The following is a 110,029-nucleotide window of genomic DNA, read 5'->3' on the forward strand; positions in this document are numbered from 1 at the left end:
ACAAGTTGCTCAGCCTCCTGCTCAGCAACAGGGTCAAGCTGCATGACCACAATACCCACCAGGTGCTTGTTATAACTGTGGGGATCTGACCCACTACAGAAACCGGTGCCCAAGGCTAGCAAACCAGAACCAGAATGCAAACCAGAATCAGGCTCAGGCTCGAGGGCGAGTCTTCAACATGAATGCTCAAGAGGCACAAGCAGACAATGAAGTGGTGAACGGTAGGTTCTTTATTAATAATTGGCCTGCATCTGTTCTTTTTGATTCGGGTGCCGACAAGAGTTTTGTGTCATTGTCTTTTGAGCCAATGCTTCGCGTGTCTAGAACGAAACTAGGTAAACCTTTGACAGTAGAGGTTGCCAGTGGTGAACCCATTGTTCTTGATTCTGTTCTCCGCAACTGCCAGTTGAACCTTAACGACCATATTTTTCCTATTGACCTCATGCCTATGCAACTTGGAAGCTTCGACGTTATAGTGGGAATGGATTGGTTATCTAAGCATCGCGCAGAGATAGTTTGTTCTGAGAAGATTGTTCGTGTGCCGCTGTCGACAGGCGAGATCCTACAGGTTCGTGGTGAGAAGCCTGCCGGTGGTCTAAAACTAATGTCTTGTTTTAAAGCACGGAAATATCTACGGAAGAACTATGTGGCTTTCTTAGCACATGTTACAGCAGATAAAGGCAAGGGTAAGTCTATTTCAGATATTCCTGTCGTTCGGGATTATTCTGAAGTCTTTCCTGAAGAGTTACCTGGTCTACCTCCAGCATGCCAAGTCGAGTTCCGTATTGATCTCGTACCTGGTGCAAATCCCATTGCCAGAGCTCCATACCGTCTTGCACCGTCTGAGATGCAAGAGTTATCTAAGCAGCTTCAGGAGCTCTCTGCCAAAGGTTTTATCCGTCCTAGCTTTTCACCCTGGGGTGCTCCCGTTCTCTTTGTAAAGAAGAAGGATGGATCTTTCAGGATGTGTATCGATTATCGTGAGCTTAACAAGCTCACCATCAAGAATCGATATCCCCTACCTCCCATTGATGATCTCTTTGATCAATTGCAAGGTGCTTCTTATTTTTCAAAGATTGATCTGCGATCTGGATATCATCAACTTCGGGTGCATGAGGAAGACATTCCCAAGACGGCGTTCCGTACTCGTTATGGACATTATGAGTTCACAGTCATGCCATTCGGTTTGACTAATGCTCCTGCTGTTTTCATGGACTTGATGAATAGGGTCTGCAAGCCTTATTTAGATAAGTTCATCATCGTTTTCATTGATGACATTTTGATATATTCTAAGACGCGAGCTGATCATGAGCAACACCTTCGTCTTACTTTGGAACTCCTAAAGAAAGAGCAACTTTTCGCCAAATTATCCAAGTGTGAATTCTGGCTTAAAGAAGTTCAATTCTTAGGACATATTGTCAACGAACAAGGTATTCATGTAGATCCCTCCAAGATCAATGCGATTAAGGACTGGGATACGCCTGCTACTCCTACTGAAGTTCGTTCTTTTCTTGGTCTGGCGGGTTATTACCGCCGCTTCATTGAGAACTTCTCAAAGATTGCAGTTCCTCTAACTGCTCTAACTCAGAAGAACAAGCCATTTGATTGGGGATTCAAGCAAGAGGAAGCTTTTCAACACTTAAAGTAGAAACTTTGTGACGCGCCTGTCCTAACTTTGCCTGAGGGCAACGATGATTTCGTCATTTATTGCGACGCATCTAAATTAGGTCTTGGCTGCGTCCTGATGCAAAGAAACAAAGTCATAGCATACGCATCAAGGCAGTTGAAGATACATGAGAAGAACTACACCACTCATGATCTGGAGTTGGGTGCAGTTGTCTTCGCTCTTAAGATTTGGAGACACTATTTGTACGGTACAAAATGTGTGGTTTTCACGGACCACAAAAGTCTTCAGCATATCTTCAATCAGAAAGAGCTCAACATGAGACAACGACGCTGGTGGAGCTTCTAAACGACTACGACTGCGAGATTCGCTACCATCCTGGTAAGGCGAATGTCGTAGCCGATGCTTTGAGTCGCAAGGAACGAACTAAGCTTCATTGTGTTCGTGTCCAATCTGTTATTCAAGCTCAATCTGATATACAAGCCCGTATTTCTCAGGCTCAACAATCTTGTGTTTCACAAGGCTTGATGGATAAGGAATTTCCTTACCACATAACTCCTGCTCTGGAACTGAAGGACAATGGATCGTATTACTTCATGGACCATTTGTGGGTCCCGAGCCAAGATAATCTTTGTACCTTGCTTATGGATGAAGCCATAAGTCTCGTTATTCTATTCATCCTGGCTCAGATAAGATGTATAAGGATCTTTGTATTCAGTATTGGTGGCCTGGTATGAAGAAAGACTTTGCCTTATACGTATCCAAATGCCTTACTTGTCTTAAAGTTAAGGCTGAACATCAGCGTCCTTCCGGTTTATTGGAGCAACCAGAGATCCCAGTTTGGAAATGGGAAAACATTACCATGGATCTCATTACCAAACTCCCGCGCACAAAGAAAGGTCACGATGCCATCTGGGTAGTTGTTGATCGTCTTACTAAATCAACGCATTTCTTGCCAATCCGTGAGGATTTTTCGGCTTACAAACCTGCTCAAATCTATGTAGATGAAATTGTAGCTCGACATGGTGTTCCTTTGAACATCATTTCTGACAGGGATGCTCGTTTCACTTCTCATTTTTGGAGAACCATGCAATCTGCTATGGGGTCTCAACTTAATCTGAGCACATCTTATCATCCGCAAACGGATGGTAAATCTGAAAGAACAATCCAGACACTGGAGGATATGCTTAGAGCTTGTGTGATCGATTTTGGTGGTAGTTGGGAATCACATCTTCCGTTGATTGAATTCTCCTACAACAACAGTTATCACTCCAACATCAACATGGCTCCTTTCGAGGTTCTCTATGGTTGAAAATGTCGTTCACCAGTCTGCTGGAATGAGATTGGCGAGGCTCAACTTACTGTACCTGCCCTCATTTTAGAGACAACAGATAAGGTAAAGAAAGTTCGTGATAACCTTCAGACAGCTAGAAGCCGTCAAAAGAGTTACGCGGACCTAAAACCCAAGCCCTTGGATTTTCAAGTCGGTGATCGTGTATTACTTACGGTCTCACCTTGGAAAGGTGTGATTAGATTCGGAAAGAAAGGAAAACTTGCACCTAGATACGTTGGACCATTCAAGATCGTCGAAAGAATCGGTAAGGTAGCCTACAGACTTGAGTTACCTCCTGAACTTGAAATGTTCATCCAACTTTTCATGTGTCCAATCTCAAGAGGTGTTCAGCTGATGAGAACCTCTACATACCGCTTGGCGAGATTCGTGTTGATAAAACACTGAAATTTGTTGAGAAACCGGTAGAAATCATGGAACGTGAAGTCAAGTGGCTTAAATGCAAGCGCATTCCTTTGGTCAAGGTTCGCTGGGAATCCAAACGTGGACCCGAGTTTACTTGGGAACGTGAAGATCAAATGAAGGCGAAATATCCGCATCTGTTTCCACAAGTTTCCTCGAAATAAATTTCGGGACGAAATTTCCACAAGTAGGGGAGACTGTAACATTTGTGCTTGTAATCTTTATGAACAGTTCAATTATCAATAAAACAATGTTATTTGATCCCAATTTTTGTTTGGTTGTGTTTTACATTTTTCATGTTTTGACTTTTGCTCAATTTCAAACTCTACATCGCTTTCTAGAGAATTATACGCAAACTGGTGCGTAAACGTACTCAGTTTAATGCGACAAATACTCCGGAACATCAACATATACTCAACATACCTTAAATAACCCTTATATAACTTAGAAATAAGTTTTGAAGGCTTTGGTATGGCAAAAACAAGTTAATTCGCTTACAGGGACTAAACTTGACAAACTGCGAAAGTATGCCAATTTGAACTGTAACAAACATTCCGGAACATGCCCATAAGTTAAACATACCATAAATATCCTTTACATAGCTTAGAAATAGGCTTTGACGGGTTTGGTATGCTAAAATAAACTTTTGGATCATTCAGGGGCTAGAAATGTCAAAAGTGCACAAGTTTGCACTTTCGCGCATAACTTACGTTCTGAATACATCCGGACATCAAAAAATTTTTGTAAGCATCCTAATATTATGCCTTAGTGTTTGGCATGAGAAAAATCCATTCGTCGTGCAATTTGGATCGTCCTTCGCGCTTATGCGCATTCCATCGTAATTAACCGAACATCGCGACCGTACGGCCAAACGAACCGACATCCGAGATATTTTTGAGCACATTTTAAGTTCCCTATACTTTAACTTCATTTTAGAGCTTTGAAATGGGGTTAATGGGGCTTAAACGTGTCAAAAATGCATCAAATACCAAGTTTTGGGGTTGCAGGGACCAAAACTGCCAATTTTGAAAGTTGCTGACCTGCAAGGTCCTTACGATCCGTATGGACCTTTGCTTACGGTCCATAAGACGTCCCCAGAATAGCAGATTCAGTTTTAAATGCTGTTGCCTCTTCAAGTTAGTGAAAGGTCAAAATGCACTTGCCTCTTCAGGCCAATTAGGGGCAAAACTGATGCTCCATAAGTATTGTGACAAGTGTATGGACAAGATCATGGCACGATATTCGAGAAACAATCCTAACGGTTATGCTTTTCCTATAAATCCCCCCCCCCCATTCTTGCAAAAACCCACAAGAATCTGATCTAAAAGCTCTAAGTTGAAGTATTGCTTCATACCTGAGTTTCTTTGATCAAGATTAGCTTTCGGGGACCCTTTGTAAGTGTTCCTTCGTTGTTTTATCGCTTTTCGAGTCCGAAAGTCGAACTATGTTTGACTTTCTGCATTGACCAGTTTATGGTCGATGCAAAGTTCGTTGGAACTTCATAACATGAGCGTGATCACGATGGTTATAGTCAGTAGTGACTATACCTACTGATTACCATGTTATCTAGGCTCAGTGACGAGTCGTAGTTTCGGCCAAAATGCGCATTCTTGCGTATTTTGTAACCAAACTACTCGTGAGCATCAAAGCCGTTTGTTTTGATGCCAAACCTGTTTTCTAAACTTAGTTAAGCATGTTCTAACATGCTTAGCTCGTCACTTTTAGTTTAGTACATATATAGGGTCGTAAGGTAAGCGATCTAAACCATCGCGTATACTTTCGAACCCGACCCATTTGGTCGATCATTAGGATCCGACCAAACACATTAGGTGACCATAGCTATAACCTTCCGAGGTTATACCTTGTGGTCACGATGTTAGGCGTTTCAGACGCGTTCTACGCGAACGACGCGTTAGGTAGCATAAGCTACCTAAACGGGTCGTAATGGGTCGCAAGCACTTAGGTTAGGTTTCATTTTAGTATGTAGGCTTTGTTAAACCATATTTCACGAGTCTCCATACTCGTTTGGTTTACGAACCCGCATACTATCCGATCCTTCCGATTTTGGTCCGGTATATTAATATAGCTACCTATTAGGTGCCGTTTGATATTCCGTGATCTCTAGCATTATCTGGTTATTATACAAGAACTCCAAAGCAATCTCAGGTGAGTACATAGAACCCCATCTTTTACATGCTTTCGAGGAGTCAATGTGAGTACATTGAACCCTTCTTTTACTGTTTTCCAAACTGTTTTGGGGTGAAACACATGTGCCTACTTATTATTTTCATGCTTTCCCTGTTTTCACATCATATGCCTGCTATGTTCGTTAGTACATTATAGTACATTGCTTTACATCACATTTCATGCTATGTATGCCCATTGTGTGCGTACTTAGTACATTGCTTTACATTACATTTCATGCTATGTATGCCCATTGTGTGCGTACTTAGTACATTGCTTTACATTACATTTCATGCTATGTATGCCCATTGTGTGCGTACTTAGTACATTGTTTCACATTGCATTTCATGCTATTTATGCCCATTGTGTGCATACTTAATACAATTGTTTACATCACATGCCTTCATTTTGTTATGACATTTGGTTTGTTTAACATGGAACAATACATTTATTAACATTAGCTACGCCGTTCGTTAGTAGGTAGTGGTACCATAGGAATTGACAACTCCCGTTCCTGAAATCCTGGGTTTGTTTGGATTGGAAGGAATGACCGAATTCGATATACATAACTTAGATAAACCTTTGATTTGTTTAAGGCTTTATCGCCACAGTCTCAAGGCTTGGATGTATGCATATTTCACAATACCGCATAAATGTTTATATCAGTAGAGCATGCATTGTTCCACAAGACATAACGTTGATTTAAACCATGTTTTACTTCAATACATATGGTTTAGTTGATACATCTCACTTACCATACAAGATATATTTTGGGTACACATTACAAGATCTACATTAAACATAAGCATTTTGACATTGATATACATACTTGGTGGTTTACATTGAACATAGACATTTCGATATGTTTTACACAATGACACTTGACAATTGATTTTCACATGAACAATTTACATGGTGATTGGTTTGGGTAAATGGCTGGTGGAACGTGGCGTATGTAATATGATACAAACATGGTGGATACGCCGCTGGTACTTCCTATATATAAATGCTTGTATAATATTACATATCGTAGCATTATCCAAGTCATTTCAGTTTAGACACATTACATTTTACACAAATAACATACTCTTCACAAGACATCATTTTTACAAACAACTTATCTTATTCAACTCATTTTACTTGGTTACTCGTTTAACCTTGCACTTATCTATACATATCATCCGATGTTATTGTTTTTCAAATGGTTTACAAAGCAAGACAAATTACAAGGTTCATGACTGACTGTTATTAAACATTTCTTTAAAACTCAAGTCATGAATCCCATTTTCACAAAACCTATGTATCTCACAAGCATTTTTATGCTGACGTACCTACTTTCACATGTGTTTTCAGGAGCTATTACATAGGATGATGTTCATGACACTAGGGCGGACCTGTGCCTTAGAGAATAAAAATGAAGATAGACTAGTTAAATTTTGTTATGAACACTTTGTTTCCTGTTTAAGACAATGTAACACTTCTGTTTAATAAATAAAATGTAACTTTGATTTCCATGGTTATGAAACAATTAATTCTGTCCACAACACTCCCCGGCGTTTCCGCCGCGGTTGCACGTTACACGCGGCCGGGGTGTGACATAAACTAACAACCCTGTCGCGAGTTACTTGTCACGGTTACGGTTCGAATTGTGAAGCCACGGTTACGAGTAAAACAACGCATGTGATCTATATGTTTATGTTATGCGAACTTGATTAATGTGTGAATCTGTGATTAATGCTTATGTGCCATGAGATAATGATGATACGAAACCGTTGATAGATGCATGTGTATGTCGATAGTATATATATGTGTATATCTGCGTATATGAGGGGTGGTTATGGTTACACTTGAAACCTTGTCGAAAGAGGGTGAACGCGAATGAGTGTACGGAAGCGGTGAGCGTGATTTTATGTGGGAGGGGGGATTGAGCATGATTGTATGGGGAGTCACGTAGTGGACTGTATGTATAAGAACATTGTATGGGGAGTCACATCAAGCAGGATTGCCCTCAACTAAATCAGAATGCCAACGACAACAACCACCAGAACAACAACAACAATGATGGGAACAACAACAATGGCAACAATGGGGGCAATGGAGCTCGTGGAAGGGTATTTACAATTGGTGCTGGTGACGCTAGGAACGAAGGCAATGCCGTGACTGGTACGTTTTCTGTAAACAATCTCTTTGCTTCTGTGTTATTTGATTCCGGTGCCGATTGGAGTTATGTGTCTCTAGAGTTCAGTCAGCGACTAGGGTTAACCACAACACCTTTAGAAGTGAAGCATGTAGTAGAATTAGTTGATGGCAAAGTGATTGAAGCTTCACATGTCCTTTTTGGGTGTAAATTAGATCTTTTGGGTCAAGTGTTTGATATTGACCTCCTTCCTGTTACCCTTGGTAGTTTTGACATAGTGGTTGGTATGGATTGGTTGTCTAAGCATCAAGCTAAAACTCTTTATAAAGAGAAGATCGTACGTATTCCTCTCCCCAGTGGAGAATCTTTATAAGTTCTTATGAACCACGTGTGCAGACCGTATCTCATGGATCTTATGAAACGCGTGTGCAAACCGTATCTCGACGATTTTGTTATTGTGTTCATCGACGACATCCTGATCTACTCCAAGAGCAAGGAAGACCACGAGCGACACTTACGTCTTATCTTGGAGCTCCTGCAGAAGGAGCAACTCTACGAGAAGTTCTCTAAGTGTGATTTCTGGATTCGGGAAATACACTTTCTTGGTCACGTTGTTAGTGAAATGGGGATACACGTGGATCCTGCTAAGATCGATGCTATTAGAAATTGGGCGGCACCAAAGAATCCTTCGGAGGTGCGACAATTTCTTGGACTCGCTGGGTACTATCGTAGGTTTATTAAGGACTTCTCGAAGATTGCTCAACCTCTTACCTCGTTAACGCAGAAGGGCGTTGTGTACTCATGGGGAACGAAACAAGAGGAAGCTTTTCAACTACTGAAACAGAAAATTGCAGTGCACCGATCTTGTCTCTACCTGAAGGTACCGAAGATTTTGTGGTATATTGTGATGCTTCTATTCAGGGTCTCGGTTGCGTGCTGATGCAACGCGAGAAGGTAATAGCTTACGCTTCCTGAAAACTGAAGGTTCATGAGAAGAACTACACGACTCACGACTTGGAGTTAGGGGCAGTGATTTTCGCGTTGAAGATTTGGAGGCATTATCTGTACGGTACCAAATGCACTATCTACACCGATCACAGGAGCCTCCAGCATATCTTCGACCAGAAGGAATTGAATATGCGGCAGCGTTGTTGGATAGAACTTTTGAACGATTACGACTGTGCCATCAAGTATCATCCACGTAAAGCTAACGTTGTAGCTGATGCCCTTTGTCGAAAAGAGACGAAGCATAAGCGTGTTCGTGCTCTGCAACTCACTATCCACTCTAACTTACCCGATCAGATTCGTTCCGCTCAGAACGAAGCATTGAAAGAAGAAAACCGTGAAGCTGAATACTTGCGGGGCATGGAGAAACAACTTGTGTATAAATCTGATGGTATTCGCTATTCTATGGAATGGATATAGGTTCCTTCATATGGTAACCTCAGAGAACTTGTGATGGACGAAGCGCATAAGTCTCGGTATTCAGTTCACCCGGGTTCAGATAAAATGTATCAAGGTCTCAAAGTCATGTAGTGGTGGCCGAAGATGAAAGCTCACATAGCGACGCATGTGAGTAAGTGTTTGACTTGTGCTAAAGTCAAAGTGGAGTACCAAAAACCCTCAAGCCTACTTCAACAAACAGAAATACCCATGTGGAAATTTGAGCAAATGGCTATGGATTTCGTCACAGGTTTGCCAAGAACTCAAAGCGGAAACGATACCATCTGGGAAGCGCGGCAAGCTTAATCCGCGTTATGTTGGGCCATTTAAGATTCTGAAGCGAATCAGTAAAGTGGCCTACAAGGTCGAGTTACCTGCTCAGTTGGGTAATGTCCACGATGTCTTCCATGTTTCGCAACTGAAGAAGTGTTTATCTGATGAAACACTGGTGGTGCTGTTTCAAGAACTCAAGATTGACGATAAGTTGCAGTTTGTCGAAGAACCTATTGAAATCATGGACCAGGAAGTCAAAGTCCGTAAGCATAGCCGAATTCCGATCATGAGAGTTCGTTGGAATTCAAGATGTGGACCAGAGTTCACGTGGGAACGTGAGGATCAAATGAAGCTTAAGTATCCTCAGCTGATCAACACTGCTGATTCAAATCCTGTTAGAACTGGTGAATTTCGGGACGAAATTCCCTTTCAAGTTGGGGATGATGCGGCACCCGAGGAAAATCCGCAGTCATCCTGAGCACAGTCATTTCTCTCTCCGAGACTACTTAGCAGGAAATTATGAATTTGATAATTTCATCTTTCTCTTTTCTTTCTCCTTTTTTTCTCTTTTCTTTCGTAGCGATAAAACTCATGCATATCCAATTTTCGGGACGAAAATCCTTTGAAGTTAGGGATGATGTGGCATCCCGTATTTAACATGTTAGCATCGTTAACCATTTTGTTAAATTATGATTCTTTACACACAATTTGTTTTATATATACGTGACATGTAAATTGGTATCGGTCATGTATAGTTATTCACATGCTCACAAACATTTGACCTACGTGTGCAAACAAGAGCAATGTACCCGGTAAACGAACTAGTTGTGAAGAGCTAATGTTACAAAACTTCCACCCAAGTTGTAACATTCTAATTATTGAGGGATGTTTGTGTAAATAATAATCAAACAATGTTATTATAAAAATAATAATCAAGTTATGTTATTATAAAAACAAAAAAAAGACCCAACCCGTTTTCCCACTTCCCCTCGTCATCCCTTCAATTCGAAACCCTAATTTTCCACCAAACTCCTTACGGCGATCTCCTCCTCCTTCTTTCCGGTCAAACCATCGTCGCCGACCATTGGTAAGACTCATCTCCCTTGTCTTTAACTGCTAAAGTAACAACCCTGTCGGGAGTTACTCGTCACGGTTATGGTTCGAATTGTGAAGTCACGGTTACGAGTAAACCAACGCATGCGATCTATATGCTTATGTTATGCGAACTTGATTAATGTGTGAATCTGTGATTAATGCTTATGTGCCATGATATAATGATGCTACGAAACCGTTGATAGATGCATGTGTATCTCGATAGTATATATATGTGTATATCTGCGTATATGAGGGGTGGTTGTGGTTACACTTGAAAACTTGTCGAAAGAGGGTGAACGCGAATGAGTGTACCGAAGCGGTGAGCGTGATTTTATGTGGGAGGGGGGATTGAGCATGTTTGTATGGGGAGTCACGTAGTGGACTGTATGTATAAGAACTTTGGTTCAGCTTTGTTGCAAGCTCATAAAACCTTGTACAGTAGCCTGCGTAGTGTATGTATCAATATGTGAATGATGTATGCATGCGTTGTGGCCGTGATATTATGAGATCGTAGGATGAGGGTCTTGGAAATAGGATTCAATGTATTGTGGAATGGTATCACTACATGTTGCCTTAAGAGGGAACACAAGATATGATGAAATTAAATGGAAGTTTGTATGTGTTACGTAATACTGTGATATTATCTATGTGTGCATGAGTTTAGTTTGAGAAGAATGTGCAAAGTTTAGATGTAGATTCCATGTGATAGTGTGCAATGCAATAATTATAAGTTGATTGAAACGTGATTAATGTGTATATATATGTATACATAATGTATCTTGATAAACTGAGGTTTAGTGGGTATATATAATTACATGCGTGTGTGATGTGTACGAATGTGCTAGTGATTTAGGTGTTAGAGATTGGTATGATGTTAGGATACTCGACTTCGAAACCAAGCCAACTATGTGAAACTAGGCGACGACATTTAATTAATTTATCTAATAGTAATATGGTATTGATATCAGGGCGTATCTGACATAGAGGCTTTTACACTCGATTTACCTTTGTTGAGCACCCTAAGGTGAGTTCACTGCTCTTTTTCCAAGCATGCGTCCCGGGGAGGGACATCTGGTAAACGTTCCGGGGTGGAATGCTGGGTTATTGGGATGTTTGTAATACTCGCATATCTATCACCTAAGTCGCATCTATCGATTGTTGCCGGGGAGGCAACGGGGTATTAGTTAATAGCGCTATTTAGGTTTGGCAACCTCACACCGTACCAGGGAGGTCGGGAGTGAACTAATGATCCTAGTCTTGACCATTGCTTTGATAGAGACAATGGGGTTTGGGCAAAACAACTTTAAGCCATCAGCAGTAAACGAGTTATTACAACATCAAATCTTTGAATCGTCTTATATTCACATCTGGTAACTAGAACGTGTTAACAAACTTTGAACTCACCAGCGTCGTCTGACACACTTGTTTGCATGCTTGCAGGTCGTTAGATACTTGATTATGGACTTGCTATCTGGGAGTGCTGGAGTGGTCATGGATCGTGACTCTTGGATACTAGTTCCCTTGGTTTTGAACATTGACTTGAAACAGTTGATTAACTATTACTATTTGCTTATGCTAAATGGTTACTTTGGTTTAACTGATGACTTGGTTTAATTATTTTGAATGAATCGAACGTTTTATTAAATTATTACTTATTGGTTCAATGTGATTGGTGTCTTGGATCCTGGTACGTCATACGTCCCGCGGTGTTTCCGCATGTGGTATTTTGGGGGTGTGACAGCGTTTGTGGAGGGATTCACTCTGGTGAAACAAACGTACCTTTCTTTTTGCAACATGCTCTCCAATATCTGCATTGGAGTTCGATCGCCGTACATTTTTCGTTTAATCTTTTTAATCATATTTTGTACGTCTTGTAGAATGCACACGCTATGTGGGTACTGTTTTCTTATGGTTAAATGTATATTTGTAGGCTCCATGTTTTGCAGATAAAGTCTCTCCACCAGTGATTCTTCATCCGGGGTCAGCCTTCTAGCAAACGCGTGGCCCTCGAGAAATTCAGCAGGCTCATGGTTGTGAATCTTTTTCTTCTCCACAAGGCTCCAATTACCACTACTTGAGTCTAGTTTCCCTATCAGACTAAAAGGACAGCCAACCTTGTTGGACCGTGTTCCGACCCTAAACAGTTAGTTGAGAACGTTCATCTTCACGTACGAAGGCCGAATCAACGTAAATGAAGTTACACAGCTTTTCCTATTCAATTCTTTCTCTTTTATTGCTTTCTGATACAAATTTGACAGAGTTTCGTCAGAAAAGCACTGATCTAGTTCCGCTCCGACGTACATGAACGAATGATCAGGTTTCGCTTATAATGCCCATATATAGACCCTATGCTTTCGCTTATATGACATGCCGAATAAGAGAAACCATCTCGATACCACATAAGCGAAACCCTATTGACATATAAGCGGAACTACTAACCTATATGTACACATGAGCGAAACTACAACATTAAACATAATTTTGACTTTCTAGCTCCTGTGTTGACCTATCTTGACCTAAGACATAATGCAGACGTAGTCAACAGACATTCCATGCATCAACAGACTCCCCTTTGGATGTTGACGAAGTCTTCAGCTCCGAGTCTTCAGTCTTGGTCTTTACTTCAACTCTCTGTCTTCTCATCATAAGCACTCTGTCTTCACAGGTTTAGGATCACAACCTAGCTCTATCTTCAAACTCCCCTTTGACTGTTGATCCAGACTCCCCCTTTCACAGACTCCCCCTGTCAATATGCTAGAATCTGAGATATCTGGTTCAAGCTTTGACAATTAACTTCCGTTGGGAATAATGAAGTCCAAAAACCTGTTACTCAACCAATAACATTACAAACTATCTTTTCACAAAATCACAAATTCAATCAGCTTTAGAAATCCATTCAAGCACTCAGGTCCAAATTAATGACCCTGATTACTCAATTAATCTACCAAGTCCAACTTAATGACCTTGGTTGATCTTTTGACAATACAGACTGATTTTGTAAAAACATCTTCAAACATTTTTGATAAATGTAACAAGCATCAAATTAATGAACTTGTTTTAACTTTGAAAACATCTTCAAACTTCAACAAAGTAAGCTCTCCTCATTCTTCAGCTCAGAACTTTCCTGCATCTGCTTCAACCTTCGAGAATCCAATGATTAACTCTCCACTTTGGTTTGTCAAAAATAAAGTAGAAATAAAATCTTTTTGGATTTTAAAAAAGTGTTCTAAACTAAGAAATGAAATGCAGATAACTTAAAATTGCAGAAAGTAAACAAAGTAAACTATATACAAACTTATTTTTGGCGAGCGTGTCAGGGAATCATATCAGCTTCTCAGACAAATTACTAGTACCGTTAAGCTTCATTTCATACTCAGACTTAAACAATTCACCTCGATTGTCGATATACTGATGCATCTTAAATTTTCACATAGATTTCAATCTGTTCAGGATACAATTTAGATGTCTTATGAACTTAGCTCATTCATGTATCCCACCTCTTGAATATACTCCCGTATCCAGAATCCCAGATATTCAGTCTTACAGGTGAGTATACCACAGATGATATCTGTAACGGGTTAAATGCGAGGGCCGTGAGAGCTCAGGTCGGTACTTCCGTATACGCAGAGAGATGACGGCTTCGACTTTCTGGTGTGTCCCCTTTAGAGGATCTTTTAGTTACAACAGCAGCGACTATCAATTTTATTGTTTCATTAGCTTGCTGAGGGCGATGCTGTGTTTCAAGCATTTGCAGAAAGTATTATTCGGGGACTAGGTCAGTACTTCCATACAGCAGAAGTCCCGGAATAATACCCCAGATATCATTGAGTATAAAGACCTAGTATCTCAGAATATGGGACCTTTCAAACGAGATTTCAGGGGTTACCTGCATATCCAAGTCGTGTTCCCCACGAATTTCACAAGTTTGAAATTTTAGGTTTATATCCCGAATAAATCTACTAAATGTGCGAAAACCTATCGATACATCATTAGTGAGACTGTTTAACTCATTTAGACTTTACAATTCTCTAGCATACTGTAATTGTCTAGCCGATGTACTATCATTTTCCCTTTTACACAAGCTCTTTTTCAGTTTTTATCATGTTTTTGTATTTTTGCATTTTTTACTGTTTTTGTATTTTCTGAAAATAAACTATATACATCTACTCCCCCTAAATACCAAAACAGGTAAAAAATCGACAAACCATTGCAGATTGTTTCTCGTCTTCATCCGCAACAGTACTCTCATCAACGCCAATTATGCCATCCGACACCGAAAGAAGCTTCATACCATTCAGTTTTAACAAATATTTAAACCGATTTTTATCAAAAGCTTTGGTATGTAAATCAGCTTTCTGTTCGTCAGTGTGGATTTTCTCAATTCGTATCAACTTTTTCTCGAAGCAATCACGAATAAAGTGATGACAAATCTCTATATGTTTAGTTTTAGCGTGATGTACTGGATTCTTTGTTATATTTATTGCGGCCTCGTTATCAACAAACAGAGGTGTGTTAAGAAACTGCAAACCGTAGTTGCGCATCTGTTGCTGTATCCACAGGATCTGAGAGTAGCAACTACTAGCAGAAGCGTACTCTGCTTCACATGTAGATAACACCACAGACGTTTGTTTCTTACACTGCCAGGTAACCAATCTAGGTCCAAAGAACTGGCATCCTGCAGTTGTTGATTTGGTATTGACTTTGCAGCATCCGAAATCCGAATCGGAATACCCTTCGAGCGCAAAGTCGCCTTTTCTAGGATACCACAACCCCAATGTAGGAGTTCCCTTCAAGTAGCGTAATATCCTCTTCACAATAATCATGTGCGAAGCTCTCGGGTTAGATTGATATCTTGCTGCGAGGCATGTTGGGTACATGATATCAGGACGTGAAGCAGCTAGATACATCAAAGAACCTATCATGGAACGATAGAACGTTTCATCAGCCCTGTCTCCGTTGAGATCTGGGTGAATCCCATGATTTGTCGCAAGTGGGGTAGCAGCTTGAGTAGAACTTGACATTCCAAATTTCTCTAGAATATCATGCACGTACTTCGTCTGGTGAATGAAAATTCCCTCGGGTAGTTGTTCAACTTGAAGTCCCAGAAAGAATTTCATCTCCCCCATTGATGACATTTCGAATTTTTGCTTCATCACCTGTTCGAAATCTTTGCATAATTTCTCATTCGTTGACCCAAAAATTATATCGTCTACATAAATCTGAACTATCAGAAGATGTCCGTCGACCTCTTTAGTGAAGAGAGTGGCATCCACTTTTCCACGTATGAACTTGTTGGCTAGTAGGTGTTGAGACAAAGTCTCGTACCAAGCTCTCGGGGCCTGGTGTAAACCATACAGCGCTTTGTCCAATAGGTAGACCTTGTTTTTGTGGATTGGGTCAGTAAAGCCCGGCGGCTGACCGACATAAACCTCCTCTTTGACCTTCCCATAAAGAAACGCCGATTTTACATCCAACTGATAAACTTTGAAATTCTTCCAAGACGCAAATGCTAGGAAAATTCTGATTGCCTCTAGTCGTGCCACAGGAGCATAGACTTCTATAAAATCAATTCCTTCCTGTTGACTAAAGCCCTGAACAACGAGCCGAACTTTGTTCCTTACAACAACTCCTCCGTCGTCTCTCTTACACTTGAATACCCATTTTGTATTGAATTTCCTTTGACCATCCGGTAAATCCACTAGCTTCCACACTCCCAACTTTTCAAACTGACTCAACTCTTCTTGCATCGCAATGACCCAAGAGTCTTCAGTAAGCGCCTCTTTATACGTTCTCGGTTCGATCTGTGAAATGAAACAACTTAATGAAAATTCAGTTTGTAAAGGTGCTACTGTAGAATAAAAACATGTTAAGACCTGGTCTATTTGACGTTTCGTGCGAACGCCTGAATGCAATTCTCCTATGATCAACTCCTCTGGATGATATGAAAGAGTTCGCGGCATTACTTCGCTTGGAACATCCATCACCTTCCAGATTAGTAACATTTTGATTTGCACTTTGTTCACCAATTGGTTTATTTGACTTGAATCCTGAATCTGCTCCCCCTCAGAATCTGAATCTCCATGATCAAAGATCGGCATGTTCTCTGATTCTTGATTATCATTCTTATCTGACTGATTATCTTGAGCAACTTCATTCTGTTGGACATCATCGTGTTCACCAGCAATACTCGGACCTGCTTCATCATCATTTGAAGTTTCTCGTGGTCGTCTTGAATACTCAGCTGGAAACCTTTGCTGTGACTCGTATTGGCGCAAAATATCCAACTCATCAAAGAAATCTTCTTCTTCTTCTTCTTCTTCCATCATGTCAAACGATTCCCACAACTTGTCGTAATGATATCGCCATGAATCTCCTGGACTTTGTGGCGGCATAGTATAACCTTGATATTCAACATTTGCAGCTTCAATAATCCGCTTCTCACTTGGAACGAAGACACGGCGCGTAGGACTTGAATATCCAACAAATATACCCTCAATGCACTTCGGACCAAACTTTCCATAAGGCTCTATAACTGTACAGGGTGACCCGAACGGTTCTAGATACTTCAAATTCGGTTTGCGATTATTGATCAGCTCAAAGCATGTTTTGTTGAACTTTTTGACAGTGAGAACCCTGTTGAGCGTATAGCATGCGGCGGAAACAGCTTCAGCCCAGAAATTTATTGGAAACTTTGAATCTACGAGCATACTTCTAGCCGTCTCGATTAGCGTCCGGTTTTTGCGTTCTGCGACTCCATTCTGCTGCGGAGTGTACGGAGCACTAAACTCATGCAATATACCTCTTTAATCACAAAATTCTTCCATTCTGCTGTTCTTGAATTCAGTACCATTGTCACTTCGAATTCTTTCGATACGCCTCTGGTACAGATTCTCAATCTTCTTGAACAACGCCGTTAAACTGTCAAACGTTTCGTCTTTCGTCTTCAAGAAAGAAACCCACGAAAATCTGGAATAATCATCAGTAACCACAAGACAATATTTCTCTCCCGTAATGCTCTTGACATTCACCGGACCAAACAAATCCATGTGAAGTCTCTCCAGGGGTCTTGAGACTGAATTGACTTGCTTTGTAGGGTGTGACTTTTTCTTCTACTTGCCTTTTATACAGCTAATGCACTCCCCCTCCAGATGAAAACCTTTGACAAGAACTCCTGTAACCAAATCATTATGCACCAAATGATTCATTTTTCTAAGATGTATATGCTCCATTTTCCGGTGCCACAATCTTGATTCTTTCTCAGTTGCTCTGGACACGAAACAATAAGCCTGACCCGTGGTTGTAGTAGCTACACTCATATCCAACACGTACAGATCATTAACTCTCGGTGCCCTCATGATAATCCATTCCTCAGGGATAACAAATCCTGGTTTCAAGATCAAACATTCTTTATCAGTGAAATGAGTGGTATACATCCTGTCACAGATCTGCGAGATACTCAGCAGATTGTTCTCCAGCTCAGCAATGTAGTTAACTCTTTCAAACGTCACAATCCCGTTGGATAACGTTCCTTCACCAATAATCCTTCCTCCTTGATTACCCGCAAAACCTACGTATGCTCCATTTATGTTTCTTACATCATACAGCAACGCGGTCTTCCCTGTCATATGTCTTGAAGCTCCACTATCCATGATCCATCTGGATACAAGTTTTGGAAGATCCTGCACATAACAAACTTTGACTTAACCAACTTCAATAAAGATGCCGATTCATGCTTCGCGATCAAGGAAGCTCCGACAATTCAAACTGCTTAGTTAAACATGGTGTCCACCCAGGCCTCATCAGCCTTAGGTGTAAGCTTGACCGTTTTAACTCTAGAAACTTGAATTTTAAAGTTTTCAGCCTTCAGAGGTGGAAAATTCGCATCATAATCAACTTGAATTGATTCTTCAGCCTTTTTCACTTCAGAAGTTGAAATTTTCTTCTCTGTTTTTGGTTTCCAAACTTGTTGAGATAATGCAACCCGTTTATAAAACTTGTCATTTTTAATTACCGACTTCTTTACGAGTTCATTTTTCACTTTGACATTGTCATTTTTCATACTCTTTTTCTCAACAACGATTGGTGCTTTACCCTTCACATCAACTTTCTTCTGTTGAGTCTTCACAGTTTCAGTCTTAAGCTTCACGTTGGTACACATTTGTGCAATGTGACCAACTTGATTACATCGAAAGCATATTCGAGTATCAGCCACTCGACTTGTGCCTTCAGACTGAGCCTGTGAAGCTCTCTTCTCAAAGAACTCTTTATTTGATTTTGAAAAAATTTCTTTCTCTTCATCAGCAAGTGAACTTGAACTGTTCACAAACTTTTTCTTCTCAACAAACTTCTGTTTGATACATTTCTTTTCTGATACGATTTACCCCACTAATAACCACCCGACCAATTGTTTCGGTTGTTATTATAAAAATGTGGTGTATTAACAGATTTCTTGTTGTAAACTTTTTCTTTCTCAAACCTCATTTTACTTTTCTTTTGACTCAGATTGTTCACTGCTGACAACTCAACTTCGACCAACTTGAAAACATTTGTCAATTTGTTCATGTTAACATTCTCTATCGGAAACTCTGAATCCGAAAACAACTTATCTGAACCCAACATCTTGTACATGACAAGATTTGATTCTTCATTTAAGTTGTTCTTGGATTTTTGTTTCGGAATGTATTTGTCCAAGAAACATCCATCTTCCTCAGTAGTGTCATTATCCGTTTTTAGCACATTTTCAACAACACCTTTTACAATATCATTTTGGACACTATCGTCATTGGAAGACGTGAACGTGACATCAATGTTCTCTGGAAGTTCAACCTCACTTTCTTCTTCAATTTCAACCAACCCCGATTGCTTTTTCGTGTAATTATCCAAAATCGGCGGTGGAACTCTATGAAAACCCACCCCGGTTCCATCAGAATACACGTCTTCGCCAGCTTTGTTTTTCCCGATGGGTTTGGGAACAATATGTTGCAAAACAAAGCTTGCGGAGCTGTAACTGTTAAGCTTCAACTGGATTCGCTCGTTTTCAATTTCAGCCTCTTGAAATTTAAGTTTCAGTTTAGCGATTTCATCCAGTTGTTGATTGATTGATTCTTCTTTAACTCTCAGCGCTGCTTTTAAATGAATGTTTTCTTTATGAGTTTTACCATTTCGATCATCACAATCTTTCATTGTGCTTTTGAGTTTTTCAAACTTTTCAGAAATCTGACGGTTTTCAAGAATTAACTTTTCATTTTCATTTTTAACTTTTTCATGATCAATTTTATCTTTTTCAATTTGACTAGTTAATTCTCTTATTCGTTCAGTTGACGCTTTAATTGTTTTGTCACGATCAAGAATTTGATTCTCAACACTTCTGACCATTATTGTTAGATCTTCAACTTTCTTACCGTTGAGATACGTGACTGTATTACAAAATTTGCACTCTTTGTTGCAATTTTTGCAATCAACATTTCCATCAATTTGTTTACCTGACGCATTTGTTGACAAGTTTGAACTGACCTGGCTTTTTGACTCAGACACGGAGTTAGAGTCTACCTCAAGTGCCTTAGCAGCCAGCACTTTGTCAGCCATTTTTCCCAGGTTCTCTGCAGTCAACTCCTGCGTTGTATCAATAACTCCAGTATCAATTTTTTTTATTTCTCCTGCTCTTCTTTCTCCTTTTTCTCTTTCTCTTCTTTCTCTTTCCCGTCTCCAGTTCCCCACCATTTATTCTGCCAATACTCATCTTCTTCTTTTAACTCTTTGATTATGGCTTCGATATCAAGCGTTTTGTCATCGATCGCAATATTTCCATCCTGATCAAGATAACACTCCCTGTTCGGATCCCATCTTCTCGCTCTTCTCGCTTCCAGATAGATACCAGAAATTCTAATGATTCTGTTCTCAGCAATCATTTTTCTGTATCTATACTTCTGCTCTTCAGTACGAGTATCTTTCCACGGAATAGGTTCAGTTTTCGCCATGAATGCGTAACCAACCGCATCTTCCTCTAGTAGAGCCTCTTGACTCCAATCATACCCCTCATCATCGTAAATCACCGCAAGAGCTCTAGATTTCTCTTTATTGTCTTCAACCTGCTTCAATCTAGGTGGCTCAGATTTATGCTGGTGATAAATCGCCTTCTTGTAGTAATCATCTCTGAAAGGGTTCTCCGACTCAAAAGCATATGCGTTTCTGCATTCACACTTGAAGTGACCTTTCTGCTTACACTTGAAGCATGTCACTTTCGATTTATCAAACCCCAGCTTGGTAGATGGACCACCAATTGTCTTCCTGCCGGTAATTTCCATGAAACGCTGTGCTCGACGAACAGCACTTGCCATAGCCCAACGAATGTCGATCAGCTCCATTTCTTCAGGATCTATCTGATCATAATCTTCCTTCGTTAAGTTGGTATTGCCTATTTTCCCAGCTACTAACCCTTCATACGTTTCCAACACCGATGCTAGGAAGATCATCTGCTGTTTGGCCGACTCCTCATCAAAATTCTGAGCATTCTTCAAGTCTATTGCAATGTTGCATTGAAAACGATTCTTTGCATCAGAATGACTTGCAGATGATGAAGATCCACTATGATAACCACTGTGATTTCCACTGCTTTGACCACTTTGACTTTCATTACTTGATGTGGACACATTTTCAGCAGAAAACGCAGTTTTGGGAGAAGTTGCTTTTGGCATCATGCTTTTTGGATAATACAAATCCAAATTCTGCTGGTAAGATGAGTGATTGACTTTGTATGTCTTCTTCAGTTCCAACTCGTGACTTTCAAGTCTCTCAATCACTAAATCCACAGTCAACTTTGCAGGCTCAATAGTGTTTTTCAACATCAGCGCATAATATATACAATCCATCTCGTCAGGTAATGAATCGAACACTTTGTCGATAAGCTCTTCATCAGGAAACCTGATATCATGTCTTGCTAATTCCAGCTTCAGATGACCAAACCTTTCTATCATTTTACTTTCTAAGTAATGGGGAAGAGGACCGAAACATGCCACTGAAAGACTCTACTGAGACAAAGATGGGCTGTCAAGAACGTCAAGAACGTAGAGGAGGTAGGATGGGCAGTTGGTCAGATCTAGTATGGATCGTACATGGACGGTAGTTGGAGTCGGCGGCTCTCCTAGGGTTCCCTTATCGGGGATCCCTGGGGAAGAGGATCAAGTTGGCCCTTGCGAACAGCTTGATGCACTATCTCCCTTCAACCCTTTGAGCGAAATACGGAAAAAGGAAGGAAAATCCATGGACCGACCCCATCATCTCCACCCCGTAGGAACTACGAGATTACCCCAAGGACAGACTGACTCATTCTTTAAACAGCTAAACATATCAAATTCTTTCCTAAGAAGTTTCTTTTTACTTTTTACAATTTCAGCACTTCCTAGACATTTCGTTTCTAGCTTTTTCCAGAGATCTTTTGCGTTTGAATAATCGATCAAAGAAATAATATCCTCTCGGACAGACTGAAATAACAAAGCCACGCATTTTTGCTCAGCTACAAACAATTCAATCTCATCAGCAGATGTTAAAGTTTCACCATTTTTGTTTCCATTTTCATAACCGTTTTTCAGACTCTTCCAGCTAGCAAATGCAAACGCCATCAACCAATCTTCAAACTTTCTTGACCACCGACTGTATTCCTCGATAGCCATTAGCTTTGGAGGTTTATTGAAGGTTCCGAAGGCACTTTCCGATTCCCAAGCTTCCGTTAACTTTTTCTTCGCATTTGGCGGGTTCTCGTTTGCATTACTTGACGAAGTATCATCGTTTCCGGAATTTCCAGCAAACGCGTACATATCACTGAATGGGTTCAAGAATATATCATCCATCTTGAGAATACCTGCAAAATCAGCCAACACTTAGAAAAATTTTCGAAATATTTGAAAAATGTGACAAATGAGCGAAACTATCAGCTATTGTGACTGATAAGCGAAAGTGTCAGATAAGCGAAACTATGACTCGACAGACAAGCGAAACCACAATGTACGTATAAGCGAAACTATATGGTTCGTACGAGCGAAACTACCCAATGTTCGTTTGAGCGAAACAACTCAATGTCCGTTCGAGCGGAACTATAATGTCTGTATGAGCGGAACGTCTGTAAGAGAGAAACCTGTATGTCGGAATAAGCGAAACTACAGGTTATTTTCAAGCGAAAGCTATGTATTACGAGCGGAACCTGCGATATCCGAAAAAGAGGAACTATGTTTTTACCCAATCTTTATCATTTTTAAGCCGTGTTTTAACCTGAAACTTTCTAGGGTTTGTTATTACTATGTTTCACACGTTATACTCGATTTTCAGGCCATTTCAACCGTAGGAACCAGTTCAAATCAAAAAGTATGAGAGAAAGTGAGTAGAAATGAGAGAATTTTGTAGATTCAAGCTGTAGTAGTATGAACTCCTCGTCCTGAGCTTTGATACCACTTGTTGGACCGTGTTCCAACCCTAAACAGTCAGTTGAGAACGTTCATCTTCACGTACGAAGGCGGAATCAACGTAAATGAAGTTACACAGCTTTTCCTATTCAATTCCTTCTCTTTTATGGCTTTCTGATACAAATTTGACAGAGTTTCGTCACAAAAGCACTGATCTAGTTCCGCTCCGACGTACATGAACGAATGATCAGGTTTCGCTTATAATGCCTATATATAGACCCTATGCTTTCGCTTATATGACATGCCGAATAAGCGAAACCATCTCGATACCACATAAGCGAAACCCTATTGACATATAAGCGGAACTACTAACCTATATGTACACATGAGCGAAACTACAACATTAAACATAATTTTGACTTTCTAGCTCCTATGTTGACCTATCTTGACCTAAGACATAATGCAGACGTAGTCAACAGACATTCCATTCATCAACAAACCTTTTTGCTACCGGAACGCCGAATTAATGCTTTACTTTTGGGTTCGCCCCCACGATCGCATTGCAACCATATCTTCACTGTCCTTGCTGACGCACCTTCGCCTTTTGTTATTGTTCGTTGGGTCACAATGACGTAACCTTTCGCAACTTCTCTTTTGTATACCTAATTCTTCAATTCTTCAAGTGACCCAAATACCTTAAAAAGGTTCATTAGAAATCCACATAAATGAAATTAATATATTAATTTGTCGAAAAAACAATAAAAAAACTCAGGTTCAACATCGGGTTCGGGTTAATATGTATGACACATTTTTGGGTTTGTATGAAATTTCGTGTCATACATTTTCTATTTTTAATCGGTATACATGTGTCGTTCGTGTTTGTTCGGCTCATTTACAAGCCTAAGTAATCTATTTTTAACAAAATATTTCACTAGAACATATATAATATTTCACCAAAATGATAACGAAATCGGGTTAATATGCATGACACAATTTTCGGGTCGGGTTCGGGTTAAGGTCGGGACGGGTCAAACATTTTCTAGATTCCTCCTACCTAATAAAAATTATATATAACTATAATGTTTCACCAAAATGATAACGAAATCGGGTTGATTTGTATGACACAATTTTCGGGTCGGGTTCGGGTTAAGGTCGGAACGGGTCAACCATTTTCTAGATTTCTCCTACCTAATAAAAATTATATATAACGAATAACACGTATACAAAATCATTTTTTTCACTCTAAAATTATATCAACATTATATAACACGAATAACACGTAATTGACGGTTATGTCATACCTTTTTAGTTTTTTTCTCGTCATTAGTACCTTCCTCGTTAGCACGTTCCTCGTTAGCACGTTCGTCGTCGTGAACACCTTCCTCGTTAGCAGGTTCGTCGTCGTAAACACCCTCCTCAAAGTGCATTACACCTTCCTCGATTTCGTTATCATTTTCCTCAAAGTCCTTAGCACATTCCTCGACTTCGTTATCATTTTCCTCAAAGTTGTTAGCACCTTCTTCGACTTCGTTATCATTTTTCTCATACTCCTTAGCACCTTCCTCATACTCTAACTTGTGTTGGTTTTCCGTATACGAATGGTAAGTCACGTATTCGTGTCGCGGATAACTTTGGGCAATGTAAGATGGTTCCCCCTCATCTACAAACACCTAGTTCAAGTCAGGTAACACGGGTCGCACATCCCCGTCATCACAACGAGGCACAGACACAACCTCCTCCTCACCTCGATCAATTCCGGATAACCAATCGCTTTCGGAGACGTACGACTGGTTCGAATCTTCGCCAAATATATTACCAATGTCCCAAAACGACATCTTTATGCTTCACGGTCTCAACCAAATTTTTTAGTTAAGAATTTTCATCATTTTATTGGTATTTTGTGAGTTTGAAAATTTTTGAAAGCCATAAATCCCGTATGCTTGGGTAAATAAACATTTTTGCTCGATAAGGGTCGTATAGCTCGATAAGGGTCATATGGGTCACTTTCACGCTTTTTCTCCTTTCATGTCAGTAATTATACCTTAAATTCATCAAAAGTCGTGCCGATAAGCCTCTCATTGCTCAATGAGAGACGTGTAGGGTTTAATGCTCCACCTACCACAACCTTATACGCCTCTCATAGGGCAATGAGAGGCTTATAAAAACCCTTTTTTCTGGCACATTAATTGCTTTCACACTATATACTCCCCTTATTGCCCTATATGCCACCTCTTGGGGGGGGGGATGTGCACTTAAAAAGTAGGGATGTATCAATACCCTCAACCTTAAATAATCCCAGCTTTCACAATTTGGACGATAATAATCCTAACTCAGTTATTGGCCGATAATTATCCGGACTGGTCCACTTTTGCCCGATAATAGTATGCGTTAAATATAGCTTAACGAAGTTAAGTTTTTTTCCAAATTACAAACTGATGTTTTAGGGCTTTTGATTAGAAGGAGCATACGAGTTGATTGATGTTAAATTTATCTCGAAATACTGCCCCAAACGACGAAAACGGTGCTTCAATTCGGATGTTTAAACTTCTAATTAACAAAAATCAAACCGTTTGAGCATCGTTTCGATGTAAGTTTTACATACATCGACTCGTATCCTCGTTCTGATCAAAATACATAAAACATTAGTTTGTAATTCGGAAAAAAGCTTAACTCTGTTAAGCTATTTTTAACGGCGGATTATTATCGGCCAAAAGTGAACCAGTTGGGATTGTTATCGGCCAATAACTGAGTTGGGATTATTATCGACCAAATTGAGAAGGCTGAGATTATTTAAATCCAATTTGCCAAAAAAATAACATAGAAATTAGCCCTATAAATTATTGGTTCTAATGTCGTTGTCTCAATATTGTGTCCATACAACAGCATTTGGAAGTCAACGCTAAGATATGGTTTTACCAATATATATAATAAGTCAAATATGTGTAATTCTCAACAACTTGGATATTACTAGTGCAGGAAATATTCGATTGCAAGGAGAAAGAAAGTTAAAGGGAATCTGAAAGTCTTAACATGTTTTTTAATGATTTGTAGTTGCTGAATGACATAGTGCTTGTGGGCTAATCCAGATCAGGAATTCATAAAAGGTGTAGAAGCCGATAACTTTAGGTTTAGTATACATACAGGGTTATGCATACATACAGGGTAAAACATGAAGTTGAATTATTCAAACAGAATACAAACATTAAGTTAAATGCCTTTTAAACGACCAACGAATAAAAGCCCGCTACCCATAATAATGTTGGGTTTACTCGGGTTTGTTCATGGGTCGCGGGTCACAGGTCAAGAGTTATTTGTTTGCATGGAATAAGCTTGATGTTCAAATGTCACGTGTTGCATGGATGCTAGATATTTGAAGGCTAAAAGCATTTATTGGTCATGTTCGGTTTATTTAATAGGATTAATAAATTAGATTTGGTAAAGTAGTTTGACCGAGTATGGAGGTGAACGTTTGAGAAGGTAGACGTTGTGTGAAGGAAGAAATCATACTTTTACCAATTCTTTAGGAGAGAATATCTTTTATTCTCTTTTTATTCGTAGGGTCATTGTAAGGCTATAAATAGCCATGTTCAGTTAATGAATAAAGTGCAACTTTTGCATTCAAGCATACTATGTGTAATGCTTCACTCATTTACGATAAATAATAAAGAAAAAGGCCTTTATTTACTTATTGTGAATCACAACTTTCATTTTTCACTTACATATAGAGTTGCTGTACGTGAGTTTGTGTGTAGTGTTTGGCCTGAACCAAACCAACAATTGAGAGCGAAGGTTAAACAAGGGCCGTTTTGAGAGTCGACTTTCGAAGATAGGAGTAGCCTTCGGGTGCGGGCTGCAAGAGCAGCAGGAGCAAGGTGGGTCGACAATCGCAGCGTGTTTGGCTGCCGGTTCAGGTCGCAACGAGGGGGTGTTGCTATACACAAATCACGGGAGGCTAGTAACAGCAGAAGACGGAGACAGGGAGGTGGTTCGTGTCAATTGTCGTGCGGAGAGTACCGGGTTGGATGACGGGGATGACGGGTGAACATCGGTGTGTCTGGTGGCTGTTAGTTGTGATTAAAGTCGAAGAAAAGGCTGCAGCGATCAGAAGTTACCGTTGTGCAGTGATCGGAGGCGACAGATCAGCAGTGATCGGAGAGAAACTTAGGTGATCGCAGGCCAGCGGGTTCGAGAGTTTATGTTCTAGGGGATTGATGATGGGGGTAGCCCAAGACTAAATAAAATGACCAAATACGTAAACGCCCAAAGGTTAAAAGGTTCAATGGTGGTTGAAAAAGCTGAGAAGATAGAGTAAAGTAACACGGGAACAGTAAATAAGTCACATCCCCAAACAGTCTCACCAACCACAGCCGTAAAAGCAACGCAGGTCCACAGAGCACATGCTATTATCCAGGGGTTAAAAGGCTTCAACCCCCGAAAGGGTAAGCCGATCGCTGCAAGCTAGTTCACTAGTCAAATGAATGCCTCTTTGGGAGATGTCTTCTTCTATATAAGTGACACTTCATTTACTGAGTTGAGGCATTCCGATCAGACTTACTTCCTTAAACTCTGGTCCTTTACATCGTACACTTGCTTCACGCAAGTATCTCTCACTCACATTCAATTCACACTTATTCTTTCTGCTCCTCCATCCTTTTCTGGACAACACTTCAGAATTGGATCTTCAAACAAGAAAAACAAACTAGTGAACCTCCTTCCACGTCTTGCAAACGTGGGGGGACCCCACGACCTGCGTTAGGCAAGGTTAAACCCTTTAACCCTTCTGCCTAACCACCCTCGCTACTACATTTGGTCTATTATTTGTTGCTTCAACAAGTTGGCGCCCACCGTGGGGCTACGCCGCTATTTCTCCTCAAAAAGACCTAGTAGTGTAGCTCTTCTCTCTTAAAATCGCCATGTCTGAAAGTGGATCCTCGGGTGAAGTGAACCAGGTACCACAAACACTTTAACTCCGGGTAGCAGCCAAGCTCATGTGGCTATTCCAATCTCTTTCTCAACTCCGGGGAGCACACCCGAGTGTCTTACCTTTAACACTCCAACTCCTTCTAGATCCAGAGTTCCTTCCCCTAATGTTGGCGTCACTGACACCCCAACACGTATTGAACTTACCCCCGAGGGAGTTGCCAATAATTTTCTTGAGTTGAGGACTCTCCTCAACCAGTATGTGAACAAAGAGAAGGATAAGGGAGTGAGGATTCGTCTAGACTATGATGAACATGAACCAACGCTGTCTCCCGGACCTCCCATTCCACCTTTTACAACCAGGAATGAAGCCGGCCCCAGTAATCCTCCAAACCCTGTTCCATATTTGTCTACTATTGCAAACCCTACAACACATCCCCTATTTTCATCTCAGCCAGTTACGAGTGGTGCTCCTCTGGGCCATGAGCTGACTTTGATCAGCTCCTACATTCCCCAATATCAAGCTTTCCAGCTTCTACAGCCAATTCGTGGGAACAAGCCCTGTCTGTGCTTCCATTGGCACGAAGTGCGGTAATGAGCACCCCTCTTGGAGTTAGCTGCCCAGTCACATCCGGAAGCCTCCAAGGCTTCAACCCTATGACCCAGATGATGACCCAGATGATGACCAGCTTCCCGTGGTAACACTTCATCAATCAAGTGCTAGCCACTCAAGGGAACAACAATGGTAATAATAATATGGGTACAAGGGTCGAAGAAGACTTGGCCAAACCCTATAAGGCAAGTAACCTTTCATGCTTCTCACAGCAAATAGCCGATTATGATTTTCAAACGAAGATCAAGATGCCGTCCCACATCAGAACGTATGATGGGTCAAAGGACCCAGAGGACCACCTTCAGATCTTCACCGGTGCAGCAAGGATCGAGAAATGGTCAAATGCTGAATGTTGTCTAATGTTCATGCAAACCCTTATCGGATCAGCCAGGATCTAGTTCAACGATTTACCTGCTCGAAGCATTCGAAGCTTCGATGACCTTAGCAGGGGTTTTCTGGCCAACTTCTCCCAGCAGAGACGATATGTCAAAGATGCAACAGTCATTTTTCAAATAAAACAACGTGACAACGAAAGCCTTCGTGAGTTTATTGAACGATACAAAAAGGAAGGTCTAACCTATGTAGGGGCAGATGAAAAAATGAGGGTAGCCGGTTTCATAAACGTTATCACCTCGAAATACCTCACAAGAGATTTCAACAAATCCCTTCCCAAGACCTTGGAAGAGTCCCTCGAAAAGGCGGAAGCCCACATTCGGGGAGAGGAGGCGGTCGATATTAAAGAACAAAGGAAAAGAGGGTCTAGCTGGCGAAGTAATAGCCTAGTCAGAAAAAGAGGGAACTACAACTCCTGTGACAGACGACAGAAGGGTTCAGACCATCGAAGGTCTGAAGGCCGGAACCCTCCAACCAGTGAGAAAGGCATGAGCTTCACACCCCTCACAAAGACTCCTCAAGAAATCCTTGCAACAGAAGAAGTCAAGCAGAACTTTAGGCCTCCTAGGCCTCTCCCCAAAAGCAGAAAAAATGAGAACTCCACACAGTTCTCTGAGTTTCATGAAGAAAAAGGTCACCACACCAACGATTGCTTCCAGCTCAAGAAAAGAATTGAAGAAGCTGTTAAGTCAGGAGAACTCGCCCATTTGGTGAAAGGGGTTCGAGATAAAATGGCTGAAGGAAAGGGGAAGGAAGTTAATATGGTGAACTCTGATGAAAAGGTTCCTCATAAAAGGCAGCGGTTGGAAGCTTGGGAGCTTCAATGTGTTTGCTTTCCCCCAACAGAAAAAGGCCCTCTTTCAAGCCCTCTCGTCGTAGAAGCTACCATTAGAACATTGAAAACACATAGGGAGTACATAGACACGGGGGCAGCCACCGAAATCATGTTCGAGAAGTTCTTTAACCGTTTAAGTAATGAAGAGCGATCAAGGCTTCAACCCTCTGGAACCTCCATAAAGGGCATTGCTGATATACCCCTCAAGCCTTTAGGGCAACTGACACTGAATGTTCGTTTCAGTGAAGGTCAGAAGGAAAGGATCCAGCCACTCACCTTCGTGGTTATCAACATACCTTCGAACTATGACGTGATCATAGGAAGACCGGGACAATGTGCCTTCTTCATGGTCGTGTCTGTTGGGCATGGCACGGTAAAATTCCCAACCGAGAGGGGGATAGCAACCCTTCAACCCTCTCAAGAGGCCTACGTGGTTGAAGGCGAAAGTCCCAGAAGTGAAGAAGACAAGCAAAGGCTTATCACAAATCCTAAGTACCCTGAACAAAGAATAAGGATCAACCTAAGCCTTTCACAAGAAACTCTCTCTTATTTGGAAAAGTTGTTGACACATTACAGCGATGTCTTCGCTTGGTGTCCGGAAGATATGACAGGAATCCCCCGAAACATTGCTGAGCATGAGTTAAGAATACCTCCCGATGTTAAACCTGTGGTCCAAAAGAAAAGAAGCTTAGCACCAGAAAGAAGCCTGGCTGCTTGTCAGGAGGTTGAGAAGCTCGTATCTGCTGACATTCTCCGAGAAGTCAAGTACCAATCATGGGTTGCAAACCCGGTTATGGTCAAGAAACTAGACAACTCTTGGAGAATGTGCATAGACTTCAAAGATCTCAACAAAGCTTGTCCTAAGGACTGCTATCCACTACCAGAAATTGACCTCAAGGTTGACTCGCTCACCGGTTACCCTTTCAAATGCTTTCTCGATGCTTACAAAGGGTATCATCAAATACTCATGAAAGAGGAAGACGAAGAAAAGACGGCGTTCCACACTGATAAAGGAATCCTCTGTTACAAGAAGATGCCCTTTGGACTAAAGAACGCCGGAGCAACCTACCAACGTCTGGTGAACAAAGCTTTTGCAAGTCAAATTGGCAAAAACATGGAAGCCTATGTCGATGACTTGGTAATCAAAAGCAAGACGGAGTATCAAATGCTTGATGACATCCAAGAAACTTTCAAATATCTCAGAAAGGTTAACATGAAACTTAACCCTGAAAAATGCTCATTTGGATTCGAAGAAGGAAAATTCCTGGGTCACATTGTCGGAAAACAAAGCATCAAGGCTAACCCAAACAAAGTAAAAGCTGTCCTCGAAGCCAAGCCACCAAAAACCAAAAAAGAGGTTGAAAGCTTAAATGGGAAACTGGCTGCCTTGAAGCGTTTCACCTCCAAGCTGGCTGAAAGGTCCCTACCCTTCTACAAAATACTTAAAAATTGTTCTGATAAGAAGGACTTCAAGTGGACTGATGAGGCTAAGGAAGCCTTCAACCAGATGAAGCAACACCTTGCTTCCTTGCCAGACATCGCAGCTCCAGAAACAGGAGAGTTAATTTCAGTCTACCTATCAATTGCTGAGGAAGCTATAAGTGCAGTCCTCACAATCGAACAAAACACGGCTCAGGTACCTGTTTACTTCTTTAGCAAAACTTTAAAATTGGCTGAGACCAAATATCCTCCCCTTGAAAATCTTGCCCTAGCCTTAGTTCAAACAGCTAGAAGGCTTAGGAGGTATTTCCAAACACATCCCATACAAGTGGTCACGGACCAACCTGTTAAAAATGTGCTTGAAAAACCTGAGAACTCGGGAAGATTGGCGAAATGGGCGGTGGAGCTAGGTGAACACAACATCACATATGTCCCACGAAAAGCTATTAATGCCCAAGTTTTGGCCGACTTCATTGTGGAAGTCCCAAACCAAATAAATAACGAAGTAAACACTGCCATCGCTGAACCCTTCAACCCTGAAGCTTGGAAGCTATTCACCGACGGAGCTTCAAGCGTTGAAGGGTCAAGGGCTGGGCTAGTTTTAATCAACCCAGAAGGGTTGGAATTCACATATGCTCTTCGTTTTGATTTTCATACCACCAATAATGAAGCTGAATACGAGGCACTAATCATCGGCTTAAGGCTGGCTAAAGAAATAAAAGTTCAAAAGCTTGAAGTGTTCACAGACTCATTATTAGTCTCGAGCCAAGTCAACGATAGCTATGTCGCCAAAGAACCCAATATGAGAAGATATAAGGAAAAATCCAAAGAGCTGATGAATACCTTCCAAACGTGCAGTGTCAAACAAATTCCCAGATCCCAAAACAAAAAGGCTGATGCCTTAAGTAAGCTAGCATCTCTCACCTTCGCCCACCTCACCAAAAAGGTGTTGGTAGAAGTGTTGAAGGCTCCATCAATTGATGAATTGGAGGTTCAAGTCGTAGTCACCGAGGAAGATCCAAACTGGATGACTCCCATCAAAAAATTCCTTCAAAATGGTGAACTACCCAATGATCAAGTAGAAGCTGAAAGGGTTAAAATCAAAGTAAGGCAATATGTGTTACAAGGAGAAACCCTCTACAAAAAGGGTTACCTTGCCCCCTTGCTAAGATGTGTTGGTCCCGAGCAAAGTAAGTATTTGATCAAAGAAATTCACGAAGGTGTATGTGGAGCCCATTTTGGAGCTAGGTCGGTGGTTGCAAAACTCATGAATCTTGGATATTTTTGGCCCTCGATGCATCGTGACACCACTGAGCAACTGAAGAAATGTGATGCTTGTCAGATTCATGCCCTAATCCCAAAAAATCCCAAGCATGATCTTGTCCCAATAACCTCGGCATGACTATTCCATAAGTGAGGGATGGACATTGTTGGACCTTTCCCTCCAAGCAAAGGAGGAGTAAAATTCTTGCTAGTCGCAATAGACTATTTCACCAAATGGCCCGAGGTTAAACCCCTCGCAAAGATCACAGGCAAACAGGTCATTGACTTCGTTTGGGAAAACATCATCTGCCGTTATGGATTGCCGGGAGTGATTGTCACCGACAACGGGAAACAATTCGCTGAAAAGCCTTTCAGCCTTTGGTGTAAAGAGTACAGATTCAACCAGATCTTCAGCTCAGTGGCTTACCCGCAATCAAATGGCCAGGTTGAAAGGGAAAATCGAAGCATAGTGGAAGGCATCAAGACAAGTTTAGGAAGATATGAAAACAACTGGCTCGAAGAATTGCCTAGTGTTCTATGGGCAATTAGAACAACCGAAAAAACAAGCCACAAGAAAACACCTTATAGCTTGGTATTTGGATCCGAGGCTGTAATCCCTGCTGAAATAGGAGTTGTAACCCAACGAATTGTCAACATGCTGTGACAACCCTCACCAAATCAGGTATCCGTACGACTTAATTAATAATTAATTACTGCTTAATTACTGTGCTTGATTGAAATTATGGATAAACTGCTACCTGAATACTGATACATGTACATGCTTGCATCATACTTTATTTGCTGTCACTCCATTATTTACATACTGAACTCTAGTGATAACCTTGATGCACGAAAGCACAGTAGCACTATGAACGGATAACCTATTAAACATGCTGATATAGCCAGCATCAGGTAGACACTGCCTCTAAGGCCTGTATGAGCCCGAGATAGTTTACTACACTAGTAGAGAGTGTAGGGATATAATGGTTGTAGAACTGCGTCACTAGGTATAAGTTACAGTGACCGGATGTGCCTAAAACGTACTCTAAGTACAAAATTCAGCACTTTAATCAAAAATTCAGTATCTAGCTAACTAATAAAGTGCCAAAACATGAGAAAAATATTACTAGACACTTTCCAAAGTGTCGGGAATAAGTTGTGTCACTAAAAATAGTGTTAACGACACTCTAAAGCTTTGTTAAGTACTTTAACGGATCACTATCCAACTGGACAACCGGACTTTACCCGGAACATAAAAATATTGCCATTTACATTGTTTTTATTTTTCTGAACTAGTTAGGGTCCCCGAATACCCTAACACCCGCTATAATGCATAACACGTTAGTAACCGAGTTTACCTTCTAATCACTTAACTAAATGGCTAACTGTTAGTTGAATTCTAACCAAGACCCCCCCCCCCTCTAACCGAACTCGTCCCCTAGGGGGACATTCTTTGTACTTGTTGATTAATTTAATCATCCTTGTCCCATATCATTTAGACACTAAATCCATTGGTTAGTAGTGAAGAATTTTGTCTATAAGTATTAACAAGAACACACCATATTCTTCACCACAACACTCAAACATCACTCTCTCTCCCTCTCCTCAAACTCTAGGCCGAACACCCCCACATCCATCCATCCATCTTTCGATTTTGATCTTGCATTTCCAAGTGTCTACAAGGGTGAAGGATCCCATACAAAGGAGCTTGGTGCATTCGGATCGTGAAGAACCTCACCTCATTCCTTTTATCCACCCAATCTTCGACTAGTTTCTTCCCTAGCCTCGAGCTAGTAGTAAGTTGCTATAAAAGCACTCTTGATCTATTTTAAAGTGGTTAAAATGAAATATGACGGTTCAAACTCATGAACTTACAAGATGATATGTTAAAAGTCTACTAAAATGATGAATATGTTGGTTAAAAGCTATGTTGTTGTGTAAATCGTGTAAAACTTGTTTTGTGTAATTATTTATTGCCGATCTATGTTGTGGTAGCACGGATCATCATCTAACCCGGATTAGTCATGTTCATGGATCATGACATAGAGTATGTTCAAGTGTAAAAAGGGGTTAAATGATGAACACTACCACTTACGAAGCATCAACTTGTGTAAAAACGATTTTAATTGTGAAATAGTGTTCAAAACTAGTAGATCTACGGATCTACAAATGGTATTTTCCAAGAACCAAGTGTCAAGTGAAATCATAATTTCTAAACCGGTTCTTTACTAAACAAAAGTGATTTTTGTAAGCACACAATTGTGTAAACACTTGTGTAACACTAAGTTTCGACAAAGAACTATTTTTGTCAAATTTTACAAGAAGATGTGAAAATATATTTTCTTTAAAAACGAGATTCACAAGAAACCGAATTGATCTATACAAAGATCCACTGAAAGTAATAGAAATTACTACATATTTTGGACAAACCACCAGTTCATGTAATTTTTGTGATTTACATATATATTGACTAGTTTGATGGTTTGGAAATTGTTTTTGTGAATGAGAAAATTGTTGATTTGAATTTTAAAAGAAAATGATACGCTTGAAAGCGTGGCCACCTCCAGTTACAGGGGAAACTCTGGCGAAATTTTTCCAAAAACCTAACACTTAGAAATATTTTCATCACAAGTGTTATAAATGTATTTTTGACTTGTTTTCAAAGTGTAAATTTCGCCACGACTTTATTTACAAAATATCGGAGGTGGGATTTTCACAAAATAAAACGGGGTAAATATATATTTGATATATATATTTTTCATAGCGTCACTTGTATAAATGTTTATGATTATTTTGTGAACTATACAAATATTATTTTTAGGGTAAAAATAATATTACCAAATGTTAACGATTCCAAAATAATACGAACGCCTTTACGATAAATATTTAAGTTACAACGGTATAGCTAATACCACCCAACCTTTAAAACGTAACTTACACATTTTAAGAAAATATTTATGAACGCGTATTTTGTCAAGGTATTATTTTGTGAAAATCATATGTATTAAAATATAATATTTTTGGGAAAAATATTTATATTTTGGAGTTAGAAATAAAATATATTTTAAGTGAGACTTAATGATATATTTCGAATATTACGAACGCACATGTATTAAATCCCCCATCCTTGGGAAGGAGTCTGTTTACCAAATAGTTACAAAGTGTAATTACGAAATAGTTGTCTAACTATTTCCCAAAAAAACTTTAACCTTAAAGCACGGTCGTCCGTCTAATAGATTTAGTACGTGTAGGTTGTCGCTTAGCGGTTTGATCAGGAGATCTTCTTATTAGAGACGCACCACTGTGAGTTCATGTCCCCCTTTTCTCTTAACTGTTTTCAGTTTTCTAAAATGCGGGGGTGAAATACATGTTACTATATTTATGAGTACTTTATACATGGTACGGTTAGCGTAAGGAGGTTTACTACTTAGATCATTTGAGTGGTTAGGCGGAAACTTGAGGCCATTAATCCTTAGGGTAGGACCGAGGGACAGGAGCGGTAAATCTATCTGGGTGTAGCGAGCCCGGCCCCAGGCCCACCATAACGGACCTCGGGGTGACTTTGTGCCCAACACATAAATCCGCTAGGTTTAAGTCTTCCTACTTGCACTTCACACATATCAATGGCCTTGCAAACCATTGGTGATCTCTTTTTCCTTATTTGCTGCATACCAGGATTTTTATACTTACAAAGGTTTTATTACTCACTTACACATGAACTTGCTCAACATTATTGTTGATTTTTCCAACTTACATGTATTTCAGGGAACTAAAGATCTGGTGCGGTATGTTATGTTTTCCCGCTGCATAGGAGTTACGAGGTCATCCGGGTTTAGGGGATGTGACTTTTTCCTGGACGAGTCACAGTCCTTAAACTGCGTTTATATCATGTTCATGTTTGTGTATGTTGAACAATGATATATGTTATCAGGTTGTAGTTTCAGTTGCTTGAGTCAACGTCCTAAGACAATGTTGTTGTATTTGGTTTTTAAAACATATTTTAATGGATGATCTTGCATGGTTTTTATTTCATATAGCTTTGTTATGATTAAGCTATGGTATTAAGAAGTCACACCAAAATTAACCACGCTTCCGCAAAGCCAGGGTGTGACAGCTTGGTATCAGAGCTCTGATCATAGCGAACTAGGATTCCTTCTCGAGTCTAGACTATGATCACTAGGGCTCTCACGAAAATATTTTTGCACTGCATACCACTTAAGTCCAGATCCAAAACGTTTTTACAAATAAATGTTGAGCACATTTTATTTATTATTTATAGGCTCAGTCTGGGAGGCTGAGTCTCGGTCTGGGAGGCCGAGGCTTGGTCTGGGAGGCCGAGGTAGTTGTCTAGTGGGACTAGGGAGTCAGTCTGAGAGGCTGAGAGAATTGGCTAGTGGGACTAGGAAGAGCAGTCTGGGAGGCTGGGAGGCTAGTGGGAGTAGGAAGATCAGTCTGGGAGGCTGGGAGGCTAGTGGGACTAGGGGAACTATTTGATTGATTAATTGGTGACTAATGTGTTTACCTAATTGTATGATTGATTATTTGTGCATATTTGTGTTAAAGACACCATGGACTCGTCAGGCACTGGTGATTCGGACACCACGGGCCCTAGGCCCATTGTATCAGACGACCTAGAGTCTTCGGAGCACGAGATCCACACATCAGATGTTACCAGCACAGATGAGGAAGACTTCCAGCCCTTTGCGTTACCCGACGCTGTCGACGTGCCCGCTGATGGCCCTTTTGCTGGGGACCTACCGCTCGTAGAGATCCCTGCCCCCATACCCTTGGCCGTTTATCCTGCTTACGATATGCTCCTCGATGCCGACGCTGACGACGACGTCGATCTATTTGATGATGAGCCCCTAGAGGATGATGTTGAGGGCGAGGCCTTTCTAGCTGCTGGTGATCTTTTGTTACTCGCAGACGCTCCAGCTGAGGAGTCACCTGTTCACTCACCGGTCCCAGACTCTTTCGAGTCTGTGGCCTCCGCACCATCACACACTCAGAGTGCGCAGCACTTTTCCCACGGTTCAGATCCTGATAGGGCATCCTCTGTTGCCCCTGCCCCGAGCTTTGCTTTCGAGCACGATATTGAGGAGAATTCCGATCCTGTCTTTCCCCCTGGGTTTGACCCAGATCAGGACATAGAGTTTATACCACTGGATCAGCCTATGGAGGACCCGGTTGACCTAGTTGGCCCAGTTGATACCATTGACCCTGCATTTGATTTTGAGATGGCGTTTGATGATCCGGAGACAGCCGTGGCCCCTGAGCTAGGCGTTGCTCTTGCCCCCGCATTGGAGCATGACCCTGTTCATGCCGATGCACCTGCTGTTGCTCCTTGATTGATCATCTGCTTGGACGAGAGAAAATTTGGGGTAACTGTGCAAGACAATTTATTATTACGGGGGCCCACGTAATAACAACTTGTAGTGCACAGAAATCCAGGTGGACTCTGCGGGTTAAGCTAATGAAAACCAATGTAGCAGGAAATAACTCAAACACGAACGACCAAGGCGATGTAGCCTCGAGTTCATTCTATTTCAAGCAACGAGCCAAATTGGCAAACCTATGTGAAGGCTCAGAATTTATTTCCTCACTCATACATTGAGTATATTTACGTGTGATATTGGGTGATTACATGATGGCTTATGGTGCTATGTATCTCATAGACAATTGAAATGTTGTCTAACCCGCTTCATGCCACTTCGGCAGAAGAGAATGCCACCCAGGCGTGACACAAACACCAGTACGTTGCCAAGGATAGAAGCCGAGCTGCAAAAACACATCTCACAGGCAATTGCACGATATGAAGCCCTCCGCTTTAAGCACATCGATGGCACTACTGGAAATAACCCTCCAACTGACTACACCTATAAGCAGTTCCTGAACTGCAAGCCTTTGAACTTCGAAGGAACAGGAGGCGCCGTTGCATTTGTTCGTTGGTCCGAAAAGATTGACTCCATTCTAGAATGACTAACTGTTCGCCCCAACAGAGTGTTACCTTTACCTCGGGGTCATTTCTAGATGGCACACTCTCATGGTGGGACCATCATGTTCAGGCCCTTGGCACAGATGCTGCTTATGCACTGAGCTGGGACGAGCTCAAGGAAATGATTGAGAAGAAATGTTGTTCTAGGACTGGAATCCAGAAGCTTAAGGTGGAGTTCTGGAATTTGATAATGGACGAACCAAGGATTCCTGAATACGTCCAGCGATCTCACGGCTTGTCTAGGGTCATCCCCTACTAAGTCATTGAGGTTGTATGATACAGTTGTGTACTTGAAAACTTTACATTGTGATCTCGATTTATGGCAATGCAATCGCAGAATTCTCATCACTTGTGATGTTTGATCTACTGTTTAAGTTCTATGACATGAGATGTTATGTGGTTGATTTATTTTTAGCATGAGATGTTATGTGTTGATATTGATGAATACATACGTGCACTTGACTTGCTATGACCTAACCTACATGAAACATCTTCTAGAAGATGCCACCAAGACGCGAAATGTGCATGCCCACCTCGGAGGCAGAACTTCAAGAGATAATTGCTGCAGCTATAGCACAGCACGAGGCCCTACGCTCCGAACCTAGCAGAGGCACCTCAGAAAATAACGGTTGTCCCTACTGGCACTTCCTCAACTACAAGCCTCCGAAGTTCGACGGCACTGGGGTGCCATAGCTTTTGAGAAATGGATTGAAAGTATGGAATCCATCTTGCGAATGAGTGGTTGTACGCCAGAACAACAAGTCCCTTATGTTTCTGAGTTGTTTCAAGATGGAGCTCGATTATGGTGGAATCTTCAGGTTCGAATAATGGGCCTAACTACAGCATAAGCGTTAACTTGGGATGAGTTGAAAGGAATAATGCGTAAGAAGTATTGCACCCAAACAGAAACACAGAGGTTGGAAGGTGAATTCCAGGGCCTGATAATGGAAGGCTCGAAAATGTTGGAATACATGCAAAGACTTCATGATTTGGCATGAGTCGTTCCGTACTTGGTGGAACCAGAATTGAGGAAATTAGGACATTTCATTTGGAAATTGGCACCTCAAGTCCTGAGCTTAATGATAGCATCTACGCCACCAACAACTATGGCTGCAAGTAAGATGGGCTTGGCACTCGTTACGGAAGCCATTAGACTAGAAAAACTTGCAAACCCTGACAAGGAGACTCAGGTAGAGTCGTCCGGAAAGAACAAAAGGAAGCTCGCAGAAGATACCCGAACGAATAATGATGAACAAAGATCTATTCGAGGTTGTTTTGACTGCGGAGACAAAGGGCATTTCAAGAAAGATTGCCCTAACAACAAACAGGCCAATGATAAGATTTACTTAGAAACTAAACCAAGACGTGCTGGGTGCAAGTATCACCATGAATGTGGATGTCGGAAGCCTAGGTGCGGGAGGAAAGGACACAACAAGGATCGTTGTGGGATGAAGAGTCCCAGACAAGGAGAAAACAGTAACAACGCTCAAGGTGGAAATGGGAAAGGAAATGGCCGAGTGCCAGGATGCTTCCATTGTGGGGATGTTGGACATCTTAAGAGGGAATGCCCGAAGTTGAAACAAGACCATGAAAGAACATCCAGCATCGTAGTTTGTGAAGCATGCCAGGATCCAGGCGTGATTACTGGTACGTTCTCTAACAACCAAAACTTTTGCATCTATTTTGTTTGATACTGGTGCCGATTATAGCTTCATGTCATTAGAATTTAAGAATATTCTTGGTTTGACGCCTAGTAAGTTAGACGTCCCATATACGATCGAATTAACAAATGGGAAACTAGTTGAGACCAGTGAAGTTGTCCAAGGATGTGTGATGGAATTGTAGCTTCGAGTTGGGAAGCCATGATGTGGTAGTGGGAAAGGATTGGCTATCGAGTAACAAGGCCAAGATTGTTTGTAACGAAAAGGTCGTTTGTATCCCAATCGAAGATGGAGAAACAATTGTGGTTCATGGGGAGAAGCGTGATACGCATTTAAGAACTATCAGATGCCTGAAAGCTCGTAAGTGTTTACAAAAGGGATGTGCTGCCTTCCTGGCACACATCGTGGATAAGAAAGCTGCTGAGCCGAAAAACGAAGACATCCCTATCGTGAGGGAATATCCTGAAGTCTTTCACATTGACTTAGTTCCAGGCGCAGCGCCTGTAGCTAGGGTACCTTATAGACTTGCACCGTCTGGGATGCAAGAACTGTCGACACAACTTCAAGAGTTGTTAGACAAAGGATTTATCCGACCAAGCTTCTCGCCTTGGGGAGCTCCGGTCCTGTTTGTCAAGAAGAAGGACGGTAGTTTTCGAATGTGTATCGACTACCGGGAGTTGAATAAGCTGACGATCAAGAATAGATACCCTCTGCCATGGATCGATGATCTATTCGACCAACTGCAAGGTTCAAGCTTTTACTCGAAGATCGATTTGCGATCTGGGTACCATCAGCTAAGGATACAAGAGGAGAGTATCCCTAAGACAGCTTTCAGAACTCATGATGGACACTACGAGTTCCTAGTTATGCCATTTGGGTTGACAAACGCACCTGCAGTCTTTATGGATTTGATGAATAGAGTTTGCAAGCGTACTTGGATAAGTTCGTGATTGTGTTCATCGACAACATTTTGATTTATTCAAAGACAAAGGCTGAGCACGAACATCATCTAAGAGCTATTTTGGAGCTGCTGAAGAAAGAACAATTGTACGCCAAGTTCTCTAAGTTCGAGTTTTGTCTACGCGAAGTCCAATTCCTTGGACATGTGGTAAATGGAGATGGGATTCATGTGGACCCAACCAAGATCGAAGTGTTCAAGAATTGGGAAACGCCAAAAACGCCAACCGAGATTCGACAATTCTTGGGTTTGGCTGGCTACTACCGAAGGTTCATTGGGGATTTTTCAAAAATCTCCCCACCATTGACACTCCTCACGCAGAAAGATAAGAAGTTTGATTGGGGAATCAAACAGGAAGAAGCGTTTCAGCTGTTGAAGGATAAGCTTTGTAATGCGCCAATCTTAGCACTACCGGAAGGTACAAATGATTTTGTGGTATACTGCGATGCCTCGCGTCAAGGTTTGGGCTGCGTGTTGATGCAACGCCAGAAAATTATAGCTTACGCATCGCGTCAGCTGAAAGTGCACGAAAAGAACTATACCACACATGATTTGGAACTAGGCGCAGTAATATTTGCTTTAAATATTTGGAGACACTACCTATATGGTACGAAGTGTACCATCTTCACAGATCATAAGAGCCTACAACACATATTCAATCAGAAGGAGTTGAATATGAGGCAAAGACGATGGATCGAGTTGTTGAACGATTACGACTGCGAGATAAAGTACCACCCAGGGAAGGCGAATGTGGTCGCCGATGCCCTACGTCGAAAAGAAAGGATCAAGCCCATAAGGGTTAGGGCTTTGGAGATGACTATTCAAACCGATCTTTCCTTGCGCATTCGTGCCGCGCAAAAAGAAGCTCTTGAGGAAAGAAACCTTGAAGAAGAATATCTCCGTGGGATGGAGAAGCAATTGGTGCCAAACGAGGAAGGAACATTATGTTTTGAGAAAAGGATTTGGGTTCCTATGTTTGGTGGATTGAGGAAAAGTTATTTTTGATGAGGCGCACAAATCGCGGTACTCTATCCATCCAGGAGCGGATAAGATGTACCAAGATCTTAAAGATTACTATTGGTGGCCTAGGATGAAAGGCGATGTTGTTGTTTATGTGAGCAACTGTTTAACGTGCGCTAAAGTGAAAGCAGAATACCAGAAGCCTTCGGGACTTCTGCAACAACCAGAAATTCCCAAGTGGAAATGGGAACAAATCTCCATGGATTTTATTACAAAGTTGCCAAGAACGCCAAGAGGCCATGACACTATTTGGGTAATAGTGGACCGAATAACGAAGTCAGCGCACTTCTTACCTATCAGAGAGAAGGATAATACGAGCAAGTTGGCTGAAATTTACATGAGAGAAATCGTTACGCGCCATGGAGTACCTCTCTCTATCATCTCGGATAGAGACGGAAGGTTCGTATCAAGGATTTGGCAATCCTTCCAAGAAGCTTTTGGCTCACAATTGAATTTGAGCACTGCTTTTCACCCACAGACCGACGGTCAAAGCGAACGGACTATTCAAACATTGGAAGATATGCTGAGAGCATGTGTTATGGATTTGGGCGGTAGCTGGGATAAACATTTGCCATTGGTCGAATTTTCATACAACAACAGCTACCACACCAGTATTGGTGCCGCGCCATTTGAAGCTCTATATGGCCGCAAGTGCAGATCACCGCTTTGTTGGTCTGATGCAGGTGACAGACAATTGGTTGGTCCTAATATGGTCCAGGAAACCACAGATAAGATTGCACAGATCTGAGATTGCATCAAGGGGTTCGTGATCGTCAGAAATGTTACGCGGACCGGAGAAGGAAACCTCTAGAGTTTGAGGTAGGTGATATGGTTTTGTTGAAGGTATCACCCTGGAAGGGTGTGGCACGCTTCGGGAAGCGTGGAAAGTTGAATCCGCGGTATATTGGTCCGTTCAGAATTTTGGAAAGAATCGGGTTAGGAGCATACAAGTTGGATTTACCTGCTGAACTGAATGGTGTTCACGATACATTTCATGTATCAAACTTGAAGAAAAGTCCAACTCAAGATACCGTTGTCATTCCCACCGACGAGATTCATGTTGACGACACGCTCCATTTTGTCGAAGAACCTGTTGAGGTTACAGATTGGAAAGTGAACAGAACCCGCCGGAGTAGTGTCAAGCTCGTCAAGGTTCGTTGGAATGCCAGACATGGTCCTGAATACACCTGGGAGCGTGAGGACCGGATGAAAGAGAAATACCCCCACTTATTTCCCAAGAACCCTACAACTAGAAGCAGAACTTAAAATTTCGGGACGAAATTTTTCTAACGGGGGGAGAATGTGACAACCCTCACCAAATCAGGTATCCGTACGACTTAATTAATAATTAATTACTGCTTAATTACTGTGCTTGATTGAAATTATGGATAAACTGCTACCTGAATACTGATACATGTACATGCTTGCATCATACTTTATTTGCTGTCACTCCATTATTTACATACTGAACTCTAGTGACAACCTTGATGCACGAAAGCACAGTAGCATTATGAACGGATAACCTATTAAACATGCTGATATAGCCAGCATCAGGCAGACACTGCCTCTAAGGCCTGTATGAGCCCGAGATAGTTTACTACACTAGTAGAGAGTGTAGGGATATAAGGGTTGTAGAACTGCGTCACTAGTATAAGTTACAGTGACCGGATGTGCCTAAAACGTACTCTAAGTACAAAATTCAGCACTTTAATTAAAAATTCAGTATCTAGCTAACTAATAAAGTGCCAAAACATGAGAAAAATATTACTAGACACTTTCCAAAGTGTCGGCAATAAGTTGTGTCACTAAAAATAGTGTTAACGACACTCTAAAGCTTTGTTAAGTACTTTAACGGATCACTATCCAACCGGACAACCGGACTTTACCCGGAACATAAAAATATTGCCATTTACATTATTTTTATTTTTCTGAACCAGTTAGGGTCCCCGAATACCCTAACACCCGCTATAATGCATAACACGTTAGTAACCGAGTTTACCTTCTAATCACTTAACTAAATGGCTAACTGTTAGTTGAATTCTAACCAAGACCCCCCCCTCTCTAACCGAACTCGTCCCCTAGGGGGACACTCTTTGCACTTGTTGATTAATTTAATCATCCTTGTCCCATATCATTTAGACACTAAATCCATTGGTTAGTAGTGAAGAATTTTGTCTATAAGTATTAACAAGAACACACCATATTCTTCACCACAACACTCAAACATCACTCTCTCTCCCTCTCCTCAAACTCTCGGCCGAACACCCCCACATCCATCCATCCATCTTTCGATTTTGATCTTGCATTTCCAAGTGTCTACAAGGGTGAAGGATCCCATACAAAGGAGCTTGGTGCATTCGGATCGTGAAGAACCTCACCTCATTGCTTTTATCCACCCAATCTTCGACTAGTTTCTTCCCTAGACTCGAGCTAGTAGTAAGTTGCTATAAACGCACTCTTGATCTATTTTAAAGTGGTTAAAATGAAATTTGACGGTTAAAACTCATGAATTTACAAGATGATATGTTAAAAGTCTACTAAAATGATGAATATGTTGGTTAAAAGCTATGTTGTTGTGTAAATCTTGTAAAACTTGTTTTGTGTAATTATTTAGTGCCGATCTATGTTGTGGTAGCACGGATCATCATCTAACCTAGATTAGTGATGTTCATGGATCATGACATAGAGTATGTTCAAGTGTAAAAAGGGGTTAAATGATGAACACTACCACTTACGAAGCATGAACTTGTGTAAAAACGATTTTACTTGTGAAATAGTGTTCAAAACTAGTAGATCTACGGATCTACAAATGGTATTTTCAAAGAACCAAGTGTCAAGTGAAATCATATTTTCTAAATCGGATCTTTACTAAACAAAAGTGATTTTTGTAAGCACACAAGTGTGTAAACACTTGTGTAACACTAAGTTTCGACAAAGAACTATTTTTGTCAAATTTTACAAGAAGATGTGAAAATATATTTTCTTTAAAAACGAGATTCACAAGAAACCGAATTGATATATACAAAGATCCACTGAAAGTAATGGAAATTACTACATATTTTGGACAAACCACCAGTTCATGTAATTTTTGTGATTTACATATATATTGACTAGTTTGATGGTTTGGAAATTGTTATTGTGAATGAGAAAATTGTTGATTTGAATTTTAAAAGAAAAGGATACGCTTGAAAACGTGGCCACCTCCAGTTACAGGGGAAACTCTGGCGAAATTTTTAAAAGGATTTTGGTTATAGTTTTCCGTGCGATGGCTCAAAAACCTAACACTTGGAAATATTTTCATCACAAGTGTTATAAATGTATTTTTGACTTGTTTTCAAAGTGTAAATTTCGCCACGACTTTATTTACAAAATATCGGAGGTGGGATTTTCACAAAAAAAAAAACGGGGTAAATATATATTTGATATATATATTTTTCATAGCGTCACTTGTATAAATGTTTATGATTATTTTGTGAACTATACAAATATTATTTTTAGGGTAAAAATAATATTACCAAATGTTAATGATTCCAAAATAATACGAACGCCTTTACGATAAATATTTAAGTTACAACGGTATAACTAATACCACCCGACCTTAAACGTAACTTACGCATTTTAAGAAAATATTTATGAACGCGTATTTTGTCAAGGTATTATTTTGGGAAAATCATATGTATTAAAATATAATATTTTTGGGAAAAATATTTATATTTTGGAGTTAGAAATAAAATATATTTTAAGTGAGACTTAATGATATATTTCGAATATTACGAACGCACATGTATTAAATCCCCCATCCTTGGGAAATAGTCTATTTACCAAATAGTTACAAAGTATAATTACGAAATAGTTGTCTAACTATTTCCCAAAAAAACTTAAACCTTAAAGCACGGCCGTCCGTCTAATAGATTTAGTACGTGTAGGTCGTCGCTCAGCGGTTTGATCAGGAGATCTTCTTATTAGAGACGCACCACTGTGAGTTCATGTCCCCCTTTTCTCTTAACTGTTTTCAGTTTTCTAAACTGCGGGGGTGAAATACATGTTACTATATTTATGAGTACTTTATACATGGTATGGTTAGCGTAAGGAGGTTTACTACTTAGATCATGTGAGTGGGTAGGCGGAAACTTGAGGCCATTAATCCTCAGGGTAGGACCGAGGGACGGGAGCGGTAGATCTATCTGGGTGTAGCGAGCCCAGCCCCAGGCCCAGCATAACGGACCTCGGGGTGACTTTGTGCCCAACGCATAAATCCGCTAGGTTTGAGTCTTCCTACTTGCACTTCACACATATCAATGGCCTTGCAAACCATTGGTGATCTCTTTTTCCTTATTTGCTGCATACCAGGATTTTTATACTTACAAAGGTTTTATTACTCACTTACACATGAACTCGCTCAACATTATTGTTGATTTTTCCAACTTACATGTATTTCAGGGAACTAAAGATCTGGCGCGGTATGTTATGTTTTCCCGCTGCATAGGAGTTACGAGGTCATCCGGGTTTAGGGGATGTGACTTTTTCCTGGACGAGTCACAGTCCTTAAACTGCGTTTATATCATGTTGATGTTTATGTCTGTTGAACAATGATATATGTTATCAGGCTGTAGTTTCAGTTGCTTGAGTCAACGTCCTAAGACAATGTTGTTGTATTTGGTTTTTAAAACATAATTTAATGGATGATCTTGCATGGTTTTTATTTCATATAGCTTTGTTATGATTAAGTTATGGTATTAAGAAGTCACACCAAAATTAACCACGCTTCCGCAAAGCCAGGGTGTGACACATGGATCCCGAAACAAATCAGAAAGAGACCATGTTGAATTTACAACTCCTAGAAGAAGCTTGAGACCAAGCCGCAATTCAAGAAGCCAAGTATACGCAACAAATGGAAACCTACTACAACAAGAAAGTCAAGAACGAACAATTCAAGCCAGGGGACCTAGTGCTCAGAAACAATGAAGCTAGCAAAAAGGAAAATCAAGGAAAGCTTGGCCCAAAATGGGAAGGTTCATACACCATCCTTGAAGCACACAAGGGTGGATCCTACAAGCTAGCAGATTCAGAAGGCAAAAGGCTTCCAAGGCATTGGAACGGCAAAACACTAAGAAGGTTCCATGTTTAGACAGGAAAGTTTGGTTTGTATCAAAATGTATCTCGAACAACACTATGAATACCTTTTGTAAAAAGCAAGTATTGCTTGAATGAATGAAGTTGTTTTATCAAACTTGTCTTTCTATCCTAAGGTCAGGTTGAGAACCTAGCAAAAAACTCCATGGCAAGGGCCATGTAAGGGGATGAGCTCCCAGGCCACATCGCTCAATAGGTTCAAGGGTTGAATGAACCTATATAAGGGGTGAGTTCCTAAATCAATACCACTTCATGAGACTCATTAAGCCAAAACAAAATTGTCTCATAGACAGGTCTGAACAACCTACACCAATCGTTCCTTAAGCCTTAGAAATATAACCAACAAACAGGCTTACGAAAGTCGAATAAATCACAAAGAAATAATAAAGAGGATAGGTGTCATGTCTTCTTGTTAAAAAACACCAAGGCTAAGTGTCTGCAGCACTGAACCCTTTAAGGTGTAAAAAACATAAAGACAACACAAACTCAACAAAGACAAAGTTACAAGAGAATAAAAATTATCCAAGGAAAAATACAAGCAAAAAGAAAATCCTTTAGCAAAAATACAAACCAAATCAAGTCATAAAGAGTCGGCAAGGCTTCAAGCCACCTACGTGACAGCTCGAAACCTTGAAGGCTTCAACCCACCTACGATTAGCCAAAAGGCTTGAAGGGTTAAAGCCAACCAAACTAACTCAACAAAACGGACATACGTATAAAAACATAACACAAGTAACATAATTAACCATCATACCATAGCAAAGAAAGTCATGAAAGACTTTCAAATAAAAGTTAAGGCAAGCCCTAGTAACTTGCAAGTTTAACCATTGTTCAAACAGCCATACTGGCCCAACATACAACCAACAGGAACCTTAAGGGTTCCTGGAAACCTAATATTGCTCAAAGTAACATTACAAACCATAAGTTGTTTTGCTAAGAAAGCTATGAATAACCATCAAACAGCAGCAGAAGGCTTAGAGACCCCAGAACCTTCAGCTTTGGCCTTCTTTGCTTTCTTGGACTTCTTAGCCTTTACACCACCATCACCACCCACCCCTGAAGTCTCCAAGCCCGCATCCTTCGAAGCATCCGGCACACTCGAGAGAGTATCATCACTATCTCCGGAATAAGATCTTTTCTTCGAAAGTGAGCCCAAGACTTCAGCACAAACCTTTTCATTAAGGCCCTCCAGTTTCAAGTCCTGTAAAACAAATAAAGGCTTACCAAAGCAAGAGGAAACCTGATGAACATAAGGATAGGTCAGCATCTCCATCTATTCAACTGAGAATGCCCAGCTTCACGCAACTTGTAACCAGCAATGAGGCCTTGGTGTTTTCCCAAATTAAGCAACTTTGTATAAACATCACCAACAGTGGAGTTAAATTCAGCAGAATGAAGCAGATAGGTGACAACTTGTTGAAAGCCCTGCTCAATCAACCACTGGTTATCACTAGTTGCCCGGGAAACCAAAGCCTTCAGGCTCTCCTTTTCCTCATCAAAGGCTTTCTGAGCAACAGACAAAGCCTCCTTGTTCGCCTTTAGCTTCAACCGATCGGCCTCAAAACTCTTCTTAAAATCACTCATCTCAATCTCATGCTGCTTCGACAAGCCTTCAACCTTTTTCGACCAAGCTTCCTCCTTCTCAGCAAAACTACTTATCTCCTTCTTCATCGCTGCCATCGAAGACTTCATTTTCTCTTTCTTCTTAGAAAACTCTTCGTACTCTTGCATCCTCTAATGAAAACGGGCAACGCCCTGAGGAAGCATGGCAGCAAGGTTACAAGTGCTTAGAATCATACGAGACAACATCACATCATCATCCATTTCGGAGATAGTATTGTGAACCGAAGGAGGAGCAATATGACTCAAGGCATCTTCACAAACAGCAGCGTCTTTAAAACTGTCATCAATTTTCACCGACCAACCTGGCACATAAACCGCATCCGGATCAAACCCTTCAACATCCATGCTTGAAGAACCCTGAACAGGAGTAGCAGTAACCTTCTTGGACGAAGCCTTTTTGCCATGAACAACTAGCTTCTTCTCTTTCTCAGAACCCGCCTCAACACCCACCGGTTCAGTAGAGGTGGATTGAGGAACACCTTTTAAACGACAAGCAGATCGCCGGGTCGAAGTCTTGGGGACAAGAGGTTTAGAAAAACCCTTCACGTTGGAAACACTAACATACCCAGTACCCTCAAACCTTTGTTCAGCACCCTTAACCACAACATTCTCATCAGGAATAACAGGAACATCCCCAAAAACCACATCCGAAGTATCGTCACTTTTAATGAAATCCAGGGCAGACATAACTGCAAGCAACAAACAGACAGAACATAAGACACAAATTAAGAAAAATACAAGAAAAGTAGAAAAGAAAGTGCATACACGTGCCATCTCTCATCAGAACCGGATCCCGATTAGCTTTTTCCCAGAACTTACTAACTCCTAACAAGACTAGCAAATGCTCAGGAAAGGGACGAACCCTTGAAGGGCATTCCCGGATGGCTTTCAGAAAAGCATCATTCAAGTCAGATTCAAGGGGTTTCGGTTCATTGAGAACAGCATCCGGGTGCCTCCACACCATTTTAAATGGAACAATCGTATCGGAAACCCAGAAAAAACGATTCTTCCAAGTCCCGAGTGTTGTAACCATAGATGAAATAAGGCAAGAATCAACCTTGGATGTTTCAAAGGTAAACCAATCGCCATTTTTGGCCAAACGGAAAAAATGGCGAAAAAGCAATAACGAAGGATCATATCCGAGGGCACGACACAAAACCTCAAAATGTAAAACCCTAGCCATGCCATTCGGATGAATCTGACCAAAGGAGACTCTATAATACTCCAATAAGTTCAACACAAACAAGGAAAACAGATAATGGAGGTTTGAAAACTCGAAATGACGACAATAAAGAGCGACAAAACCAACCGGACATTTGTCAATCGAAGCATCACAGGCAGGGGCAGTAGGTTTAAATTTAGTCCCAATACCATATTCCATACAAAACAACTCTACTTCTTCCTGGGTTAATCGGGAAAAGGATTTTGCTAAATCTTTAAGAGCACCCATTTTTTGCAAAGAAAACATGAAGAATGTAACGAAATAAAGGGAACCGGAACTAACCTTGAGAAAAAGGAAAGGAGTTGCAGAGAGAAACTTGATGGAATTGTGAGGAAAACAAATGAGAAAATGTAAATGTAATAATCTAATATAGGGGTAATAATGGTAAAACAATAAACCCTGCAAAAACCGCCACCCTACGAACTGCCATACATCAATCAAATCAGTTGTCAGACATTCAAAATTCAAACATTAACCGTCGACAACCTTCCAAGCCTTCAAGCACCGAACCCTTAAAACCTCCAGGCTATAAAACAAATGCATAAAAGTTAGAAGTCTTTGAGCTACTCCCAAAAACCTCTGACTTGGGGGGCTGATGACGGGGGTAGCCCAAGACTAAATAAAATGACCAAATACGTAAACACCCAAAAGGTTAAAAGGTTCAATGGTTGAAAAAGCTGAGAAGATAGAGTAAAGTAACACGGGAACAGTAAATAAGTCACATCCCCAAACAGTCTCACCAACCACAGCCGTAAAAGCAACGCAGGTCCACAGAGCACATGCTATTATCCAGGGGTTAAAAGGCTTCAACCCCCGAAAGGGTAAGCCGCTCGCTGCAAGCTAGTTCACTAGTCAAATGAATGCCTCTTTGGGAGATGTCTTCTTCTATATAAGTGACACTTCATTTACTGAGTTGAGACATTCCGATCAGACTTACTTCCTTAAACTCTGGTCCTTTACATCGTACACTTGCTTCACGCAAGTGTCTCTCACTCACATTCAATTCACACTTATTCTTTCTGCTCCTCCATCCTTTTCTGGACAACACTTCAGAATTGGATCTTCAAACAAGAAAAACAAACTAGTGAACCTCCTTCCACGTCTTGCAAACGTGGGGGGACCCCATGACCTGCGTTAGGCAAGGTTAAACCCTTTAACCTTTCTGCCTAACCACCCTCGCTACTACATTTGGTCTATTATTTGTTGCTTCAACAGGGATCAAGAGGGTAGCGGAGACGAGTCGTGATTAAGGCCAAATCAGCGGGCTTGTCAACCCAGTTTGTTGATCAAAGAACGAAGAAGAGGTCGTGTATTTTAGTTGTCGGATACTCTTTCTAGCCTAGGAGAAGAATTGCAAGAAGTGCAGAATTCTTATGGCAGAAAAACCAACGGATGTAGCGCGGTATAAACGTAACAGCGGGGTGGCTGAGATATTCGTTTAGCGACTCGAAGACGGTGCAGCGGGTGGCTGGCGTCTAGTTGGTGGTTGATACGCAAGGTGTGCTTATCAAGGAAGAGCTTGACAGAATAGTGAAAACACGATCAGGTGGTGGACGACTTTGGACATGGTCAAGGTGAAGACCGGGGTGTCCAGGATAGGATAGGTCGAGTTATTAGAAAAGACTTTGGGCGTGACCGTGGTTGAGGTCGGGTGTCCGGTACAAGTCAGAGATGGTTCGAGAGGAGACGGTGATTCGGGTGTCGCGAATGAGTGGTACGAACAAACACCGATTAAGGGGGTGATTGTTGGGTTTACTCGGGTTTGTTCGTGGGTCGCGGGTCACGGGTCAAGAGTTATTTGTTTGCATGGAATAAGCTTGATGTTCAAATGTCACGTGTTGCATGGATGCTAGATATTTGAAGGCTAAAAGCATTTATTGGTTATATTTGGTTTATTTAATAGGATTAATAAATTAGATTTGGTAAACTTGTTTGACCGAGTATGGAGGTGAACGTTTGAGAAGGTAGACGTTGTGTGAAGGAAGAAGTCATACTTTTACCAATTCTTTAGGAGAGAATATCTTTTATTCTCTTTTTATTCGTAGGGTCATTGTAAGGCTATAAATAGCCATGTTCAGTTAGTTAATGAATAAAGTGCAGCTTTTGCATTCAATTTTATTTATTTATTGTGAATCACAACTTTCATTTTTCACTTACATATAGAGTTGTTGTACGTGAGTTTATGTGTAGTTTTTGGCCTGAACCAAACCAACAAATTACCCAATGGCAAAAGGTGAGCCCATATGCCTGCGACTGCAAACAGCGCTTGATAGCCTATCATCTCCGGTTCCGGGGAAAACCCGCTACCCAAAGACCCACTTCGGTAAAACCCAATTAGGATTGGATTCGAAACCGGGATCAGATTTTGTTTGAATAATATAGGTATGGATTGGATTTCCGTATGGTTTGTGTTCAATCGGGCCGGGCTTGCTTAGTTAGAGTTGCAGTAGTTCATTTGGGTCGTTTGTTGTCTACAATGGGTTTTAAGAAAGCTTGGGTTTGGGCACTCCGCCATCTTTGTACCTTAGGATATGATCTTAGCTAAAACCATCTCACTCGTCTTCAAAGGTGCAGACTTGACACAGGGCCATGCTAGTATACCATGTGATGCCTCCCACCCTTAGTTTGCGACTATGTGTATTAGTCATATTGCAAATTATATCAAACCTACAGTTATGATGTTCTAAAACTAACGAGTCTTAGTAATTAGTAAATGTTAGTGGTAGTATTGTGTAAATACGGGCTAAGTATTTAACCTCTCTCTTGTAAAATCCTAATTACAATTTACCAATACAACGTACACAATTAAACAATTAAATGCACACACTTAACGGTTTACCTGTGATTTCGAGCATCGTTTTTATTAAAAAAGAAGTAACATTTCAATTAAAAAAATAAGTATTAGTAGAAGATGAGTTCATGTATTGTTTTTTAAAGTTGTGCTACATATAAAATTCCAAGGATGAGCAATTATTGAGTCCATTGTCGCATGAAACAAGTTGAGACTAAATCATATGCTTTAAAGACATAAATGAAGGTGTGTGTTTTGTTTATGAAGTGCAAGAGCCACATCTAATGTGAGGTTAGCTTAGTTGATGAAGACATATGCCTCCTAAAAGGAAGGTCCAACATTTAAATTTGGGCAAGTGACTAGTTTAGAATCATTGGTGTAATGTAAAGTATGGGGAACATTTGCTGTTCAAAAAAGTGCAACAAGCCTACTATCCACATAAAAACAAGAGTAAATTGTCATTTTAGTCCTTGAGTTTTTGTCCAAATTGCTATTTAGTCTCTGAGTTTTTGTCCAAATTGCTATTTTAGTACAAATAGTTTTTTTTCTCCTCTGGGTCCTTGACTTTTCACTTTTTTTGTCATTTTGATCACATTGCCTAAGTTAGTCTAAAAACCAGGTTATAATCAGGTGTATTTTTGGCATTAAATTATTATGAGGTTTATAAATTATGTTGTAAACTACCCCTGGTTATCACTACACAACAGTTATGCCAAAAATACACCAGGTTATAATCAGATTCTTAGACTTAGTTAGACAATGTGATCAAAATAGCAAGAAAATGGAAAAGTCAGGAACCCAGAGGAGAAAAAAAACTATTTGGACTAAAATGGCAATTTGGACCAAACCTCGGTGACTAAAATGGAAATTTACTCTAAAAACAAACCAAAAAGAGATTTTTGCTTGAGAATTTTCATAATAGTAAGCATTTTCTTTATAAAAAAAACTTGTCATATTTATGAGAATTGAAAAACTTATTGCTTTTAGCAGGATACTAGCAGTTTCTATATTACCGATCAAATTAAAAAAAAACAAAAAAACAAAAGAAAATTATGTGTTATATTTATAGTGTATTTAGTAAAATGAGTTATATAGTCTTGCAAATTAACGCTTTAACCACAAACTTTGAATAACACTAACATTTTTGACATGTAACGAATGAGTATGCTCTTTGTGTTCAACAATTGTTAATCATTTTCTGTTGATAAAAGTGTCTTGGAAGTGAAGTTGTATAAAAGGAAAGGAAGAGATTTGGATATGAAAAACTAGTTGGGTCTTTTCTTCGCTTTAAATAATGTCTTTAGAGTTCTATGAAGATCCTATATGAATCCTGCGATTTAGATAAGGGAGATTAGGTCTAGTAAGATGTCTTTCAACGGATGATTGCTCACTTGAAAGCATCAAAACAACTTCGGACATGGCTGGTCTTTCTGACGCTGGTGACTGGGTGCATAACAAAGCGATCTCAATAATCTTCTTCACATGTTTTTCTTCATCTGGATTGATATCCATTGTCTCATCAACTAGCATCACAACTTTTTGATTTTCATACAGCTTCCATGCCTGTTGCCAGTTGTAGCATAACATTTACCAGATCAAATTAGTAATTCTCCAAAAATGAGAATTATGATATCAACTCAACTTTGACGTTTCTTAAATAAATAAATGAGACAATCACAAAAATAGATATATTAACCAACAAAATTTACAAAATAAACATTGACTTTCAACTTGCGCCAAAAATAAAGATGTCAAAACTAGCCAACCAGGATGACAAATAGGTGACAAATATGATCTGATGCCTGCTAAACTTTAACCGACACAAAAAACCTTGAAAAATACAATGGGGTTCAAAAAACCAATCAAAATACTACATGTGTAAAGTGTGGGGTTGAATTACTCCGGCAACTGAAAAGCGGGTACTAATTTTAGTTAGCGGATTTAAAATAGGGGTTAAATTATGTTGACCGATGATAAACATGGTTAAATTCAGTCATTGATGAAAACCGTGGGCTATGTTTATCCGACGACGAATAAAAAGTGCTAGCTAAATTATAGATGGCAACTTAATCTTGCAAACGCTTTACACATTTTCAATTTGAATGGTTATTATATGTGACTTTATTGTATTTCACTATGGGTTTTTCTCTTATTTGGCTAAGAACTAGCTACCTCATCCAACCTATCTTATTTGTCATCTTAAGATTGGCTTTTGGACATGTCTATTTTGCTAAAGTCTGAACGCTAATGTCTATTTTTTGATTTTGCTAGTCAACATATTTATTTTAGTAATTTCCCTATATAAAACCCTTGTTCCCACCGTTACACCACCATAAATTATGTTATATATGTGTGTGTGAAATATGATTAACAATATGATATAAGAACCATCTAGTGAGAGGACTACTCTTATTTCTTCTTGTTACTATTTATTCATTATGTTAATGTTAATGTTAATGAAACAGGAAAAGGGAAAAGGTGTAAGTTTATATCTCACATGTTCGAGGAGAAATTCGGTTGATGGTCCATCCAAGTTCTGGGAAGTACACATTTGGCCACTAATGATTTCGAGGACTACTATACCAAAACTGAACGTGTCAACTTTATCTGATAAAATGCCATATCGTACGTATTCCGGCGCTGTGTAGCCCCTAGTATTGTAATACAAGAATGTGATTAGATGCAATATGAGAAATTTCATGAACTTGTCTTGTAAATCAACATACAATGTCCCAACAAACTTAGTGATAACATGACTTTGATCCTCAGGTTGAAACCTTGCAAATCCGAAATCTGCTATTTTTGGTTGTAAAGCATCGTCAAGGAGAATGTTGCTTGATTTTATATCTCTGTGCACAATTCTAACATGGACTTCTTTGTGTAGATGAGCGAGACCCCTAGCTATGCCTAAGATAATGTCATATCTTATTTTCCAGCTTAGGGTGCCCTTTCTTTCACCTATAATGAATTTGATTAGGTGGTGTAAATGTTAGGAAATAGAGATTTTCTTATGAATTCACATAAAATTGTTAATAGAAACATACCCCATAGAAACCTGTCAAGGCTTCCATTTGGCATATATTCCAGGACAAGAAGTAAATTGGATCCGTCAATGCACCAACCAAGGAGACCAAGAAGATTTCGATGACGAATTTGACTTATAAGTTGGATTTCATTTTCGAAGCCTATTTTTGCTCCAGCATGTCTCACTTTAAGCTTCTTAACTGCCACAACTTTCTCGTCATCAAAAGTTGCCTATTAAAGCATTACAAATGAAAGTAGCTATAAGAGTTATTCATCTTCCATGCCAAAGTAGCTACTAAAATTCCTAAATTAATTGTATTTTGAAAGATCGAACAATCTACTTTAAGACGTTTTACATGTATATTGGTGTATTATCACTTTGGAATCATTTTCTTATCATCAATACCATTGTAATTATGATTAATATTGAAAAAACTAATGAAATAAAACTTTCAGATGAACGGTTAATGTATAACTTTTAATGAAATAGTTTTGGATAGATCTCTAACGCAATAATTAAAAGGTATATTTAATTTTTCTTGTGTCAGAAACTTGACTTGACTGAAAACTTATTTTTTATATTTTAGATTATATTTTGTTGTGTCGGAAATTTGTAAAATAACATAGATTTAATTTGTTTAGTTTTATCCCATTTAGGTATAATATTTAAATATATATTCCTAATCGGGTAAAAAATGATTAATTGTTATGTGTTCGAATAATAGTTATGAATGTTTGTGTGTGGAAAGATCAGAGTTCGAATCTTGTTTAACCTCTTTTACTCTTTTGCTTTTTAAGGTATTATATATGTCGCACATTTTGTCACAAATTGTGACATAGTTTTGACAAACTTTAGTAATTAAGTATTCAATGATAATAAAAATACCAATAAAGATTGTGCGTTGTGGCCGCGCGAGCAGGGTGATGCGAGCCACGACGACCTTTGATCGCTCGCGAACACCGCAACAGGGGGCGTTAGCGCCAGTGCGAGGTGGGTGACACGAGGATGGTAGCGGGTGCTTTTGTTTACCGCTAGATGGGATGGTTAAATACAGCCGTTAGGTATTATTAAAAAAAATCGAAATTTATTTTAAAAACCTATACAAACCCTTTAAAACCCACATTTTTCCATTACTCTTTTTAAAAAACCTATCTTACTCCCACCACTATCACATATTTGTTAAAAAAACTAAAGTCTCTTACTCTTATCAAAATGGAATGGAATGCATTTTCTTCGTCGGATTCGGATTCTTTCGAAGAAGACGACGATCTCACTATGGAAGCTGGTAGGATGACAGTTAACTAATTAGTGGAGCGGTCTCAAAGGTGACGAGGGCTAACGAGACAACCACCACTTGATCGTGATCGAGATGGGGCAAACCAAACAATGATATGTAAGATATAGATAAAAATAATGGATGTGTTGTGAGGTGAGAGGTTTTTTAAAATGGGAGAGAAATTTTGAAAAGTAAGATTTTTATAGTTAAATTATAGGGTAAACAAGGGTGGAGGGGAAGTGACTTGATAAGTCTTAGGCTTGAAATTTAATCTGGATATTAGTCTTCATTTTAAAACAAAGTTTGTTCTAACTTTGATATTCAGAAAGTCACAAGGTAAGGTTAATTAAAGCTTTGAGTACCTTGTACACATCTCCGAACCCTCCTTCTCCAAGCTTGTTTTCGTCCCCAAAATCGTTGGTCGCTTTCTTGAGATCATTGTAGTTGTAATCCTTTGAACCTTGCAATTCAGTTGCCCCGTACAAGCTGCCTATTAAGTTGGAACTAAAATGAGTTAATCTATTTCATTTTACTAGAAATTGATAATGCATACCTCCTGGCATTGTTCTTTTTGATCGGCAGTACCACCAAAGTACAACTATGAGCAAGACGATTAGACCACCTACAACTCCAACCACACCTCCAATAATGGCTATTTTATTGCTTGAACCACCTATGAAAATATGATAAGTGACTTAAAATCGTCATCATCTCACCATTTTAAATATAATAGACAAACCTTTGTGGGCATATGTTATTTGTGTATAGTACGACATTTCACATTCATTTCAACACATTTTAAATTTTTGTTGGTGTGTGGGACCTCTTCTGATGCAGGAGCACCCTCTAGTTCTGATTCTTTTAGACCATGTGTAGTGGTAAATCAAAATAATGCCCTCACCCTGGGGCATTATTCGACACGTGTCATCCCAGTCAGCATGGGGCATTATAGCATAAAGTGATGTAGTGGGACATTATTCTAATAATACTCAAATAATATCCCTTTCAATCATTAAAAAAAAAAAGAAAGAAAACACATACTAGTTTCTCATTGGCTGTGACAAAGAAAAAGCTACTACTCTCTTTGCAAAAGTGTGGGGCATTAATTAACTCGTCAGACATTGGCACTCTCATTGGCCACATGGACTCCAAGTCAACATTCCCCTCTTGCATGTTCAGCGTTTTAAAAATAACACCAACATCTATTTTATTTGAAAATAACGCCGGCTAACGTCGGGTGTAGTGGGGGGAGGGGCGTTTTAGGGCGTTTTTTTTCAATTTTTAAAAAAAAAACGTCCCACTACACATGGTCTTAGAGAAATTGATTAATTTAGACTAAGAGAAGATCCAGGAGGTCGAGAAGGGAGGATTCAACTTTATGGGGAGGTATTAGTATCTAATTATTATTTTTAGCAGTTTTGGTTTATCTTTTTGTTTTTGAATATTCTATTTTCTTGTTTTGTGATTCTAATCCGCCACTATAAGGATTTAGGGTTTTTGATTGTTTAGAGTTGGTTATTATTTTGATATTGAAACTATCGATCAATGCATCTGACTTCGGAGATTCCAGATGAAATCGTTTGATTATTGTCCATGCTTAATTGATTAGCAATTGTTTGTGTTGCGTTTGTATTAGATCTACGGTAGTCTAATGGTTGGACTTGTAAGATGTCGTCATCCCTTGCATAGAAACAGTGAAGGATCATGTGATGAAGAGATCGTACAACTAGAAGAGAGGACCAGAGAGTTAGAGCTGAACCAACATCAAGTCGTAGATGCTGAATCGAGACCATGGTGAAGATGAATGAGAGGTGGACGAGAACCCCTTCAAGTTGTTATGTCGAAATGTGGGGCCCCTCCTAGGAATGACTTGTTTCGAGGGTTTGGTTTGAATGTGGAGATTCGAGACATTGATGGGAGCGTTCTAGCCGTTGACTTCATTGATTGGTCAAAACGGTCGAGTGTATCTTCAACCTCAAAGGGATACCTGATCGATTGATGGCCAAGATGAAATTGTTGTTAAGCCGGAAGTTTGTAGTAGCTAGTCAACCATAGACTTGGAGTTTTCTTGGATTTCCATCAAGAAGCTGATGTGTTATGATGGTTGAGGAGTTCATTAACCTCTTTGATCACCTTCACATGTGGTTTGAGGTGCATGGAAAGGAAGAATAAGTGATTGCAAGGTTTCATAGGGCTTTAAAACTAGAGATTTCAGATGTGGTACAGCTACATACACAGATGTGTGAAGGTTGGCACTCAAAGTTGAAAAGTAGAATAAGAGTAAAATTAAAGCAAGGTGAACTAGGACTATGAATGTGACATATGCACTGACTGCCACCCCTCCAGGGACTACCTTACGGGTCACTAGCACCAATGTGGAACTGGCTAAGGCAACTCCGGCTTGAAGCCCCTCCACAAGACAAGTTACTCGATGTTTCAAGTGCAATGGGATTGGGCGCTTCTCTCAGCGTGTCCCAATAAACAACTGATACTCTTGTGGACCATACCTACCAGTTTATTACGAGTACGGGGAGTTTAGGGAAAGGGGTGAATTGGGTGCCCCTAATGACGTTATCGGTCTAGATTGTGGTGAGACCTTAGTAATCTAATGAGTATTCAGTACGACTCCTAAGGCTACGAAAGATGATGATGCGTGTCAGCAGAACAAGCTCTTCCGAACCAAGTGCCCCTCAACAGGAAATGACCATTTGTAAGAAGCTTGTGTCTTTAGTCATGGATGAGATTCTAGGGTTAACAAGGGATCATTCGGATCCATATCAACTTGCATAGTTTCTATAGGGTAAGACTGTGTGTGTCGATAAAAGGCGCCTTGTTGAATTTTTAAATGGGTCTAAGTATTAGCATGAAGTGTGGTGCAAAATTGTTTCATGGATGCTTATCTCCTCTTACTTGGGAGGTTGTGACAATAAGAACAAAAGGTAGTGCATGATGGATTCAATAATAAATACTTGTTCCAGAAGATGGGGTGAGCATTGATGTCGTGGAATAGTCGAAACTTGAAAAGGGAGTCTACAGGCTTGAGTATTTCTTGGTTTGAATTGGTGGTTGAATTGGTTAGTGATGGGCCTCCCAGAACGGTTAGTTCTCCTTTTTTGCACTTTTATGGTTCAGTTCCAATGTTTGAGTCGGGTGAGTCATTGGGTTATGGTGCAGGGAATAGTCGTGTTAGGTTAGGAACGACATTAATGTCTAATCCTATGGAGCTCATGTCCAGTTTCTACATTATTGTGCCTAAGTTAATGTGTCAGCCTAATTAGGTTAGTCTATATAAGGGTTTGATTGATGGACTCTATTGAATGGTTCTCTACCTTATATGAGCAACGGGATTCGGTATCGGCCAAGTGCGTCTAGTAGATATTCGAGTCCACATGGATTGGGTTTACATGGGTCGGGTTATTAAGTGCGTGAGTTAGGAGGAGTATGGAACGTCTAACTACATTAGGTGTTTGGTGGAAGCTAATTTTGTTGCTTTGTGGGTTATGATGATAGGGTAGATCCGTAAAGTAAACAAGTACATTAGGCTTAAAAAAGTGGATAGTTGTTCCGCATTTCATTGTTATTTTTGGCTTCCAACAAGTCAAGTGAGGCCCATAAGATGTTTGGATTGACCCATATTGATTTTTACAACAATTGTGGAGTATATGGACCATAGGTTGGGTGGGTATTTGAGTATCGTCACTAGTGGGCCAATTGGATACAATTGCTATGTTTAGGTTAGCAAAAACTTCTACGTGGGTGGTAGGAAGTGGGTTAATGTTAGAAAGTTCACATGTTCATTGAAGGAGTTCTTCAAAAACTCTGGCTAAGCCACACTGATTTCTACAAGCGGTGTGGGCGTGATTTTGGTTTTTGCAGGTCTATATTTGTGGTGGGGATCTAGGGTTTTGAATATGACAACAAATTAACAAACTATTCTGTCCCAATGAAGTTCAAGACTGTTAAGATGTAGAGGTTGATGCCACATGGTAAGAATCATTGCTAAATTACAACTGCTTAATAAACTTAAAATGAACAATTTGTTAGAAGTATTTAAAAAAAAACAATCATAACAAATAGAGTTGCAATTTTAAAATTCATTTACGATCAAGCGAGTCGATGTTGGTTATGTTAGTTGACTACTTAATATGGATGTTTTGATATCCATAAATTTTTAGGGTTTAGTAAAATTTGAATAAATATTTAAATAATTAATAATTTGATATTAAATAAAATATAAAAAAATTGGTATAAAAGGTGGTCCCAAAGCTGGCTGTTCCAAGTAGGTTGCTAGATTTGTTAGTCTCACTAAACTTGGTCACAAAGTAACCCCCGCTCGCAAAGCATTTGGAAATGGAATTAGTCACCAAGATTTTTTGACCCTGCATTTTTAGTCGTAAGACTACTTGCGACCGAATATACAGTTGCAAATACCCAATAGTTATGAGTTTTAGTAGTTTGTGATATCAATATCCAAACCAAAAGGCATCTATTAAAGATCAATATGATGAAGCGATAAACTGCTATTTGAAATGTGCATGAGTCTCTCCTATACGAGGCCGCATGGATGCCGGGCCAACCTGTGCCTTTTGCTACTTGTAGTGTCCTATGTGTATGTAAATCATATTCTAAAAGAAAGTTAACATAGGGATGCCAGAAGTCTCACCATCTCGTAGAAATGGTGCAATGTCAGTTATTTGGTTGCTTCTGAAAAATGGAATGGTAGAGTACCTCATAAAACACCCTGATTCAATAGCCCTCCCGTCAATAACATCATTACTGGCACAAATACTTATACTGGCATATGCAACCTCCAAGCAACTTTTGCATTCATCGGTTGTTAGTGTTTCGGCACACTGCGCTATAGCGTAAGCAATACTTGTATCGTTACCAACAACAGACGTTGTGGCCGCAGCATATAAACCATTTATTTTTGGAGTTGCAATAGAAAGACTAGACAAAAATACATCCACAGCTGTTTTTGAAACATTTCGTCCTGATGAAGTACTATTACCACATATGCCTGGATTGACTCCTGGCAATATTGTTTCAGTGTAGAAAGAAATACTCTCGTACCTTCACAAAACAAATTAACTATTAGTGTCATAGTTCTGATAAATATTAAAATATGAACATATTAAAAATATAGCAACTAAACTGTTGAAATTTGTAAACCCAAATTGTGGAAATGAACACTTTGCATAGGAATTATAAGGTTTAGTTTCTTCATCCAATTATCAGTCATATAACTGTAGATATTTGTAGCCCCTCAAATATGATCTAATTCTACCGCAAAACATGCCTAACCAAGACGACTCACACCATAAATGTCAACTATATAACAGGACAAAGCATTTTTAAGTTCATAAGTTATTTTTTAATTAATTATTGACATAACATATCAATGTTTACTATATCAAATCATATTTTAGTTTATAACTTTGTAAATCCAGTAAACCTATATCTTTTTAGTTCTCTAATTGAAAAATATTGTTGTTAAAATATATAGATAAAAATATAAAGTCAGCTAGGTTTAGGGTTGGTACTAGAATTATCAGCAAAGATGTTGATGGAGTCTAAGTAAGTGCTAATGGTCAACAGTTACTTAACAGATTCTTTTTTGTTTCTATGTTAGAAACCGTTAAGGGGTAGTTAAGCATGTCTATATAAACGAATGAGGAGAGATCTTTCAGATATACTTTTAGTGCTACATTGGTTCTCAAATTGTAATTTTTTCTTAGTCATATTGATAAGGTTTGATAGAAAATTGTTAATCGTTGGTGAATAACATCTTGACAATTCAAATTTGAGAATCTTTCGTATGTTATTCTTTGGTGTTGAAAGTGAATCTGTTGAGATTCATGTTCAAGGAGAAGAACAAAATTATGGAAAAACTCATAGCACACTTATTCCGAGTGTAGGGAACATGGTAGTACGAGATCTATCAAAGGAGACCTCTGTTGTAGGATTTTGTGCCAAATTGGAGAGCTTGCACATGAAAAGTACTTGACCATACATTCTCCTGATTGGCTATTTGTTTTTTTATCCGTCAGTTTTCAGTATCAATGATACTTATAACCCCTCATTTTTCTAAAGATTTCGTAATGAAGTATTACATGTGCTTATTTTTATGTATGTATCGATATAAATTGTATATACTTAGACGCCTGGGTGTGGTTCGGGAAAGGGGTTGATATGGCTAGCGACCCCGACGGGGAACACCGCCACCTGTCCCACCTTCGGTTTAAATCGGGGAATTATTCTCGTTCGTCCGATGTTGAATTCAAAAATCCTGTCGTTGATTAACGGCTAATTTCAATAATTAAATATCATTTTTTTTATTTTAAACACTATATAACCCTCATTTTATTCCACAAAATTCACCACACTCTTTATCTTTTATATTTCCTTCTCTCCCATTTAACTATATTTTTTAAAAAACCACCACACTCTCTATCTTTTATATTTTCTTCTCTCACATTCATCTATTCCTTTTAAAAAATAATCGCTATGAGTTGTTCATCGAGACGAGGAAATGTCAGGAATTTTTTTCTTAGCATGATGCTTGAGACGGCTAAAATTGTTGCCAAGATAGAAGAAGATGGTGAAGACCAAGAAACGTCACAACCAAGAACGAGAGCCGCGACGTTAAATAGAGATCGTGAAGGTATATTATTTCTGTACAATTTTTATTTTGAACGTTTTGTTATTTATTTTTAGAGTTAATTACGTTTTTCGCCCCTGTGGTTTGTCAAAAATTACTATTTCAGTCCAGTAGTTTAAAAATTGCAATTTCAGTCCATATGGTTTCAATTTCGTAACTATTACAGTCCACCTCCGTTAACCTCATCCAGTTGTTCTGTTAGACCTATATGAAATGACCATAATACCCCTGTGATTAAAGTTAAAACAAAAATAAATAAGGGGCTAAATTATCAAATAATGAAAGTGAGGGGCTAAATTGTTAAGTGTTGTTGAACTTCAATACTTATTCTCCAGAACACAACAAACTGTAGGTCCCTTTTCTCGGAGGATCGAGAACAAACCTAAACCTTGTTATACAAACTCACTAGCGAGTGCGGAATCCAAGCTAGCGAGCAAACCGGGATGATGCAAGAACAAACACAAGAACACACAAGACTCAACGATTAACACCACTTGTATTAATGCGTAGAAAGTTTCCGGTTACAAGCACAATGTTTACAATCAGTTTGCAAACTCTCAAAGTGTGTGTGTGTGTGTTTCGGACAGAATGCTCTCAACTCTCTTTCTGTCTGTCTGTGTGCATCTATCTTTCACACTACACTGCATGGGTATATATATACCCAGCCCATGATGTCTGGTCGAAGGATCCGATAGATGGTCCGAAGGATCATCTATCGAGTACATTCCATTCGAAGGATGAGCAGGGACCTCGAAGGATGATCCTTCGAGGTCTACCATTCGAAGCATACCTTTCGAGCACCTCGAAGGATCAACAGTATCCTTCGAGGCTATCCTTCGATACAGACATACATATTACAAGTTATTGGCTAATTCAAACTAGGAGGATAGTTGACTTGGTCAACTTACAGACTAACTTAGGACATCGTTCACATACAGACCGAATACAGACAAAGTACAGACACAAGTGCACCAACAAACTCCCCCTTGGCTGTAGCTTTGTCTTTATCTTCTAAAGTGGTAGACTCGTCTCGAACTTCGACGGTCTTTGGTCTTTGAGTTACCAAAACTCTGATGTCCTTTCAAGTCTTCAATGTCGGAGGATCTTCAAAGTCTTCACTCCTTGAAAGCAGAGAGTGTATCAACAAACTACCCGTATCATGTAGGAAGTGTGTTGACAAACTCCCCCTTAACATAAGCTCCCCCTTGAGTTATGCTCGTGAATGACTTGATCTTTATGAAGTGAGATCCTTGTGGTGTTGATGATGGCCAGCGGCAACTCGATCATCTTCATCAGTTGAGTGCCTTCACGTTGTGTCTTCATCCCGAAGCTTGTCATCGACCATGTTCTCCTAGCCTTTAGAATCTGCACATGCAAGAAATCTAAACGCGTAATGAGAACAACTGCTTGGAATATAGTATAAACAAATGACACACGAATGACCATGTCACAATCAAACACCGTCCGACAGTTTGAAAGTTTAATAAATTTCTCAACTTTAGACTTAACTTTCAAAACTTGCAAATTTCGACCGTTTATGAAGATTTAGTCAGTTCGGTTTTCGTTCAGGTTTCAGGCAACGAAGACTCGAGTTCCAACATCGTACGATCGAAAATAAAGTAGAAAGAAAATCTTTTTGGCTTTTATAAAGTTTATATTAAAACAGATTTTAGGTGTGTTTTAATATTAAGAAAGACAACAATTTAAAATCCTTTGAGTGTTATCAAACGACATCACCGCTAATGTCGTGCTGATATGCACCAAACGACGAAACTGTTTAAAAGAAAACAATAAAAGTTAATCAGTAAATAAATAAATATATACAAACAATCTTTTTGCGAGTTTCGAGGGTAAGAGAATCATATCAGTGTACGGTCATGCTAAAACGCTCTTGTTGTTCAATTAGTTAACATTAGGGTAAGCATCCTATAACGATTATCGGTATTGTTGTCCACTTAAGCTCAACTTATCAGATGTAATCATGGCGAGGGGGTACGTTAAGGTATGATTTATACTTACCGACCGGTGTTCATCCACATCACGACACATTCCCGTATCAAGGTATGCACGAGTGTTCATCTTACCGGTGAGTATACTGATTATCATCTGTTTGACCGTATAAGCTGTGAGATACTCACTTATTTTGATTTGAAAACAAGCCCTATGTGATATAATCACTTATTGATGAGGAACTTGATTTTCATATGCATGAGGGCACAGGTGCAAGTCCGTGAACAGGTCAGTACTTCCGTACAGCAGAGAGACGAACTTGACACCCGGATAAATGTGATATTTTTATCACTTATTTGATTTGGACATGTGATTGTTTATCACTTATTGAGGTCGAATGCAGTATGTAATATGTACACGTATGTATAGTATCATGGAAGATCTAGACTTGCGTCCCCGTTATTTTTCGGTAAAAGATACAACCATGATACCCAGATGATAAGCAGCATAAAGACCGAATATCTCAGAACCTCGGCAATCTATCAAACGAAATTTCGGTACTAAGACCATATGCCAATGAATGGTTCCCACCTGGTCTTCAGTCGATTAAGATTTATATCACCCTGCACACTTTAAAATGATTGTGAGCCTACCGATACATCTTATATAGAGCTGCTTATCGTTTTACACTTAAGGTTTAAAGAGGTTTGGATAGACCACTGATGTACTATCATTTTCTCTTTTGCTCGCCAGGAAACTCATTTTTGTTTTTCTATTGTTTTTGTGTTTTTGAAATTTTTCGATGTTTTTGGATTTTCCGATTTTTGGATTTACTCCCCCTAAAATCAATAAACTAAGACAAATTTAAAAACACACAAAGATATTTACAAAAAGGATTTTCCGATGTTGGTTTACTCTTGCTTGACCTTAATGCCATTTACCAAAATTAAGTTTTATCAGAAAAGACTTAACAAATTTTGGAAAAGTGAGTTGGCATATCGGTAAGCGGTGAGGACCATGACAACATTGATGAGTTTCATATTGAAACAATCACGTGTGAGGTGATATCCGAGATCAACGTGTCAGGTCAAAGAGTGCTGTTCGAGATAATAATAATTCACAAAGTAGCTTAAATATCGACAAGCATAGGAGAGATTTAGAAATTCAAAAACCGTATCCTGCAACTGTTTCATGCATTGCAAGGAATCTAAGTGTTCTCCCAAACTTGATATCCACCCGGTGTGGACTTCAAGGTCGAATCTGCAGCTACTGAATAATCTCTTGACAGCAACAAGATCATAAACCTCCGGGTCCGGCTGGTCTTCCACATTGCACCAACGAAGGTCTTAGTCTTCCTCTTGAGAAGTAGTGTGTGGTTGTTCAATCCATGCAAAGGCATCGGCACACATTTCACTTCATTCGTTCCTGAGGACCCGATCAAAAACCAAAATGTCCAAATTTTTTGGCACGTTCTTCATTTGGTCGAATTTTCCAATTTCCAATTTCTTTTATCAGATATTTCTTCTTTTCTTTTCCTCTCCATCAAAGGCAACAATTTCTTCTGTCGCCTATCTTGTGCAAGGACATTCCACTATCAACAATCCTATGACTATCGATAGTTCCTCCTGGAACTTCCTGCACACTCACTCAGAGATTAGTTGGAGAGGGGGACCCAAGCCTTCATAGACTTGGGTTGCCCCTGAGAATCAAGAAATGTAATTTCAACTTCCTGATAATTTTCAAACACAACACCTCCCCTTGAACCTTTACCTGTTTTAGGTTTCCAAGTTTGTTTTTGTTTACCAGAGTGTGTATTATGTACATTTTCTGGTTTTAATGGTTGTGACAAACTAGGTTTCCTTTTAACAGTTTCCGGTTTTAAGGCCTTTTCGATCACCTTTACATTTTTACGTCGTTGTTTCGTTTCTTGTTCTTCAATAGTGCGTTTATCATGTTTTGCAGAAACAGGACGACGTTGTGAGTGACCTTGTTCAGAGGGGGTTCTTTCAACAAAATTTGGTTTGGGCAAGTTTGTGCAATCTTTAATGATGTGCCCAGACTTCCCACATTTGAAACAAGTTCTCCTTTCACCAAACTTAGGAGAATTTGTTCGACTGGCAGATGTTGAACCTGTAGAACCTGAGGTACTTGCTCGTTCATCACACCCGTTTGTGTGTTGGGTGTAATTGTTATCGCTGTTACGCTTCAAAATCTTGACTTTTTGTACAAAATCGGTGTTTGATTTGTTTTCAAAAGTCTCAATTTTATCGGTACCCTTTGATGCTACAAATTTAACATCTTTGCTCTTCTTTTTATAACGAGCTCCTTTTGTTTCAACCTTAGCCTTTGGCTTTGGAGCTCGTTGTTGTTGTTTACCCTTAAAAGCAATTGGTTGTTGCTTTGTCGGTGATTTCTGTTTTCCAAATTGTTTTCTGATTTCAGCTTTTGGAATTGAATTACATTGAGTTACAGTAACTCCAGGGATCGTCTTTCCCAAAAACTTGCTCGTGTTATCTTCAAAAACTTTATCAATCAAGGATGGATTGACATTTTTAATTGGAAAATCATTGTTTGAATAGATTTTAACATCTCCGACCAAAGTGTACAACAAATTATAGCTTTTAACAGCAAACACACTTTCTTTGTCATTCTTGACATCTTTGACAGGATTTATCACTTTCTTGGCAACAGGTTGCAAGGAGTAGGAGGATCACAAAGAATATGATTCTCAATTGGAATTTCTACTCCTTTCGCATCATCAAGTGATTCATCCTGTTCATTCACATCTGATTCATCATCTGAAGAATCACATTCCTCAATAGTTGGAGGACTTTGATTTGAAGCACATGATGACTTTTCTTTGTTATCAGATGAGCCCTCCGATGAATTGTCCGGTTTGAACCCTAGTCCAGTAGCAAATTCCTCAACATCAAGAGGCACACTGGGTTCATACCGGGGCATTTCCTCTTCATCGGGCATCTTGGTATAGTTGTTCATCAAAGGGGGCGGACATTTCTTATATCCTATCCCCTTCTGATTTCCTTTCGGTTGTTGAACCTCGATGATGTGATCAAGCACAAATTGGGAGTTAGAATAACTATCCAATTTTTGTTTGATCGCATCATGCTCGCATTGGGCAATGGCTAATTGCTTTTTGGTTTCCTCAACAAGGTTGATATAGTCGTTAATACTAACTTGTTTATGATACACAACTTTGTTCAATTCGGAAACACTTTTCTTTAGAGTTTCAATCACAGTTTTAAACTCCTTTTCGTTTTGAGTTAACGCCATGTTTGCCTCTTTGCACTTGGCCAGTTCAATTACCAAACTTTGATTGTGACTATGAACTGTTTCAGATTCACGTCTCAATTCAACACATTCATGCTTCATTTTAGCACATTCACTACATATGCTAGGAGTTTCAACCTTTACCTGACTTGAAGAAGCTGTGACATTAGTCATAGAGACAGTTTGAGAAGAGAAAGATCCATCTTCAGTGAGAATCTTCTCCATTTCTTTCGATGTAGCATCAGCTTTCTCGATCAAGCCAGATTTCTTGTCAGCCTCATTCGACAAATCATTAGCTTCAGAATCAATTCTTTCATTCAGATTGGATTCTTCATCTGAACTGCCACTGTATCCTGAACTGTTATCATCTTCCGAAGATTGACCATCATTGACATGCTTGACAATCTCAACGTAAAATGCAGTTCTTGTTTGGTCACCGTTTCCCAACTGTATATCCGTACCACAATCGACGCTTTGGTCAAATTGAGGTTTTGTTGTGGAAACTTGAGGTTGTGGTTGTGGCTGTGTTGGGACAGGAATGCACGACCTCGGATCGAATTGAGGTTGTGAAACAGCTGTTGACTGAGGAAATGGAAAGGAACTCGTATTGGACACAAAAGCAGTTTGAAGCTTCGGTTGCTGAACAGAACCAGAACTAGAACTAGCTGAAGGACCAAAACCAGACAAATACATTTCTGTGTTTTGAGGAACAAGAGCTCGCGGAGTTTTCCGGATTTCTTGGTCATTCTTGTGTTCCAGCTTCTCAATGAATTCATAGATGTTGACTGTATTCAGAGTACCCGTATGCTTCAGCTGCTCAATGAATGAACCCCACTTTGGTGGTAGAGCATCAGCAAAACGTGCTACCATTTCCTGTTGAGAGACACGAACACCACCAGAATACACCTCACACATCAAACGGTAATACCGAGTAATTATATCATTTAGGGTTTCATTCTCTAAAAATTGAAATGATTCAAACTTCTTCTTCAACAGATCATGACGTGTCTTTCTGATAGCTTCATATCCTTCTCCTCTCGCTACTACAGGATTCTGTATGTTTTGATATTGATTCAACAGCAATCCCCATTGACTTGCACTTATTGATGGCTGTGGAATCATACTCTTTGCCCAATCTGCAATAGAGGTTAGTTCTTGAGTATGTTGTGAGTTCAAACTCCAATCCCAAGGACTTGTACAACTCATTTTTGTAAAATGCCACTTGAAAATCTACACAAACACAACTGTTAAGTGCAAAACAGATAAGAACCGAAGGATGCAATCTTGTTCGAAAGATCACGACCTGTTCGAAGGATCAACAATGTTCGTAAGATCACTGTTGAGTTTCGAACAATCACTTCGAAAGATTGACTGTACGAAGGATCCTTATCTTTCGAAAGAAGATTTCGAAAGATTCTCCTTATCTTTCGAAGATTGAAAGATTCTTATCTTTCGAACAAAGGTCTCGAAAGATTCACAACGAAAGATCCTGATCTTTCGTACAAAGATCTCGACAGATTCACACTTGAAAGATACTGATCTTTCGAACACTAATACGAAAGATTCTCCTACACGAAGGATCCTTATCTTTCGAAATGAACAGTAACTCGAAGGATGATCTTTCGAAAAGATTCCTTGACTCGAAGGATAACACACTGACTTCGAAGGATGTTCAAAGGATGGCTATCTTTCGAATCTCCTTGATCGAAGGATGATCTATCGAGCTCGAAAGGTATCTTTCGAGGTCTGACACACTGACAAAAAGTACGACAGGTTGGTGAAAAAGGTGATGGGTTGGTGAAGTACTTTCGGCAGAAAGGATATGGTCTGCCAACAACTTTTCCACCAACTATTTGACTTTCAAAAACAATACCAAAAATGGCAACCTTATCAACAAGATCTGGTCACCGGAAACACACCGGAGATATGGCCGGAAAAATCAAAGTCACTTAAAAACAAGTTTTCAAGTTACCCAACCCAACCTTGAACACTCCCGAAGGTTTAGAAACCGTTTTTCAGTTAAAGCAAGTAAGAAAACCACCAAAAACGGGTGCTAAACCTAGTGTCCAAACACACCAAGAACTTGAACAAAACCCGGTTTTAAACAAGGTAAAGAGCCAAGGCTCTGATACCACTTGTAGGTCCCTTTTCTCGGAGGATCGAGAACAAACCTAAACCTTGTTATACAAACTCACTAGCGAGTGCGGAATCCAAGCTAGCGAGCAAACCGGGATGATGCAAGAACAAACACAAGAACACACAAGACTCAACGATTAACACCACTTGTATTAATGCGTAGAAAGTTTCCGGTTACAAGCACAATGTTTACAATCAGTTTGCAAACTCTCAAAGTGTGTGTGTGTGTGTGTTTCGGACAGAATGCTCTCAACTCTCTTTCGTCTGTCTGTGTGCATCTATCTTTCACACTACACTGCATGGGTATATATATACCCAGCCCATGATGTCTGGTCGAAGGATCCGATAGATGGTCCGAAGGATCATCTATCGAGTACATTCCATTCGAAGGATGAGCAGGGACCTCGAAGGATGATCCTTCGAGGTCTACCATTCGAAGCATACCTTTCGAGCACCTCGAAGGATCAACAGTATCCTTCGAGGCTATCCTTCGATACAGACATACATATTACAAGTTATTGGCTAATTCAAACTAGGAGGATAGTTGACTTGGTCAACTTACAGACTAACTTAGGACATCGTTCACATACAGACCGAATACAGACAAAGTACAGACACAAGTGCACCAACACAAACCACTGCCACCTCCTACCTCTACCTGTTACCATCCACCTGTGCCACACACCACCACCACGCCACCCACCTCCTCCGCACACCACCACCACGCCACTCACCTCTGCCACACGCCACCCACCTCCCCCACACACCACCACCACGCCACCCACCTCCGCCACACACCACCGACATCCCCGTCACACCGTACAAGTTTCAGGTACAGAGACCGGAACAGAGCACCCCCTGCTTGCCGGAGATAAAGCATTAACCGGAACAGAGCACCCCCGTCAGTGGCAATTGCTGCTTACCGCCGGTGACTGTGACATCTTCGTTTGTCATCCTCTTGTTATATTTATTTTAGATTTTCCATACTACCATCGATTAGCAGAAGGATGAAGATGACAAGTTTAAGGAGTTTGATTTTCGATTTTATGTGTGAATATACAGAAGGATGAATTTGACAATAGTGAGGTAAACAATTTGAAAGGTTTAATTAGGGGGAGATGATAGGCCATGTTATAAGGAAGAAAATTTGAATTCAATCACAATAATTCAAATGGCCTATTGGTTTAAACAACTAAATTCAAATCAAAGGTCACAGGTTCAAAACCTGTTACTAGCGTTTTTTAAATTAAAATCACAGGGGAAATTTGGTCATTTCATCAAAAGTTAACAGAATAAATGGATGGAGTTAAGTTGGTGGACTGTAACAGTTACGAAATTGAAACCACAGGGACTGAAATCGTAATTTTTAAACTAATGAACTGAAATAGTGATTTTTGACAAACCACACGGACGAAAAACGTAATTAACTCTTATTTTTAGGATTGTTTTGAATAATTTATTAAACTTACTCTTTAACATTTATTTAAGGTGCTCATGAATGTTTGGTTGGTGACAACTTTGCTGAAAACTGTGTGTACACTAACGAACAATTTACGCTCGAATGAGTCGGCAATTGTTTATAAGTATTGCCAATGATTTGGCTTGACTTTTTCACATTGCGCTAGGATGCTAGATGGAGAAGGGGTTTTACTACGTTTCAAAAATGCACTTCGACACTTCGTCAATTAGCGTATCACACTTCTAGTGATTCATGCGGTGAATATTTAAGGATGTCTGAGAGAATGAGTCGGGAGTGTTTGTATGAATTTACCAAAGGTATTGTGTACCTGTATAGCAAGTTTTATTTACGTAGGCCAATGATGAAGGATATCAAAAAGCTTTATGTATTCCATGAAGAAAGATATGGATTTCCTGGGATACTAGGAAGCATTGATTGTAATCATTTGCAATGGCATAATTGCCTTATCCCTCAATAATCTTAGAGGCCGCTTGCTCACAAGATTTATGGATTTGGCATACTTTTTTTTAGGGTTGCAGGTTCAAACAATGATTTAAACGTCCTTGCAAAATCTCATATTTTTGACGATATCATTAGAGGTACGGGTCCTGACTCTTCTTTAATGCTCAATGGGGTGTCATACAAGCATGGGTATTACCTAGGCAACGGTATATACCCATCCTATACGGCTATAGTTAAAACTATTCCTTAACCCGGTGATGAAAAAAGAAAAACATTTGCAAAGTGCAAAGAATAGGCAAGGAAAGATGTCGAATGGTTGTTTGATGTGACAAAGGCAAAATGGAGATAATACAATAACCGGCTCATGCATTTGAAGCAAAAAAAATTGAGATACGTTATGTATGCTTGTTTAATACTTCATAACTTGATTATTGAATACAATGGTCGAGCAATATGCAAATACGATCCAAATGACATTCATGAGAATGTTGAGCTAGTTGACGAGGAACAACAACAATCAAATTTGTGGGCGCTACGCAGTGAGCACGTGCTTGGAAACCAATGTGCGGATTTAATCAACTATATTTGGAATAACTTTTGTGTTGATCACGTTTATGATGAGTAGCGGTGTTTATAGGTTTAGACAAAATTTATTTTATAATTTTAGTATGTAATTTGTGTTTGATTAGGTATAACCTTCTAGAATTTTTATGCAAAGTTGAATGTTCTTAAAAATATTTGTATTTATTATAAATAAAATACATTAGACAAATAAAAAAGTATGTTTAAAAATAAATTATATTAAGTAAAAAACTATTAAAAAAATGGAAGGGGAAGAAGAGGGAACCACACCCTATTTTTGGGGAGGATAATGAGGTGAAATGGGAGGGTGATATAGCATTGATGTGAACACGAGGAAGAAGAAGGGGAATCACACCCGATGGTCTTACAAAAACAATTCCCATATAGAAGTCCTATCTATAGGACATTCTCCAAATTTATTATTTGAGTTCTTTTCTTTTCTTTTTTGGTCTCTTATTTTTTTTTTTTTTTTGTCTTTTATTTACTTTTATCTCTCAATTTTCGGTATCGACACTTGTAACCCCTTATTTTTCTAAAGACTTTGTAATAAAGTATTTACGTGTGCTTATTTTTATGTATATGCCAATATAAATTCAAGTTGAGTTATATTTTGTCATGAATTTTTTTAGAAATGAATCGGGTTAAATATAATAAGTTTACCTGCTTATTTTTATATACGTTTTCAATTAATCTACGTTTTAAAATATTTTTTGTTCAAAAACGAGTCGGGTCATATATTCTACGTTTTCATTAGACCGTATAAATTCGAGTTATTTTGTGTTTCCACGTCGTCACAACGCGCCGTACCATTCTTTAATTTACGAAAACATTATTTTTACGTGTTTATTTTTATGTGCGCGTCGGTATAGTTCAAAAATACAAGTCTCCTCTACAGGACATTCTTTGCTAGTTGGGGTTTTTTTCCTTTTAGTTTCTTTTTGTCCTTTTATACTTTTATCTTTCAATTTTCAGTACCAACACTTATAACCCCTTATTTTTCTAAAGACTTTATAATGTCGTTTTACCGTTTGCTTATTTTTATGTATGTGTCGGTATAAATTCAAGTTAAGTCATATTTCGGCGTGAATTTTTTTAGAAATGAATCGAGCCAAATATACTACATTTTCGTGCTTATTTATAAATATATGTTTTCAGTTGGTCTATGTTTTAAAAAAAATTGCTTGAAAAAGAGTCCGGTCAAGTATAATATGTTTTTATTAGACCGTATCAATTCAAGTTACTTTATTTTTCGACACCACCACAACGCGCCGTACTAATTTTTTAACTTAAGAAAACATTATTTTTTATGTGTTTATTTTTATATACACGTCGGTATAGTTCAAAAACACATGTCTCACCTAGCGGACATTCTCCTTCTCCTGATTGGCTATTCGGGTTTTTTTTTTCCCTTTAGATTCTTTTTGTCTTTTTATACTAATATCTCACATTTTTTAGTATCGACACTTATAACCCCTCACTTTGTAAAGACTTTGTAATCGTGTGCTTATTTTAATGTATGTGTTAGTATAGATTCAAGTTAATTTATATTTCGACGTGAATATTTTTAGAAATCGGGTCAAATATAATGTTTTCATGCTTATTTTTATTCATGTTTTCAGTTGGTATACGTTTTAAAATATTTTTTTGTTTAAAAAGAGCCGGTCAAATAAAATACGTTTTCATCAGACCCTATTAATTCAAGTTACTTTATGTTTCGATTCTGCGACGACGCGCCGTACCATTCTTTAACTTAAGGAAACATTATTTTTTTACGTGTTTATTTTTATGTAAGTGTCCGTATAGTTAAAAAACAAAAGTCTCATCTCTACAACACATTCTCCTGATTGGCGATTTGGGTTTTTTTATAACTCCTCACTTTTCTAAAGACTTTGTAATGGAGTTTTACGTGTGCTTATTTTTTTTTATGTTTCGATACAAATTCAAGTTGATGTATATTTCAGCGTGATTTTTTTAGAAATGAATCGTGTCAAGTATATAATACGTTTTCATGCTTATTTTTATATACCTTTTTAGTTGATCTACATTTTAAATTATTTTTGTTCGGAAATGAGTCGTATTCGTCCGTCGGAGGAGGAAGAGGACGTGGACGAAATATGGATCGAAGAAACAGAGACAGAAGCGAGTTCAGGTTTTATGAATGTGGTGAATTTGGTCATTTCGCATACGAGTGTAGCAAATGAAAAGACAAGGGAAAAGAGAAGGACGAAGAGGTTTATCTCGCGTTGGAAAAAAAACCAATGTTACTTTAAGTCAAGCAAATTGAAGACCTTCGTTAAACTATATTTAGTTTAAGGAGGAGTATTGATGTTTAAACTAAATATAGGGGTCGTTATATAATTAGAAAATAGTTAATGTTGTAATTAGATAGTTAAACAAGAAGGATCAGAAGCGACTAAGTGAAAGATTGTAACCTACAAACTAAAGGAATCGACATCTCCAAGAGTTGCGACGTTCCTGAATTGGTGGAAAACATCATACGCGATCAAGAGTCACGTAATCAAGGAAAGGATGCGATGGTTCACTCGCACCTATTCGGTTAGTATATATAGGGTTTATTTATTTCATTGTAGTCATCACTTTCAATCAATACAAGCAAGTTTATTGTTCTTTTGATTCTCAATTCTTCATATACAAAACCTGTGATTCGCATCTTGGATTACCAACATTGATTCCGGTAAGTGTTATGGGTGCACAAGGCGTCATGCCTAAAAGGCTAGGATTAATGTGAATATTGTTGATTGGAATACCTCAACTGAAGGAGGATTACAAATATATACACAGATACATAAACTGATACAATGAATGAAGGATAAATGAATGGACAGTAATTAATACACGTTAACATCCCCCCGCAAGCGGAACGGTGGCGGGCGACAACCAAGCCGATCGCGAAAAAACTCAAACTGGGGTCGTGAGAGGCTCTTTGTGAAAATATCCGCAACCTGAAGCTTGGTAGGAATAAAGGAGGTCCGTAATTTTCCAGAAGCAACGAGCTCACGGACGAAATGGTAATCAAGATCGATATGCTTCGCATGCTTGTGTGACACCGGGTTTTGAGTAAGGAACAATGCACTTTTATTGTCACAGAGGAGCGTGGGACAATCTGGAGGTAATGTATGCAACTCGCGCAACAGATTGGAGATCCAGATAATTTCGGACGCACTATTAGCCATAGCACGATACTCCGACTCACAGCTAGAGCGAGCAACAGTTGGTTGTTTCTTCGCACTCCAGGAAACGAGATTACCACCTAGAAATATAGAATAACCGTAGGTCGAACGCCGAGTGTCGATACATCTAGCTGTGACAACCCTCACAAAACCAGGTATCCGTACGACTTAATTAACTATTAATTGTTGCCTAATTACTGTGCTTAACTGAGATTTATGATAAACTGCTACTTGATTTTTGATACTTGTACATATCTGCATCATACTTTGATTTTTCCGTCACTACATTACTTATTTACTGAACTTTAGTGACAAACATGATGCACAGTAGCATTTGAACGGATAACCTATTTGACATGCTGATATAGCCAGCATCAGGCAGACACTGCCTCTAAAGGCCTGAATGAGCCAAAAATATTTTACTACACCCGTAGTGTGTGTAGGGATACAAGGGTTGTATAATTGCGTCTTTAGGAATAAGATATAGAGATTGGATGTGCCTAAAACGTACTCTAAACACAAAACACGGCATTTTTATCAACATACTAGCTTCTAGCTAATTAATAAAGTGCCAAAAACATGAGGAAATATTCCTGACACTTTGCAGAATAAATTGTGTCGCTAAAAATATTATTTACAACGCCTAAAGGATTACTTAAGCACTTTAACGGATTACTATCCAACCGAACAACCGGACTATACCCGGAACATAAAAATATTACCAGAAATATTATTGGTATTTTTCTGAGCCAGTTAGGGTCCCTGATTACCCTAACACCCGCTTTATAACGCATTAATCAACTAACGGGGTTAATCCCTAAAGTTAACCGACTTAACCAAACTAAACTCTAACTGAACGATCAAGATCCAACCGGGTGACCCCACCCCCCTTAGGGCCGGTTTGGTCCCTTTGGAACTAGAGGGTACAAGCTTTTTATTATTTTATTAGTTTCGTGGATATCTAGAGCATGAATCCGATGGACGATGATCTTACTTTTCTCTATAAATACACACACACACTTAAGATAATTACACACACACCATTTCACCAACTCTCTCTCCCTCTTGCTCTCTCCCTCTCGGCCGAGACTAGCCACACCCACACCACCATTGTCGGTTTTTGATCTAGCCATTCCAAGTGCACACAAGTGTCGGGGATCACGTACGAGGAAGCTTGAAGTAAACGGAAGTTGAAGGACCACGTTCATTTGCTTTTATCCACGCCGTTTTCGCCAAAGATCTTCCCTAGCCCCGAGCTAGAGGTATAACATTTAAAACTTGTTCTTGAACATATCTAAAGTGGTTAAAAGGATTTTTAACGGTTAAAAGTCGGTAACCCATCTTTTGAATCTAAAAAGTCTACAAAAAACTCGAATATCGTTGGTTAAAAGCATATAACGCGTGTAAAAGTTGTAGTATTTGAATATGTTGATTGTTGAGGCCCGATCTACGTTGTGGTGGCTCTTATCATCGTTTAACCCGACTTTGTTAAGGTCCCGAATCTTGACATACACTTGTTTCTTTTGTACAAGGGTTAAAAGGTGAAACTCCACCACACGGGAAACATGAACTTGTGTAAAAGTGTTTTGACATGTAAAATAGTATTTAAAACGAGCCGATCTACGTATGTACAAGTGGTACGTTCGTAGAACCAAGTGTCGAGAAAATCATGTTTTTGTATAAGTTGGATAACATGTTTACAAAGGTGATTTTTATAAACTACAAGTGTATGAACACTTGTGAAACGAAAGATCCGACAAAATAACAATTTTTATAAAAATTGTCGGGAAGTTGTAAAGAGTGATTTGTTCCAAAAACGGGGTTTTTGCAAGACTAAACTATTTTATACATAGATCCACTAAATGTAACGAGATCTACACAATAGTTTTAGAAAAACTACAAGTTCATGTAATAATGTGATTTTACATACTAGTCTACAAGTTTGAAGTGTTGAAAACTAGTTTGAAGTATCGGAAATTGATTTGGTTGATTTGAAGAATTGTTGGAATGATTTTGTAAAAGAAAATGATACGCTTGAAAGCGTGGCCACCTCCAGTTACAGGGGAAACTCTGGCGAAATTTTCTAAAAATCTAACACTTAGAATTATTTACAAGTGTTAGAATTATTTTTGAAATGTTTTCAAAATATATTTCGCCATGACTTTATTTATTAAATATTCGGAGGTGGGATTTTCACAAAAACTAAAAGTGATAAATATTTATTCGATAAATATATTTTTCATCATACTGTTTATGATTATTTTGTGAAAATATATAAATATTATTTTTAGAGTAAAAATAATATTTACAAACTTTGTCGAACCCAAAATAATACCAACGCCTTTACGACAAACATATAAGTTACAATGGTAATTACTATTACCACTTAATCGCCAAAACGTAACTTACGCTTTATACGGAAATATTCATAAACGCGTATGTTGTCAACATATTATTTTGGAAAGTATTACACGAAGAGAAAATATATTATTTTTGAGAAAAATAAATATATTTTGGAATGAGAAACAAAATATATTAAGTGAGACTTAATATTATAAACACGCACATGTATTAATTCCCCCATCCTTGGGAAGGAAATTAACTACCAAGTATATACACGGAACGGTTGTCTAACTGTTTCCCGAAAATGATAAACTATAAAGCTAAAGCACGGCCATCCGTCTAATAGAATTAGCACATGTAGGTCGTTGCGCAGCAGTTGGATATTTGGATTACTTGGTATTGTGACGCACTCACTGTGAGTTCATGTCCCCCTTTTCTCTTAACTGTTTTCCGTTTTATAAACTGCGGGGGTGAAATACATGTTACTATGATTATGAATACTTGATACATGGTATGGTTAGCGTAAGGAGGTTTGTTACTCAGATCATGTGAGTGGGTAGGCACAACTTGAGGCCATTAATCCTCGTAGTAGGACCGAGGGACAGGAGCGGTAGATCTATCTGGGTGTAGCGAGCCCAGCCCCAGGTCCAGCATAACGGACCTCGGGGTGACTTAGTGCCCGACGCATAAATCCGCTAGGTTTGAGTCATCCCTACTTGCACTTCACACATATCAATGGCCTTGCAAACCATTGGTGATCTCTTTTTCCTTATTTGCTACATACCAGGTTTTTGATAAAGATAAAGGTTTGTTTACTCACTTTCGCATGAACTCGCTCAACATTATTGTTGATTTTTCAACTTACATGTATTTCAGGAAATTAACGATCTGGCGCGGTATGGCTTGTTTTCCGCTGCATTAGGCCCGAGGTCATCCAGGGTTCGAGGCTTGTGACTCTTTCCTGGACAAGTCACAGTCCCTGAACCATGTTTACTTTAAGTTTGCATTTGTAATGTTTAGACAAAGTTATGGTTGTTGGGTGTTAACCCGTTAAGACAATGTTTTACTATTTTATTTTTAATGGATGATCTTGCATATTTTTAATTCATATAGCTTGTTATGATTAAGCTATGGTATTAAGAAGTCACACCAAATTAACCACGCTTCCGCAAAGCCAGGGTGTGACAGCTTGGTATCAGAGCTCTGATCATAGCGAACTAGGATTCCTTCTCGAGTCTAGACTATGATCACTAGGGCTCTCACGAAAACATTTTTACTGCATACCACTTAAGTCCAGATCCAAAACGTTTTTATAAACAAATGTTGAGCATATTTTATTTATTATTTTTAGGCTCAGTCTGGGAGGCTGAGGCTCGGTCTGGGAGACGGAGGCTCGGTCTGGGAGGCCGAGGCTCGATCTAATGGATCGAGGTAGTTGGCTAGTGGGACTAGGGAGTCAGTCTGGGAGGCTGGGAGAATTTGCTAGTGGGACTAGGGAGTCAGTCTGGGAGGCTGGGAGAATTTGCTAGTGGGACTAGGGAGTCAGTCTGGGAGGCTGGGAGAATTTGCTAGTGGGACTAGGGAGTCAGTCTGGGAGGCTGGGAGAATTTGCTAGTGGGACTAGGGAGTCAGTCTGGGAGGCTGGGAAAGTTGGCTAGTGGGACTAGGAAGGACAGTCTGGGAGGCTGGGAGGCTAGTGGGACTAGGAGAATTATGTGACTATTATTTGGTAACTTATGTGATTACCTGATTTACTGATTATTTGTGCATACTTGTGGCACCGGAGACTCAGATACCACTGGACCACTACCCATAGTGTCGGATGACATTGTGTCATCGGAGCGTGAGGTGCATACCTCAGACTACTCGAGCACGGATGATGATGACTTCCAGCCGTTCGCTCTACCCGACGGCATTGATGAGCATACTAATGACTCCTTGCCCTTCGCCTTACCTGAGGGTGCCTATGAGCCTATTGATGGCGATCCTGCTGAGTATCTTCCCCTTGTTGTGATTCCAGCTCCGATTCCCCTTGCTTCATACCCCGCACACGAGCTATTACCAGACGCCGAGGCTGACAGCGACATTGATCTCTACGAGGACGAGCCTTTTGAGGACGAGGTTCCGGATGCAGCCCCTTTACCCGCTGGCGGTCTCTTGATGATTGCTGATGCCCCAGCTGGAGACTCGCCCGTCCACTCACCAGTCCCAGACTCTTTTGAGTCTGTGGCTTCTGCTCCGTCTCACGAGGTGAGCATTCAGCATTTTGATCATGACTCGGACCCTGATCAGGCGTCTTCTGCCGCCCCCATTCCGAGCCTTGTATTTGAGCACGACGATATTGAGGACTCCGATCCCGTTTTTCCTCCAGGATTTGATCCTGACCGCGATATTGAGTATATTCCTATGGACCATCATATGGAGGACCCTGTTGATCCCGTCGATCCTATCGATCCCTTTGATCCAGAGTTTGATTTTGACATGGCTTTTGACGACCCGGAGCCTGCCGTAGCCCCAGAGCAGGCAGCTGCTTTTGATCCTGTACATGAGCATGACTTGGTACATGCTGACGTTCCTATTGAGCCCGTTTTGGCTGACCCGCCTGTTGGCGATCTTCCTGTTGATGATGTCCCTTTGTTAGCTGCTGATCATGCTGTTGATCCTTTCGTTGACCCACCTTTGATTGCTGACGTCCCTGTTGACCACCATGTTGATCATGTTGATCCTGTCATTGCTCCTTTTGATCCCGTACCCATTGAGCCTGGGCACGCTCTTTTTGCAGAGCATATGGATCCACCTGATGAGGAGGCTCAGCACGGTTGGATACCGGCTGACGAGGATGTTCCACCGCTTCCACCACACCACACTGAGGCACATCATACTGATTTTTCATTTCAGATCCCACCGTTTGTACCTCCAGCAGGGCCTGGAGAGGGCTCTTCAGCCCACCCCTTTGGGCACATCCCGATGCCTATGCCCTTCATGCCTCAGATGACACCTGTTCCATCTTCTGTTCATGTAGCACCATTCGATCCCACCAGCATGCCACTGCTTTGGTCATCTTCCTCACCGATGCCACCCACTGATCCATATCATCCATTCCATATGGGACATACCATAGAGGACGTCTTGATGTCCTTTGTCCATCATCATGATTCCCATACACAGCGACTCCAGGAGCTCGAGAGAGCTCAGCTATCTTTTGGTCCATATTTTGGTCAGACATCTTCATCTTTTCAGCCTTTTCGATCATTACCTCCTGACTTTGCTGCCCGACTTACGACTATGGAGCAGCAGATTGCATCTGTTATTCGCACTCAGCAGGCGATGGAGGAGGATTGGCTTCATTTACGCCGCTTACTTTACGCTCACTTTCCCCCTCCTCCACCCCCATCCGCATAGGGCTCATTGGTGCCATAGTGGTAGGCGATGGTGAGACGACCGCGATTGTGACTGCACAGCCTTTTGGAGACCATCTGACGATACTGATTTTTGTTGATATTTGTTGATGTACTGGATGTATGTGACACTGATGTGATATTGTTTTTGACAGGGGTGATGTAGCCCCTATTTGATTTGTGATTGTATGATACAGTGACGTACTGATACCCTTACCACATTATGGTCTCGATATATATAACAATCGCCGTATTCTCACCATATCTGATTCATTTGATTGCTTATTTATGTTTTGTGACATGGGATGTTGTATGTATGATACCTGCAACATGGGATGTTGGGACATGGGATGTTGTATGTATGATATTTGCAACATGGGATGTTGGGACATGGGATGTTGTATGTATGATATTTGCAACATGGGATGTTGGGACATGGGATGTTGTAGGTATGATATTTGTGACATGGGATGTTGGGACATGGGATGTTGTGTGTGATATATTGACAACATGAGATGTTATATGCTATTACTATTACAATATACGTATGTTTATTATGGCCTAATCGACGTACGCATCTTTAGAAGATGGCACCGAGACGTCAACCTCAGCCGATGCCCACTACTCCTGAAGAACTACAGCAAGTTATTGCTGCCGCCATTGCTCAATATGCTGCCTCGCAAGGAGGACCAAGCGGAAGTAGCTCGAACATCAACGGCAACCAAAATCCTCCTCATGGGTGCACCTACAAACAATTCCTGGACTGTAAGCCCATAAACTTCGACGGCACAGGTGGTGCTGTTGCTTTCGTCCGCTGGGCAGAGAAGACCGAGTCCGTACTTCGCATGAGCAAGTGCGCTGTGGATCAGCAAGTCACTTACATCTCAGGGCTATTTGTGGATGGAGCCCTATCCTGGTGGAATCTACAGGTCCAGACCCTTGGCGAAGCCACAGCTTACGCACTGACCTGGACAGAGTTGAAAGAGCTTATGTGCAAGAAGTACTGTTCCCGCGCTGAAATTCAGAGGTTAGAGACCGAATTCTGGCACCTAAAGATGGAAGGTTCGAAGATAGCTGAGTATGTCCAGAGGTTCCACGATTTGTCGCACGTGGTACCCTACATGGTTACACCGGAGTTCAAGAGGATTGAACGCTTCATCTGGGGATTGGCTCCTCAGATAATCAGCATGGTGACTTCTTCCAAACCTGCAACCATCACCGAAGCCATCGATCTGAGTGTGGCTCTCACCGAAGAGGCGATTCGGTTGAACAAGTTTGATGGGGTTGAGCCCAAGAAGAAAGAGACTCATGTGGAGTCATCTGGTGGTAATAAGCGAAAGTTTTCGAGTTTCAAGCAGAGCACCGGGATGGTAGTTAAGAAGGGAGAATCGAATGCGCCAGCTCGAGATTCAGCTGGTAGAAAGAAAGGGAAGGGATACATGGGTGCACATCCCAAATGCAACTCATGCCAAAAACATCACTCTGGTCGTTGCAGCCTGAGAGTTTGTGAATCATGTGGGAAGACTGGTCATACGAAGGATTTCTGTTGGGCTAATGCTGGCCGGGGAGGCCAAGGAGGAAATGGGAATAGGAACAACCGTGGTGGTGCTGGGAATCGCCCACAAGGAAATCAGGGAGGTGATGGAAACCGTGTTAATAATGCTAACCAAGCGGGCGCCATGAATCGGAACCAGGGAAACCATCAAGCTGGAAACAATGGTGGAAACGGGCAGAGGCCCGGATGTTTCAATTGTGGAGATCAAGGGCATTTCAAGAGGAATTGCCCAGAATTAAACCAGGCACGCGGAAGAGTGTTTAACATGGAAGCCAGGGAAGCGCGCCAGGATCCCAATGTTGTCACTGGTACGTTCCCTGTAAACCAACGCTATGCATCCGTTTTGTTTGATACAGGTGCCGATTATAGCTTCGTATCGTTAGAATTTAGAAACATGCTTGGTTTAGCCGCTAGTAAGTTAGATATTCCATACTCGATCGAATTAGCGAATGGGAAGTTAGTAGAAGCTAACGAGGTGATTCGAGGTTGTGTAATCGAGCTGGGAGAGCGTGAGTTTGCTCTCGATCTATTACCAGTCCAGTTGGGAAGCTTCGACGTGGTAGTAGGGATGGATTGGTTATCAAGTAATAAAGCGGAGATAGTTTGTCACGAGAAGATTATTCGTATCCCGGCCGATGATGGTGAGACCATTGTTGTTCATGGGGAGAAGCGTGAGACGCCGTTAAGGATGATTAGCTGCCTGAAGGCAAGGAAGTGTTTGAGGAAAGGATGTGTTGCTTTTCTAGCACACATTGTGGATAAGAAGGCTGCTGAGCCGAAGATCGAAGACATCCCTGTCATGAGGGATTACCCAGAAGTCTTTCCAGAAGACTTGCCTGGCTTGCCGCCTCAGAGGCAAGTGGAGTTTCGCATCGACTTAGTTCCAGGCGCTGCGCCTGTGGCTAAGGCACCCTACAGACTTGCTCCATCTGAGATGCAAGAACTGTCGACACAACTTCAAGAGTTGTTAGACAAGGGTTTTATCCGACCAAGCTTCTCGCCTTGGGGAGCTCCAGTTTTATTTGTGAAGAAGAAGGACGGTAGTTTTCGGATGTGTATTGACTACAGAGAGTTGAACAAGCTGACGGTCAAGAATAGGTATCCCCTGCCAAGAATCGATGATCTGTTCGAACAACTTCAAGGTTCAAGCTTCTATTCAAAGATCGATCTTCGATCTGGATACCATCAGTTACGGACACAGGAGGAAAGTATCCCGAAGATAGCCTTCAGAACTCGATATGGACACTACGAGTTTCTGGTTATGCCGTTTGGTTTGACAAACGCACCTGCAGTGTTCATGGATTTGATGAACCGAGTTTGTAAGCCGTACTTGGATAAGTTCGTGATCGTATTCATCGATGACATCCTGATTTATTCGAAGACGAAGGCTGAGCACGAGCAGCATCTTAGAGCCATTCTGGAGCTACTAAAGAAGGAACAATTGTACGCCAAGTTCTCTAAGTGTGAGTTTTGGCTACGTGAGGTGCAATTCCTTGGGCACGTGGTGAATGGAAATGGAATTCATGTGGACCCGACCAAGATCGAGGCGATCAAAGATTGGGAAACGCCAAAAACGCCAACCGAGATTCGGCAATTCTTGGGTTTGGCTGGCTATTATCGAAGGTTCATCGAGAACTTTTCAAAGATCGCTCAACCGTTGACACTCCTCACGCAGAAAGATAAGAAGTTTATTGGGGAATCAAACAGGATGAAGCGTTTCAGACATTGAAGGATAAGCTTTGCAACGCGCCGATCTTAGCTCTGCCGGAAGGTACCGGCGATTTTGTGGTATACTGTGACGCATCGCGTCAAGGATTGGGTTGTGTGTTGATGCAACGTCAAAAGGTTATCGCCTACGCATCACGCCAACTGAAAGTGCACGAAAAGAACTGTACCACTCATGATCTGGAGCTAGGCGCAGTGGTTTTTGCTTTGAAGATCTGGAGACACTACCTTTACGGTACGAAGTGTACAATCTTCACAGATCACAAGAGCCTCCAGCATATATTCAACCAGAAGGAGTTGAACATGAGGCAAAGACGATGGGTCGAGTTGTTGAACGATTACGACTGCGAGATCAAGTATCATCCAGGGAAGGCGAATGTGGTCGCTAATGCCCTAAGTCGTAAAGAGAGAATCAAGCCCATAAGGGTTAGGGCTATGGAAATGATAATTCAAACCGACCTTTCCGCGCGTGTTCGTGCAGCACAGAAGGAAGCTCTCAAGGAGGGAAACCTTGAGGAAGAATATCTCCGTGGGATGGAGAAGATATTGGTGCCAAACAGGGAAGGAACATTATGTTTTGGGAAAAGGATTTGGGTCCCTCTGTTTGGTGGTTTAAGAGAGATTATTTTTGATGAAGCTCACAAGTCGCGGTACTCTATCCACCCTGGAGCGGATAAGATGTACCAGGATCTTAAAGATTATTACTGGTGGCCTAGGATGAAAGGCGATGTTGCTATTTACGTGAGCAAATGTCTAACTTGCGCCAAAGTTAAGTCGGAATACCAGAAGCCTTCGGGACTTCTGCAGCAACCAAAAATTCCCCAGTGGAAGTGGGAAGAAATCTCCATGGATTTTATTACGAAGTTGCCAAGGACGCCAAGAGGCCATGACACTATCTGGGTGATAGTGGATCGCTTAACGAAGTCAGCACACTTCTTACCTATCCGCGAGAAGGATCATACAAGCAAATTGGCTGAAATCTACATGAGATAGATTGTTACACGCCATGGAGTACCTCTCTCGATTATTTCTGATAGAGACGGGAGGTGCGTATCGAGGATATGGCAATCCTTCCAGGAAGCTTTTGGCTCAAAGCTGAATATGAGCACTGCCTTTCACCCGCAGACCGACGGCCAAAGTGAGCGGACGATTCAGACGTTGGAGGACATGCTGAGAGCATGTGTGATGGATTTAGGCGGTAGCTGGGATAAGCATTTACCCCTGGTTGAGTTTTCCTACAACAACAGCTACCACACCAGTATTGGTGCCGCGCCATTCGAAGCTTTATATGGACGCAAGTGCAGGTCGCCGCTCTGTTGGTCTGACGCAGGTGATAGACAATTGGTAGGTCCCGATGTAGTTCAGGAAACTACAGATAAGATCGCGCAAATCCGAGATCGCATTAGTGCGGCTCGTGACCGTCAGAAGACCTACGCAGATCTGAAAAGGAAACCTCAGGAGTTTGAGGTTGGGGATATGGTTTTGTTAAAGGTATCACCCTGGAAGGGTGTGGCACGATTTGGGAAACGTGGGAAGTTGAATCCACGCTACATTGGTCCCTTCAAGGTTTTGGAAAGAATTGGGACCGTAGCATACAAGTTGGAACTACCTGCCGAACTGAATAACGTTCACGATACATTTCACGTATCCAATCTGAAGAAAAGTCCAACTCAAGTTAATGTTGCCATTCCTCCCGACGAAATTCGTATTGATGACACGCTCCACTTCGTTGAAGAACCTGTCGAGGTCACAGATTGGAAAGTTAACAAGACCCGCCGGAGCAGTGTCAAGCTCGTCAAAGTTCCATGGAATGCTAGACATGGTCCTGAGTTCACCTGGGAGCGTGAAGACCGAATGAAAGAGAAATACCCCCACTTATTTTCTGAGAACCCTGCTTCTACAAGCAGAATTTAAAATTTCGGGACGAAATTTATTTAACGGGGGGAGAATGTGACAACCCTCACAAAACCAGGTATCCGTACGACTTAATTAACTATTAATTGTTGCCTAATTACTGTGCTTAACTGAGATTTATGATAAACTGCTACTTGATTTTTGATACTTGTACATATCTGCATCATACTTTGATTTTTCCGTCACTACATTACTTATTTACTGAACTTTAGTGACAAACATGATGCACAGTAGCACAGTAGCATTTGAACGGATAACCTATTTGACATGCTGATATAGCCAGCATCAGGCAGACACTGCCTCTAAAGGCCTGAATGAGCCAAAAATATTTTACTACACCCGTAGTGTGTGTAGGGATACAAGGGTTGTATAATTGCGTCTCTAGGAATAAGATATAGAGATTGGATGTGCCTAAAACGTACTCTAAACACAAAACACGGCATTTTTATCAACATACTAGCTTCTAGCTAATTAATAAAGTGCCAAAAACATGAGGAAATATTCCTGACACTTTGCAGAATAAATTGTGTCGCTAAAAATATTATTTACAACGCTTAAAGGATTACTTAAGCACTTTAACGGATTACTATCCAACCGAACAACCGGACTATACCCGGAACATAAAAATATTACCAGAAATATTATTGGTATTTTTCTGAGCCAGTTAGGGTCCCTGATTACCCTAACACCCGCTTTATAACGCATTAATCAACTAACGGGGTTAATCCCTAAAGTTAACCGACTTAACCAAACTAAACTCTAACCGAACGATCAAGATCCAACCGGGTGACCCCACCCCCCTTAGGGCCGGTTTGGTCCCTTTGGAACTAGAGGGTACAAGCTTTTTATTATTTTATTAGTTTCGTGGATATCTAGAGCATGAATCCGATGGACGATGATCTTACTTTTCTCTATAAATACACACACACACTTAAGATAATTACACACACACCATTTCACCAACTCTCTCTCCCTCTTGCTCTCTCCCTCTCGGCCGAGACTAGCCACACCCACACCTCCATTGTCGGTTTTTGATCTAGCCATTCCAAGTGCACACAAGTGTCGGGGATCACGTACGAGGAAGCTTGAAGCAAACGGAAGTTGAAGGACCACGTTCATTTGCTTTTATCCACGCCGTTTTCGCCAAAGATCTTCCCTAGCCCCGAGCTAGAGGTATAACATTTAAAACTTGTTCTTGAACGTATCTAAAGTGGTTAAAAGGATTTTTAACGGTTAAAAGTCGGTAACCCATCTTTTGAATCTAAAAAGTCTACAAAAAACTCGAATATCGTTGGTTAAAAGCATATAACGCGTGTAGAAGTTGTAGTATTTGAATATGTTGATTGTTGAGGCCCGATCTACGTTGTGGTGGCTCTTATCATCGTTTAACCCGAATTTGTTAAGGTCCCGAATCTTGACATACACTTGTTTCTTTTGTACAAGGGTTAAAAGGTGAAACTCCACGAAACGGGAAACATGAACTTGTGTAAAAGTGTTTTGACATGTAAAATAGTATTTAAAACGAGCCGATCTACGTATGTACAAGTGGTACGTTCGTAGAACCAAGTGTCGAGAAAATCATGTTTTTGTATAAGTTGGATAACATGTTTACAAAGGTGATTTTTATAAACTACAAGTGTATGAACACTTGTGAAACGAAAGATCCGACAAAATAACAATTTTTATAAAAATTGTCGGGAAGTTGTAAAGAGTGATTTGTTCCAAAAACGGGGTTTTTGCAAGACTAAACTATTTTATACATAGATCCACTAAATGTAACGAGATCTACACAATAGTTTTAGAAAAACTACAAGTTCATGTAATAATGTGATTTTACATACTAGTCTACAAGTTTGAAGTGTTGAAAACTAGTTTGAAGTATCGGAAATTGATTTGGTTGATTTGAAGAATTGTTGGAATGATTTTGTAAAAGAAAAGGATACGCTTGAAAGCGTGGCCACCTCCAGTTACAGGGGAAACTCTGGCGAAATTTTCTAAAAATCTAACACTTAGAATTATTTACAAGTGTTAGAATTATTTTTGAAATGTTTTCAAAATATATTTCGCCATGACTTTATTTATTAAATATTCGGAGGTGGGATTTTCACAAAAACTAAAAGTGATAAATATTTATTCGATAAATATATTTTTCATCACATTGTTTATGATTATTTTGTGAAAATATATAAATATTATTTTTAGAGTAAAAATAATATTTACAAACTTTGTCGAACCCAAAATAATACCAACACCTTTACGACAAACATATAAGTTACAATGGTAATTACTATTACCACTTAATCGCCAAAACGTAACTTACGCTTTATACGGAAATATTCATAAACGCGTATGTTGTCAACATATTATTTTGGAAAGTATTACACGAAGAGAAAATATATTATTTTTGAGAAAATAAATATATTTTGGAATGAGAAACAAAATATATTAAGTGAGACTTAATATTATAAACACGCACATGCATTAATTCCCCCATCCTTGGGAAGGAAATTAACTACCAAGTATATACACGGAACGGTTGTCTAACTGTTTCCCGAAAATGATAAACTATAAAGCTAAAGCACGGCCATCCGTCTAATAGAATTAGCACATGTAGGTCGTTGCCAGCAGTTGGATATTTGGATTACTTGGTATTGTGACGCACTCACTGTGAGTTCATGTCCCCCTTTTCTCTTAACTGTTTTCCGTTTTATAAACTGCGGGGGTGAAATACATGTTACTATGATTATGAATACTTGATACATGGTATGGTTAGCGTAAGGAGGTTTGTTACTCAGATCATGTGAGTGGGTAGGCACAACTTGAGGCCATTAATCCTCGTAGTAGGACCGAGGGACAGGAGCGGTAGATCTATCTGGGTGTAGCGAGCCCAGCCCCAGGTCCAGCATAACGGACCTCGGGGTGACTTAGTGCCCGACGCATAAATCCGCTAGGTTTGAGTCATCCCTACTTGCACTTCACACATATCAATGGCCTTGCAAACCATTGGTGATCTCTTTTTCCTTATTTGCTACATACCAGGTTTTTGATAAAGATAAAGGTTTGTTTACTCACTTTCGCATGAACTCGCTCAACATTATTGTTGATTTTTCAACTTACATGTATTTCAGGAAATTAACGATCTGGCGCGGTATGGCTTGTTTTCCGCTGCATTAGGCCCGAGGTCATCCAGGGTTCGAGGCTTGTGACTCTTTCCTGGACAAGTCACAGTCCCTGAACCATGTTTACTTTAAGTTTGCATTTGTAATGTTTAGACAAAGTTATGGTTGTTGGGTGTTAACCCGTTAAGACAATGTTTTACTATTTTATTTTTAATGGATGATCTTGCATATTTTTAATTCATATAGCTTGTTATGATTAAGCTATGGTATTAAGAAGTCACACCAAATTAACCACGCTTCCGCAAAGCCAGGGTGTGACACTAGCCCAGTCTGCGTCAGAATAACCAAGAACCGAGACATTGGAGAGCCGAGAGAAAACAAGACCATAGGAAAGTGTCCCCTTGACATAGCGAAGTATGCGTTTAACGCACTGAAAATGGGTGGTAGTCGGAGCCTTTAAGAATTGACTGACTTGATTAACCGCATATGAGATGTCCGGTCGAGTGATGGTCAAGTATTGGAGAGCCCCCACAAGCGAGCGGTATGTAGTGGGATCCGAGTGAGGAATACCCGCGGCCGTTAGCGACTCATTGACAACCAATGGAGTGGACACCGGTTTGCTATCAAGCATATCCGCACGTTGGAGAATCTCGGTTGCATACTTGGATTGACAAAGGAAAAGGCCATTAGTAGAGTAAGAAGCTTCAAGACCCAAGAAATACCCAAGCGTTCCAAGATCCTTTATTGCAAACTGTTGATGTAGAGTAGAAATAAAACGTGTCATAGCCTTCTGATCATTTCCCGTTAAAATTAGATCGTCAACATACACAAGGAGGTATAGGCGACAACCATCATGATCAAAAATGAAGAGCGAGGGATCCGCTCTACTACCAAAAAACCCGTTTTGAAGAAGGAAATCGCTTAATCGTTGAAACCAAGCACGCGGCGCCTGACGAAGACCATAAATAGCCTTACGTAAAAGACATACATGATCGGGGAATCGAGGATCGCCAAACCCGGGTGGCTGTTCCATGAATACCTGTTCACTGAGACGGCCATGTAAAAACGCATTATTAACATCTAACTAACTGGTGCAATGACCAGTTGTTATTGACCGCTAAGGTGAGAACCACCCGGACAGTGGCAGCTTTGACTACTGGGCTAAATGTGTGGGAGAAATCCAAGCCCGGTAGCTGTGAAAACCCTTGGGCTACAAGACGAGCCTTATACCGATCGATAGAACCATCGGAACGGTACTTCGTGCGGAACAACCATTTGGAGCCAATGACATTTTGAGTTGTCGGTCGGGGTACAAGCGTCCAAGTATCATTGTTATTGAGCGCCGATAATTCATGATGCATAGCATCGACCCAGTGAGGATGTTTGCTGGCCGACTTGAAACCTTTTGGATCAGAATTTGCAAATAGAGCCAAGTGAAGCGCAGTGGATGCAAAGTCTGCCCGGTGTTTGGGTTTGAAGATACCTGCCTTGGCTCAGGTAATCATCGGATGAGACGAGGGGGCAGGTGGAGGTGGCGGTGGAGGTGTGGTTATAGGGTTCTCATCAGTGTCATCCGAAGAGGACTCATCAGAAGAGTTGGTTGACGAGGTTGATGAGGCAAGCGGCGAGGGTGGTGGAGAACCCGGTGCAACAGGTATTATTGGAGGTTGTATAATTAGGGGATTAGGTGATGAGGCAATGGGAAGTGGTGCATCACAACATGGAACAGTAGGTGGTAATGATGGTGATTTGGAAGGTGTCGCATGAAGGGGACCAGAAGGAGACAAAGGAGAGGTGGAATCTGTGTAAGTATGCCATAACATGTTGTCAAATGGGGCTGGTGAGGTGTCTCCTTGACAAGGAAAAATATCTTCAGCAAACCGAGCATGCCGGGTTATGTAAGTGCGATTCGTAGCCGGATCGAGGCAGCGATATCCTTTGTACTGAGAACAGTAACCCATGAAAATGCACGGCAGACTTCGTGGGGACAACTTGTGGATGGAGTAGTCACGTAGGTATGGGTAAACCAAACATCCAAACACCCGAAAGTTTTCATAAGCGGGTGTGGTATGAAATAATACCTCAAACGGAGATTTGTTATCCAATAGTCTAGTAGGGAGACGGTTTATAATGTAGACAGATGTGCTAAAGGCGTAAACCCAATAGATAGCCGGTACATGACTATTGAATAAAAGGGCCAAGCCAGATTCAACAATATGACGATGTTTTCTTTCGGCACGCCCATTCTGTTGTGGTGTGTACGGGCAAGAGACCCTATGAAAGGTGCCATTCTCATCAAAAATTTGCTTGACACGATGATTTAAAAATTCGGTGCCGCCATCACTTTGAAACACTTTAATCTTACGAGAGAATTGTGTTTGCACAAACTTCATGAAAATTAGTAAAACATCTTTAAACTGAGACTTTTCTTGTAATGGGTAAAACCAGGTGAACCGTGAATAATCATCAACAAAAATAACATAGTAGCGACTGTTGTCAACCGAGGTGACTGGCGAATAACCCATAAGTCACAATGTACCAAATCAAGAGGGTTAGATGCACGTTGTTCATTAATAACAAAAGGTAAGCGATGCGATTTTGATAATTCACAAGAGTTGCATAAGACAGGCTTAGGTAAAACTGAGGTAAGACTTAAACAACCATTTTTATTTAGCAACAAAAGTGTATCATGAGACACATGACCCAAACGTGAGTGCCACAACTCAAATGAAGCTTTATTTGTAGATGCCAAAAATGCTTGGGGCTTCGATCGGAGAACGTAAAGCCCATTTTCACATCTTCCTTGTGCTATTACCTGCTTCGTTGCTCGATCCTGTATGTAAAAATACGGTTGGGAAAACAAAACATCCAAGTTATTGTCACTGGTTAGTTTGCTAATTGATAAAAGATTTCGCACAAGGCGAGGTACCACTAAAACGTCATTCAACCGTATATCTGGGAAATGGTTTTGTGGCCAATACGAGATATAGATAAAGAATTACCACTTCCGAATGTTACTTTAGAGTCACCAACATACGGAGAGCTATGGTGTAATGACTGAGAATTATCAACCATATGATCGGTGGATCCGGTGTCTGCAACAAACCAGTCAGGTGTCGAGGGGTTAATATTGCAAGTAGCATGAAATGCCTTGGCAATGTCCGCATCAGTAGAAGCATTAGTGGCAGTAAAAGAGGACAAGCGAGGGCACGCCGACGCATAATGGCCGTTTTGGCGGCACAATTGACAGGGCGGGGTTCGGCGAGAACCACAGCCCCGACCACCCAAAGCAGATCCACGATAGCCACGACCTCCTCCACGATTACCTCTGCCCCGATTAGAATTGAAAGCCACCGGAGGGGTACTTGAGCCATGAATCTAAGAGTGGAACTGCTCATATGACTCGTCTTGAGTTATGACATCACGAAGAAATGGCAGAGGCTTGACGGTTCGAGTGGCAGTAGAGAACATCTCAAAACCTGGGCCAAGACCGCGAAGAAACAAGTGAGATTTCTCAGCGTCATCAACAGGTTGACCGGCGGCAGCAAGTTGATCAACGATGTGCTTGAACCGGCGAACAAAGTCAGCAACAGTCGAAGCACCCTTCGAAATCAGACGCAACTGATCCCATAGGTTCTGAATTCGTTCAACAGATGTATTGCTAAAGGCTTGTTCGAGAGCCAGCCAAATGGATTGCGCTGTAGGAAGACCGATGACTTCCCCAAGAACCTCTTCAGTAAGGGAAGCGTTAAGAAGCATAATAGCCTTTTGATCATCAATCTGCCAAGCAGTATACAAGGGGTTCGGGGTGCGTTTATTACCTTCAATAATCTCAGCAGCAGGTGGATCGGAACCATTGATATGAGAACTCAGATTCTGCACATTAAAAACAGGAAGCATCTGGTTCTTCCAATACAGGTAATTTGTAGGAGTGAGTTTCAAGGCTAACATGTGCATAATAGAACTCATGGGAGCAGCAATGTCAGGGGCAGAAGGAGACGCCATGACAACCAGAGAAGAAGTAGGGTAGAAGACGAAGAGGAGGGGGGATTGGGAGAGAAAATGATAGGAAGATCACTGGCTCTATACCATGTGAATATTGTTGATTGGAATACCTCAACTGAAGGAGGATTACAAATATATACACAGATACATAAACTGATACAATGAATGAAGGATAAATGAATGGACACTAATTAATACACGTTAACAATTAAGAGAGAGAAAATCAAGAAAAGAAGGCTTAAAGTTGGACCAACAATTAGAGGGTGATTGTTAGTGTTAATTGTTTAATTATTTGATACAAAGATTAGAGTCAATTATGTAAATAGTGTAAAGAGTCAAAGGGTTAGTTTTTAACAATTTAAGTTATAAACTATTTACGTCGTTTCGTTTCATTTTAGGGTTAAGGGATGTGATGATTCATGAAGCATCATGTCGTTTCATTATGTATAAACTGAATAAAGGGTTCATCCCTCTTGTTGCTCCCATGCAATTTATGGTTCTTCTTATGATGGTTGTATTCCATGATCTCTCCTGGGACTAATAAGATAAGTGGCGTTAGTAGAGCTAGGGTTAAATCCAGCATTAAAGAGGGACTTGTATCTGTTAATCATCGTGTTGTTATTAAGGTAAATGTGTGCATTTGTTGGTTGATTTTGTATCAGATGTTAGTAACAAAATAACAAATGATATAGCATATGAGTTTTACACATTTGATGTTAGTTTTTCAGAATTGTGGTGTTATCTTTTAGATTTTTGATGTTAGTTTTTTCAGAATTTTGGTGTTCATTTTCAGAATTGTGATTTTACTTTGCTGAATTTTGGTGTTATTTCAGTAGCTTGCAGAAATTAAAAAACAAACGGTCTTCATCTTGCAGACTGGAGAGGTTTGGTCCACCTCTTCTGCTACAGATGTCTGCAGATGTGGTCCGCAGACTGCAGACGTTTTACCTCTGAAAAAACAAACAACACCTGATAGTTCACAACATCCCTTCCTGATAAATTTTCCAGTGTTTTAGCACAACAACCCTGTTTGGCCATGTTAGTTTGAACGGTGGTCTAGCTGGTTCCCAGTTTAACCGGGCCTGCTAGTCCGGCTCATGAAAACAATGGTTATATATTTGAAAATGGAATTAAATTGTTGACTTCATGTTTCAATAAAAAAACTTTCCAAGGAAAACTTTTCTGGCATGGAAAGTCTTTGAATGCAATATGCCAATAAATAGTTGTATAGCACAACTATGTTGGAACAATTCAGAACATGGGTCAAGTAGCTAGTGGGTCGGATATGAGCGATTGGTTCAAGTCAAAAGAGACGTTGCATGGAATAAGGAGGTAGTTGCGTATGATCAAGTCGCCTAGCTTCAACAGTATTCATCCAAGGTTTTAGGAATTATCAGTTGTTTACGTTGTTATTTAAGCAGGGAATGGCCTAGCTTTATTTTTATGTTTTTCTTTCAATCAGTCGAAGTAACTTTCAGTTGTGCCGACTGGCCGGATTGCTAGTAAACAAAGTTACCTTCAATCTATTATTGTTGTTTTTATCTTTGTACTATTAACGCCTCGTTAATTTGCGGTATGCTCATATAATGTATATATGTGTGGGCGCTCGGGGGGCAAAAGTGAAATTGCAATAATTTTAACGTTATTTTACTAATTTCGTGAAAATAACGTTAAAAGAGGGGGATAGTTAATCATGCATCAGGTGGTGGCGTTGATAGCTCAAAGACAAGTAGGTACATGCACTAATCGGCATTTGTCTCAATTGCTGAGTGTTATGTGCCTTATGTCCAAGGCTTGATGCAAAACTACAATCGAGCCGGGGGTCTCATTGGAAGCAGTCTCCCTATTCCTACAGGGTAGAGGTAAGGCTGTCTACATCTCACCCTCCTCAGACCCTACCTTAGCTTTGCTATTGGTGGGACATATTGAGTATGTTGATGATGATTGATGATGTTTATCTTTGTGCTATTCTGATTATATACCAACAAACTATACATGCAATCTTAAAACAAAGTGGAAGAGTGTTCACCTTAGAAAACAACCATCAAGTACTGATCTGGCACCGCTTAAAGTGGCGCAGCTTCGTATTGAACTAGCTGCAAAGTCAAAACAACTGACGCAGTCCCTTGTCGACATATACTTCCTGCACTGAGCCATTACATAAACCGTCACCGAATTTCTTGCAAGTTCTGAGGTTGCAAAGTAAGTGTTATTGTTGGATAATTGTCTACGGATGTCTCTGAAAGTATCATTAAGATTATTGAAGAAATTTGGGATGTTTGTGGCGTTAACTGGGCTGCAAGTCTGCCTTAGCAAGTTTGTTTGTGGCTGTGACCTCCCCGGACTTGTGAGAAAGACCACAAACACGATGGCAACCACCACCATCCGCCACCTAAAGGACCACCACCGAGTCATGGTTCCTTCTTTGTTTCTTGCTTCAAAATGGATATTAAACTTGAGAATGTATGGTGGGTGCAGAGTGCGGATTAACCATATAAAGAAGCTGAACTTGACCAAGCAACGACATTTTTGTTTAATTGAAATAATATATAATTATAGTGGTCTTCAGACCTTAGAAAAATCTTATCTTTGAATTTTCGACGGCATTAGATTTTTCTTTTTCGTATTTTTAGGCTGTGTTTGAACATAGAAAATGAAAGATAAAATGTTTAAGACGTGAGACCCATTAGGTAACAGAGCACCACGAGTATTTAAGGACGAGAGTTTCCTTTTCGTTGGTGAGTGTGATGTCTCATCCAATGGATTATCGATGGACTCTAAAAAGTTAGACGTCTTCTTTTTTTGTTTTGAGGTTTTATTAAGTTGGCAATCGGGTATTGGTAATCCTATACTCATATTCGATTGTAAAATCGTGTCTCATACCTGACCTAATACCTGTCGGGTATTTGTCGGGTATTAGGTAAACCCGCGGGTGTAAGGTATACCCATTAGTTTGTTAAAAGATATACGTTGTAATTTTCAAATGCATATCTTTACTATTATAAATAAAAAATGCACATTACGTTAGAATTTCCAAATGCATGTCTTTACTATTATTAATAAAAATTGAACATTACATACATATAAGTTTTATCATATATTAATAATATATGATAACTTCACAATATTTATACACTTATATGTATATACTTCACAACATACAAAATATAAATACTACCGTCAAATACATATACTAAAAGAAATTTCATTTTTTCACATATGAATATTCTAAAATAAATCACGAATAGACGAAAGATAATGAAAAATATAAATTAAAAAATCCGGGTATATAGTTCGGGTAACGGGTATGTGGTTTCGAGTAATCAGGTAGGGTATCACCTAATCCCATATCCGACCCATACCGACGAAAATTTGTAAAACTAATCTCATAGCCGATCCAATACCCGTTAGGTATCGGGTATACCCGTCCCATATATGTCAGGTTTTAGGTATACCCACAGGCTCGGGTATCTTTTCATCCCTAAGTCCATCAATGGTTTTTTCGCCGACAAAAATATGTTTTTAACAGTGGTATATAACTATATATTACTCATATAGTAATATCAAATCTATGGGTATAATACTCTAGTGTGAGATTTATTGAGTAACACTAATATATCATAAAAATTCAATTTAAAATACTAAAAATTATTTTTTTTATCAAAATTTTTTTCAGAACTTTTTCATATAAAAATGTGTAAAAGTTATTCCAATAGAAAATTTATTTTTGTAAATTTTTTAAACTTTTTTAACTGTTTTTAAACATTTTTTTATATTTTTAGTTTTGATTTTTTTATTAAAAAGAGTTCTAAATGTATTTATAAGGAAAAGTGTTGAACTTTTTTAAAGAAAATTGATTTTTATTATGTGGTGCCTGAGTATGTTTTTTAATGGCATTATTCTTTAAAAAAACTAGTTTTTTTTTCTATCGCCGCATTGCGGCGAACGTCTTTTGTTGTTTAGTCTGTGTTTACATGTCTTTTGAAATCATTACAAGCGTGTTGCGTACGGAAACCGCTGAATAAAAAGGAAATATAGAAAAAACACTAAAACATAACCAAAAGAAAATCAACCAAAAAAGTTGTATGGTAATAATGTTTTTCGTATGAAACATGTGGTCAGAGATGAGCAAATGATATTGGGTATCTGTACCGAATTTCCCGAACCGAAAGATCTTAAGTACCAATTCGGTATGACTTTTGGCGTTCCCGGTTCCGGTTCGCTACCGTTTATTACCTTCATATACCGGTACCGTAACTGGTATTTTCGGTACCAGTACCGATTCGGTATTGGTTGGCACCGAGCTCATCCCTACCCCTGAAACTAAAAAAAGAAATCATTAAAAGTTGAAAAAAATCAACAAAAAAAGTTGCATGATACCGTTGTTGTTCGTACGACACCCATGATCAGGGATGAGCAAATGCTACCGGGTAGCAGTACCGAATTTCTCGAACTAAAATATTTTCAAAATCAATTCGAGACCGACTTTTGGTGTTTTCTGTACTAGGCTGGTGTCGGTTTTTACCTTCATGTACTGATAGGCTGGTGTTGGTTTTTACCTTCATGTACTGATAACCGTAGTGGTAGTTTCAATACTAGTACCGGTTAACACAAACTTATCTAACTTAAAAAGTAAAGAAGATAATAAAAATTATTAAAAAAACTAACTACATATATATATATTATAACTTTTCTATCTACTGTTTAAAACATTGAGTTTTTAATATATAGGAGAATTAAGTTTTCAAATTTTTAATATTTCAAACCGTATTTTTATATATATACTGAAAGTATAAAATCAATATTGTTTAACCTACGAGAGAACGCCGTGAAATTACGTATGTTGTAAAATTCTAAACCCTAATCACGCATGTTGAAAAACCATAATCACGCATGTTATACTTATGTAATGAAGCATGTTATGGTTTTCAACATGCGTGATTAGGGTTTTGAGTTTCACAACGTGCATAATTTCACAGCGTACGTTAAGGAATATTGTACATTAACTGACCCCTCTCTTTCTTTCTCTCTCTCTCTCTCTCTATATATATATATATATATATATATATATAATTCTAAGTAAATATCAACCCACTTCAACTCTAAATTAAACTCATCTTTCAAACATTTCACTCTCAAACTTTCACCCTCAACCCATCATCCATTTTACACCAAAATTCTACACTCAACCTTTCACTCCCATCTCAAATCCATCCATCCATGACCAAAGGAGCTTCCAAGAAATGTTAGGGTCCGATTTAAACCCGATCCAATCAACCAACATCCCACTGTACCAAAGCTACAGGTCACCTAATCCACCCGAATCCATGTCATCCCAATACCAACAATTCAGGTTTATGAATCAACCTGGTTTCATTCATCAACAACTCCAAAACTTCGGGTCCATGCCTCCACCCGGAACACGTTACCTGCTCAATGGGTTACATCCACAAATGGAGACTGGTATCAACTCCAATGTTCAACCGACAACCGTGTTCAACTCTTTGGACACTCAGTTGTCATGTACATGTACACCAACTCCGTCTTCGAGCAAAAAAAATAAAGCGAAAAAGTGGTCGGTTCGAAGCCAAAGCCGAAAGTTGTTATTCAAAGATCGTTGGTTGATGAAGAAACGCCTCTTACACAAGCTTATATTCGCATGTCTACATGTGCCATAGTTGGAGAAAAACAAAAAAAAAAAGCACCGACTATTGGGAGCGTATCCATACTTATTTTTGTGAAGAAATAGATAACAAGTTCAACCAAACCAAGGAGAACTTGAAATCACATTGGCATTATATTGCCAATTTGACAACTCTTTTTTTGTGGAATATATTACCACCACAAAAACTGCTCATAGGGGTTACTCCGATGAGATGGTCATGATTCGGGCTAAAGTGGAGTTTTAAATTGAAACAAATATCCAGTTCAACTGCAAGCATGTTTTTCAATTAGTGAAAGACGAACTGAAATGGAATGCTTTGCTCCCTTTTAATGTCAAAACGGATAATGACATCCGAGTGGGGAGAGTATATATCGTCCTCTTTCGATTCGGTTGACTTGGACAAGACCTCCTGTCCACGATTCAAAATTTCAATTTCAATTTCAAGCTCGATGATGATGAGGTTGAAGAGTTAGCTCGTCCAACGGGACAAAAAAAGGCTAAATATGTGCGGGCAAAGTCGAGGAGGAGATCAAAACAAAAGGAGATGTCTGCTGCTCATGAAGAAGAGAACCTGTTGAAAATTCAAATGCAACAATATGTGGAAGAAAGAAATGATTTGATGGATAGCCTCAAAGCTAAACTTGGCCAATTTCTTACGAATCAAGATTTCACCATCCGCTTAACTCGGCCAAATTCTTACGAATCAAGATTTAACCATCCTCTTTATGGACCGCTCGAAATTGACGCGGTTCGACTACAAATTCACGAAGAAGTTTGTGAGAAAATTAAGAAAAAACATGGATGCGCTTATGTTGGTTTTATTTTAATTATTTGTATATTTTTTTAGGTTTTAAGTGTCTTTTTTATTCTTAGAATGTTTTCATTTTTAGGTTCTAAGTTAGGTTTTTATTTAAAATTGTTTCAAGTGTGTGTTTTTGTTAATGGATTATCTAGTTTTTAAATTTATTTTTCCAGAATTTTTATAATTTTTAAAAATAACGTAAATAAAATAAATAAGTGAATAAAATAAAAATAGATTACACAAAGTAGATATAGTTAAATCAAATGAAAAAGTAGGTGATGAGGTGAATAATGAGATTAAGGTTTGTAGTAGTTCATTGTTGTGGGAAAGGTAAGGTTTGAAATGGTGATGATTTGAAATGATGTGATATTCTGACTAGGTAGTCTGGATTTAGACTTGTATACAGTGTTGTGGATGGTCTAAGGAGGACCAAGAACTACAAGGATGGAACAAAAGCATCCGACAAAACGCAGTAAAAGATTCATAAAAAGAATTACAACAGAAAAATGAAACTATGTTAATCTTGCCAATGGTATGAAGCATCCTTTATTTAATCCATCGTTTTGAAGGATGAGGTAGTCGCACCTTTGGGTACTTTGTCAATTCGACAAAGTCGTAGTAGTAATAGTAATAATAATAGTAGTAGTAGTAGTAGTAGTAGTAATAATAATAATAATAATAATAATAATAATAATAATAATAATAATAATAATAATAATAATAATAATAATAATTGTTAGGGGCGGATTTTCTAAACCTAAGGATCACGGATCCTTAAGTGCAGCCAGGATCACGGATCCTCAGTTCGGTTTGAATTAAGGATCCTCAGAAGACGTTGCAGGTTTAAGGATCCAGGATCCTCATTATTATCCTTACACTAACGGTTGTTTCCACTATGTTTGAACTTGTTTTGCAGGAGTATTAGAATATGAATTGGTCTTGCCAAGATTCCAGGGGAATATGCTCCATTATTCTGCACGTGCATGGCTTGTATGACGTTATGGAAGTCGTGGGGAGCTAGCACCTTTTGCGGATTGTTTGTTAGTTAGATTATTTCCATTTTTATAAGGGGATAACAAGCTTGATCACTTAGAACAATTAGCAACACACACACTCTCGAGAACTCTCTGCAACTTATTGGCGATTTCATACTGTTTGCACACTAGTGATCCTTGTAACAAGCTTGTTATCATCCCGATTTGTAACCTTTACTTGTTTAATATAGTTGGTGATCGGTAGTTTCCATCACCCGAGGTTTTTTGTGCCGGATATCATATCTTGATCAAGGGCTTTTTCCTCGTATAAATCCTTGTGTCACACATTCATTTCATTCATATTTTGTTCATACATTTGTCCATTTATTCAAGAATCACACCTCACAAAATCAGATTTGGTTGTATTATCCTTGTGTGATTTTTGACCAAAACAGTTTGGCGCCCACCGTGGGGCAATTAGTGCTTCATTTTTAAGAAATTTTGTTCATTCCGATCATTTCAGTTCATCAGCTTCAACCACATGGCTTCTCAAGCGAAGAACACTTCAAGTTCCATGCCGACGGTCACTTCTTCACAGGGCATTCCACCTTTGCCACCTGTTCCTTCTGGATCCCAGAAGAATGCCGAGAATGCTGCGAAGAAACAAACCCTCGTTTTCTCAAAACCAACTTCTGTTGTTACTTCTGGCCCTACTAACAATGATCTTTATTTTTTGATTTTGCAGATGAGGGATTACATGCAACAGCAGGATAAAAGTAATGACAGGATCCTTCGAGAGATTGATGACATCAAGAAATTGAAGAGATCAGCGGAGGATCACTCTCCTTTTATGCTGAGATCACTGAATTTCGATACTCCAGTCATAACTGCCCAGCACTCTACAACATCAGATGTCCAGTATCAGGGTGGACCATTGGGAATGCATTATGGATCAACGGCAATGACTCAGGCTCAAGGATCCTACTTTCAGCCTTCAAGATCCTCTCTTCAGCCTCAAGGATCCTCCTTCCAGCATCAAGGATCCTTCACTAGTTCAGGATGATACATGGAGATGCAGACGGTTCAAGGCTCCTACTCTCACCATCCAGGATCCTTGTTTCAGGTTCAGGGAACCTCATCTCAGGGTCAAGGATCCTCATCTCAGGTTCGTGGATCCATGGATTATCCTCCAAGACCCCCAACTTTGGTATACCAAGGATCCAACGTCTTTCAGGGTCAAGGATCCTTAAGAAGTTCAGAACCCAGAAGTTCAGAGATTCATTTGGGAGACTTCATACCTATGCAACCATTGCTTCATCTGGTCCCTCGATCATACCAGAATCTCGCCAATATGGATTCACATCTGGAATTCCAAATCTGAATCCTTCAGGAGGTAACACTTTGAATAATTCTTATAATGCTAACCATGGCTTTGTGCAGGATACAGGTATCAACCAAGCTATGGCCAGAGAATTACAAAAGCTCAAGGATATGATTTCCAGCGTTCCAGGAGTGGTTAAGCCCATTCCTGAAATTCCAGTTGGGAGTCACAAGATATCTCGTTTTGCACCACCTATTTGTGATGCAGAGATACCAAAGAGGTTTCAAATACCAACTGTTGGACCCAGTATGGCCTTAACAACTTCATTTTACGTAATATGGCAAGTGATTTCAGTATATGTGAAAAAGATGTGCGGAAATGGAAATCAGACTTTCAAGAAACAAGACCTACAGAATCATCAAGTTTATATCACTTTGAAACAAATTAGTTTAACAAGGTGATTGTAAGATTATTATCTAATACAAAAGAATCTTGATTTCTGTGGGTGAGAAGAGCAGTGGAGTTTGGGTGTTTGTATGTGAATGCTAAGCTTCAAACTCAAGTATCTTCTGCCTCTCGAGCCTTCTATTTATAGACGGCTGTGGACATGAATAAACAATTGTTTATTCATGCAATAAGTCCTGCGTAAAGTAACAATTTGACAAATTCATTGAATCCATCGTTCAAGTTGCATTTGTAATCATGAAAACCAATAATGTCATGCTTCGGTAATGGGTGGCAGGATAGAGTTGTGATTTTTAGACAAGTGGGTCTTTTATCAGAATTTCTGATAAACCACTTCATCAGAAATTCTGGTGAACAAATCATCAGAAAGTCTGATTATCAGAATTTGTCAGAAACTGATGATATTTCATCAGAAATATCATCAGATCCATCAGAAATGACCTTCTCTGAAAATCCAAATCAACTCTTGATCAACTTGTGATTCTTTGTAGTAGATACTTTGCTTTTCAGTTGTCCCAACTGATTTTCTTCATCTTGCTGTGTTTTTCATGACTGTTATCTTCTTCAGAGATCCAGTTGATTGAGAGTTTCTTCAATACTTATAAATAAAGTTTCCTAACAGTTTCCCCCTAAGTATTGTAAGAAAATGAACTATCTCTATGTCCAAATGTAAACAACTTTTTACTAATTCTTGAAAAAAAAGATCAAGTGACTATGTCCCACAGACATAAAGCATAAAACATAAAACTTAAAGCATAGACCATCCAACCATTGTAAAAGAAACAGAAAAACAAATTCTAAACATTGTTAAAAAAACAGTACTATCTCATCAATGCATTCAATTGATCTTCACTCCACTTCTGTGTTTGTCTCCTAATTTCAGCTTTTTCTTGTGATCAATTATCTTTTGAATTGCCTTGTACATCGATTTGTACCATTCTCTTGCTTCCATCCAATCTTCAATGCAATCTTCAATTTTTTTTCTCAGCTGTTCATTGTTCTTTCCTTTCATCTTGAGTTGCTCTTGTTTTTCATTTATGCAGTTTCTTATATACTTTAAAGTTTGGTTTGAATACCTGCAAATTTCACTGATTCTGAATAGAGCTTTCTCATCATGGGCATCTTTGAAGACTGCACAAATTTCTGGTGTGTCAAAGATTGCATCAGTTCTTGCTAATTTTGAAGGGATTTCAGCTGGAATCATTGTTTTGGGTGGAGGTATTAACACTTTAGTGCTATACTCGAAATTGATACACAGATCAAAGTCTGCTAATGCTGCTCTTTTGTATAATTTCGCTCCTGCACTTTTAACACTGTCAAGAGCTCTCCTGATCACTACTGAACCTCCTTTCCATTCATCAATGATGTTCTTCATCTTGACTATGTCCATTGGATGAATTTTATCAGCCAGGTCTGCATCAGTAACCTTTTGAACATCTTTGTCTTTTCTGACTTGGGTGTACTTGTTTTGACTTTCATTCCCTAGTATTCCTCCTCCAGTAGTCAAAGTATCAACTCTTTCAATTGATACTATAGGATTAGTCAATTTGTTGTGCAATATTACCCAGCTGCCATTATTTCTTTCTTCATAAATACCTTTACTCATTGGTGAGAGTGGCCTTGTTGGGTTGTCTTCTGGACCTTTCCAATAGTAGTGCTTCAGATGTTCTTTTGGATACATGATTGTGTGTAGATCACCTTCCAGCACTTCTGATTCTTTGATGTTGCCTTCTGAATCTACTCTCATTATTTTTCTTGGCCTTTTAGAAGAGGTCACTTCATGTTCCATTCTTCGCTTCTCTTTTGTGTCCATCCTTATGCTAAATTCTGTTTCTCCAGTGATGGTTGTAGTTGATGGTTGAGCTGAAGTATATTCTTTATGTTGGATCCTTGAAGTGTCTGGGTTTGATATGCTTGGTGGAGGACCCATGGGTAACTTTTGTTTATCTGGTGGTGGACCCATGGTCTACTTTTGTTTTGAGCTGTTACGGTTTCTGTTTGCTTCATTTGTTCTTGTTGGATGGTTTCTGGTTGATGTTGGGGACTTTCTGACTCTGTTGCTTGTCTTTCTTGTGGAATTGGAGTCTTTAGTTTATGAAGATCAACTTTTGCTAGTGTGGCAACATTGTATTGCAGTCTTTTTACTAGCAAGTGAATGTTAGTAAGAGCTTGACTGTTTGTTTCTTCTTGCTTCTTTATCTTCTGAAACTCCTGATTTTCTTTATTTCTTTGTTCATTTAATTCCAGTATCAACTTTTCAAAAGCCTCAGTCAGACTGCTGCTGTTAGCACTGAGAAGTTGTATTTCTTCAAGAAGCCTCCCTGAACTTGAACTTTCTCCTGCAGTTGCAATCTCAGTCATCTTTTTCTTGATATCATGTAGTTCTTTAAGAGCCTTCTCCATTTCTGAAGAACTTCCTTTGTTTTCTGATGACTTTTGTATTTCTTTGAGAGCTGCATTATTTTCTTTAATTTTTTTCTACATAGCTTTGACAGTCTCTGATAGAGCTTTGACTTCTGATTTTTTATTTCTGATTTCTTCCAGTATTAGATCAAGTTTTTCATTCATGACTGTTTTCTCAGTAGCAGCTTTATCTTCAAGTTCTTTTTGAAGTTGTTTTGGAGATATAGATGGTTGTTCTTGGAAAGTAGGAGAAACAACAGATGTTTCTCTTCTAACACCACCAGAAAACACATTTTCTGATGTTCTGAGGTTAAGAGGATTGGAAGTATCCAAATTCTCTGTTCCCTCACCAGAAACTTCAAACAAATTCAAGTCCTGGTTTTCCTCACATCCTTGAACCCTTTCAGGTTCTCCATGAGTTGTTGAGAAACTTTTATTTTTCTCATCCAAGTTTCCTTGATCAGTGAACTGATCTCCACCTGTTGTTACCACATTTTCCTCCTCAGAGTCTGACTCAGAAAATGGGTCTTTTGTTTCACTCACATTTTGTTTTGTAAAAATAGTGCTTCTTTGTAATATTTCATATTTTGGTTGAATTGATTCATCAGAATCACTTTCAGAAGTATAAAATATATTGAGTTTAGATTTTGTTGCACCTGTTTCTCCTATATGTGAGCCTTCAGCATGATGTTCTTTTGTTGCATGAGTCATATGCACATCTTTATCAGTTTGATGAGGATCAGATTCATCCTGCTGCTCTATTCTTGGTGTGCTTGATTCTTCTGCATCATGCTCCATGGGTGACACCTTTTCAAATCCTTCTTTTGTTTCTGCTTGCTTACGTAACATTCTCAGATATTCTGCTCTGTATGATGAGTTTTCTAGTATCAGATCCATCATATTTTCTGGCAGAACAGGTACATCAAAATCTGACTTCCATGACCCTGCAGCACTCCAAGGTCTCATAATTTCTGATTTCCACATATATTTTGATTTTGGAGTTTGTAGATTCCTTTCAGAAAAAACATCAGAAATTATGATGGATAGAAATCTGGGGAATGGTAGATGTGAATTTATTTTTCCAGTTTTGGTCAGAATTGATCTTTTGATCAGATTAAATATTTCTGTTCCAAAATCAATATTCATCCCAGTTATGAGGCTGAACATGATTGTTAGAATATTCATATTTATCTGATCTGTACCTCCAATCTTCGATGATAAACACTTATTCAGTATTTCCATCAACACTTGCCAGAAGGCAGGCAGCTTGTTCCTCTTGAACTCATTGATTTTTGAAATCTTTGCCTTGCATCTCATTACAGCATCAAGTTGTTCAAACATGTCTTCTTTTGGGGGTGCTTCTTCATACTCTTGATTTAAGGATAGTTCCAAACATTCCCTTATTTTCTCCGGTGTGATTATGATGAAGATATCTTCCCATAAATGTGCTGTTAGCTCCATACTTGTACTATGAGCTTCGAGAGTTTTTACAACTTGTTGTAGCTGTCTTTCTGGTACCTCTCTGGTCTTTGTAAGAGCATGAGCTATTGGGCTTCTGATCAGAAATTCAATGAGAATTTGACACTTCACATCATATTGTTCGATATTGGTGTTCATTGCTTCATTGTTGTTCTTCAAAGGAAGATATTCAGCTTCAGTGATTAAGGGAACATAGTGTTCAGCTGGAGGTGGACTGTTGTTGGTGGCAGCCATTAAGGATTTGGGTTTTTGCTTTTGAGAAGGGTTTTTAGGGTTTGAGAATGAAGATTGAAGATGGACGTCTCTGTTTTGGAGGGGATATTTATAGTGAGTTGAGACAGAGATTTTTGAGTGTTTTTCGTGGGTTGTTTGTATTCAAGGTGTTTTATGACACCTTAATGATGTTTTAATCTTTTAAAGAAGCAACCGTTTTTGAAAAACCTTTGGTTTATCTCTAATTTAATGTATATCTCATTAAAGATAATTAGAGATTCCAATGATTTTTAAAAGGATAAACACTAGTATCCAACTTGCACCTTTTTCTGCGGGACCCTTTTTGATTTCAAACATGGTCCAATCAAAAACCTTTTTCTTCAATTAAGTGCTTTCCCATGTTGTCCTTTTAATGATATATACTGAAAAAATCTCTAAATATTTCTTGGAGAGTTGAATTTTTCAAATATATCATCAGAAAACATTTGATTCATTTATAGAAGTCTGAATCAAAATTTTTATTATTTATTTATTTATTTATTTATTTTTTTAAAATGAAAAAGAACTATAAATTTATACAAATGGAATATGTATGAAGATATGGACTTTTGTTGATTACTGATTACTTACATTTAAACAAAAGTTTCAGAGGTAAATCAGAATTTCTGGTAAATCATCACATTTTATTGATGATTTATTAAATCTTCTGATTTTTCATCAGATAGATGAATTTCTGCATCAGAATTTTGCTTAATTGTCCTTTCATTCTCAGTATCTTGGTGATTATCAATTTGGTTTTCATTTTGTCTTGCTTTTATTTCTGAACCATTTTCATCTCTTAAGTTGACCATGCCAAGTTTGCCGATCAAAAAATTATGTCTCTTTTCATCAAGAGGTTTTGTAAATATATCAGCAATTTGGTTATCAGTTGGAACAAAATACATTTCAATGTTACCTTTCTCCACATGATCTTTTATGAAGTGATATCTGACATCTATGTGTTTGGTTCTTGAGTGATGAACTGGATTTTCTGTTATTGCAATTGCACTCTTTGAATCACACAAAACTGGTATTTTTGTCAGATTTACTCCATAATCCTTTAGTTGAGTTTGCACCCACAGCACTTGTGAACAACAGCTTGCTGCTGCAACATATTCTGACTCTGTTGTTGATGTGGCAACACAGTTTTGCTTCTTGCTTGCCCAACATACCAATTTTTCCCCCAAGATTTGACAAGCACCAGATGTGTTTTTTCTGTCAATCTTACACCCTGCATAATCTGCATCTGTGTATGCAATTAATTCAAGTTTTGTATCCTTTGGATACCAGAGACCAAGTTCTAAAGTTCCTTTTAGATATTTGAAAACTCTTTTCACAGCTTTTAAATGAGATTCTTTAGGGTCACATTGATATCTGGCTAGAAAGCATGTAGCAAACATGATGTCTGGTCTACTTGCAGTTAAGTATAACAATGACCCTATCATCCCCCTATAGGTTTTAATATCTACACTTATTCCATCTTTATTAGAATCTAATTTGTTCCCTGTTGCCATGGGAGTTTTTGAAACAGAGCAGTTTTCAAGTGAATATTTTTGTAGAATTGTTTTGACATACTTTGATTAACTCAAAAATATTCCATTAATTCTTTGTTTGACTTGTAACCCTAAGAAAAAGGTTAATTCACCCATCATGCTCATTTCAAAATGGCTGGTCATTAATTTTTGAAACTTTTTACAAAATTTTTCATTTGTTGATCCAAATATAATGTCATCAACATATATCTGAACCAACAAGGTATGACTTTTGTGTGTTTTGAGGAAAAGTGTGGTGTCAATAGTACCTTTGGT

General features: G+C 39.6%; 2 protein-coding genes across 2 annotated transcripts; one reads left to right on the top strand and one right to left on the bottom strand.

Annotated features, from left to right (window-relative positions):
- The first annotated feature begins 29,774 nt into the window (after positions 1-29,774).
- Positions 29,775-36,320, top strand: LOC110914618. The gene is made up of 4 exons (XM_022159404.1): positions 29,775-30,381; positions 30,499-30,803; positions 30,963-32,096; positions 36,300-36,320. Exons 1-4 carry the CDS (start codon positions 29,775-29,777, stop codon positions 36,318-36,320), a joined length of 2,067 nt encoding a protein of 688 aa, XP_022015096.1.
- Positions 36,321-53,813: 17,493 nt separating this feature from the next.
- Positions 53,814-97,394, bottom strand: LOC110912956 (cysteine-rich receptor-like protein kinase 2). The gene is made up of 8 exons (XM_022157797.2): positions 96,890-97,394; positions 61,736-62,145; positions 57,626-57,745; positions 57,435-57,562; positions 55,816-56,026; positions 55,498-55,729; positions 55,269-55,422; positions 53,814-54,334 (listed from the first exon to the last, which is right to left on the bottom strand). The coding sequence occupies exons 1-8, from the start codon at positions 97,273-97,275 to the stop codon at positions 54,080-54,082; spliced, it is 1,896 nt and encodes a 631-aa protein (XP_022013489.1). The 5' UTR covers positions 97,276-97,394; the 3' UTR covers positions 53,814-54,079.
- Between the last annotated feature and the right edge of the window lie 12,635 nt (positions 97,395-110,029).

The sequence above is a fragment of the Helianthus annuus genome, chromosome 7 (assembly GCF_002127325.2).
Source record: "Helianthus annuus cultivar XRQ/B chromosome 7, HanXRQr2.0-SUNRISE, whole genome shotgun sequence".
In the NCBI taxonomy this organism is placed as follows: Eukaryota; Viridiplantae; Streptophyta; class Magnoliopsida; order Asterales; family Asteraceae; genus Helianthus; species Helianthus annuus.

Bases quoted from the DNA above. Each gene is read 5' to 3' on its own strand.
- LOC110914618 (XM_022159404.1), top strand. From the start codon at position 29,775: ATGTTCGAGAAGTTCTTTAACCGTTTAAGTAATGAAGAGCGATCAAGG. The intron at 30,382-30,498 runs GTCAGGAGGTTG...GAATGTGCATAG, and splicing joins AGAAAGAAGCCTGGCTGCTT to ACTTCAAAGATCTCAACAAA. The intron at 32,097-36,299 runs GTTCAAGTCGTA...ATATGTTATCAG, and splicing joins CATCAATTGATGAATTGGAG to GTTGTAGTTTCAGTTGCTTG.
- LOC110912956 (XM_022157797.2), bottom strand. From the start codon at position 97,275: ATGACTCGGTGGTGGTCCTTTAGGTGGCGGATGGTGGTGGTTGCCATC. The intron at 62,146-96,889 runs GTGAACACTCTT...TGTTTTGTGAAG, and splicing joins CTTGATGGTTGTTTTCTAAG to GTACGAGAGTATTTCTTTCT. The intron at 56,027-57,434 runs GTACTCAAAGCT...ATGCTTTAATAG, and splicing joins GGTTCGGAGATGTGTACAAG to GCAACTTTTGATGACGAGAA.